Consider the following 126,213-nt stretch of genomic DNA (forward strand, 5'->3'; position numbering starts at 1 on the left):
CTCAGTGTGTTATTATTTTTGTGAAAGCATCAGTAGTCATCCCTCCAGTATTGTTGCAATATCGATATCCAGGTATCTGGTAAAAATATTGTGAAAACTGATTTTGTTGCCCAGTCCTAACATTTATCAAGTGCTTTTGAGGAGATTCCAAAATATTGAGATATATACTGTGTATACTGATATATCCTAAAAGTATTGCAGTATTTGTATAAAGGCCTTTCCTCCCAGCCCTAACTGGAGATATGTTACAGTCAATCAGTGTAGTACCACACAGTGTTGTGCATGTTCACATCTAGTTAAGTTCACACAGATTCAAATGAAGTCGTTCACATTCATATTTCATAATTCATAATTTTGCATTTTGAATGCAGTCGCAGTCCCAAAAATCAGCTAGTGCGCTTTCATTTCTTCTGTTTTTTATTTCAAAAAAGCTGCTTCAAGCTTTTCTTTTTAAGTAGAACCTCTCACCCATTGATCCCCAACCCTTAACAGTGTTGGGGGGTAACGTATTATGAAAGTAAGCCTTAAAAACAGTTATTGTTGCTGTTCATGATTGTTAGCTCTCCACTGGCAGTCCCTTGATGTCTGTCGACCAATCAGAGGCTGTGCTTTTGACACTGACTCTCGAGGGAGTTAACAGTGCTTTTGTTCACGTTCATTAGCTGCAAACGTTCCGTTCGGTTCAACTTTCGCCAAAAACATGAACATGTTCATGCACAACACTCTCCAGCAGTGCAGTAAAAGGAAAAACAGCAGAAAACTCCCCAAAAACCTTCCAAAAATAGAGCCTACATAAGATCATTTTTGCACGTGGCTCATGACTCATGGCTTGATATGTCTGGAGAACATTCATATTCTGACTTGGTAACCTTTTGGAAATAATGATTGCTGCATGCCTGCTTTTATCCTGAAGGCTTTTATCCCCTCAGATTCGAGCAGTACATCTGAATGAAGAAAACTGTCATTTATTGTCACAGAGCATGAACGTGTGCTTGGAGCGTTGCCTGTTAGCCATGGATAAGTGTCCGTTGTTTGTTTCTGACAATGAGTGATAAAACAGGTGAGCGCTGATGCTTAAAGACTGACCTGCTCAGCGCCACATGACAAGTGTGTCATGTCAAATGGAGCATTAGGCGTGACCAGAATGTACAATGGCAGCTTGGTCTAGGGGGAGTGGTGGCAGGTCCTTTTCAGAGACTAGCTGTCTGGAGGAGGCATATAGATTCACATAAAGATCTATACGGTGGTTACAGAGCTAATTCTTTCCGCAATACTGTGCAGGATGTGGTATGATATTGAACACTCGGATGAGCCCAGTGGTAAGCAGCCGTCATCATCCCAACTTACCGCGCTCAGCCTGTCTAGAGTCCTGACACAAATATTCAATTGGGAAAAACATGTCACCTGCTGCAGAGCATATGGCATTTAAGCAGCAGAGGAGCAACACATTTTATATCCATGAGATCTGCTGCATGGTACCAGCCAGTCGCCCATTCCTTCTGTTGACTCGGTTAGGAATATTGTTGGTGGCATCTGTCTCCCTCAAGAACCACAGTCGTACAGTCACCCTGCCACTGTGGCAGCTTTAAACTGTTGTTCCTGACGCTGTGCGTTAGAGCCTTCATGTGGCCATTTAAATAAAGTGATATGATATCATTACATAAACAAGAAACAATGGCCGAGCTTAGCACAGCGGCAAAACTTCCTGTGATGCTTCAGCTTCTGGTCTTCTCCCGTTTACCTGAAGGTGACATTGATTCAGATCATGCTTTCAGCGAGCTGCATCTGGTCATATTGATCAATATCTTCTGCCAGAACAGCATTTCCCTTTGGCTCACTTGAAGAGCCAATTAAGAGAGCTACATTCTCTCATAGAGAATTTGAAATGTGCACAAACACTATCTTCCCCACAGTCCCATTAAATAATGCATAAGAACAATATATTATTGTGCAGCAGCACTCGCTACCACAGGTCGTACTAGTCCTATTAAGACTTTCTTCTTCGAACTGAGAAGCACCAGACAAAATGTAGTGCATCTAATCCACTATTCATTCCTCACCGAGGCATTAGGAAAAAGATGATGCCTCCATGAATTACTCCTACTGAGCACGCCACCGCGATGAGAGATCATTCTGTCCTTCCATATTGATTTGTTTGTCAGAAAGTCGTATGACGTGCTCTTCATCAGAGAGCGCCAGCCTCATTGGAGATGTCTAACCCTGCTGCCTATTAAAGGCTGGAAGAGCGCAGAAGCATTAACTATTCTAGTGAAGTGAACGGTTAAGAGCCTCAACCTTCACATTCTGTTTTCTCTGTTTGGTTGAATGTCTGACTTTAACAGAGATGCATGCATAATCTAGCACACCCAGTGCAACAACAAAAAAGTCTGTGAATAATATCTTGTCACTGACCATATTTCTATCTGGTTGTCTTTTCAAAGTATCCATGCATGGTGTTCCAGGAAAGCTGTGGGAGCTGGATATGCTTCAGTTTTCCTGTTTAATGTTGTGCAACCACAATACAGTGTTTCTTTTATTCTTAGATATAAGCGAAGACTAATCTAAAAAACATTATCAAAGCGGTTTCTTGCTATGCTTTGATACTTCCATGAAGTCCTGATATGTTAATACTTAATCAAGGAGCATGTTAAATTCTCCCGCATCATGATTTCTTGCGTTCGGAGCTGACAAACAAAAGTGGTAAAATTCAAACTCGCCTCGATTAAATCTCTCCTCTTGACTGTGAGGAGAATTTCATCGGTGCCGTGCAGAGGACCACTGCTGCATTGATAACAGTCTAACTAGGCTACATCATCACAAAAAAAAATCACAGCTTTAGGGACCTCAAAGAAACAGCAGCAGCAGAATATCCACGCATTTGGCCTGAATCCATGAAATAAGTTCTACTTCGGTGCAGGCTCTGGTGCATGTGTTGTTTGATATTTATCTAGGATGCACACAAGACACAATCTGATAATTTACTGCCGCTGGCCTCTTTTAAAACGGTATCAACTTAGCAGGTTTACCTCGAGGTGTGGTGCAATAAATTAGTGTTAAGCTACTGATATTTCTGTTTGACATATTTGAGAGCTTTGTAACAGAGTAGATACAAAGTAGAGCTGCGAGCTGTTTCTGAAGAAATTGTGGGTGGTGATGGATTTATAATATCTACATTATGGTCATGGCATGTGTTGTAAACAGTATTTTATCTTTGACTTTCTTCCCCAATGTGAAATTAAGACAATTTGCTTGTTAAAAGACTACTGATAACCTACTTAATGAAGAGTTTGTGCAGTGCGGTCTGTTTATTTGGCTGCTAACACATTGATCAGCACATTATTACACATACATGAGCAGGAGGACACTTGAGCACGGCGGATTTCTTGCTGACACAGAGCTGGCTCAGAAAATCTCTTCACCCAGATCAACATCTATTGGATGTTTCTATCCTTGTTGCCAAATTGTTCACTAATGTTTTGCTATTAATTACAGGAGCAGTTGTTGATGTACTGTTTCCCACAGTGAGTTAATTTCAGTAATACTTCATTTTGGTGATATTTATGGGCTTGTTTTCCCTTGGATTGATTTTTGCATCCCTGGAATGTGCCCAGCAACTCCTGTGTGTCCACACACTGACTTGCTGTTTATTAGTCTGTATAAATCCTGCAGAACATGACATTTTCATGTGTTGCATGCATTCACTGGATAACCACATTGTGTATGGCACATACTAGCATAATATAAGCAACATTATATAGCTGCGGCTTCTTGTCAGGATGAGTCAGTGGCACCCATTTGCAGTGGACATATCAATGTTCATTTATTGTTCTGTTCATCCATCTACTGTGTGCATCCACCCATCCATCCAAGCCCGGGGCAATTTAAGGGCCCCTCAGCCACCACAGTTTAAAAAGTTGTTGTGCAGTGTGCTCAAATGCTTCTCAAGTCTGCAGAAACTCTCATGGCTTCCAGTAGAGAACAGATTAAAAGCCATTCTTCTGATCCTCTTCAGGAATGTCCCGAAGCGATAAGAAACCGCAGTATTTTTCTGACCAAGTGGTATATATCAGAAACGATGTACTAACAGGCCAGTCTGCAATATCTTCTACCCTGAGACCGAGAACGAGGACAAATTTCATAAAATCTGCTGTAATTTACAGAGCCTTTACTGAGTGGAAGTTGTTCCAACCAAATCATGTTAGTATAACAAACACCAGAGCTGCTTTTAAAGTTCCCATGAAATGGCAAGTGTTTCCATCAGGAAACTCTAGAAGTCACCTTGGTAATGTGACTGGCCTCGTTCTCAGAGGCTGTGCACAGAGGTGTTCATTGGGAGGCTGTTGGTTAGCAGTAGTTAGCAGATACTTGAGCAACAAGTAGAGCTATCTGTCCAGAGTTGAGACAGAGTAGCAGAAGGACAGCAGATGGAAACCAGAACATGTTTTCTCCATAAAATATGACCCAGTTTTCACCCAAAAATTATAAAGTTGTGTTTAAATACAGGTAATTAAGTTGCGTTTGTGTACGGTAATCTGTGAGGCCCGGTCCCCAGAAGCCCTCCACTCTGGCTTCAGCGCTCATTTTATTCATCCATGACAGCGTCATAACTTTTTTTTTTTTTATTGGAGGAAAAACTAGTACACTGTACACCCCCGAGTGCAGAATGAGTCATCAACATTTTGTTTTCATGAAAATTACATAAATACTATACTAAATTACTATTTTTTGCCATTGTTGGGCCTGATACTGGCATAAAGGTGAGATATAGAGCAATACATGTGATTAGTTTAGTTTATTCATTCGACATAACAGTAACATTGGTGCCGCAACATTCAACCATGCTCAAGCCCTAGATGCATTTCTCCCAATTCCATGCTTCATACAAATTGTCCATATATACTATATACAATCTCAGAGTACTGATGTTGAATTAAATATATAAGAAACCAACATTACCTTTTTATACAAACAGAAAATGGTACAATAATATTTTGTTGTTGTTTTCCAATATATTTCTGGAGCTGTTCATCACCATTCTCATTTTATTGTTATTTTGTGCAGCCCTGCTTCATTTCCTTTTTGTATTACACTGTGGGAAAAATATGTACATCAACAGCACAAAACCCACAAACAAAAAAAAAATGTTTTTAAGTGATTTTTTCTTAGGTTGTCTTATCTTGTCACATTGCCAGAGAAAACATTGCATACTGAAAGTATAATTATAGTTTGATTCGTGACTCAGCTTTTAACTATTTTTGTCCTTTTTGGGGGGCAGAATTTAAGTATTAGTTTTATTATGCCTAATAATTCCTGTCCATGGTGTCACTGTCTATTTGTGTTTAGCATATTTTCCAGGCTCTTTGAACTAATTTGTACACATTAACAGACCCTGCTTTCATCAGTGATTGGATACGCCAAGTAGAAACTTGACAGAAAAACCATCTATAAGACAAATGTTAAATGGCAATACATTTGCCGTGTAATTGTGTTCAACTCTGCAATGCGCTGTGATTAAAACCTTGTTGTTGCACCATTTTCCAGACAGTGAACCTTGACATTGTTGAAAAACTGGAAGGAAGAAGAAAACATTCAGTGCTTCCAGAGGATTTCTGTTAGAAGCTCTTTGCGGATGCTCCTGTCCTTTAGCGGAGCGCTGATCATATCCAAAAAAATCTTTTATCTTTTGGAACAGTGCCTCGTGTGAAAGGGCTTCACTGTTTTGAGCAGCTACTGCCAAGTCACAATGCACCTTCAGCCAAGTATAGGCTATCATAGACTATAATGGTACAATCCCTGTACCTTATATGTGCTTAAAACTTGTGAAATGCCTGTTTAATACAGGGAACAATGCAACAGAAAGTACTATTTCATCATTTAGTGCAAAGAAACTGCCATGCTGACAAAGTGAGTGCTTTGTCCAGCATTTTCTACAAGGTGGTATCCCATATTGCAGTAGGTGAAGTCTGTCTGCCTTTTGTGTCCAACACAAATGGGAATCTGTTCAAGGGAGTTGCAGCTTGTTAGTCCAGCACACCGGTTTGTGGTCTGTGGGAGACTTATGGTGAAATCAGGGATGATCAGGTCGCTGCCAAATGTCCTCTGTTTATACGATGCTGTTGTCTTAATTATGATAACTGAGCCTGTCTGCCAAATGCCGTAACTGTAAATGCTAATGCGAGAATTGGGAATTTTTTAAAGAAATGGGAATTTTCCTCCAATAAACATTTGCAATCGCTGGCCATTGCAAAGGTAATACCCCACCTAATCGACTGCAATCTTAAGACTGGGAATCTCTCTCTTGAGTCCAATTAAACCACAGCACTGGGTATTTTTTTTTCTTTTTTCTCTCAACTGCCCGATTTCTAAACTGGCATTCTTATATAAGACAGATCAGTTGAAGGATGAGTGGTTTGGCATGCCAAGTTCTCGACTGAATCTTCTGTGATGTGGGGAATCATCTGTGAGGGCCTGCACCGAGGGCAGGTGGTTGACATTGACTTACACGAGATATGAACTGGCAAAACAAAAGCTTCACCGTTTCAAACTCCACAGCTGAAAGAAAAACAGCAGTGGCATAGACGTCTCAGCCTTCAGCGAAACCTGTCTGTCAAGATGCATTGAGACATGCCAACCAAACTCGTGTCAGAGAAAACAGCGCCCAGTAGAAGGTCAGCTGTATATTATGCTCATCTGAGCGGTGCTGAGACGTGAAACGATGTGAAAGCTTTATAGTTTGATACCAACATCAATATACTATGGTTGCAAACTAGGAAACAAACCAGCCCTGCAATGTAAAGTGATAAAGTTCGTTAAAGAGTTATTATCTTCAAACAGGGAAAAGCTGCATGTTTTGGGCCTTTCAGAGCCATCCATGCTTGTAGTTATTGATGATGCACTTTGACGAGCTTCAACAATATCAGGTCATTGGATCAGTCTGACAAACTACTTTCTCTATCGAGAGGCTTGATGGATGATGGCTGGATGGAGTCGTTGTGATCCGGGTGTCTATTGACTAAAAGAGCCTCATTTATGGTGGCCAAGATTAGTGATGTAGGACATCCATAAAGGGTGTCAGCCACCGGATGTTTGGATGGATGGATGTCTGAAGACTCGAGGCTGATCCTGCAGTGCTTCATGTATCATTTAGCTCAGCAGAGGTGGAACGTATATTTACTCATTTACTGTAAAGGTGTTGGTACTTGACCTCTTTTATCTACATTTGAAAGTGAATTTTTTAACTTTTTGCTGCACCTCATTAGTCTGATAGTTGTTGGTACAAACCTTTAAATTAGGCAATCTTAATCCAGGACTCTTGAGGGTCCAGAATGAGTACTTTTACACACAGTTAATTTAACTGCTTTAATTATCGTGTACTTTTACTGAGGTGAATTAATCAGAAGAGGGAGGTTTCATCTTGATGAAATATTTTTACATCCCCTCTAGGGCTGCAACTAGCGATTATTTCCATTATTGATAAATCTGCCAATAATTTGTTTCGACTAACTGATCAATTGCTTTGTCTATAAAAGGTGAGGTAATGTTGAAACATGTCCTTTCCCAGAGCCCTAGGTGACATTGTTAAATGTGCAAATTCAGCAGGCATGGCTTAAGCTAAATTATTAATTTAACTTATCATCAAAAATCAATTTGTTATCAGATAAGACAAGAATTCTCACAATTAAGAAGCAGCAACAAGGTAACGTTTGGCATATTTGCTGTATAAATGACTTTGTGTCAAGTATGTAAGTAAGCTTTTTAGAGTTTGACCATTATATTGGTCAGCAGATATTAGCCTAGATAGCCTATCACAGGTATATCGTTATTGTTGTCCGTTATGTGCAAAAATGAAAACCTTAATTTATAGATAAAGATGCAGATTCTGCTGCCACATTTATATATATTCAATGAGTCCAATGTCTCATTCTCCACCAAATTATTTATAACCAACAATTTATGAAAGTGTCACTTGAAAGATTAGAGATATGCTTCTCTAGTTTTCACAGCTTTAGTAAAATCTTATTTGTACTGACAAATCTCACTGAAAGCGTTCCGGTCCACACTGCAGAGATGATATGACATTAATTTAAGGAAAACATTTGGCTGTCAGTGTCTCTAATTATTAATCCTCCTTACTGAAGGCAACTTAGATTTGTCAGGATTTCCATGCTTGAACTCCGCGGTGAAGTGAGATTTGAATCTTACAAACAACAATTATTGACTCGGGATTGCCTCTGTCACCTTTTTTCCGTGAATTACATAAATGCATCATCTAATTGGTAGAATGTTGCATGTTGATATGGCAAACAGTGAAACATGAAACTTTAAGCAATCGCCCCTTGCTCTTGTCTCATACTTAGTTTGTTTTGCTGAATGATTGGGCGCTGCTTTGTGAGTGCATGTCTCAGAGGAAATAAAGCTCCGGTTCAGGATGAAAAGGAGATAACGTCTTAGAAATCCTCTCGCTGAAGGAGCGCATGGCATTAGCTCGGTAATAGCAGATGGATACCCCTTTGATCCACGGTTGGGGAGGAGAAGTCGATTGAGTGACTGTGATAAGACATTCAGCTGTTAAGCGCTTCCATTGTATCTTGACTTGACTGTATTTAGAGTACACAGGCATTTTAATAACACTATTATTTAAAGAGAGGATTGAAATTGAATTACAATGTGCACGTTTCTGTATTATCACTGCCACCATCCTGACAGTATCTTGAACATGGAATAATTGTGTGAAACGCTTTGAAGTCTGAATCACATGTACTGTCATTAACAAGATGACACTGGAGGAACATGTGTTCATCTAGAGAATATGGAGTGAAGTACAGCCTTAAGTGTCAAAGTCATTCATGACATTAAGGATATTCCTCATGAATGTCTTCATTAACAGTTCGGTACGAGACGACTTCCTTGGCTCCTTAGCTCTGAATCTACGCCTTCAATTTCATCGGTTCCTTAAATCCATGGAACACAATAATGGAGACGGTTCTCCGGTCTGAAAAATGTAAACCTGCATTCGTTCTAATGACCAGCAGGGGGCACCTGCACTGGTTTCAAATAGAAGTCCGATTGTATTTAAGCTTATGATAAACTTACCTTACTTCTCATTAGATTTACTACCTCAGTAAACAGTTTCCTAATGAGTTTGTGGTCTCAATCGCTAATTTCAAGTCTTTTCCATAACACCATGACGTCCTATTTTGTAAATTATTGTTACATTCAGAGTAAAGTAGATGTATGCTTTGAGGCGTGGCTCCTCGAATTGCTACCACGGTGTGCTCTCAGGTTCTCAGTCAGATCCGATCAGGATATCCTCCCCAGCTCCACCCTCTTGACCCAATATGGGTAAATCAGGCTCCAAACCAAGGTGGCGATGGCCAGAATGCCAAATCAAGGCGTGAGAACAGGAGTCCACAAAGCAATGGGTTTACACTTGAGACAGTCTCACGATAAGAGGAATTAAGGATGCTTACAACGCAGATGCTTGGACCCTAACTTTTGACACTTCTTCAAGTTAGTTTAGGAACCTCCCTCACACTGATGGATAGTACCTACTGTAAATAATCTACAGCCACCTCACCTCAGAGATGGTGTCCAGTGTGGAGCAGACACTTTATTAATTTTATAGATATGGTATTATTTTTTAAAGTAGTGAAAGTCTTTCTCTTTTTAAAACCATATACTGTATGAAATAAACATTGCTTCTACTGGTCACTGTACTCTCTATTTGCTGTCATTTCATACTGTAAGACAGAGCACCAGAGGATACTGCCTTGCCTCACCTCATGAGGGATGCAGTGGTGTCATTCATGGTGAAGGAAAGCATTTCCCTGGATTGCATCTCACTTGCGTTGTGGAAGACTCATGAGCCGAAGTAGCCGTATCTTGCAGTTTTAGCAGAATGCTACGTTGCTGTACCAGCTACCTCTGTTCCCATGAGAGGATGTTTTCAGCGGCCGGGGAAATTGTTAGTGGCAGCAGATCTGTCCTGTCTCCAGACAATTTGGACTAAAAAACTTTTTTTTTTTTTTTTTTTTAAGAAAACTTGACAATAGTCTTGGCTGACTGCTTGAAAATTTAACTTAAAGTTACAAGCTGAAGTAGCACTGCTGGCTTGATGGTTCATTTAAGTTAATTAATAAGAAAGCTGCACTTGCCTTCATGGACAATTTTTATTTCATTTATTTTCTACTTACTATGGAGCATTGTGTTATTGTGTTGTTGTATTATTTTTGTTATTTATTTCAATTTATCCCAATGTGCCAGCATTTTATGGGGTAAGAATTATGGATAATGAACCACTGTTTTCAAAATAAATAGCAAAATCTACAGAATGTACCAAACCAGTACCGAACCGTGACCCCCAAATTGAGCTCCACACTGAGCCATGAATTTTGTGTACTGTTACACCCCTGTTCTTTAGCTGCAAAAGCCTTTGAATTTTGACATGTCAGTAATTTTTTATGTTAAGACAGCTGAGCAAGCAAGACACTTGGCAGCTGGCTGTCACTTGAGTAGCTTTGGGGAAGAGACTTCATCGTATTAGACAGTGAAATCCGATGTGCATGTTACGCTCTTCAATAATGTCTCCTGTGATCATTACACATAGCCAACGGAAATTCAATTTTAAATCATACATTTTAAGAAATCTTTGGGATTAAAATGCTAATATTATCCTGTGTCTGCTGGAGCTTTGGCAAGATTTTGGGAAAAGAAACACATGCATTTTGCCTCACTACTGTTTCACTTTGCTGCAAAAAATACAAACGCTGTTGTGTTGGAATAATGTGGAATGATGGAGCTTTGAGTAGATTTCCTTCCCGAGACTCTCCGATTAAATTTGAGTGTGTTAACAATGGCGTTAGTTGGATTTGACTTGTGTGGCATCGTGACTCAAGCTTTTTCATTTTCAGCCCTTTGTAGGCTCGTTGATAAGACACATCAGTGTTATTTGCTGCGTTGCCATGGCAGCAAACATCCCTCAAACCTGTAAGGTGTTTGTGGCGTCCTGGTGGCTCAGCTGGATGAAGTGTGTGCCATGTAATCTTGATATACCCTGTTTGAATCCAGCGGAGACACTCTGTTACACATCACTCTGTTCTCTTTGAACCACCCTCTCCATCCGTCTCCACTGTATTTTACTATAAAAATAATCTTTAAAAAAAATGTGAAACCTTTATCAGGCAAAAAATGGAAGGACGGCCATTTTGAGCAAAGATGCTCTGATCTGCTGTGCTTCATCTTTACCGGTAATGTAATGTCAAAAATGTTTCTTTAAAAAATATGTGAATGGATGTCTTTCAAAGCAGGTTATCTGTTGGCAAGCAGCGACACTTTAAATCAAGTGTCCTCTTCAATTAGAAGTGAAATAAAGAGACTTGAAGATGTAAAACAAGCCTTATCCCAAACAGATGCACCTCCGCGTTTGACTTGAGGGGTAGTGTTTCTCTCAGCATGGCTCTAGTCTAATCAGTGGCCTAACATATGGCTGATGAGCCCACAGCTCTATCATTCTGGTCCAGGCTCACTTAATAGACCCAAAATGATCTGGCTCCAGGTGAAATACATTTTGTGTGATAGAGAAGGGCCTTTGACCACCCAGTTCCATGGATACTAATAAAAACAACAGTTACAGTAGTTGTTGTGGCCACTGTGATGTCCTCAGCTTTGTATCTCTACATTATTTTTATTGCCTAGAATCCAATACAGTGCTGCAGTGCAAAATTAAAGATTTTTATGGCTTACCTAACATCTTTGAGAAATCTTTTTAATTTACTGAAAAAGAGTTCACTGTAATTACTCCAGCAGTTAGTGAACCTTGAGACTCTGCTGTTCATTGAGGTAATGTGATATTAGAGACAAGTTTAAAGGTTGTAACATTGCATTTACAGATATTTCCTCTGAGACTGCAGTTGGAATTTGAGGGTAGTTTTTGGATAATGTTGGATTAGTACTCAGCACATTTTTTAATATTAGATAATGTGGCCACATTGGCACATATACATATATCTTCTTATTAAAATTTGATTTAAAATCTACAGCATCTGCTTGTTCTTGTCATCATCTGTGCAAAACTGCTAATGACACAAACGTAAGCGTGTACAGCCATTAGTGGCTCTTTGAGGCATGCTAACATGCTGATGCGAAGCAGGTATGAAGCTTACAACTGTCACCACAGATGTCTGTGCTGAATATCATGGCAGGCCGTCTTAAAGTTGTCAAGACATTTCACTAAAAACCAAAAAAGTTTCAACATCAGTGGTGAGAGAAGAAAAGGAAGAGGATCAGAAAAGTCATTAGGATTTAAGATCAGGAAACCAAAAATGTCTGCACCAAATTTTGTGCCAATGCATATATAAAAGACCTGCTGGTGTTACTCGATGTAAATTCATAGGATCCCCAAAAAAGTTGCGAATAGTTGCAGAATTTCAAATTTTGTACCACAGTGGTGAACTGATTAACCCAGAATCTGCTCGCATGACTAATAATGAAGAAAGATACTGTATATCACATGGAGCAGACTGTCTTTTTGAAGTAATGAAATGTGAATGCTAATTTTAATTTTATATTAAGCAGTAGAATGGATGATAAGTACACCACTGTGAGCCTAATTTAACTCACTTTAAGACATTCTGCAGGCTGTGTCACAGGACCAGCTTGCACAGTGAGGAGTGCACGTGTGTCAGGGCCGCATGATATGGGAAAAAAACAACATTGCGATATGCAGTAATTCAACTAAACTAACTACAAGAATGTTTCAACTGTTTGCTTGAACGGCTCTTTTTGGAAATAACTAATAATTAGATGAGTGATTGGGATAATTTTGTTGAGGAGTGCATTTTGTCAAACAAACCAAAGTAAGGCCCTGCTTTGTTTGAAAAAATTGAACAAGAATCATTGTGATTGGTGGTTAGCTGTTTATGCAGAGCCTGCATGTCACTCACAATCAACAAACTTCCATGTATTCAAGAGCCCTTGAGTTGGACAAAATTAGTCGGACTTCTCTCTTAGATAAGTCACGGGGAAAAGAACACTTTGCAAACTTTTGCTTTGTATCAAACAGCAAAAGACATCGTGTATACGTTAGCCTTTCTTGACATTGCACATCCTGCAATGTGACTGTCTATTTTGCAGGTGCAAATTGCACTGTCGCTGCTGAAACATCATATAGTTTAGACCTAATTTAAAGCTGTGGAAGTTGACAGTTGTTTTTCTTTTTTGAATTAAACATCATTTAAGTCAGTTTATACATTATTTCCTTGATTTCAGGAGCTTTTCACATTGTTTATTCTCTTTTGACACACAGACACGCTTATAGAAGGCTGATGTTGTCGTTTTGTCTGTTTTGTATTTTGCACACCATCTGCATTTAATGTGGCTCATAGCATCATAAGTTAGGAGTGCACGTATTCATACAAACTAGCCACTTATTTTAATTATTGTTTATAGAGAGCACCAAATGCCCAGTTTTCACCGTTTTCCCACTGCCCACCCCATTATGATGCAAGCAGAACTGCAGTTCATTATGCTTTCAATACAAAAGCCTAACCGTATTATTCAAATAAGTAATTATTTTCACAGTAATATGTTTGACTTGGAGTTTGTCATTGTTAGGAGCACTCTGTTAATCATGTTGGATCAGATTACTGTAGTCTTACATAGACAATTATGTTTACTTTGCGCAACAGTGATCCTCACAGGTGATCCAATTGTGTCTCATAAATGAGTTTTTAGGTAATATGCTGATAACCGGAATGAAGTTATAAAGTTGTCAGTGCGGTGATGAAGTGCCTCAGCGAGCAATTTACATACATGTGAAAATCGATGTAGACGTGCCTGAAGAAAAAAAATATAACAAAAGATTAAGCAGGATGTAGAATGTAAATGTAATGAAGTATCAATGCTAATGGCATGCAAATATAATACCTCAGCTATTTTGGGATCTGGGATGCAGCGGCAAATTAATTTTAGCAGATGCAGACAGTTTTCATCATGTATTTATTTTCTTGGCCGTGTAAAAATGAAATGCTAATGCAAAGATATTAGGAAAAATGACGGTTGCGTCATGTTTTGCATGAAATATATTCACAGATAGGCAATGTTTGCTCTTTTTGGTAGACTGCTAAGTGATATTTACTGTGGACTACTAATTTGATATTAAGTCGGTCTTCATAGCACCTTTGGGGAGCAGAGATGTCACGAAGTGCCTCATAGAAACATGTGTGAAGACATAAAACACAATTAAAGCAGAGAAAGAAATGGGAATTAGTTTCTAAATCGTGACATCTTAAACTGCAGATTTTTCCCCTAACCTAACATTCAGAATGTTCCCATTTCTGGTGACAGTGAGCAACATAACAGAAAAGCTCCATGAAAGAGGCTTTTGACTTTGAAGTAGCAAAATTAAAATGACAAAGGCACATGAGAAAGCCATATTAAGATGAATAACAATTAACAGCATGAGTCAGCTTTTAAGTCTCTGGGGACAAAACCTTGCCTTGAATGGGAAAGCATGAGAGAAATTACAGCCCCAGCTGACTTACAATTTTAATTTAGAATATCAAGATATCATTTCTGCGACACAGTTTGAGCTTTACAGAGCCAAGCCAGAAGCAATGGATTGTGCAGGACAAAGGCTGATGCAAGACCACCTTTCAGAATAATAAGCACAGAGGAGAGCAGTGTTACTTTTATAGTATATAAAGCAATAATAGATGTTCCTGCAGGGTTTTTATGCCGTCATGCTGGTGACAGCCGTGGCATGTTGTCTGTCCATCGGTCCCCTTATCATTATTGTCCATATCCGCGATTCAATTCAGTTTTCGATTTTAACATGTTTTTTTCTCCAGACAATTGGTTTTTAAATGCTTCTTTAAAAGATAAGCTATGTAGTATCAAGTGTCTTATGAGTGCAATATTTTTCTTGTAGCACAACGAGGCCATATGGTCAAATTTAAAGGTGCAACATGTAGGAACTGGCCAATTTTCTGAAGTTATACTATAAACAAATAGGGGGCAATATTTCACCAGAGTAACCACAAACTGTTGCTAACTTTAGCTGCTGTCAGCTAATGAGCTCAGTTAGCCGTGCAGCTAGCGGTCGTATCAGCTGACTCTGCCCAGACTGGGAGCTTTGAGCACGGGGAGGAATTTTTTAAATGTTTTAAACAGAAATGTTTACATATCGCACTTTTAAATAATTAATTTAAAATGCAGTTTAAAGCTTGCTAGATTTAGGATCCACATCAAACTGTAAAATGCACAATATTTTTACCAGTCAGTTGGGAACAAACTGAGGAAAGAGTCGCTAGACGAGTCACTAGATGGCCGAAAGACAATTTGCAACAACAGCTTAAGTCTTCCTCAGCTGCAAAGCCTACACTTTTTGTGCAGCTCGTGCGTAGAAGAAAAAATACTGTGATAATCGCCAATTCTGCTTTTGATTTAGATAATTAAATCAGATGCAAATTTCAATGATCTTTTATTTAGAATTGAGGTCATGACTCCCCTACCTGGGGGGAATTAATTTGGCATAGAGCAAAACTTTTGCACACCTGTGGATCTACAGGTGCGTAGGAGAGGACCAAGGGGCTGACAAAGTCAGAACAAAAAACTCCTGCACACTGTTCACGTACTTTGAGATCAGGAATGAATCTTAATATCATTTCGGTACAATGACCTTCATCGGGTTATTTTGTGTGCGGGAGCTTTTTGTTAAATTTGGCACAAAAGTCTGATGAACTGATCATAGTTTGGTGGTCAAAGATCAAGGTCACTGTGATCTCACAAAACATGTTTTTGGCAATAACTCCAGAATTAATTAGCTAATAATGACTAATTGTCACAAAAACATGTCTAATAGGATAAAATTATGAAGCGATGAAATTTAATATCCAGAGAGTAAAAGGTCAGCTTCACTCTGACAACATGACGTTCTGCAAAAACATGTTTCTGGCCATTATTCAACGCCAAAACCAAAGAATCAGAAGGGGACATTTCACACTTAATCGGATACTGAAGAATTGGTACCTTCTTTGCTGCAACATCCATATCTGAAGCAATATGTACCGTCATTACTACAAGTTTGTGTTTGATCAGAGTCAGATTTATTAGCCAAGCATGTGCACACACATGGAATTTGACTGTAATCCAACAACACAAGCCGATGGTTTTGCTGATATTGGGTGTCATGTGATTGTCGCTGCATCGTGTGATGAAGCTTCCTCTCAGTCCTCTGTTATCCTCTGTAAGAACGGTCCCTTAGTGAAGACAGCATGTTTCTTACTTGGAATTCCATTTTGCCAAAAATGCAACAAAATACATGTTTTATTCAATTCTTTCAGTCTTCACTTCATATATTATGAGTCTAGACAGTAATGACGTAAACTGCAACATGACTGATTGGCAGAGGAATACAACCTCGAGGCAGTAATTCTAGTTCAAACAGGTAATTATACAGCTTCCATATGTTACAGTACAAAATGCATGATTTTAGGTACTCATCCCTGGCAGTGTTCCCTGAGACGGAGGCTGTCCATGAATAATTAGCTCAGTTTGAGCTTACTCGTTAAGAAGCTTAGAAGTGCTATGAGCTAAAGTATAAGCCGGCTTAGCGGGGTAAGTCTTGTACACCAACTATTGACCACATGTTCACGCGGTGCACAGATATATTTCCAGCACCTTTTAATAGGTGGTTTCCTGGAGCCTGATCACCTAACGGATTAAGGTGTTTTTTTTTTTACCTGAAATCTTAACGGAACCAGTGGAAATATTACAGCGCACGAAGGGCTGAGCTGTCACCCTCTGCCACTGCAAGGACCTCAATTTCCCATCCTGTAAATGCTTGAACTGATTATGAAAGGAGCAACGGTTGGGATTGACACTGACTCAAGCTGCCGTGCGTAGTTTACACACTGTCAACCATCTCTAAATGAAGTCTGTATGATAGCTCTCCCTTCGTTTGGACCGCAACCGCTTATGAGAAAGTAATAAGCTAGTGACCCTGTATGTCTGCCTGTCTCAGCTGTGATGGCAATGTCAGTAGGATAAGAAATGTATAATGGCCTTGTAGTCCCTGTTGCCTTTTAAAGACATCCAGATTTTCCACGCCATTACCTCTGAGAGATGAGCACCAGTAAAGAGCGAAATATCCTGTTTGAGCAGTGTTTCACACTGGCATTGACTCACACAGAAGGGGACCTTGTTTTTGTCAGTAAATCAACATGGCCGGTGAGTCTTGTGGCTGCACACAAGGGGGAATCATTGGCAGGTCCCATCCTTCAGGTTTGCCTTTGTCCTCTGCGTAGTAGTGTCCAATGGTTACTGGGACTGTCACAGACCTGGAGGGGGCATCTGCAGCACAGGCTCACTGTCAGTCTATAAAAACCTGTGCAATAATGTGTCACATTTTCAATTTCCAGTGTGATCGCAAAAGTAATACGGCACACAGTCTTCTATGTAACAGGACAAGAATAGTAAACATTTCTATTTGCGGGATGTAGAGACTTTACTGCCATTAGAGCAAATGGTGCATATCACTACAGTGTACTGCATATAGTAACCAGCTAAGAGGCAATAAATGTGCCCTTCTGTAATTCAGGAGGAGATTTCTTCATCCACCATTTCCCCTTGAGATCTTTTTTTAGAAATACAATAAAGCTCCGTCTGTGCGTCCATTTTGAAAGTAGTTCGTACAGCACAAAAAACTCTCAAGCCCACTTTTAATGACTGAACTGGATGAGATTTGAAGGAAATATAATGGAGGATCTTTTGCACTTCAAACACTTCAGTGCAGCAGAGAAAAGGATCTCTGGCACATTCAGACTGAACTCAAAGGAGGCACTGGACCACTCGTATTCATTTAACACACTAAGTTTATTAAGCGACTAACATTTTAATGTGCTGTGCGTCTTCATCAGCGACAAAATGTTGGTTAACAAGTACTCTAGTGTCTTCTTTGGCCCAGACGCAGCTACAGCTTAGCTAGATGTTAAGACAGTGTTTCAATTTTGTTCAATTATGGATGTTTAACTTATTTGCTTTCTGTTTTAACTATGTTAAGAGACGTAGATAGGGCCCCTAGCAAATGAGCTCACAGCTGGCTAATGTATTTGTTCTTCGTGTCGTGTGCACAGTATACACTATTTGCATGTTAACTAACATCATTCTGCAGCCTTTGCTTCCCTCAGATCACACTTGGACTGAAATAAAAGCACATGTTTCGACACACTGTCACACACGAAAATGAAGATGTATCTAAAGGAGGAATGACGCAGATGTTGCTGTCAGCAGACTTCTTTCTGCATGTATCTAAATTTGGAGCAGGTCCATGTAATATCAATTCAGAAACATGCACTGCGGATAGATTCACGGAGAAAAAGAGGGTTTTGGACTGAATTTCCTATCGTAGATACTAATTTGACAGCTGTTTAATTTCCTAAATTTTGTCATAATAGGATGAGAACAATGCGAGAAATCCTTTGCGCAGAGCTTTGACACTCGTGCTGTTAATCCACTATATTCCTGCTGAACATTTGCCAGTAAAGTACCCCCTAACAATCAGAAGAACGTCATTCATTTGTGGGAGACGTATTGCTCATATTGTCATAAACGTCTTGCATGGATGTCATGCTTATTGTTACGCTGTGAGCAGTTTCAGAGATGCTGCAGACAGCTGAGATGCAGGTGTGTAGCCATAGGGCAGGCTCTGAATACATGATCAGATTTCACTGGTTTCCTGTATCCTGCTGCTGCAAAACCACAAGAGAGGATAAATTTAACACGGCAGAATTTAACTCTTGATTGTCTCGGTTAATTTAAACTCACAACATTTGCGATGCGGAGATGGAAGGAGGCACATTTTCAAACCTAATGTTGCAGTTCGCTGCTCCACAGCTCGCCCCAGCTATTGGCATATAGTCACACTGTATCCATTATTAATCACACGGTTCTCAAGGACGACATCTGTGCAAATTAGTATGCAGAGAGTGCGAAGATCACTTACCAGCAGTGACTTCGAAATTAAGTATTAAAAACAGAATTCTGCCCTTTCTTTCTGTATTCCATGGCCATATCTTTCTACTGCACAAAAATGACCAGCGGGGTTTAGCTGGACAATTTCAGGCTTTACAGTGTTTGCGGTGCATGGCAGATAAAGATATTGCTGTAACATTAATATTTTTTACCTCCATCTTCTTATCTTGCTTTCCGAATCGAGCTCTGCAGAAAGGATTTCATTGAATCCTTCACTGAACTCTGTCTTTACATTATATGAGCAGTTGTGTGATAATCACTGCTTACAGGGGAAATCTCCTTAAGATTTTAGTGTGAGTTTGCATTGAGAATACAAAGAACAGTTAATGCCAGCATATGTCAGACACACATTAAGTAGAGCTTGGAAACGGCACAATCCAACTCATGATCCATTTAGTAGCTGTTCAGGACCTTTGAATTATTTCAAATGATGATCATCAGCAGATGGAGTTGGCTTAGTTGTCGTTGATTTCTAGATTCTCCCTTTTAATACTTATAATACACCATGAATGAGACATTCTTAAAGTGCTTATAAAAATTGATGTTTTCAGCATCTACAATTTCATGATGCATCATAGATGCAGTGTAGAGCATCCTGTCAATTTTCAAAATAAAACGCCCTGTGCAGACTCAGGAACTGCAGCACAACGAAGTCGAAAATATTAACAGTAACCACACTTAAAACAGACAAAGGAAGAAACTACTTATCCAAGTAGCCTACTCATGCATGGTAGAAGCACAAAAATAAACACAACCTGAGCAAGTCAACAATATCAGTCAGGCATGATGCTTCACTCCTTTAACGCTCCCAGTGGGATATGAAGCAAAACTGTGTCGCACATGTGAGGTCACAGAGTCGTGCCCAGTGGAATCAAGACGTTACTTAAATTACTGAGGTGAGCCAATAATGTTGGACTAACTGACCAAAAACTTAAGCCAGCTTTGCTTTGTTGGATATTTCATTATGTATGCAGATACTGATAAAACAAAGTCATTTAAGAGGTATTGGCAACTGAGTTTAATACAGTTCAGTTTTTTTTTATACAGCTTTGACTGGATTGGGATGGATTGGTCTGTAAGCTACTTATTTAAACATTACTTAAAGATTTAATATGGAAAATTTCTGCATTAAGAAAGAAAAGAAAAACTGAACTTGAGAAGGCTACCAAAAAAAGAAGTTAGATAGCGCAAGAAGCAAAACGAGAGTCAACATCGGAGTGGCTTTTCAGCGATGGCGACAACTGAAGCAGTCGGAAGACCTGAGGACGGACGCCATGGTAGCTGTGTGTCTGTTGGACAGGTAATGAGCTGGCTTGTTTTGTTGGGGAAATGTATTATTACTCTGCATTATGTAGTCAACGTAGCTAACGTTAGCTCCTTATGTTGCTGTCGTATGTATTCACCCAACACTAACGTTAGCAGGTTGTAGGTGACGTTGGTTAGCTAGCTAGTTAGCTAAAATTGCAGACTACTTCCGTATGAGACATATTTACATATTTTAATCCATATAGCAGTGTTCACACATGCACGGCTACCCTGGGCTGTTTGGACATTAGCCAGACGAGCTGTACGTGAGAGGCGGACTACTTCTTGTGTGCTACACGTGTGAAAGGCCAAGTCCACTGTTCAGAGGTCCTGGGAAGATTACATACATCTGTGAATATAGTTTGCATTGTATTTGTGAGCCGATGTTGTCAGATGGTACTTGTGTGACGTCATTCAACAAATGTGCTGATGTTGCCTATTTCTTTGTTATGAGAGGGACGCATCAACTTCCAGCCTTGAAGCGTCTGTTCAGAGCAGAACCATGTCCTGATGTTTCCACTATTTCTGCAGTCTCCCTGACAGGTGAGTGTAACTTGATGCTGACAGCAACATGGATCAGACCACTGTTATTCATGTAATAGTTGTCTTTGATGGATACATTTCATATATGCATGTGTCCTTCTTTCATATCAAGTTGGTTTGCTTTATGTGCATGAACGTGCACCTTAGCAGAGATACAATACTAAAAGGATTGGCATCATTTCTTTAGCTGCACCAGGAAAATGCTTCAAGTACTGGTCCTAGCAGTCACATGTTAGCCTACTGCTAATATTGCATATTAGTGAGACATTTTTTTAAAAGAAAATAGACTTTGCATTTCAGTTCATGATCTGACTGTCAGCTGACCACAGAATGCACCTGACAATCCCTATAAATAATCGCTTGCCACTCATCACATAAGCTTCCCATCACCCACCTAACCCGACTTCATTTTTTTTAACATAGCAACAGTCCTGTGTTGTCTTTGACAGAATCAGTAACATTTCATGCCCCATAAACACATTTAGATGAAACCTTTATGTCCTGTAAACACATTTAGTTCTCCATCCTTATCCAATTTTCTGTGATTATTATATTTTTTGCAGAGATGATGGAACTCCTTTCTCTTATGTAAATAACTTTGAAAGTGACATTTTGCTAACCCCCCAAAAAGTAGAATTGGTAAATACTGATGTAACAGAGGCTATTTCTGGTTGTTTTCAGGAATATTTGTCACTGCATAAAATGAAACTCAAGTTGTGATGTTATAATAACTTGAAAGTAATTTCAAGGTCCTTGAAAAGCTGTATTTACTGTCAGATAAGTAATTGTGCTATTCTTTCTACAGGACAGTCACTGTCAAAACAGTAGAGGATTGAGACCGCACCGACATCAACAGCATAACCAGTCAAGAAACCTCTGGACGTCCTTCCTGTATATAGTTGTTTATGCTAATTGTACTGTAAAGTGTCTAAACGATAAAAGGTATACCATTTTTGTAGTGATATTTATTTACATGTGTTCCAAGAAATGGAATAAACAAGAGTCTTGCCTAATTCAGTTGTTATTATTAGTGGATCACGTAAAATGAAAGAACTGTAACGGGTTGGTTGTTTATGCTGGAAGTGTAAAGAAAAGGCATTTATCATTTTCAAGACTTTATTCAAACAAGTTAGAGATATTGCAAAACAAGGAGTAAATACAGAACGACAGAGCTCCAGCACTTGATGTGATTGCTCCAAACGTGGTCCTTGAATTCTGGCCTGTAAAGCAACAGATGAGCAACATGATTAGATATTTTTATGGACCAGAGCTCGACTGTCCTCAGCATACTGTGAACATATACACTTTCAGTGGTCAATACTTTAGACATTCCTGGACAAAACTGTACAGATGTCCCAGTTTATATAACATGTTTGTGAAATACCAGCCCTTTATATTTCTTTACATGTTTCTACTTACTGTGTTTATTGTTATGCACCAAAACACAAATTCAAATGGTGAAAAACTACATGGCAAAATAATGTGATTCTGATTAGGGCAAGTTACATGCCTGGTCAATATACTGTACAAACACAAATAGTTGTAGGTAATGTTGTACTTTAGATGCTGACCTGCTCATGTGCAATCCTTTGAGCTTGAAGATCTTCCTGTCATCCTCTGACGGGGTGATGTGTCTTCATCATCAGAGTCAACGATGCTGTCATGGCGGAACATGCAAAACATCATATCATGAGTCCAATACGATATTCATGTTCGTCTGTGAATCACTGAGGGAAACAAAAAAAATCAAACATGTAGCTGATGTTTTAGCTTTTCCATATCTAACGTTACCATAGCCAGCTGCTGCTAGCTAACCTGCAACGAGCTACAACATCAGAACACACTTTCAAAACAAAGTCTGAATGCTAACAAAGCTAGCTCGACAGCTATCAGTGCTAGCAATGGCTATGTCGGTTCTTTACGTTCAATATGATAATATTAGGTGTTTACTTACAGGTGAATGAGACATGAGGTAGCTACTTGTAAGATGTTGTGATGAAAACGAGGCACCGGTGCTCTTCTTCTTGCCACCGCTCGGGAGGACTCGGACTCCGTCGGCAGTCTTCGGACGGTGCGCGTTCATGGTTTGGGGGGAGCGTCTTTGGAGAGAGGCCTGAGTGCAGGGGGCGGGGTTTACTGGCTGGATGCTTGCACATCTGGCCTGGGCTTTCACTGTTTTTCCAACTTACCGACCCCAGCTTTAATGGTTCAACCCAGTTTTTGTAAATATCTAGCTCGTAGTTTTGGATTTACAAAAAGTTGGTGGAATCCAGTCCAGACGAGTAACTAAATGGACACTGTGCTGTCAACAGACATACAGTAAGTCATTTTACATTATGTTTTTTGTTGTGTTGGCAGTGAGTTTTACCCCTGCAAGGAGGTTATGTTTTCAACCGTGTCTGTTTGTTTGATGACAGCAGGATTACACAAAAAACTACCGAGCAGGTTTCGATGAAAAACGATGGTTTAAACTTTAGATATCAGGGCTCAGTGCTATGAAGTTTGATCTTGTATTCAGCTTGATTTAACTGAAGGGGACTAGTGGGCCTTGGCGGAGGTATGTGCTCTACTGAGTGCCATTCATGTCTTCAGTGTCTATGGATACTTGGACATGTTAAGAGGAGAGGGTGACTTCTTATAAACCCATATTCACCCATTCAAATAAGAAAATGAACAGCTTCTATCACTGTGGAAAAAAAATCACTTTGTAGAGGGTAAAGGTTCCCAGATGAAGTTCCAGTGAAAATCTCTCATTAAAATACAGAAAGCCATTACTGTAAGTTATTAAATTATTGTGTGGATGACTCAAGTCTAACTAAAGGTCTTCTTTCTTGCAGTGAACTGGTTGAAAGGCAAGGCCTTGCCAGTGCACACTTAGTGGCTGACATTCAGCTAATGAATCGTCATGCTGTAATATATTCATCCCCCTGCTGTTTCTGAGAACAGGTTGGATTTGGATACAGTGGGATTCAACACTTGTGCTGCCACACTCCTTCAGTGTATCAGTGAGTGAACAACACTAGTTACTTGGTAACGGTCACGCAACTGTTCAAAGGCATCTGGCTTAAAATGTTGCCCCTTTTCCATCAACAGCAGCGTGACAGGGTGGCCTCTCTGAGTGAAAACGAGAATCAATTGACCGGCAGGCAGAAAGGGATTTGGGGAGTTCAAGGAAGTGAAAGTAGTAGTCTGAAGTTCTCTTTCCAGTAGAACTTCACCTTCCGCAAAACCTATTGTGGCACTTAAAGGTAGCAATGGACCCTGAAGGAATTGCACAAGAACAACAGCATCTAATGGTGGAAGCATCCCTTTCTCTGCCGCGAATTACTCTGCCAAACCTTTCCTGTGCCTTCAGAGAATGGAAAGGGATTCTAGCAGCACTGTGACCTCTCACCCGTAAATGCAGTGCACTTTGCCGACTCTGGTGGTTTAAAGACTTTTAGGATCTCACTGAATCGGAATAGGACATATCCTTGTTTTGGCATTTGTAGAGTTTAGGAAGAGAACGGTCCAAAATACAGCTCATTACACGTCATTAGTCTAAAATAAAATCTAACAAACAGTGCGTGGTAGCTAGAGGAAACCACCATCTGTCACCTGATGTGTGTGTTGTGTGTGCGCAATACAAAGACAGAAATCCCCAGTGCCAGCTTTCAGTCAGCCGCTGACTGAGATGTCTTCGAACCTTGAGATTCAAAATAGATTTTCTTTAAGTTGCTTTAATGGATTTGGGCTGTCACCCTGTTACCACCACCACAACCCTTCTGACTCTTTCCCAGCGTGCTCTCATTAAATTTAAGTGTGAGATGGGCGTGTATGAATTCAGGAGGATTCATCACAGCTCCTCTCACTCACTCTATTGTGACACATTTCCCCCTGTCTTACTCCCCTGGTGACATTGGCTTGCATACTCATTGTTTCTCACATTTAGCTGTGCAACCGCAAACACAGTCAACTAAATGCGTATGATGTGTCACCAACACCGGAGCCGGCATCCCGCTGATGCTGCTGCACTGATTTTAGAGATAACGTGATTTGGCGTACAGGCTACTCGATCCCTAGAGGCGGATAGTATTGTGAGGCGCTCAAGTGCAAGACACTTAACCCGGCCAGTTAATCACCCATGCTAATGATGTCTGCTGTGTTTCCATATGCTGTACATCGGGGGCCAACAATGAGCAGCTTTCATCGAAGCCATTTGTACTGTGTTATCATGGTATGTGTGTTGTCAGTTCAGGTATTTTATTGTAGTTGATGAGCTACGTATTTGACTGAGAAGATGTGAAATACCTGGATATAATACAATAAGCACAGCTGCTAAATGGATGTCATGGTGAGATTATTTTGTCAGCTGCTATTTCTAAGGTAAAGAATGGACTTTAAAGCTCAATAATATGCTAATGCTCCTGGATTGGGTTGTAGAATAGTTTTAGATGTAATGTTTCTTAAGACACTCATTTCTTCTGTTTGTGAATCCTTTCAGAGAAACATAAAATATTCAAGGGCACTTTCGGCAGTTTAGTTTTGCACTTTCATTATGTCAAGGTAGACTTGAAAAAACATAATTGACCCTTTTTCGCTCTGTGCTACAATAACAGTTGAACAAGCTTGCTACCCATATGAGCCAAGGTCAACGTTCCTGTTTCCTGTTAGCTTAGTTGTGCTATGTGATAGGTGCGTCTACGTTGAAAAGAGAAAACAGATCCCCCTGGCACCTCAACGGGACTGTCAACGTTGTCGGACCTTGGACTTTGGATCGATCGATTGTCAAAATAAATACAGCACCGGCCAAGATGTGCAAACATTTTGTCCCTACTAATGGTCACCCTCTAAAAACTCTAGATCCTACACTTCCCATAATGCAACCAGTAGCATCTTTTCAACTCTTTTTCATTAGACAGGCTGGTAAATGCTACTTCTTTTGATCCTCAATACCTCCGGAAGACTGATTTTTCTCAGTTATTGTTTCAGACTTGACAAAGCTCCTCCACAGCAACAACTGCAGTGTGATTAGTAAATTTACTTTGACAGTAACAGAGTACCTCTTCAAATTAAGTTTTTTCTAACACTAAAAAACTGTCTTTTGCGATGGTGTTGGCTGTTGTTCCTTTCAGGGAAAGATATGATATTAAATAAGATCATGTATTTAAAAGCATCAAGCATTTATTCAGAAACGCTGTCAGCTTTTTTGTTCATAAAGGGATCGTGTCACAGATTGTTATTGATTCGAGGTTATGAAGATTTTCACGTAAACCTGAAGAATCCTTTACTTTTTATTGGATTTAATTTCAAATGGATTCAACAGTGTATCTCCATAAAATATAAAAAGTCTGCATTGTCCTCCTTATCCATTTAAGCTTCTCTCCAAGTCTTATTTGAATTCCTTTTAACTATCTGATCGACTCATACAATTACCATTAATCATCTCTCAAGGCCTGCCATTATGAGGGTCATATCAAACTTAATTTAATCTGCCTCTTGTCTGCTCTGTTATTCTGTGCTCTGCCGAGGACTTTGACTGAATCAAGATTTCCAATGAGAGGATACATAAGACATGTCATCATGTCTAACTTTAATACAGATTTTTGTGCCACAATACAAAATATGCATATTGACATATTTTTGCTCATATAGTAGGGTTGTCTTTTCACTTTGTAGTGTATTTTTTGTGTGCAGCACCTTTTTTTTCTCTCGCATCTTTTCATTGTATTTAACGTCATTATTTCTGCTCAGTTGCAGATAAAGATTAGAGACTATATCAAAATTATTTGTATTACACTATTTGTAGAATTAGATTTCAGTGGTGGCTACATAGGACTTGTTCTGACTCGTACGATTCGAACATTTCCAATAACTCCACAGTGCTGTGAAATCCAGAAGTCTGAAGTTATTTGAAAAGATGAGCGAAAGATGATTTAATCATCAATTTTTATCTAACAAAATATTCTGCTTCAATCCATATTTGTTGGCGTTCTGCCTCTCAAAAACAACATTTTCACTGGGTCAAAAAACTGATTGCTCTCCCACTTGACGCACACTACGGGAGGCATGCACCTGTATTAATGGAGAAGTCTAGTAGTAATGTAACAGCAGCATATAACCACAATAACAGAACATCTATTTCAGTTTCACTTTAATACTAAATTACCTCTTGTGGAAACTACAAAACTATTTTTCGTCCCCCTTGCATTTCTGTTTTACTCAGAGCTACAACTACTAACAACACAGGAACAAAGGTGAGTTTATTCATTCATTTAGTCAATAAGGGAGAAGTGAAAGCAGATAGAAATGGTGACAGGCTGCCACTGGATCGCCAGTCAGCATCCATTTTCTTACCAGATTTTGTGTCTACTGACTGTATATATATATATATATATATATTGTGTCTAGCACAGTGGAACCAAAGATTTTTGGGAAGAAATCTAAACTCAGATAGTGTCATTATTCTACAGTATATAGCCATTTCATTGTGCAATTAACATTTAGGTAATAATGATTCATTAATGCATAATATTTGGCGATTGCCAGTTTAAAGCAACTTTATGTAGGTATTGGTATTAGTGCGATTTGGCGCCCCCATAGTTTGTGAGTGTGAAACCACTGTTGTAAATACAAATCCCAGAGTTCTGTGACAATGTTGTCAGATGTATTGTCACATGAGCAAAGTAGCCGACAGCAGCTACAGTTACCAGCACCTAGCAGTTACTTTAGCGACAGGACAAACTATCTGTCCTTAATTTGAAAACCTCAATGGATGCTTCAAATGTAGAATTACTATGTAAGAAACCCTACACACACACAGACACACACATGAACACATACTTTCAGATTATACATTTTTCCCTCTACTTCACTGTGTTTTAAATTGCAGCACATTCGTAGCACGGCCATGCTTTGATCCTCCCAGTTGTGCTCAGGATTTCTGTGGCAGGTGGTGATTTTTGAAAATGGCTTGTGACAATTCACCCACTGTGTGCGCACAATAGTCATACTGTATATAATTTGTTTCTTCACGCCCTCCTACGCTGTGAAACTCTCCTTAGTAGTAACATCATGTGCCTCTCCTTTTAACAGCGCTCACAAAGACCACTTAGAAAGGCCGCAGTTGTCTCGTGCCATACTGCTCTCAGTTAATAGAAAATTTCCAGCAGTGTAATATGATGCCACCAGGCCCTGACTGTGGAGGACTGGCTCAGCCTCATCCAGCAGCGTAAGCTTATAGGCCAATACTATTCAAATTAAAAAACAGGAGTGTGCAACCCAGTGCTCACCCAATGTCGGATAGTTATTATGGAGCATCGCAGCTCAATGCAAAAAAATATAATCTGAAAATGAGTCCAATTTGCCACAGCATTTGTTCAATCATGACATTGTTTGGTCTCCCTGTTAATACGACTGAATGCCTTACTGTCTGTTATAATAGAGGATGAGACCATTTAGGAGGTTTTACTACTGAAATAGAATGAGAGCGCAACAACCTATGAGGTGTGCTGTTATCTATAGAATAATAGTTTCCTTTTTTCAGTTGAAGGATAATAAGATGATGGGAAGCTAAAGGTTAGTGCGCCAGAGGTTCAAATCCCCAAACTGTCTGTGAACATGAGGGTGAATGAGGAGCCTTTTCCTCTTTCAGCAGCCACTGAAGGGGTATGAATGGCGGCCGGCGAGACCACTGACACTGAATATGTATCAGCTACAAGGGCCCTTTTGTATCGTCTCTCCTTTGTTCTGCTGCCCTTCCTAAAGAGAGGGGCAAGAGAAAATAGAATATCTTCATCGAGCTATGGGAGAGATGAAACAGTTTGTTGATTAAGCAATTAGCCGATCTATTTTGATGATCAATAAAGCGTTTAAGTCATTTTTCAAGCACAAGAACCAAATTTAACCTAGTTTCTGCCTCTTAATTATGAGGATTGAAAACAATAATCATTGGGTTGGATGTTCTGTTGGGGCCCTAATAAGAAAATGGTTGAATTTTATTGTCAGTGAAAAAGAAATGGTCTGTGCACGTGTTCAGACTACCTACACTAGGCAAGTGCACATGGACATTATATGTCTTATTTACCATCGGTTAAATGTGTTTAACTTCGAGCAAAAACTCAACTGACACTAGGTTCTTGTAAATGTATGTTCTCCAATGTATTGTATTGTATTGTATGTATGCATATTGTATATGTCTCACAGTGCTTTTCAGATATTCAGTCTTTCGCATCACAGATAAGCCAATTATTCACTGAACCTCTGTTGGGTGCTGTGCCTAACAGAGTCAGGAAAAAGGCAGCACTCCAGCGGTCAAAAACAGTAAACATATTAAAGATTGAATAACTAGTATTTTGAGTTTGCACCATGGCATTGCAGAAAAAAAAAAAAATTCCTGCAAGCACTGCAAACTTTCCTTGGAAGAAAGAATCCTGAAAAGGCACTGAAACCTCCAGTACAACACATTCATCACAGCAGAGTGTGCAGTGTATAAAATAGAGGCCTTACTGACTCGCCTTAATATAAATTGCAGCCATTCTTCTCACAAATACCCAAGGTTTGTCGCTTTTAAAGATTTATCATAGAAAATGTATTCAGCAGTCCCCCATTTGTCTTCTCTGATTGCTTTATTGAAAGTTTGCTTTTATTGTATCTGCTGCCTGCAAAAGTTCTTCTTTGTATGGAAAGCATTTACTGCTATCATTTTTCCCTAAATGCAAAATATAGTCCAAGCGCGAGCCACAAAATTGGATTGCAGCAGCAGCAATTCCTTTGAAGTGTGAGGACTTCAGGGATCAGTTGTGACTTGTTGGCTTGATAGATGCGGGAGCCTGCACATGTTTAGGGTGCCCAGGGCCCAAATGTAGCTGCCGTTCAGTGTATGATGTAGTTGCATCATTTATTGCAATTGCTGCTATACAAACCTAACATATACTGTAGGTTCTCCAGTTACATCTGCTCTCATGGCCATTAAGTGCTTAGTGCCATTACAATGCCGGTCAGTGCGAGTAACTGTGCAAAATCACGTATGTTTGATATATTATCACATTCAAGACACTTGTGGGAACAATCGGGTGTTGTTAAAAAGGTTGTTAATGATATAAAAGCTTTTTCATGTTCAGTGGGGTAAAGCTTGGCTGCAGTATAATGCGCTGCTCCTGACCTATTTGGACACTATAATGATGTCCCAGTGGAGCTGGGAGTACAGTATAAAATGACTTAACACGATAAAATGCCTGGACGTTATGGGGGCCTATAGAATAGGGAACATATGATGAAAAGCTGAATGAAGAACTAAGCTTTCTGATAATTAACTTGTGGCTGAAGATGTCATTTATTTTGTAGGAGGTCAGGTGATCACAATGATTTTTCTTTAATATGTCTGATTTTTCAAAGAGAAATGTGCAGTGCTGTCTTTAAAACAATACTTTTTGATGCAATGCAGCACCTTGCATTATATAACTTTAATATCAGCTACTCTACTCCCAAAAAAAAAAATCTGTGTCGCATCGTCCTTTATCTCAGGAAAGGTGTCAGCACAAGTAAGCCTTGATATATTTCAAATGCGATCATGTGCTGTCCAGTCCACTGTAGCTATGGCCAGCCTTACAGCGGTACTCAATTGTGTTGTCACTGTAAATTCACTCAGCCTGAAACGCCTTTGGCATCATCACGTTCTTACCGCTCAATCTTTTCACACCCCTGCATCTTTCCCTCCTGTCTCCTTTTAGAAAGCAGCAGGTTTCTGCTTATTCCCCATTCACGTTCCCGCCTGTTATATCACCTATACTCTGAAAAGTTTGACTGGGAAGACACTAAACATCAACCTCCCAGTTTTTTTCTGGGTCAAGTGCAAAATGAAATACAGTAGGACTAGTCAGGGATGCACCAGCGCTGGTTTCTATGGTAACTGCAGGGCTGTATTTAGTGCAGTTGTTTCACTGCGTCTGGCTCTCTGTTTTCAACCAGGCGAGGAGGGAAGAGTGAGGACCGTTCCCAAGGGGAGCCAAGCAGAAAGTGGGGCAACATCTCTCATCACCGTCAAACAAAATCTTTCAGCTTGAGAAGGGATCATGTCACAAATTCATTACCTTGTTTCAGAGAGAGTTGATGCCCACAAAAGGTGCATATACATCAAATGTAGCCTATACCATCACAGTCAAAGATGTAACTTCTGTCCTTTCAAGTCGGCAATGTTTCTGCTGTGTGCTGTTGGGAACAAATGACGACTTTAATGTTGACAGCATGTGCAGTACAATAAACTCTGACTCCTGCTGCAGGTAATACAAATATTAACAATCAGAATAATAATGAATAAGTGGTTGCAGACTTCTGCACAAAAGAGTCAGATACATTGAGAGGCAAGACTTTAAATTCTAATAATGGACATAAATGAAGGTCAAGATTAGAGTCGATGCTAATATTGGAAATGCCTCAGATGCAGCCTAAAATGCTGGAATCAGTATCTGCGAGTACACGATCCTCATGATTTATTTATTAGGAGTGGGACCCTGCTACTTCCCAGCAGAGTCTTGTTCACCTGTATGCACCTCACAGATGTTTTTTGCTGCACAAATAGCCAATATCCATAAACAGCAAGACAATTCTTTAACATTCATACAAGGTTAGTAGTATACATTTGTTAAGAACAGTGTGTATGTAATAAATAAAGGCCATTTAAAGATATAATATGTAAAAATTCTGCATTAAAATGTCTAAACACGGCTAGACACGACAAGTTCCAAACCCAGAGGAGTCCAGTTCACTCAAGCTAATGGTGCGTTTCTTTTGGTCGTCCGTCACTACTTCCGGCACGGGGAAGTTGGCAAACGAGACTAAACTCAACGTGATTAAAACTTTAAAACGTGACCTAGTAGTACAGCACATTGACCCTCCAGCGAATATTACACTTCATGAACACCTGACCTCCTGCAGTCAGGTTGATAAACAGGAGTGAAGATAAATCTACTTTTTAATCCCAAAAGTTAAGAAGTAATCTCTGAGCTGTCCTCACGATGGTAAACAGCTCCAGATCAGAGCAGATCCAGGTGTTTATTCCTCCCGTAGGTCTGGCGTTGAACTCAACTCTCTCCTTCAGAGCAGCTCTGTGCAGCTGCAGCGACTATGCCCTTCATCTCTGCCCGACCTTCCCCACACAACACTTGGCAAATATTTTTACATACATATTCATATTCATACATATTCTTATAGAAATTGAATGTTATCCTTTTGCCTGCATGCATGAAAATTGAAATGAAAATATTTCAATCTAACCCTAATGTTAGAAGAAATGGGTTTGTCAGATTGAGTTAACGAGGGACCAAGTTTGAACATATCCAGGCATAAATATTCAGTTGCAAGACAAAACGTAAACCATTGATCTACAAGATGTTCCTCGGGCCTGGGGAAGATTGAAACGTGGAGAAAAGAGAATTAAACTATTAATTTGGAACCTAACAGTGTGCAGACATTTCTCCTCTGAGCCCTGCAGTTTTGAGTCAATGGTCATGTTAGTATGTTGAAAATCTACTATTGCTTGAAAGGTAAAGTACATAATTACATAATTACAGTGGATGTTTATATACACTCTGTAATCAGTAGCATCTGTTTGTTTTTGAACACATAACTTTCACAAAACTGACCTGGATTCTAGTATAATTAAGTTTTAATTAGGTCTGACTTTTTTGTTTGTACACGAATCAATGAAAACATTCTCTGCAAACATGTTTTTCTCATTGAAGAATCACGCTCAACTGTGGATAAAGAACTGGGTATTAAAGTGAGCAGAAGACCTGAGATGATTGAGCATTTTTCACAGACACAGTGCATTTTCAGGGTTGTCGATCCAAACCCATCATTTTTAATAAACACAAAAAATGATTCAATAAAGAGGGCAGCCCCCCTCTTAGAGACTACCAATGCAAGCCTCCAACACATCCTGTCAGGGTGCAAGACCGCGCTGACCAGAAGTGCTACATATGGCGGCAAGACCAGGTCTTGAAGGAGCTTCCTGAAATATACAACAATCAGCCCACAGCTGACAAACACCCCATCCAGTTCAGAGGGCCTGGAGAGATCACCAGACACATAATTTCACAAGGCTCATCGAGACTCCTTTCTCCAGGCAGGGAATGAAACGTGAGGGTTGAATCGGAGCTGCTGCCAAGACTGGACATCTCATCACCTCAAGCCTAAGATGGTGAAATATTAAGAGCTGGCAGCTGAGTGCAGAGAGGCAGGCTTGACCACCGTCATCTACTCAATGGAAGTAGACTGTCAGGCCGCCATCAGCATGTCAACACCACAGCCACTTCGGGACTTGGTGTCACTGAAGCTTCAACCAAAGACTTCACAGATGAATCAGGGAAGGGCAGCGTTTGGCTGTGGCTGAGGAGAAAGAACATGGGACTGGGGTCTATCAAACAAGGAGGGAGGCTGCAGGGAGACATCTTTGTTCGGGGTTAAAGGAGCAAAACATCAAAGAGCTGTGGTCCGCAGTTAAAGACCCTGCAGCTGACCCCATGGTGACTCGCTCCAGGCAGAAATGTCCACCAGTAGTCCAACCTTTTCAATCAAATGAGTCTCTCTCTTTTTCAGAAATGATGTCGTTCTACATTAATGAATGATGGGCCGCACATCTGGCCCGATGTTTCACATGTTTTCTGAGACCAAACCACCGCACACAGTGGTACCCATTTAATATTGCATAGGCCTCCTGCTCATTAGAAACATGCGAGTTGGAACGAAATTCATTTGTTTCAAAACAGAAGCTCTCATTTCGGTGCCAGGTGACAGCGGGGTATGAAAACAAGTTGAGAAAGTTCAAAGCAGGAGCACTCTGGGATGTAGTATTTAAATGAGGCTGGAGTGAAGGCACGATGAGGGAAGGTCTACAGCTGTTTGAAGTGTGACAGTTTTTCACTGCCTACACTTTGCTTCTAGCAACTCATTTTAAGTTCAAGAGAACCGTGACAGACCTGAACCCGCCACAGACACATCGGTGTTAACTATTTGAAAACAGTATCATTAATTAAGCGTTCAAAAAGCACTCATAGGAATGTATCCAGTATAATTTTTGTTGATATTTCAGCTCACTACTTGTGTAACCTTTGTTTTTTTTGCCTGTTTTATTTCAGGACTTCTTCATAACCTTGCAGCCTTTTTGTTACACATTACATGCAGCTGAAGAGCACTGCAGTTCTCACACTGATGTTTATTCTGTTCCTTAATTTGAGCAGCAAATGAATTATGTGAATTAATGGATGAATTATGAGTTCTGCCCCATAAATGCACAAAACAAACACAATCACAAAATGTGAATAGTTCTATGAATAATGCAAAATGGAGGTACGAGGAGGGAAATGAGCCAAAAAACCCTACTAATGTACTTACATATGGAACAAAGTGTTAATGGAGAGGAAATGTTACAGACACTTGTTTTGCTTCAGAAAAACAACCGTTCACAGTGCTTGAATTTAGTCTGCCTCACAATAAACATAAACTGAAAGTTTTTTGACGTTAGAAGAGCAAAGAGAATTGTCAGTGTCTCTGAGAGCGACGTTCAAGACGGGGCTGTGAGCACAGCATGTGCAGCACATAAAAATATATTCGCCCCCCTCGACTTTTTGTTCTTTATTTTGTGCTGCGGTTGACTCCCCAAAAAGCAACCAAGTGGGATATTTATGTGAGAGACCAACGTCAAGAAGTGTTTTTATTAAATTATGAAGGGAAACTGCGTAAAGCCCTATAAAGCATTGCAGATAATGGTAATGTAAATGTTACAGGAAGTTGTGTCAAATAATGTTTTTCTTCCAGAATTGTCGTTTCCTGCTGGTATGATGATGTTAATGTAGTTTCTCTGCGACATTCATTGACTCATGGCAGTGAGCCACGCCTGAATTTCCAATGATCCACCGGTCCTTTGTGTACAATATTGCTGCATTTATCATTATTTGCCAGAAGTCATTCTGTCACACAAATGGCGTAGTCGATGACATTGTTTCCTGTTTTCTGCTCTCTTGATACCGGCTTAACATTTCCTGCATGTGCTTTACAATAAATCTGTTAGAAGTCAGCGGGAGGCCTTTACTGTGAACAATGCCAGCGAGGTTCACTGATGTTGAATTGAGACAATTACATCCCTGACAAAACAGAGCGGATCAGAAGACAATGAGGACTGATGTTATCTCAAGATTAATGATGACATTTAAGCAGCTGTAAACTAAAACACTAAGCAGGAGTTTGGATTTGATGTGTACTGTAAGGAAGCAGAGGAATAAAATAAAGCTGTGTGCAGGTGAAGTGTTTCGATGTTAGATGTCTCATTCAGAGGGCAAAATCTATAGCTGCACATAACAATAATCCCACATATGGGGCTGGGTCTGTTACATGGTACAATGAACAGTAAAGGTAAAATCGATCGTCAGCCAATAAATTAATCGCCAACTATTTTGATAATCAACTAATCGGTTTCAGTATTTTTTTTTAAAGAAAATAAAGTAGGAAGTCTTGATTCCAGCTTCCTAATTGTGAATAATTTCTGGTTTATTTCCTCCTCTATGACAGTAAACTGAATATCTACAAAACAAGACACACAATTTTCTGACATTTTATTGACGACACAACTAATCGATTAATCGATAAAATAATTGACAGATGAATCAACAGTGAATAGATCATTAGTAAGCAAAGTTAAAAGTAAAGATCCTCGGTTCTGTTTACGTGCAGAAAAACATTGTCCATTGGATGATTATCTTCTCCACACATCCCCTCTGCTTCCACAGAAGTTGTTAGATAAAATCCAAATCGCGTCGTTATACAATTAACACTCGCTCCCAAAAGATTAACTCGTGAATGCGTCTGACTAAGTTCACTTTGAAGTACTCTTTGAACTTAAATCAAACAACTAAGCTACAGTTTGTATGAGTAAACTACCTTCTACACAGTGTTCCTGTTTATGCTGCAGAATAGCAGCACATTTTTCAACATGAAAGACAAAACAGTTATTATAGGAAATATTGTTCCAACTCCAGCCAAAGGACAAAGTGTGAAAAACGATAACAAATGTGGAGAAACCTCTGCCAACACTGGTGCTGTTAGAACAAGTGAACCAAGGGCATGAATACATTTATAAATTGTTTATTCATTGTCTTTTCTCTTAGCGCATCACAGCCACATTTCAGACCGTCCTTTCAAATCTAATCGCAAACACTGGCGTCAACAAAGGCAGCTGCTAAACAAATGATTGTGCTCGAAAATTTCATCTTGTGCTGATGTATAGCCGGAGAGAGCGGTCATTTAACGGTCTTTACAATTTCAGCATTCGTGTGAGATTAATATTACAATACAGACAACAGTTCCAAGATTAAAAATGCCGCCTGTCGTCCAAGATTCTGTCACAGCAGCCTTTTCCATCTTGTCTAATTTATTGTCTCTAGACACGCATGTCGTTTCAGGGTGCGTGACAGACTGCTCTTGCTTGTTTTTTGGCTTTTTTGAGGAGAGATTGATGAAAGCTCATCCATACATACTGTACAGCCTGCCTTCTGTTTCACTATTATTTATGTTTCTACTTCTTACCCATCACTACGAATCTCTTTTTATGCAATGTATGTATTGTTGGGGCAGAGTACCTTTGATGAATAGCTCCAGTTTAGGCTGCTTCCTACCAAATTGTATTTAAGAAGTAAATGTTATACGTTTTACTCCTCTACATTAAATCGACAAGATCAAGATTATAAATATAAAACATATAAAAGCAATCAGAATCAAAATCAGAAATACTTCGTTGATCCCCGTGGGGGAAATTGCATACAATACAGTTGCTGCGTCTAGATCGATCAAAGACGCCAGCAGAGCAACACGACATTAAATAAGCACAGCAGAAACATCTGATCAGTCGAATCAAAAAAACTATGTTAGTTAGATACATATTCTCACGTCAGTATTTTGTGTTTTATTTGGATATATTTGAAAAGCAAGTATTTATTGTAAAATATTTTTTTATTGTATTTGTGCCTGCCTCTGATTGTCGACTAATTGGTTAAATTCGTAACACTTAATTACGAATAATCGATGAATGATTAACCATTAACATCCCTAATTAGAACATGTGGAACAGTCTTGAGTTCAGAAAATGATATCACTTTACTGTAATGCAACACGTCTCAAGTCACTATAACGTTATACTATATAATAGTTTGCCCAGCCCTACTGAAAGTACATTGAGCTGATAGTACCTACATCATAAACCATTACTTATCTAATGCAACATAGTATTTTGAGGATCTGAACACTGGAACAGAAATACAGTCACCAACTACCTTTGTCTGACTTACAGTTTAATATATTGACTACAGAAAGTTGTTCAGAAAGTTGTTCCATTGGAGTTTCAGATAAAACAAGGATATTCCTGTGGTTGATGTCTTGTGTTTGATTTATAATGAGTGGATTCGTACAGGAGTAATCTACTTTTGATGCGCTCGGGGCCGAGGGGAGAGCTGTATGACTGCGAATAAAACCACCTCCAGACTACAGAGCCGTCATTAATCAGACCCTTGGCTGGCAGTCCAACGCCTGCTGCTACGTTCCCTTCAGACCCCGTTGGTGGATATTTGTTGATTGTCTGTAGCCGCGCTTCCTCTCCCGTCCTCTCCCATCCACTTCCTGGCTGTCATTAATTAAAAGCATGTAGCGAATTTCAACTCGCAGCTCTCTCCCTCTGAAATATGCAGACTAATTTTCCCATCGGGCTTTTTCTCGACTCGTCTCTTTTCGTTGTGGAAACTGCCTTTCTCTGTCAGTGACGGGAGCCAACGCGCCACAACATACTGCAGTTCTTTTAGTTTGACTCCTTGACAACTTCTGTTGACAACTGTTAATAAACACGGGTCCATTTACTGATGATTAAGGGACTAATTTTGCTTTGTTGTCTGGTCATTGTTTAAGCTGCATTCAGCACACATAGTCATCACTGGGGTTGCAGTCACTAAGCTTATGGGATGTGTGACTTACTATGCTGAAATGAGCTGTATCTGACTGTGACAGTGCGTGGTGTTAGACAAGGAGTGGCAAAGTGTCATTTTCAAAATAACACTGTCACCAGCGGAAAACAGTTAAGAGGCTACTGCTGAACTACATAGATTACTTGAGTGTTCAACGTTGCTATTGGAGGGAATTTGAAAGAGCCACAGCAGAGACCAGACATGTTGTACTGGAAGTAGGCAACCATAAAACAAACCCGGAGCCTTCAATCTTTTCATGTTACCGCAAACACACCGCTGCAATCACCCCTCGAAGATGCAGCTCGCTTTCATGAGACAACTGAAAGAGCTGCTTGTCAGAAGAGGGCTCCATTAGTGCTACACCCACACTGCTCTTTTCTCAGGCGTACTAGGTGTATCATTTATGGCTTCCGCAATTGTTTACATACGCAGCAGCAACTCCTCTGCAATCTGCAGCAGAAATTGTCAAGGATGATTGTTTCATTCCTCATCGTCCCGGGCGTTTTAACACCGCTGTCGGAGAGCGGCGGAGAATCTTGATTCCATGGTAGACAGATGCCAACTTTCATCCCTTTTTAGTTTTCCTTCAGAGAGGCACTATGCTATGAACATAAATTCAAAGTGAGCCTGAAAGGCAATCTCATGGGGATTTGACCAGCAGAATATCCAAGCCACATATATGCACATTTTGATCAAATATATGGATTTATATTAGGATTGGCATTTTCTTTCCATTTAATGAGACTCATTATTTGATAAAAAAATATAATCTGGCGTGTGTGTTTCAATTGATTTTGATAAGCATGAAGATTTCTTTAATTTCACACAGAAGCTGTGTCGAGAGCGTCAGGCGTTCTTCCTGTTTGTGTAGGTGCAATAATGTTGTGGGCAGGGATGTGTGCCCTCAGGTTGAGCATTAAAAGCATCAAACAAAACATACACAATGTACTCAAAGCTGCCCATTCTCCCCAAGTTTGGAGGGCATTGTGTGAAAAGATGTTTATGGTCTGGTGGAAGCACTCAGATTTCAAGGGAATGCTTACGATTTATTAAGTATTGAGTCAATTCAAACTACACAGTCATTCATCAGGCATGAAAACTTACTGCAGCAGCGGCGGCACCAGCAGCAGCAGCAGCTCGGGTATGAAGTAAATAAAACAACAATTCACTCAGTATGCTGTTCAGGTCATCTCACAAGTCAGACAACCGTCTGGTTGCTGAGCTTTGCATCACTCTCATATTCTGTTTTACCTACTTATATCTGTAGGGCTGCAACTTGCAATAACTTTCAGTACTGATTAATCTGATCTGATTATTACCTCAGCTTTCACCCGTGTTTGTTGGTTGGTTTTTCAGCAGGATTGCACAAAAACTATAGCATGGATTTCCACGAAACGTGGATGGAGGATGGGTCTCGGCCCAGAATAGACCCTATTAACATTTGGTACGGACCCAGGAATTTATTCTCACTCTCGTCAACATTGCGAGATGGTGTTTTTCGACATATCTCTTAATTCATCAGGGAATAAAGTATGGATCTTGATGGGAAAATAAATCAAGCATACTTAGGTGGCTGGTGTCTATGATCCGAGATCTGTTGATGGTTAAGATGTTATGGATGGTTAGAATTTAGTGATACAGGGCGAGTTTGATATTAGATTAGGCTTGATTGAAGTTTAAAGGTGGCTGTTGGGCCTTTGGCAGACGTTTGCGCTCTACTCAGTGCCATTCTAGTTAAAATTTTTAGTCTATAAAATGTCACAAATTGTGGAAAAAGGCTCATCACAATTTCCCAGAGCCCAAAGTGATGTCTTCAAATTGCTTCTTTTGTCCAACCAACAGTCCATCTTCATTTATTATCATTATATACAAAGAAAAGCAGCAAAATCGTCTCATTTAAGAGGCTCGAACCTGCAAATGTTTGACATTTTTGTTTGAAAAAATCTCTTTCCCTCAATACACATAGTAAATTAATGTAAAAATGGTTTTCAAGTTTCTGGGCGAAATCTCTGCTTAAGATACTCAAGAGAGAGTTGGAAATAACTTCAACAGGCTGCCATCATCATTTATAAATTGAACTCAAAGGAGCCAGTATTTTTGGTGTGAGGTCTTCTTTTTTTTGCCTGAGTAGGCTGAAGTGAGCTGAAAATGTCTGTCGGACAGATTCAGTGAATTAAGCCGAACATAGATAAAGCTTTAATTAGAATTTTTAGTAAAGAGTGAAATGAGGATTCCTACTGTAGGAAGACGAGTACTATGCATATAGTATTCTACAGTAATCTACAAATCAATCACTGGTGACACAATTATCATAGCGTAGTTATACAGTAGTGACAGTTTTTGATATCGATTGAGACTCTTTGACAGACTGCTGCATGCTTAAATTTGAAGATGAAAAGCATTTCTATGCATTTTGGCAGCATTTGAATTTATGTCGACATTTTCCCCGCCTTACATATTGAGGGATGTATTTGATTATTAATGATCTGACACAAACTATCCAGCTACTGAAAGCTGGAGCTGTTCTAATTGCAACCAGTCCAGCCTCATTCGACGTTCACCCCATCTATAAACTCATTTTTAGACATGGTTTCACTTCACATCACTGTATTGTTACATAACACAAAAAGCCTCAGAAGACAACATGTATTTAGATGTTGCCAAGATCTCACAAAGCAACATTTTAGTATCCTTGGCTGTGTTTTCTGTGTTTTTAGATAACAGTCCATGTAGCTTTGAATTAATTCCTCCTCAGCCACACCAACGATATATTGAGCATGAAACACCCTCAGATGACTTGAAAAGCAGCTTTGTAGTTTGTAGTTTTCACACAGACTGAATTCTGAGGTTTGCCTGGATTGACAGCGGTAACAATGGATTCAGATACCAAGGTTCATAGTTGAAATAATAACAAAGGGTCTAGGGAAAATTTCTCAAATGACTCCTGCAGCATGTTCAATGTTCATAAGAGTCATACTTTCAACAGAATATGTGGAAATATGTAAGTTCTGTCTTAATTCTCAACCTTTCCTGTCAAAAGAAGTGGAGAGAACCATTCCAGTCTCTGGTGAGTTTTCCTGAATTTTAACACACAGACACACACACACATCCTCGGCGTGTGCTGTTGGTCTTAACGTTAGCTTATAGCTAGTGACAGTAAAGTCAGCCGGCTGTTTGGGGCTTTATCTGCCCCACTGCATGAGCAACGCACATAAACACAAATGTTCCCGCTGTCAAACTCATATCACTGTTGATGTATACACCATTAAACAACCATCACCGCTGATGAAAATCTGTCTGATGTGTCTCAGGCACAAATGTTCTCAGACGAAGTAATGTTTAAAGTTTTATTTGTGTTAAGTTTCGTCTCGTCTGCTGACTCAAACTATCCCGGAATAGCGACAGGCGACCGCATGAATCACACCGTTACCTCCAGTAAACTTGTGGATTTCTCTGGGCTGAACATTGTTGAAACATTTGAGATCATATAAGTACACAACTTGACACATTATATAACAAAGGTCTAGTTGTTTTTAGACATTTTAATGCAGAATTCCTACATATTATATGTTTAATAGTTGACAACGAATCGATTCATTGTTGCAGCTCTGGTTGATGTATGTTAAAGTGCTTTACTCCTGCTCCTCCAAGCCATTATGAATAGATGGTGCATCACCACTATCTCATATGATGATATGATGGTTTGAGTCAGCCATAAGGTTGAAATACAGTAATCCCTCTTCCATTTACAGTAAGGAACTAATGAGGTGAGGATACACAACAAGTTGACAAGTGGCTGACGTATGGATTGAGATATGGAGCCCTGAACCTCATTTTACTTTTACATCATTGTGAGTCTACATAAGATATTGTATGTGTCATAGTAATGTCACTTACTGTTGGGAAGTCAGTGACACAATCATATAATGACCTTTTACTGCTTCCATTTATGGGTTTGAGGATTCAGTTGCAATGTGAGCAAATCCGACTTGCATGCTTGAAAACTGTCTCATTGTGGTATTCCTGCACAACTACAGCAGATAATAACTGAACAGGCTAAAGGCTATATTAAAAATAAACATTTTAATGCTATTAGCGAACAGCTGTGTATGTTAGGATATCATAAAAAATCACTGTAGGATTTCCAAGCCGCTGCTGAACTCCACATGTTCATGTTAAGTGTAGATTGTAAGCTCCAGGGTTCAGCCAATGTCTCTGTTAATTATTTTAACTGTCATGTTCGGGTCAGGCAGCTTGAGGCCTGTACAGGCATCTCTTACCGACCTGCACATACTGCAGCAGCTATTGACTAATTGAGCATTTAAAGGGCCAGCTTGCCATTTTCCTCCAAAAATGAAAAGTTTTTCAAGCTTTCAAGTGTCGGATGTGTTGTGAAATTAAGAAATATTCCTCACAGTTCAAATCAGCATAAGAAAACTCACTAAATTGATCCCGCAGGTGGACTATTCGGTCGTCTATAAGTCATATAATGCATTACCTACTGTCAGGTAACGCAATATTGAAGCATATACACAAAACGCTTATTTACAGAGCTTATACTTTCCAGGATTCAACATTCATTGTTTGTAGTGATAAACCTGATAATATAAAGGTTTTTACCTGACTATTCCCATGAGCACCGGGCGCCGTTTGAGTTGACTGAAAGCATCGAAGCGTTCGTTTTACTTGACTATGAGTACATTGTGTCTCTGGAGGAGCAAGTCAGCGAAGAGAGGAGCGTGCTCTTTCTCCTTCATCGAGAGTGAAAACAGTTGAGAACACTGACCTGTAAAAAGTGACTGAGAAAATGCAAAGATGAAACGTGAATGTTGTAGGATTATTTTTGTCACTGGATGCACAGTCTGGCTTTTTTCTGGTTAGATTTGCATGATGACAGTGAAGAAGCAACTTAATAGGGATTGGATAAAAGGAGAATGATGCAAAATAGAGGACTGCCTTCATAAATATGGAAATAAAAAAAAATATTTTTCCTATACCCATGCAACTGTTTGTTTCGACACGGGAGATTGACAGGTAAGATTAGGCCCGTTGATGCTCTCTAATTATCATCAATGGTCAGGGTAGGATTGTAATTATTAACACCACAACTCACCATAGCCAAAAACAACATCCGTCTGTCTAGTTTGTCGTATTTTACATCAGACATGATCTTCAACTTGATAAGGATTGCTAGTGGTGGTATTGATTTACTGTATTTCTGCAAATAGTGGGAGGTAAATGAGGTGCAGCTACTGTAGAGCTCACAAACCAAACACCCATAAAGTGTTAGGTAGTCAAGTCTTTGACACACTGCAGCTGGACCCTTCTCGGCTAGGCGGATGCTGAAGCTATATATTCTTCTGTGAACTAATCACACAAGAATGACACAGAAAGTACAGCCAAATTTCCCAATGCTAACATGCTAGCTTTACAGGGGTGAGTACTAACAATAGCCATGTTCATTGTTTCCATTTATATGATAATTTGATGTGCTTTCTTGGATGTGGTAAGCGATGACGACAATCACAGTCCACAGCCCCTGAGCTGAAATCACTGCAGCAGGGACAGAATCAGTTCGCTGCTAACTCAGTGATGTTAGCACAAGGCACACACCCACAGCAGTGAGCCTGTTTAGACTGGGTTACGTTCATGACGGCCGTTTTGATTTTGTTTATCTGATTGCGGCAATTAACAGAGTTGTTTACTTACAGTATACATTTATTCGACTAAAAAAACTAAGAGCTTGTTGAATTTAGTGAGCCTGCCGTTCACACACATCTCCCAGCCGGCCTGCAAGAGCTACAGGGCAGTCTGTGTAGTCAGGCAGGTGTTTTGGAAGAGAAGCTCTGGAGGGAGGCCTCAAGGGAGGGGTATGGATTTTTTTGGTTGGATATTTTCAAAAATTTGCTTGCTCTTGCTGGTTTCTCTTACCCCAGCTTTAAAGGAAGAAGTTTCTTTCAATTAACTTGTGAATTCAGCATCCACATTTTACAGCATCTACAGTTAAAAGCACAACCTGTGAAGTCTCTAAATCTGTCATTTTTAATAAAGGCCAGTATCATACTCCAGTGTACATCTAAACAGCTATGTATTGAGGACCTTACTGAACTGGGGATTAGGCTTTGTGACAGGGGTCGTGGTAAACTCCTCTTGTCTGGGTTATCAGTCTCTGACAGCCCACTGCTCTCTGATCGCTGCTGCCGTCACAGGAGCATGCATCACACACTTGTCAAAGCGCCTCTCCTCCACCCACCCCCTTTCCGCTGAAAGTCAACACCACAGTCTCACCACACATATATTTACGTGCTCACAGACACCCTTACAAGACTTGCGTGCACGCGAGTACATGCGCACACATGCAGCGCACATATACAGACACCGTTCCCATTATGGTGACAAATCCTGCCTGAGCTGGCTCCCATCTGTGAGTCATGGCGTGGTGTGTTGAACGAGTCAAACTCCCCCGTCATCTGCCCTTCACAGATGGATCTGCGGGGTGTCCGAGGGCCTTGTCTGGTGGCTACGGTTGCATGACACTTCGGATTCAAACCTCCCGTGATCTGGATGGAGAACAGACGCATATTTCCCAAGCTTTGAGGTGTGAGAGGGCGACTTTCCAACAAGGGGGTCAGGTTAATCATCTCGGCTTGACTGGGTTTAATCCATTAAACCATGAGTTCACCCCTACATAGCTTGGTTGGCTGAATCTCTACACTGATCCCATTTTCTCTGTATACATATCCGTTCTTTCACCCTGGCTCCTATTTGCCCCCATAATGGGATTAACTCCAGTGACACCAATCTGAAATCTCGCTTTAAACTCTGCGGGGTGAGTCTTTCACTGGTTATTCCCATAAGGGATAAAACATGGCTTAGGTTACATAATTAGATTTCTCTCTCCAACCTAAATGTAACTGATGACAAATTAATGATAAATAGCTCGGTGTATGCACTTCTTGTGTTCTGCCGGCCCGGGCCAAAATGCCCCCAGCAACATAAAAAATAACTGACAGACCATGTTAATGAACGCGTCTGCTGGAATATGTAGAGGGCGCTGTCATAAATAATGGATGCAAGTGCAGCTCAAATTCATTGCAACCTAACACTGTGCATCAAATAATGCGTTGTCTGCTCATTTTGGCCATCAAGATCAAATAGGTTTACTCCACGCCTACTCTTAAAACACAATACGTTCTCAGTTATTATTGTTGAACCCACCCATAACTTTTGAAACACAGCTATTAAGCAAGCTTATTACCGAGCTGTTTTCCACTTCATAATAAAATCAACGTGCAGCAATTGACCTTGGCGGAACAAAAAACCCTTTCATTCCTCTCTGCCTCATTCTCATGGCGCAACAAGACATTATAAAGCTGTTTCATTGCTCTTTTCTCTCATTGCTCCCAGAGCCATTAACAATTGACAAAAAAATGTTTTTTTTCCCCCTCAATACCCTCCATCAGTTGTTCTCAGTGGTCAAATCAAAGGCAGCATAATACAAAGGCCATCTAGTCTGGATTTATGTGACTAAAATGTGCAGTAGATCTTATGGTCGCTGGTTGATGTGGGGACTCACTGAACTGTTAATAACCACATTTGACCTCATTTATATGAATGTGCCAGAAGGTTTCTCATAAGGCTGACAGATGTTTGTTTTTCTTCGAAGAAGCTCTGATTCGTAATTTGTCTTTTTATTGTAATTTAAATGGATTACTGCACTGCACTCCATGTGCATATGGATTAAAAAAAAATCTGCATTTGGTAGACCCATTTTCCTTGCAGTAGATTACAAATAAATTCTGGTGTTTGACTGGACTGTATTTGTTATTTAATCGAAGTCAACATTCCCTTCTGCTAACATCACATTTGCATAAAAAAGAAAACTAAAAGGTTCACAAATCAGCACTAAAGATGTTGACAGTGTAGCTAAATTGAGAGATAATCCATTGCAAGGTTACGTCAGTCTTATATTAAAATGCTACATGGTAGAAAAGCAAGGGAAATTGCACAAGAGCTCTTCAAATGGAAGAGTATATGCAGAGTACAGTATATGGTAAGGCTACATACACAGCTATTTAACAAGAAGAAGCGAACTGAGCTGTTTTAAAAAGGGTTCAAAGTATAGCCTGTTAAGACGTCTGTTTTACTTGAAATGCAGGTAGAAGTGTTTTCTGGTTAAGCACAGAGAGCACACACTTCAATAGTGTCTCACTATTAGTGCCTCGTCATCACAGAGCCGTATGGAATACATTATCAAGATGTGGTGCTCACTGGTGTAGGATTAATGTGTGTTGTGTGATCACGTGTAAAAGGCCTATCTTGGATAGTCTGGAATCAAATCAACGTTTAAAGTCCTTTTAATTCTTTACACCTGATTTAATGTGTCTTCTAGCTTGTATATAAGGCTGTAAATGGTGGCGGTGGACCAGACTCTTTAGCAGACTCCCTGTCGTTTTATGTGTCCTCACATTAACTTAAACCCCCTGGTAGATATGTTGCTTTGTTCAGCTGTGCTTGTAGAATCCCAAAGATATTTGGGTGGACACTAGAGCTGCAACGATTTGTCGATTTTTAGATAAAAAAAAAAAAGAAAGAAAATTAATTGCCAGTAGTATTAAATGTCAAAAATGTCACAACATTTTCAGGTTCCAGCCTCTTAAATAGAAGAATTTGCTGCTTTTCTTTGTCATTTATGATAGTAAATGAAAAGTCTTCGGGTTTTTTGGACTGTTGGTTGGACAAAAGAACCAATTTGAAGTTGTGAATTTGGACCCTGGGAGATTGTGTCAACAACTGTCATGGTTTTGTTTTTTAGTCAGTTATTTCCTGTTTATTTTGTACTCAAATCCTCTTGTGTCTTGCTGTCACTTTCTACCTCCTGCTCACCTGTGTTCCCATGTTCAGTCTCCCTCATGTGTTCCCCGTGTTCCTGATTTGTTCCTCATGTTTTTTTGGTTTGTCGTCAGTTTTGTGTTTCTCTTTAGTTTTTTCCTTGGGCTTTCCTTGAACAGTGACAACAATTATTCATTTAATCATGAAAAAAAATGAGCAGTTAATTGACCCTTTTTAAAGGCATATTTTGACATTTTCGTAATATATGCTTATCCACTTTTGCAGTTAGAGGAGGAAAAAGGATACAATTTTCATATTTGTTCTTATTGAACAAACAGGCAAGAGAGTGATATTGATCTTCTGCTCTTGACAGGAAGGCAAATAAGCATATTTTCTGAAAATCTGAAACTATTTCTTTGAGAAACACAATATATTGCAATTGACTTCCTGTCTCTTTACCACTAGTTAGTATTTCATTCTTCTTATTGTGGTTTTCTGCTCTTGATCCTGCCTTTACTGCTTACTATACCTAGAAGCATTAAAAAGGTCATTAGATGTCGTGAAATTTTGGAAAAACCGGCACCACCTTCTCAGAAAACTTTATTCATAAAGGCTTTGTTAAGTTGTAATTAATGCCTCTATCCGTGGTTAATAACTCATTTACCCATGCTTGATAGATCAGTCGTGAATCATCAATGAGAGGGAACTTTTGGGTTGCCAGGTTGATAAATGTAAGTCATTAATAAAAGGTAATAAACCATCAATTCTGCATTTTAAAGCAAATCATCAATGAAGGGGCACGAGTTTCTCACTTTCTAATAAGCCATCAGCAACAGCAATCATTAATGTTAACAAGTCATTGATAAAGCCTCCTTACAATAAAGTTATGTGGCTTCAAATGTGAGTGAATAGTTAATAAACAGATTGCAGCTCAGCTGCCCTGCAGCTACAAGAGATTTGTGACAACCTGACATCCGAAAGGTTGTTCTCAATAACGGCCTCTAACTGATCTATAAAACATCACTTAATGATTCATTAGCCATCAATAAACCAATTAGCTGCCACTTGATGAAGGGTGGTGAATTAAAAAGCGGTATCAATATATTGTATTTATTTTAGACTTTGTCTTCATTCTATAAGTGAGCAGTCTGTGCAGGCGAGCCAACTCCACCTGAACTCGAGGGCTTAACAGTTTGATTGACATTTCTTTGCAATTTCTTAGCAAACAATCTGTTTGACTGCAGTCCTGTTTCATCGCGGCCTCTCCGCCTTTCACTGCCCCTTCTCAGAATCCAGTGGATGCTGTTGAGAGCATTTGGCCAGTAATGTAATTTGGTCGTCCAGACACTTGCTCATATTTCTCTTCCTTTTTCTTCACAGCCTTCTTTCATGTCTATCAGGCACACCTTGTATTATCATATCCTGTACTGGACTTAATATTTGAAGAGGACATGCGTTTTTGCCCACCAAAAAAAAACATAATGTAATCATTCAAGAGGATTCAAAGAAGGGGTTGACAAAAAAAATGATAGTTTTGCAATTATTTTGATGGATAGTATGATTGCAACATAATTCACAATTAGTGGAAATTATTATTTTTGCACCACAATTTTTTTTTTTAAGTGAAAAAGTTATTAAAATCATGATGATGTGACATTTGTTGGGGTCTGTACCAAAGATCTCTGCAGCATTACAGTACTTGTAGCTTCTGCAAATCGGATACTGCACTTGCCCATATTGTTTTTTTGATAATATTTCGATTAATTGTGAAGCCCTAGTTCAAATCTGTATAGACCCATCAAAGAAAACTTATCATAAGCGTGTGGCAGGGGGTCTGTTTATACGCAAAGCACCCAAGAAACAGGATTACTGTCAAAAAACAAATTGCTTATTGTCTTTTCACAAAACCCTGCAGTAAACAGTGTGTTTTTCTGGCCTTTCCATCAAAGCTTCTCAGAGTTTATCTTAATGGAAATCGTTTTTTGTGGTGAAGACCAGAAGAGGCTTGTGCTGCATATTGAATCCAGCATAAGATGATTATATTACAATACTGCAACAGCACCAAAACAGGCCCCCCTGTGTGCCTTGTGTGCTCGTCACATTCCTTATCATCGATGCCTTTCTATCCCAATCACTTTGAACCTGATTCAATGTTCGTGGCACGTCGGCAGTGACATGTGGAAAAGGTCCACGGCGAGGCACAAAATGGATTGGGCGTCCATGGCGGCTAATTATGATTCAAGGAATTGAGAGAGCTGTGTTAGGGATGTTAGACATTAAAGAGTTGTCTTTTTCACGGGATTATCTGCGAAGGAGGAAGTCAGTATTCAGACGGAGCTGACTGGCACGGCGAGATCAGCTTCCATCCAAGTAGAACACTTCTTCAGGCATGCAGAACATGCAGACTTAAGTCATATAATCCCTTTCAATATCAGTGAGGATGTCAATACGCTGACATGAATGGATAGGATACATCGGTTTTGCAGGCTTACTGTTGTTTCCCATCACAGTGTTTGCAGTGTTAGCTGGTGGTTTGCTATTATTAGCCACTGCAGTATAAATGTTTCTGGGGATCCACTGACACCATGATGACAAAACGCTTTCAAACAGTTGGTGAAATGCTGTCACGTCATCAAGAGGATCCCAGACTGTGTTTCACTCTTTTCACCCCGACGTCATGGCATTTATTGGGCCCGCAGATACTGAAGTCAATAATTGGACACACAAAGCTAACACTCAAGCACATCTCAGGGGCTAAACAAACAGTGGCACTCTTTTTGTTGCCCAAGTTCAAATGAGACCATAACTGTGGATCATCACAGAGCTTTTCTGGTGTTCTGTCAGCGTGACTAAGCAAGGCTGTCCAAGTCCAGTTGACCATGACTGTCTGAGAGGGCTATGAAAACAATCGCTTTTCAAAACAAGCGGTTTCAGGCAAATTGTTGACGTTACACATTGAGATGTTGCTAAATGTTGAAAATTGCATTTTTTTTGGTTCTTTATTCTACTGCCAAGCGTTTGAACGCCTGCACTTCACATATTGGAATGCCATTTAGTGTTGAACGCAACATATGTCAGGATGTTCTTATTATATCCTATCAATATGTGCTGCCGACGTCGCCCAGTTTCTTCATTCAGCTCATCAAAGTTTCATTGTATCTCATATCATCTTACTGTGGCTGATCATGGACTTCGCATTCAGCTGGAGAATCTGGACATTCATAAGGATTTTTATTGATTGGTTGAAGGTTTTAAATATCTAAATGCGATCAATTTCAATGAGAACATGGGATGTTTGTATGTACAGTACATATGTTTATCCCTCAATTTCCTGTGCTTGCTTACTCCTGCAGCTTAAATAAGACATATTCTGCCCATTTTTAGATTCATAATTTTATTTTGGGTTACTACTAGAATACGTTTACATGCTTTAGTGCTCAAAAAACACATCAGTTGTCTCATACTGTCCAGTGCAGCAGCGCTGTATTCCCCCTCTGTCTGAAACACACGCTCCTGTCTCTTTAAGGCCCCCCCCTCCTGAATATCCAGTCTGCTCTGATTGGTCAGCTCACACACGTCTGACCCTGCACCGCTGACAGCAACAGAGCAGCTGTGCTAAATCAATTCAAATGTGCCAAACTAACCGCTAGACATAAATTATTCAAATGTGTGACAATATGAGGCGGGTCTACTGACGAGGCGTTTCAGGAGCAGTGTTTTCTGTGGGAGAGAGGAGCTTCTGTTTGTGAGGACTTTGACCTTTTTACCTTTTTAACAAGAACACTGAAGGAAAAGGAAATAAATGAAAAAGCTAAATAGGGCTCTTTAATCCTGTACGTGGGGTTAAAGCCAGAAAAACACCCTGATCAGCAGTGCTGGCTTCACCTCAAAACTCCTGAATTCCAGTTTAATTATTGAGTTTTAAATTAGTTTAAACTGAAGCAGTAAACAGAAAACTCACTGTAATTATACTTAGAATTGAAGGAGCCACTTTAGATTTCAGTAGGATTCCCTGTAATTTCATGAGCTGAAATTAAAATGAGTGAAGCTTTTATGTGAGTAAACTGTAATACGCTCCATTATATTGTTAGAAATAAAAGTGGAAATCAAGCTATATTCCAGGAAAAACTGCCTGGTATGTCTTCAAGCTTTAATATGAATAGATCTGTTTCATTCTACCCATTTGATGATCATTTTCTTTTTGGACATGGTGTGCTCTGTTTCATATATTTTGAAAATTGAAGCGTTATATCATCTTTCACATTATTAGGTGGTAATAAGCAGTAGGCCCATAAATGACAAGTCTGGGTGCAGAATTATCCTCAAAATGCCTCTAACTTTGCCTCTCCAGCTCCTTAAAAAGAAATCTCTTCACTTTCCATTTTCAGCCCTGACAGTGCTATAAGCAATCTCTCATCAGACTCTCATTCCCGACTTGTGTTGAGACTTTTTTTTTTTTTTAACTCAATGGACACGTCTAACAGTAAATGGCTAGTTTGATCAGAGCAGTGACTGCCTGTATCTAGCAGATTTTAAAACTTATCTCTGTATTTTGTCTCTCTGGTAGCAACAAGGTAAGGCAGCTGCTTGGGGACACCGTAGCCTTGACTTCTCTTTTGCTTCTTTGTGTATTGAAACCTTGACAGTAACAAAAGATATGCTGCTTTATTTCCATGCCGGTGAAAATGCCTAGGTCAAGCTTTGTGCGTGTGCTGATTTTGTTGCTCGGATCAAGGTTTATTGCGCCGTTACCTGAAGGGACAATTGTTTCCGCCAACAGCTGTTTTTACTCGTTGCTGTCATGGAGACGCGATGATAAAACCTCTTTTAAAAGGTGCTATGCAGGTTGAGGTTGTGTTTGCGGAGATCATGGGGTGCAGATTTTGGTCTGTGGATGCATTTATAAGACCACCTCCAAATTTAAAAGCAAGTGCCAGCAGCATTTTCCATGGCTTTAGTCGATGAAGGCCCACACACACACAGAATCTCTCCAAATCTCCAAAATCACAAAAGAGCCCTTTCATGAATGTTTACCTTTCCCACTTCTGGTTTTATAAACATTGTTTCATCTAGTTCATTTAAATTCAAATCTAAAGTTCATTTAAGATGTTCATCTAAAGTTTATTGTAATAACTTTAAACGATAATGGGTTTAATTAATGGCTTCCAGTTGATAAAATAACTGTAGCCATCGTACAGCAGCTGTATGTGCTCCATGTTTTCAAAGTGAGATCATGCAGTTATTCAAATCAGTGTGTGTCCTTTAATGAATGAATTGAATCACCTGACATTTCGCCAGGCTCTAACCATAGACACACTTCAATTATTTTCTGAACATCAGATGTATAAATGACCTATATACACAAAAACCATGCATACACAATTTCCCACGCATAAACTGGTACACCCATGGTGAGCTGTGGCTGATGTGAAATATAAAGTTAAAAACATATATTTATAAAAGAAAAAATCTACTTAATGATGGCGTCGACTGGTCTATTATTCTTGAAATGTCTCAGACTGTACTCAAAAACAGTTTAATGTCTTTAATAGAACGTATTACACCCCACACAGACTGCATGAAACACAGCATAATTGCCAGAGATGTTGAACCTGTGATGGAGATTTTACCTCATATGCTCTGGAGTTACTCTTATCTGGAAGAATTCTGGAAATACAGCATTAAAATAACTTCTGTCACGACAAAAACGGAAATCTTTTGTGACCATAGGATCTGGACTTTGGTAGAGGTCTGAATATGAGCTTTAGTAAAAAAAAATACTATGAGCTTTAATAAAAGATACTACCGTTAATCAAAACACTTGATCAATAGCCGATAGTACACATAAACAGATATTGTTTAGTGTGAGGAGGAAACCAGCAACATACTACAAAATATGGGGCTCTTTCCAGGCCTTCCTATCATCATTACACCCTCTCGACTTGTGAGTTAGTATAAAATTGTGTGCTGAACATCGTATTATTTACTTTACCTACATACTTGGGACCTCATGCCTTGCTTGATTGTATTTTATTTTCATTTTTCAGTCTATGCCAGGGCTGAGGATGTTTTTTATTAAGGGAAAATGGCTGTATTAAACAAGACATATCCTCATAGTAAAACACTGTGTGCCTAGGTTGCTCCTGTCAATGTCACTGATTGTGTTATTATTTTTGCTGACTACACTGCGTTCTTTAACATGTCAATCGAGGGCGCTTTTATTTATGAGCGATGGATTGTATCATTCTTTTTATTTACATTTGAGCCATCAATTTGATGTTAATGATTTTTTGATTTAGTCCTGAATCGTGGAGCACTTTGCAAAGTGTGTTTCGATATGAACTCTGTAGATCAATCACACTTCTGAAGTCTAATGAGGATGACTGCGCGACACCACGGAGATAGTTTCCATGTACATAGATATGATAAACAAGATTATTTAAATAGCCACAGCGGTGGCATAATAACAGCTGCTGTGGTGCTTACTGACGCAACACAATTGGTTAAATTGCACTTCTTCTTTAGCGACAGGTCTAATGAGTGATGGAGCTGGCACAGATATAGATATGCAAGTGCTGTTTGAAGGTGTTTCTACGTCCATGATCCATGCCTGTGCATGTGAACCCTGTTCCACAATCATTTAGATTTATAAAACAAACCCAGGCATACACACAACCTTCTAAATCTAAAAGGAACAATGTGCATGCATGTTTCTGTCTAAGTTTTAGTCCTGAATCTGCACAGTTGTATGCATATGGCCTCTCGTGGATAAGATAGCAAACAGGCTCCTTCAAAGATCTTTTAAATGCCAGTAATGTACATGTGTAAACATACCCATGCACTGTATGAGTAGCTAAATGCAAAATTTAATCATGCAAGAAAACACACATTTTGCAGTCATGCTAGTAAGTGTATTTACAGTAAATGTTTCATTCTTAATAACTAGATGTATATATGCATGGAAATAATGTTACATTTTAGTGTCTCCTTAAACACAAATTAGATATAACAGGGACATGATGTACCCATGGGGGATATTTTGAGTGTTAGTCGTATTCAGGGTGCTGTATATTTGTGCTTTGGGCCCTGGCACCTCTTGCACACAAACAGTTTACTCAAAGAAGAAGCCAGACTGGATTCTCCTCACAGCCCATTAGGAAACTGTCTGCTGCTTTTACCGAGGTTGAATGCTGCTGACATCATCTGCCATTACAGAAGCTTATCCCAACCCGACCTTTTTCGTGCAAGTGAGTGCAAACATGAGCACACATCTTCAAGTGGGGTTGGGATTGTGTGGCATCTGGAAGATCGGGAGCTTCGGGGCTGGACACCAGAATTTTAAATTTGTTGGACACACCCATGTCTGATTACGTCTTTTGTTTGCAATCATGCTCAAATTTGCACCCAGTTCACAGAAATCAAGCCCCATAGTGTGTCATTTCCAGTGTATTGAGCATACAACAGTGAGCTGAGATGAACTGATCAACTTTTTTCAGTTTTGAGAACTGAATTTTGCCCCCAATACCAGAGCTTCTTTTGTCTTGAATAGTAGTACTATTGTTGTATGTATTATGTGTAAGGTTGATCGATTCCAGCTGTACTACAGATGTAAAGTCTAGTTTTGAGGATCAATACTAGCGTCAACAGTATACAAAAGAAAAAAACAACACTTTACTTTCACGATCACATCATGCTTTGAGCTAGCGCCGGGAGACATGACCTTGAAATAATATGTAGAAATCTCCACACAACATTTTTGACCTCAATATCGGATATTGATATCAATATCGGGACAATATTGTAGGGATGACTGTTGATACTTTCACAAACTATTAACACGATGATATTTTTGATAAATGTTCACCAGTAATGTGGTTATGTGAGGATCAAGTGGACAAAGACAGGTATTAGAACAAGTAGAACAGCTGAAAAGATCAGAAAATGATCACAATATAACCATATATGAATCCAAGACGATGTATGGTATTATAATCACAAATGCCTGTGTTGTAGCATGCATGTTGAAGCACATTTAGTATTTAGGAGAACAGCAAAAAGAAGTGTAAATCATCGGCTGGTAAATATATTCAGTAGTAGCCCCATTAATCATGGATTTACCTCATAAATCATGACAAGCGATGGGAGAAACGGAGTCAGAAGTGCGATGCTGCGAACGTTGTGCTTTGCTCCGTGAAAGTAGAGAGCCAGAAGTTGCTGTTTTAAAGTACACCAGCCCTCTTTGCACACTGTCTTTCATACCTACTGATTATTTATGTGCTGCTGGTAAATGTGCTGAGCGTTGCTAAGTGTATAAATAGCAGTCCGGACATCATCAGAGGCTTCAGCTCACAAGGGGGAAAGGGGAGGGGAAAGAGCTTACTACCAGAGCATCAGATCATGAGCAACAGAGACGATCCTCCCTGACTCATCAAGAACGGAGGGAAACTCTGATCCCTCGCGTGCTCGGTGTCTGCATGTTGAAGGCTCGTGGGTAACCCTGCTGACCTCTGTGGCCACTGGTGCACAACTTTGTGTTGTGCTTATTGCATAATTATTCATATGAGGTGACTAAGTGCATTATTCAATTACTCTGCTCCCCGTGCTTCACTGGCTCATATATGTAAGACGTGGTTTGAGATGGCAGAGAATTGCAAATGTTGCTGTGATTTCTTTTCTTTTTTCTCTCTTTATTTTATTAAAAATAGCTGCGTAACCAGAGCAATTATTAGAGCGTATATTATTTGATGTGATCCTCTCAGGCAACTTGTATTATTGCTCGGTGTCACCGCGGTCACTGTCTGCGGCACGGCAAGATCTCCTTGCGAACAAAGGAGTCACAACTTCCTGGTCATGGTAAACGATGTAGTAAAAGCATCAGCACAGTTTTCTCCTCTTCATTTTACACCTCCGCCACCACCGCCATTATCTCTGTGTACTCGTGTGTTCCAGCACTCTGCACAGTACAGGCCTCTGCTTTGCCTTTAGGTTGTGTGCCTTTGTCTGGAGCTCTCTCATCTCTGGAGGTCACATTGGCCCGCCCTGGAGGTACTGGAAATGGTCAGTGTGCCAACTGTGTGGGCAATCTAAGAGAGCCATATGCTTTCTGTTAAATCACACTCAGCGGAGGCAGCGGTGTAACACTGCTGTTTGGTATCTGATGAAAACGACGGCATGATTAACGTGCGCAACAGAGGCAAGCGCTGCAGTCAAGCTATCGGTTAAGCATGGAGTTTATTAGGGCAGGTATTTCTCACATCCTTTCCCTTCTCACCACGTCAGACTGAATAACCAGGCCTTGCTCAGACTCCACAGGCTAACCTCTCTTTTTTTTTTGCAATTCATCCAAGCGGTTAAGTTCACCATGGCTCCAGATCAAATATGTGTTTCTTTATTTGTTTTTTATTGGAGGTTTTATAATAGCAATGTGGGTCCCGGCCTTGAAATGTTTATTTTAGCCTTGTGGCAAGTGAGGCAGAGTAATGTGGATGTGCTGTGTGCCTAGCATTTTCACAAATGGTTTAGACACTGCTATCGAGAGGCCCTGTAGCAGGTTGCTTTTCACTCTTCATTAAGAATTCTAGAGGGTGTTTCGGCTGAGAGGCGATAATGTTTCTATGGACATCGCTGGCCTCTAGTCACACACCAAAGACTGGCAGGTGCTGCAAAACACAGGCAATCGCGTTTCCATCTGAAAAATGGTTTGGTTTCTGTTTGAATACTGCAAAGTCATTGGAAAAGATGCCAAATGACACATCCATTTTGTCACTATGTGGAGACCTAATCCAAGCTTACAGTTATCCAAACGCCTGCCTCACCCTGTGTACTGAAGCTCTGAGGTCCTGAAACACTGAACAAATAGCTGTTTGTCCTTGACGATGGTCGCAAATGAGAAGGCTGGGTTGCTACACTGACAGGGAAAAAAGCAAACCACCACCCTGAAAGCTGCAGCTTCAGTATCTTATGAATCATCAATCATCAGTCTTAATTATAATCCTACATATAATCCTACATAGTCTTATAAGACTGTGTATGTATTAGGGATGTGTCACAGAATGTCATATTATGACAGATATTGTGATTTGATTGGAAATGATCATGATGATCTTTGCATCATAATCATACGCTGCAGTATGTAATTGGCCATGTGTCAAATTCAAACAAATAGGGGGCAGCATATCTGTAGCTGCTAACTGTAGCTGCCATTAGCTAGTTAGCTATGTTAGCCGTGCAGTGAGCAGTCATATTGGCTGATTCTGCCCGGACTGAGATTGTTTGTTGGGGTCTGTACCAAACAAACATGTTTTCTTACAACATCTTTTTCCAGACCTTTTACCTTTATTATCAAACAAATAGCAACTTGACCATATTGCAATTTTTATTAGTATTTCCATTAATTGTGCAGCCCTTATGTGTATAAATGTGAGTGTGAGTAGATTAATAGATTAGTCAACTGACAGAAAATTTATTAGCAACTATTTTGATAATCTATTCATTGTTTTAGTCATTTTTCCAAGATCCTTTCTTTGTCATATCTTTGCATCCATCTAACATCTTTCTACTCTTTCTGACTCTCTCTGACATTATATTAGGCATTTCTTCAGCATTTTATGACATTGTCAAGGCAAAAAAACATCTTAATCAATAAAATCATAGGCACAATAAGTGATGATAAATTAATCATTAGTTGCAGTTCTATTTTTTACTATACCAGCTACTGTATGCTTTAAAACCTTCCAGTCCTCTGTTGTAAGAATCCTGTTGCACAGATATGGCTGGAGGCAGCGTATGAGCCTAATAACATTTGATCTTTGAAAGATGTTTTGAAGCAAAGCCGCTTTTGTTTTCTAGTGTGCAGCCTTTCCTCCACTCTTCTCTGCAAATCACACATCCCACTACCAGTGTTTTTAATTAGAGAGGTAACAATAACTAAAATGTAGAGTGGAAAATCCTCTCAGAACCTTAATTGCTGTGTCACTGAATTGAAGTCCATGTGCGTGCAGAGCATGTGTTTGATGCGTCTGCGTGGGAGTTTGATGAATAGATGGAGGAGCAGTTAGCATGCAGGCACAATATGTAAGATTACTGTTGTAGCTCTGCTGATATGTGCAGTTCGAGTGTGTGTGTGCAGTGTGTGTGCAGTGCGTTTTAATCAATCCCTCAGTGTTGCTCAGATGCTTCAGGGAACATGAACAGAAGATGGACGTCTCGGTAAAGTGCGGCATGCGTGAAATTGTACTTCTCACATCTCCGTCTTTGGTCAGTCGGAAAGATGGCCGGTGGACGTTATGTAATGGCATTTTGTCGGTAAAGGATTTAAATCGTATTAAAAACTTACCACACTGAAAGATAAGTCACCGATTCCGCCATAAGAGAAGGGAGATTTTAGATTTAGATATAAACTGCCATCATGTTAAGGTCTTGTAGGAAGGGAGTGAGTTTCAAACAAGACACTAAGGAAAAAAGAAGAGACGTCTCCTTTGGATGTAATGGATGGCTACTGAACAACCTTTGAAGGTTGCTCTCAATGTCAGGGTCTTTTGTGGAGGCCCGCCGTGTTTACACTTAGTAGAACTGAGAGTTCGGGTGGGTAAATATGTCTTGCTTGGACAAACACCCTGTGTTGCTTTGGCTGGTGCTGATAAAAAGGACTGTTGAGATCCTAATCAAGATTGTTGCTTTGGCAATTAAATCTGACAGTGGAGAATCAGAGCTATTCCTCTGTTGTCGTTGTTCCTGAAGGGAAAAAAGGTGGAAAGTGGTCCCTTTTTCTTCATCTACAAAACCTTCAATTAACTGTGATTGCTCCATGTGCGCTTTTAGTTGTGCATTGGGGAGAGAGAGAAGAAATCGTAGCTCCCTTGAATTGTATTACCCTATATATAGTCCTGCAGCAGTTTAAATGAGTTCTAGGAAGTTTGTGCATTTACTCTAAAAACAATATTTACACCTAATTCTTTTTGTTCGGTTCATCCCAGTCCTATGTGCATGAGAGTCAGATGCCACTCAAACCTAGGTGTGCATTAAAACCACTGTACCAGAGACTTTTTTTTTGCACTGGTGCACATATTCAGTGCAGTGTTTATCTGCTCTCAGCTGATAAGATCACCAGAGGAGATAAAAGGAGAAGTAAAATCTATAAATGCAGCTAAGTGCAACATGATTTTCTAAAGTTAGTCACTGGAATGAACTTGATTTGGAGTTGGGAGAGTGGCGTTTTTCATGCCTTTCAAGAGCAAAACTGTAAGAATGTTTATCTGTTCTAACATAACCTGCAATATATAGCATTTACGACTGAGTAGCTTAAAACGGAGCATAGCATCAGGCCAAGGAGCATAAAATTAGCTAAGTAGCTTACTTAAGTTTGTGAGGATACATGTTATCCTAAAAAAAAAAAAAAGGTTGGTATTCTATTCAGGCTAACATTAGCATCTTTAGCAGTGCCACACAAATTAGCCCTTCGATTGTCAAACATACTTGTTAGCCCTCACTCTAAAAGCCTTTTCTCTAGCATTATTAAAAATGAAAAACAGTATTAAAAAAAAAACAACAAACACGTAAGCTAACCAGCCAAACGGGGTTGTGTTAATTCCAGCTAGCTAGCTTCACTACACTGTCTTCTTTATGTTTATTATAGTGCTGTCAAACGATAAAAATATTTAATCACGATTAATCGCATTAATGTCATAGTTAACTCACAATTAATCATCCTGCCCTGACGTGGACCATAACATTAAATTACACTGAAGGTGTCATCCACCTAGTTATCCACCTGTCAAACCTGTTTAACACCTTGACCTTTTAGTTTGAAGGCGGCTGATGTCAATATTTATCGGCAGTGCAAACAGTTGGTTCACAACTTTCACACAGAGCTGCAGAGTCAGTGCAGCTGTCACTAATGAACTAAAAAAAGGTGGGGCTAATTAAAAGTAATGAGCTGTGGTGGATTGTCTGTGTACCACCGATACAAGCCTCAACTCTCTACGGTCAATGTGGAGGCTGGAATGCATTTCTAAATTTTTTGGGTTTATTAAACTTCGTGGTTGAATTGGTGAATGGATAGGTTTTTTTAATTGGTGAAAAACGAATAATACAGTAATGACATGACATTAAACACAGTAAACAGCTCATTACCTACTGTAAAGCACAAAGAAAGACTGTAAAGCCTATTAGGTGTGTTTCCATCTCATTATTTTATTTTATATCTTTGCATAAAAAGCCTGTTTGCAAACACCAAAACATACATGAAGCACGTGACTTAAACATCCACTGAACCCTTCACTCCGACAGAAAATTGCAGCGGTGACAAGTCTGTAACGGTCTTTAAATGTTCAGGAAACAAACAAAAAGGCTGTGTGTCCATTTTATTTTCTACATTATTTTTTACTGTTTGAGCCTAGTTTGACTGATGTTCATTCAATTGTGTCATCTTGTTGAGCCCACTTCTTCTGCAACGGCATAATCAGAGAATTGGCGCCAACTTCTACTTGTCTCCATGAACCAACTCCTACTAACTGCATAACTTTAGTGGATAAAAACAAGCATTTGGTTTTTCTTTTGCAGATTTTGTAGAAATTCAGTTCAAATTTGCAATACTGACCGTTTGCTGACCGTAAATTGCAAAGTACATGTTCCATATTTAGCAGTCAGTATTTATCGGATCTGTAATGAAAAAATAAAACACATGTAAAAGTGTGTACAATACAAAGTTTACTATTGTACTGGCAGATATAAGCTCTGCCTCTGAAGCAGGAAATCATCTTCAAATAAGGAGGCAGGTAAAAATATATTCCTCCTGTTTTAAATTTTATCCAGCAGAGAGGCTCCGGGCTTAAAATGATTGTTCCACCGCTACAGAAATATCAAATCATTTATATTGGGTCTGGGATGAAATCAAAGATTGAACTATAACTTGAACCTTTTTTATGATTCTGACACTATTACAACTGGAGCCGTATGGCCCCCAATGTTATTTGTGCTTGCGCATTAAGGTGTGACCGTTTATTTCTCTCCGCAGACTCCTTTGAAGTGACGCCTGTGAGGAGGATCCAAAACGACACAATATTCTGGTGAGTCCCCAAATTGAAATTAAAACCCTCTTCACATTTACATAATATACCACCACACACAACCCGTCCAGACCTGTGTGCATGAGCAGAAAGGGATAGAAAGGAAAAGTTTTGATAATAATATGCTCTTCCTTTCTCTGACTCGATCAAGTGCTCAGCTTTTACCCCACAGGGTCAGTATGTTTGACTCAGCACGCCTGCATTTTCTCACTACATTAAACACAACACAAAGGCAAACCCTCCAGTTTTACCATCTTCTTTCCCTTTTCTCCATCATATATGGAGTTACAGAGCAATGCAAATTCACAGCACCTCGATCCTTTCCTCCCCTCTTTGTCACATGCCGATTTAACCACATGTTCTCCCAGAGAGAGAGAGAGGCAGAGCGAGATTCTGCAGAGTGACACTGTTAGCTATCCTCTCTCATAGGCAGGGCTGGGCTGGCGCCACGGCTGTTTGCCTCATAGCCTGCGCAATGGGAGTCGGCTCCATTATCAGAGCTACTGCTCCGCCACCCTGCAGCAAACCCAGCATCCTCTGCTCCTGCAGATTTAATTTCTTATCTCAATAGGGAAAACAGCCCCTCTGATGAACAGCAGAAAACACCCTGGGCTGCTCTGAACACAGATTGAGAATACATACAATAGATGGTTTGATAATCTCATGAACGGGCATAGCTCTGATATTCCCCATAGGAATTTGTGGTTGGTCACAGATATTCAAGGGAATTTGCTTTGCACTGTAAATAATGATTCATGGAAAGGAAGCTCCTTTCTCCATTAATCCAGTGGTGAAGCAATTATGTATGAAGCTGGCGTCAAGGACATATCAAGCCTTAGACAGGATCCCGAGTAGGTGAATGCCTATAATGTGCTGCTGATGCTGCTGCTGTCGTGTGCTTCACATTCTAGGACAAACCGAGTTGAGTCTGTGTTTGCAGACAGATAAAAGAAGCTCTTCAACTGCTGTACTCTCACATGATATAAACTCAGCGTGAACCAGTGCCACATGTGTCCTCCTTTTGTTGAAAGTCTTATGAGAGCACATTATCACCTCTCGGAGAACAGAATAGCTGGATATTCCTAATGACATGTTTTCATAAATGGCTTCCAAGCTTTGTACTGTGATCTTACTTTGGGGATATTTCCCCTATTGTGTTGCCATTTGCTTCATTTTTGACAACCTGCAAAAAAATGTCTTTCCCGCTCCATTCAGCGCAGTTGAAGTCTGTGATGGAACGGAAGGATTTAACTTGTTGTGGCTTTTCCAGCCCTTTACTAACAGCTTCATCAATGTCATGAAAGCCACTACAGAGGTAATTGTGTGTCGCCTTTCGCAGGCTCTAAAACAAAAGTTATTACGGGAGCTCAAAGGAGTTACGTAACTTGATATAACCTGGCTAAATTAGTTTCCTTGTGTTTTACAGTAATTACCAGGTAGGGCTGCAGCTGCCGATAGTAGAGCTATCTTATCTGTGGTCTCATGCGTCAAGAGTAATTTATTACAATCATTAAAGTTTCAAGATCTTCTCTGCTTGTAAGGCTTTACAGTTCCTTGATGGATGTTACTTAAACCATCCTTTTCTGTAAAGCACTTTAAAGGGGGATTCTGGTATTTTTAAACCTGGGCCCTTTATATATGTTTCAGTGTGTAAATGATTCATGCTTGCCAAAGGTTTTGGAATCGGTCCAGTAGATCGCCTCAGTTGGCAGCCATGACACGGCTGCATTGGTGACAGCGTAATCCTTTGGGGCAAGTCCGACTGTCAAAGTTACGTCCCCTGTAAGTGTTTGTGTTTGCCAACAACAGGCTGAGGTTATTATTCTCTATACTGACAACATTAGAGAAATAACTCCAACAGTGATAGACCTTTTTGTTAAACGATCAGATCCTTTTTTTGTGACCAGAAGCACAAATCTCACTCGATTCTCACTAATCGAGCCCGACCAGAACTCGACAAGTATCGAGAGACTTCAGGAACACAGTCCAAAGTACACTGGAGCACATGGATCAGGACGAAAGACTTTAATTGAATGACTATCGTTTCAACACCATGGGCATCTTCATCAGAGCCAAACAACACAAAGACTCACAGCCTCTTCAATAACCTCATCTAATCAGGACCTAACCTAGTGCAGGCTGCAGAAATAGGGAGGAGGCGATAAACTACATTTGGGCAAGGTACTCAATAATGAATCATGAACAATACACTAATAGACATTCAACTATAATCACAATAATAGAAAGATAAAAATTAACTTCGATAGCCTCCCTTGAATTAGGATCTCATCCAGAGATGAAAAATAGGGAGGGGACAAAAAAACTGCTTATGGGTAATTCATAACACGAAAGAGAAAATAAAAGAGCAGTAAATATAATGAAGACACCTAAACACAGCAATAACTTTATCCAAATACAAGACAAGTGTTACGTGTTTATGTCTGAACCAGAACTAAAGACAGTAAATGAAAGCTGAAGTACTGTGATTGTTAACGTGACACACAGTTGTTCATCAGTCTGTTTTACCCTGATTACTGACAGTTACAGTGTAGATGACTGTGAAAAACATTCTACACTCAAGATATACATATATATATTAAAAATGTGTTTTCTATCTATCACCAAACCCAACTCAATCCGTCGTTTCGGGGTGGGTATCAATGCTTTAAGTTGTTGCAGGACGACAAGGATGACTATGACTATGTCAGTCATAGTTGAGAATTTACAGTTTACCTGGAACTGCCAGCACGAATTTATTTCATACGTCATGTTTGATTTCGACAATCGAGATGAGGCAACAACTGTAACAGCTTGCCTCGTGAGATTTCAGAGCGAGACCTCTCTTTGAGAGAGACGTACAAGAAGGATCTTACTCTGACACATTGAGAAAAAAATTCCTACGGTCAAAGACCTTTTAGTAACAGAGACCTCGTTTAACAATCTGAGCGTGTCATTAGCAAAAACAAGCACTTCTGGTGGACGTAACTAAGACAGTCCGACTTGCCCCACAGGATTATGTTGCAGTGATTGCAGCCATGTCGTGTCTGCCAGCTGATCCACTGGATCAATTCAAAAACTTTTGGCGACTCATCGACACCAAACATGTAAATACATGGCCAAGGTTTAAAAAAACTGAATTACCCTTTAAGCACAAACATTTTCTTAATCTAGCTATAATAAATGCACACTGCTTTGTAGTAAAAATACATTTCTGATGTAACATTGCATGTATGTGTGCTTGTGCAGGATTAGAAACAAGCACTGCATACAGACACCATATCAAAGTATGTATGAGAGACATGAACACATGCCAGGCACGGCAGCTAAACGTTGGAGATATCGAACGTGATCGCTTTCAGGTGGCTGGGGCGTACATAATGTGGTTCTGTGAGAGGACATTGATTTTTCTTGCTTTGAACTGGCAGTCCTGCAGGACGCTTCTCTGCACAAGGGGAGAGTCTTGCTACAGCTTTGCACGGGGAAGGAAAAAGCAGTTATATCAGCTCATTTGGCAATTTGGTGGAAAAATAAAGTTAATAATCCGTAGGTTAAGCAAAACAAACCTTTTAAAGGCAAACAATGCATTAGCTATTTTTTCCCACTTAGAGATCCATGAAAGGGGATGTAAATCTCAGAATATTAATAGTCAGGATAGGTTGGATTGATCTTATATCCTTTGAAACAGATTAACTTAGGTATTTTTATATATTTGATTAAGTTTTCAGCACAGAAGATTTGAGTGTGTGATGTTAAATTGAGCACAACTCGATGATGTGGTCATGAGATTAATAATTATCTTCATATTCTTTGAGGGGGTGATTGTGATCTCTTTTGGTGGGGAACCGAGTGCAGGAAATGAGTTTGACACCTTTGACACATGTGAGGTCAAGGTGACAATACTTTCATTAGTTTTTCCTCCAAAAGCTGTTATATATAGAGAGAGACTGCACAGAACGGAGGTCAACACAGAGCTAATACAGACCCTCTATAGTCTGGTTCATGCATTTGTTATTGTCTTCATACGGCCTTGTTAGTGCAAATGTGTCTGCTTTGTGGAGTCGGTTTTAATGAGAACAACCATTTGCAAACAATGTGACACTTTGCCACCACAAAGATACAGCACACATCTTTGAATACTGAGAGATGGCAAGAGTACACGTTCTTTACTCAAGCAGAAATTCAGATACTTAGACTATCGTGAAAACAGTACTGATTCAACCTTTTTACTCAATGGAAAGTAAGAAAATATAGGCTCTGAAATGTACTCAAAGTGAAAAAAGTATCTCTCTGAAGGACATTTCTTTGCAAAGCTAACTGAACCTCACTTCATATCATCAAATTCAAGGACTGTTTAACTTAAAGATAGAATTTGTCCACTCGTAAAGGCACCAGAAAGATAGTTGATTGTTGAGTCTCATTCCCAAGACATCAAATACTGACATTTCGGGTTGGCAAAGCGTCCTGAACACAGCAAATTGAGAAGATAAGAAAATCCAGGCAGAGGGCTGCAGGGTCTCTGCAGACACGAGAGACTAACACACCTTCCAGCCCCATTCAAGTCTCCCTCTCCATCTGTTTCCATTTCGTCACGTCTATTACGTAATTTCGTCTCGCCACATCAATCGGCAGGCTAAATGTTTGCTAATTATGTCCCTGCAAAACCACAGATAAATTAAAACTGAACGTTTCTTTATGGTGCAACCTCACGTTAGTTTAGGTTGAATTTTCTGTTTCTTTCTTGTCACAACACTGTGCTTATGTTCTGCTCAGGTCCAGGCGCAAAAACCACTCGGTTAGGGTTAGAATTACAATCACGATCACGGATGTAGATAGTCCGACTTCCCGTGAAAAAGAGCTGGAAATGTACGCAGGTCTCCTCAAAAAAACACCCAGTTTTTTTTTTCACTGCATGTGAAGCTTAACAAAGGAGACCTGTGGAGGATGCTGATGGTGTGCGAACACTATTCAGACACTATTTAAAACATTTAGAACATTTAAAAGACAATGTGTAGTTTTTCCTCTCACTATTTAGAGAATAATGGAAGCAAAAGTGAGTCCTCAGAGATGCACAGATAATTGCGTTGATGAGCATTTCAATCAGATTTCTTCTGTAAAGCATTTCTCATTTCTCTTTTTGTCACGGGTGTCAATGCAGTAGTCATAACAATGCGGTCGCTAACTGCTCACTGGCAGCCACACTATGAACACAGTGAACAATATGTAAAATTGTGTTTGGGCAAATGGCAAAATAAATAAGCTGGTAAATAATTAAATATCATGTAATTTAATTAGTGCTCATACTTAGGGATGCTGTTAAAGTGCTTGTCTAACAGTTCTCCTTCCCTTGAGTTGGACAAAGGTTTCATAAGCATTGCCTCTGGTTATAAAAGTACCCAGTGTTTTCCATATAGATTGCAGTAAATAGTGTAATGAACCAGCCCCTCAGCAAGGTATTTCATAAATGATTGATCATAAGCAGTAATGCAGAAGATACATTTTTGGATCTACGACGTTCACTTTAACATTTATTACTCTTTATTAAACTGTGAGCGATGTCAGTCCCCACAGTCTTCCGCAGCCGAGTCGCATGTTCTTCAGTAAATGATGTTTTTCTCGTGTTATCATACAGCAGGGGAAAAAAAAGGCAAAACCAATTTACATGAGTCTAATATCTTCTGAAATTGCAGAGCTCTCGGATTAACCGTTTTCCACCATGAGAGCGCCGAAAATATCAGCACACCCAAAGTATAGATTTTTGAGTCATTTTGAAAATTAGACTCTCTTCATGCAAATGGCTGTTTTGATGTCTTTTGTTGGCATCTGCTGCTTTTCTCAGGGCGCTATAATTAAACAGGAGGAGGCCGCAACCCTTCTTTAGTCTGTGTCAGTTTGAGAAATGGCTGTTGCAAAAACGCACTGTGTCAAAGCAATACGAGTTGAACAACAGCTAAATTTCACACACAATGGAGTCTTTTTTTAAGGCGAGCGTACGTGTGGATTTGCGAATTAATCTTCATTACAGCAGAGACAGAGAGGTCTGTAAATGCACCGAAAATCAGCTTGTGGAAAATTTGCTCAGCAGCATTGCATTTTTTATTGTGAACGACTGGCTGAAAATCTGAACTTATGAGGACACATTACTTGTTCTCTACAGCTGAAAAACTTATCGAACTGCTTTGATCTCGTCTGCTGGTAATGGCTTAAGTCATGACACCACCAATTATGGATAAACACATTAGAAAATGAGGGTTAATAGTCGATGTTAAGTTCAATTAAGCACTTTGAGCTTCTTTCAATTGTTTCCCGACGTTTTGGGAGCAGCCCTCCATCAAAAGATAAGTAATCTTTTTGAATTACTGCAAAACTGCCCTGTTTTTTATTTACTCTCCACGTGTCATCACCCAGGTTTACACCCCCGGCACATCCCCTGATCTGACAACATCCTCAGGATAAAGCTCGTATATCATCATTAAAGAGCAAAGACTAGGGCACTTCGTCAGAGTTTGCAGTCCAGTGAAAAGGTACAAAGGGGGCAGAAAATAGATCTCTTTGATGAACAGCAGATTATGATGGAGAGGTGAGCAAACTTTCCTCTCATTCACTGCCCACATGTTCAGTGCAGCAAGACCTGCCATCACACACAGCTGCAAATTGCTGTCTGATCCCAAAGACAAGCTGTAAATGGGATGTAATCCTCTTGGATCTTTGCTGAAAACCACAGTGAAGTGTAAATCTCTCATCTTACTTTTAAATTAACTAAAAAAAAGTCCATAGAAGATCCAAAAAATATGCACATTTATTATCATATAATAATATATAGTATATTTCCATATGTGCGTTATATTATATATAGTATGTATAGGGAAATACATTAACACTCCAAAGACAGGCTTTCTGTAACAGTCTTGTGTGTCAGTATTATCAGAGGATCACCAGCCTCTCTCAGCCTCCTTGTTAAAAATGTGACGTGAAGAACTGACATAAAAATTCCCACTGATTCTGCTTCAGCTTCAGCTGTGTTTGCTCCATTTTAGTTGGCCCACCTCTGAGTGAGGTGTCTCCAAAATTAGAAACCTGACTGACAACAGCACTCAGGTGAGAAACATGCAGGGTTTATTTTATTATAAACCTGAAATTGGTTATAAAAAGACAAAGAAAAGAACATGTAGGGTTTCCTAACTGCAGATGGTGTTTGAAAACAGGAATGTCAAGGATGTCAAATTTCTTAACGAGAAACTACTGTCTGTATCGGTTCATTTCACAAAAATATCTGCTGTGTATCCATATATACATTACTTATGGGACTGACATCACTACTGGGATTGAACAGCTCATGTATGGACATGGTTCATCAGTTTTCTTTCAGTTTTTCTGTGCAGTGTCAGTGCCGTCTCATGTGCAATATTCTGTATAATGTTTGTAGCATTTATGTAGCATTTACTTATACTGTTAACTGCTGTCAGCTATTACATACTGCAGTATTACTCAATATTATCTACATGGCAGTAACAGTGTAGTACTTGGCACATATCATCTCCATCTCTAATGGCAATTCAATTTCTGAATGTAAACACATATAAATATATATAACATATATGTTATGTGAATGTAACAATTTGTCAGAAGTAGCTGAAGCTGTTATTTTAAGGTAAATAAGTTAGATAATGTTGCTTCAACATAAACACATACAATTGGTAAACAATCTTGATATGGACCCCTTTTGTTTCCTATTTGATTGGGGCCAAGATACATACTGAGTGATTAAGAAGTCTGATATTTCTGTGCTGTGATTTCTTGTTTTCTATCAGTTGACATCTACACCAATATGATATATCTGCAGTAAGCTATTATCAGCCAGTTCATCAGTCTAGCTCTCGCCCCCAGCTCATTTTCTGTTCATATATTTATATTTGGTTACATTTCCAGCAGTAAATGGTTATTCAGCTTATATCCGCTTCAAACAGTATATTATCACATTGCTTATTTTATAAGGAATTAGTAGTGCTGCTTAAATTGTTAAATTTCGTCTTCCTGGAGCCGCGCTAAGAACGATTGCAGCTGCCTCGAAAAGTACACTAATAAGACACTCAATAAAGGTCATTATTTCTAATGACCTTTCCCATTTTGCACAAGTCATGATTTTTAAGCTGTTGTTGAAAATGATGTTTTTGTACATGTGTCACATTCTTGAACAATATAGTTAGGAAGCTAAAATACAGAATTGAACCCACAGATCTGGGGGAATGAACTGTAACTGGGTGGATCATGACATGGGAGGGGTCCCATTTTGCAGTGTCTGCAGTGAATTCTGGGTATTGTAGGAGGAAGAAGGAGGCATTGCTTGCTTATTTTGATATACTTTACTCATTAATTGATCAAGGACAACACTAAGGTGCAACTGATCACAAAACTCACAGTTCAGATAGCACCGGTGTCATGAATCATGGATCAGGTAATTTTTTGAAACAGCAAAAAGATAAAATATGGTTAGCATTAAATTAATTTTAAAATGCTGTGATGTAGCCTGTCCGTCTGTAGTCCACACTGCATATTATTATTGAACTTATTTATGAATAATGTTGTTTTGTTTTTGTTGTGGTAACACCTAATTTCACGGGTCCAGAAATCTCATGGTAATTAGTTGGTAATTGCCAAGCAACACATTTAGAAAATGTCTTTGAAATTATCCCAAATTACCACAATAATTTCCTCAGAATTAGTTGAAAATTACCCCAACATTATTCATAATAAAATTCTGCTATTGTATAATTTATTAATAGCCTGTAATTTCTTTGATACATTTCCAGGAAACTTCCAACTGGTTTCTGCACAACTTCTTCTCAGCAGGCCACTAAACTAAAGCAGTGAGTTGATTTCCAGCTAGTTTATGACTGACTGCTTATTGAGTCATCTTGGGTTAATTTTCAATAAATTTGGAGGCAATTATTGTGGTAATTTGGGGGTTATGTCAAAGGAATTGTGTGAAATATGATCCTTTGTATTTACCACCTACATACCATAACATTTTCAGACCTTATCTTACCTTGTGTATTTATTTGTTTTGTGGTTATTTATACTCACATTCAATATATCCATGGTCACCACTCTGTGGTCTTATTCAGCATCCCACCCACAGCTCTATCTGATTGGTTACACATCATGAGTAATAGCCTGTTTACAGTGAAGGCTACTGTGCTTGACAAAGGCAAGGAGAGGCTAGAGTGGACCTGTGTGTGTCCAAGGGAAGGCAGCAGATATTGTCAAAGTTAAAAATAAACATCACCATATCATGATCTACTTCTATGATGCCCAGTTTACCAATTACAGCACTGGAAATCACAGTCAGCGGGATTTCACTTAATGGCTAGTTGCTCATTGTTCTTCAGAGTTAAACGCAATGTGCAGCCGTCTTCTCGATGCTTTTACTACATCTCTGCATCGAGATTCAGGTCATTATTTGCTACATTATAAAGTAACAGCGGCAGTAAAACTATTTCACACGTTGATGATTAAATTTGCAATTAATCCACGGTTTACATGTGTGGGAGGCGATCTGTATGGATCATGGATCAACTACATTAAGTTCACCACTAGACAACACTCATTAATTAACATCAATATGATGTAAATGTGTCAGACTTTTGCAACAGCCCAATTATGATCTGCAGTCCCCGGGCAGGCTGATGTTGTACATTAACAGGAACAAACAAGATATACATAAAAACAGACTGAACAACATCAAAGCACATGGGCGGATACAACTAAAACTTGGCACAACCACGACAGAACAGACACATACAACAATCACACTGTTACAACAAAAGACGAGAGAAAACATCACAAAGTATTGTGAAAGTAGTCTTTTGTGACTGACATGACAGTGACAATAATGAAAAGGCACTTGAAGGGTGCTTGTTGTTGTTTGTATCAATGCCATTATTTGCTACTTTGTCTGTTTCCAACAAGAACAACTCACATTGTCATGTGAGCTTGCAGACATTCACATTGGATCCTTCACATTGGACCCACATTGGACCCACAGAGAAATATAATATGTTATGTAAATCCTTACGAAGTGTTTGCTTTTCTATACAGATATACTTAAAATCGTAACGTATGTATTTGTTGGTGCCGCTGCAGGAGAGATAATAAATGTGCCGGTCGGTAAGAAAAGGCAAACAGCCTCTCAGTGTGATGCCTTATAAAAGCGCCATGTTTAACGGTTCACGCTGCGAGTTTCTCTGGAGAGCTGTGTCAGTGAGACCTGGCATCTCTGGAGACAGACCTAGCGGGACGTCCCAGGCTGCAGGAAGATGAGAGTTGCCAGATTAAGAGCATGCCGAAATGCAGCTCTCTGATCAGACACCCACGAGCATTTATTTCATTTTATTTTTATTTTGTAAACGCCTCGGGATACACAAACAGCTGCGACAATTACACCTGCATGTCAGCGGTTTGATAGATCAAATAAAATGAATCTAATGCGGATGAAAAATGTGGTGAACAAACATGACTGGGAGAGACAAAGCGTTACAGACATTCATAACAGACATCATGTTCCCTTTGTTTGAAATAAACCTCCCCTGATTGTGCAGCACAACAAGGAGAGCTATAAATTATTCAGGTGCTCCCCGATGGACGCCCATTTACAGCCGCTCACTTGCATCTGACTGGACGTATTCTCCTGCTGTACTCCTCAGTGATCCGGCCGTTTTAAAATGGCAGCAAAATACATGTGACCTCGGAGTAGGACTTTGCCTTCCCTCTAATGCTTAATTTATTCATTACCCTGCGCCGCAAAGCCCGTAATCGTGAATAGCGTAGAATATCAAAATGAATGTGAAGGAGAAGGAAAACAGAGGATTATTTGAGCTATATGTAAATAACAAGGTGAAATATGGCCCGGCCTTCATCACAACACAGAAGGAGATGAGAGAGGAATAACAGAACGCAGTGGTCATAGATAATAACACCATTTGCTGTATTGTGGCCCATGAAGGACATCTCTCTCCAGACAGCGCAGCATGTCATTTTTCTCCACTGCTGTTCCTTCATTCATGCTGATGTGAGGTTTGCTGTGGCGACTGCCAGGAAAAAGGGAAGATGGTTGAATGCCTTCTCTGTGAAGCATTTCTCTGAGTTTTAACGCTTACATCTCCGCGACTAGCTGTCTGCACCATTTGAGGGCTCAGTCAATTTTTGCAAACGTGTGGCCATGACACTGGAAAAAGGCATACGACAATAAATTCTGGCAGGATATCAGGCTGTCTCTGCAGATTGTGACACTCCCTGCAGATGTAAGCTTTAGGTCTGTTTAAGATTTAACTCTTACAAAACATACAACAGGGTTGTATAGGTGAGGAAGGAGCCAGTTTTACAGCGTCTTCACTTTCGTAAGATTTGTTCTGATTCCCAGAACCAGACATATGGTCTCATCCCAAGAGGAATGAGCCTAGAATGCAGTTTTTGGTTTGCTGATTCAACTGATTCAGATGAGTATGACCTACATCAGGCTTCCTCTATGCTCACATGAAACAAGTTATCTTAACAGTCATGCTGAACTTACACAGTACCTGTTATAAACAATAGGATATGAAATGGTACTGTACTGTGTACTACATCAGAGGTTACAAGAGTCAAAATGAAAATGAAAATGAATAATTAGTTCTCATGTACAATTAAAATCCAGGAGTGACTATTATTCATGATAGGAGGCAACAAGGAAGCACTAGAGCAAGAATATAGGTGTATTGTGGAAGTCTGAGGTGGATGGATGGGTCAATAAAACACCTGACCTTAACTCAGGAGGCTGGCTTTTGCTTCTTGTTTCAGAACAACAGTCTTCGATTGTATTTTTTAAAGCATGGCCATCAATGAACCATCACCTTAACCAAGTTTTGATTACTGTAAGCATGGCGAGGCAAACCACATTGTTTCCCCAACTTTCACAATGTTCTTACTTTAACACAAACAACGATCTTTCCCTGAACCCAACAAAGTCATTTTTTGTTCCTAAACCGGACCAAACCTTAAGCTTAGTCTTGTCACATTGTATGGTGTCATTATAACAGTTCTGGAGCGCACGGATAAAAGATGTCATCCTGGCAATAGGGGCATCAGATCAAAAAGTGTTTGTTGTACCACCAAGGGTGTGTATAAACAGCCTGTGCAGTTTAATTTGAGGGCATGCTGAATCCTGTGCAATTTAATTCATGGATCCAGGTCTCAGTGTTTACTGTTCATATCATTACACGGTGTCAGAGCTGTATTAGGTTACTGCTAAATGTTGCTTAAGCAAACAGAACATGCCTCAGATTAAAAAACGCTCTTCTGGTGAAACCTGGGGTGGTGTCAAAACAAAAATGTATTTTCAGCTGCTCTGTTTCAGACATTGCAGTGAATAACATAGCATGAAGGTATACAACCCCACTGGGATCTCCTGCTGTGCAGCACGAAATCAGATCACAGTTGCTCATGATGTGATGAAATAGTCCAGTTATTGACTGACATCTTTATTAAAACATGGTGAGTTTGTTTGGCTGACAAACTAAACAGGGTGTTTTTGCTAGTGTTAAACCACACTGGCTGTTCCCATGGTAACCACATGTGCCCCAAATCAACCAGGAGTGACATTTTAGGGATCACAACTTCAAAGTAAATACATAAATTAAACTTTTAAGACTTACAGTGCTTAAAAAATGTTAGACGCAGCGCATACATATGAACTTTGACAAATGTCTTTTTAAAATACAAAATTGGCTTTTAATTTCAGGCATTTTTATCAAAATTGCTCCATTTTGGCAACTCAGTAAGAGACTCAAGAATTATATCTATAGTGAAAGAAAATTTAAATCCCTCTCCTCCTATAAACCTAATGTGTCGCAGTATAAGTCGTTTAGTCCTTCTACAGTCGATGGTTACAGTCTCTAAGTGTGTGTACCATTCAGCGGCAGACTGCAGGCTGGGGAAAAGTTTTTAAAGTCTGCTGTCTATTTAATCGTTCTCTGAGTGCATGCAGTCATCAAGGGACTTACAGACACAAATTGAGGTCAAGTCCACTCACTTTTAACAGAGACGCTGCCCAAATGAATGGATCAATAACTCCTCTCATCATCACTTTCTCACTTTGATTCTATCTGAAACTTCTCCTCAGTCCAAAATGAGAAACGGCCCGCTCTTTTCATAGAAACTGAGCAGGATAATCAGTAGATATTGTCTCCTAGTTAGCACAGTAACAGCACTGTATACTCACTGACCTGAAGTCTAAATATTAATCAATATCATCTCTCTCAACATTTGTCAACAAAACTTGCCACAAGACGATCAGAGTTTCTTTGTCACAGTCATTGATCATTAGCCATGCACCGTTTCCCACATTCAGCTGTGCATTACATCGTGACGCAGGCCGCTTGCAGAGCAGAACCAGGTTTCGGCGTCAGGGTGGCACTCTTGATTAAATTCCCAGCCTGTGCGTTCCCCTGTGTCCTCTCCTTTTGGCAAATAAATTGGAGTGAGCTGACCTTTCATCAGTTATACGCAGCAAAACTTGAGTGTTTAAGCTTCAAGAACCAGGCATGTTAACTTCAATTAATCAAGTGACTACCATTACAGCATGTGACACGCACAAGATGGTTCAGTGCACCATCAACATATTTTACTCATCAACACTCTGAGGCATTACTTCCTGACTTTTTCCCAGCGGACGGGGCTGATCACTGGGGTTGGTCTCACAGCCGCACACTAGCCTGCAACACTTCGAGTCTATGTGTTGACTCCTCTGCTAGTTTGGCATTATGCAGTAGCTTTGAGAGATGCAAGGTTTCTTAAACATTGAGTTAATTAGTGATGTTTTAATTATTGTTTTCTGCAAATATGTATCTATAGCCAGACAGTATTAGCTTATAAGCAAACTTAATGTGTCTTTAGGTAACATTTTTTGTGCTGATGTTCTAGGTTTAGGCACAAAAAGCACTTAGAAAAAAAAAAATGTTTTGACTTAAAATACCTGTTTTGGTCGCCGCTAATACGACTGGAAATTGTCCCAAGATCTTACTAAAGATATCCACTTGTGTCACGCTTACAAATGTTGAAATGCCGTGGTCCCTCGTAAAAATATCCAGTGGTTTCACACAAATACCCGATATGAAAGTCAGGTAATAAACATGTAATGTGAACATGATATGACATGTTTTGCACAAATGTCAATATGTTACATAGCCTATGACATGTGCGTGTCATTTAAGCTAGATGCAGAAAGCTGTCTTAATGCTTTCAAACAATTCACAATGAAAACACCCCAATTCAGATAATTTCATGTTCTACATCACTGACTAAAACATATACTAAATAAAATACAAGACGTGAGGAGACTAATGAGAGAAAATATTTTGTTTTCTATTATATCTTCACACCAGAATATTCCAGGATGTGGTCAAGCGATTCATGGAAAATTTGCATTATTAAATTGTTGTAGTTTGTGCAGTTTATCACCGAATCACACAGCTCCCACAATCTGTTTTCCTCCTGAATATGTTATAACCTGCCAACTGCAATGGCCGGAGGAACAATAACAGCTCTCAACTGTGCCACTGAAGCTCTTTGGCTTCTCGATGAGTGAGATGTATCATCTCATTCACTTGATTTAACATAATTTTTCTTTAAACCTGCAAAGACCTTTAATGTAACTAAGGCTTTAAGATAGAATTTAGGCAATGTATGAGTAAGACACAAACAGATGTTTATATTTTTAGATTGTTGGACAAAATAAGCCAATTTGAAGATGTCAGTTGAGCCTCTATGAGATCTTAATGTGTATTTTTCACTGTTTTTTAACATTTTATAAGGAAATAATTGATTATTGGTACAAACAATGGACAGTACAGGTTAATCGATCAAGAAAAAAAACATTTACACACAGATGGCTGCAGAGAATCCACATATGGTTTGGATTTCTTGCTCAAGGACACTTCGACACATGGATTGGATTGTGTCCCATGGATTTAACTGCCAACCCTGCACTTAATCGAAGACCCACTCTAACTTCTGCCACAGCCGAGCACTAATGCAGCACCATTAATATGAAAAAATCTTTAAGACAATCAATGCAAGTCAATTAAGTAGTCAGAAAGTGGTATTTAAGTGAATTATTGAAGATAAGGTCAAGTAAGAAGGTCAGGATGAAGTGAAAGCTAATTAAATACAGTATGTTGGTCTAAAAAATGTATTTTAAAAGGTATTTTAAGAGATTATGGCAACTTCTGCTTTCTGAAAGTTTCATAGCCACAGAGCCTTGGAGGGAAAAGCCACAAATTAGTATCAGTAGCAAAAATTGGGACGCTCGACTAGAAAATCACAAAAATTAAGAGCAATGTGATCTTGGCTCTTAGTTGGCCTGACTTCAGTCATCCTACTGGTGTTAAGAGTTGTGGTGATGAAAATCAGATTAACTAAAAGCACGGATAACTTTCTCAAGGTTGGGAGAGACCATGTTTTATCAGTACTTTCACTGGAGGAACAGATCTTACATTTTGATCTCTGAAAAAGATCTGAGTGGAAAAAAACCCACTAGAATCGGATGCACAGACTGCAGCTGCAGATATTTTTTTTTCTCTTTTGAATCAGATTAATAGAGCCGAGTGGGTGGAATTCAGCAATCCTACCTTCATTATCATTAACTCGCAGGAAGTTTGGAGGTAGTACTTTACATCTGCAAGCCGATCATTAAGGTGAATGTGTTGGTTTAATTTGACGGAGGATTCAGTCCTAATAATTTCATTCAGGCTGAATATGAACAGATTTTTATTGCAAACGTTTTATAACATGTTATCAATGTTTTTTTTAAAGGCTGGGACTAGTGGGTGTTCGCTGGGGAAATAGATATTGAGTTTGCACATGATATGACGAGTTGGAGTTGGAGTTGGATCACCTAATAATATCATGCAGAGATGGTGTCGATTTGGATAAAACGGGAATCAGTATGGCCTGAAAAATAAAAGACATAGTCAGAGGCTGGAGGCAATTTACTGTCATTTATTTGCACAGCAGTTGTATAATAAATTAATCCTACTGTTCCAAAGGTTATTGAACATTTGGTATTAGCTTTCATTATCTACTGATGGAACATTTCCTCTAAATAATTAAATTACAGTCAGAGAAAAACAAAGCTCTTGTGCTGATAACGCGTATCTAATCAAAGAAGGAGCTAAAATCAATCCACAGCAAACACCAAACATGAAATACAGTCGAGACGTGGCACTACACCACCAGCTGCATGAAATGATCAGCATGTCATGGTCTGAAACCGTTTGAAGGGCAGTAACTGTGACATAAACCCTTTTTCGAGGCTTTCAAGCAGGATGACCCGGTCTGTGGTGTCAACTGCCTCACTGAGATCAAAAAAGGGTTCAAACAGAGCAATCATAAGCACAAACAGCAACAAGGGGAGCTCAAGAAAAACCGTCTATGTGCCGTGAAACGTCTTATAACCCGGTATTAACTTTCCGCCGCATAATTATTCATAGAAGGTAGCGGGATGGGGGAACTGCTTTTTCCAAATCCTTGGAGAAATATGCAGTTTGTATAAGATATATAAAAACTGCTGCATTTTAATCAATAGCATATCTCAAAGTTTTGAAGAAGATTCAGTCCAGGTTATTAAATAGTGACTGCCTCCACCAAGGTGCAGAAGATCTCCGAAGTGACATACATTTAAGAAAGACATATTTTCTCATTGCACGCCAAAATCTCTGAAGGCCTGGCGGAGAGCGATTGACATTTTCACACTCTAAGCTCTGGATATTATTCATGGAAATGCTGAGCATATTTGGAGAGGCCTATTTTAACATTTTATAAAGTCCCAGTATCTCACCAGAGGTAACTTGTTCCACCCTACATGACTCTTTATCCATTATAGATGGTTGGCTTAGCCTAGCCAGCAGTATACATATGTTTACAGCTGTCAAATGCTCCAGGAGGACTCACTGCAAGTCCTGAAAAAACACCCATCCATCTGAGCCGGATGGATCCGGAAGACCTTGTTGTAACATTAACTCCCAAGTATATCAATAATACATACTGAGATAAATGTGCCCATGTGCATAGAATCAGAAACAGAGACATCAATGATCTTGGAGAATATGCATTATGTTAAGGGGAACTGTGAAATTCAGTCTTCTGAATATGCACACTTCTCGTAAATTATTGTATTTTAATGTTGAGACATCCATTCACAGTAATCATTTACTTCATTCAGTTAAACCTTGGATTAGTCCAAAGATGAAAATCCACATCCTGAATGAACAGATGAATGACGATGATGAACAATGAGTTTATAGTAATATGAAGCTAGAGATAATAAGGTTGTCTTCTGTTGTGAAGGACGGGAAGTGCTCAGTTTCCTATTTGCCCAAGAGGTTGAATGAATAAAACACTTCAGACTAAACTGTCATTTTACTGAGGAAAAATACTGTTTATGCGAGAAACAGAATTTAATATTGCCGTGAAGTACATGAAAGCTGGCCCGCAGTTAAACTCTGTTTTGGTGTGAAAGCTCCCTTTGATTGTGCAGTTCAAGAACATGCAGGACAGTGAGGTGTTGTTGGTATTTCACTTTTAAGCACACAGCTTCAAATGTGATTAATAGTTGATGTTTTTCAAGGCCGGTGGTTCTTGGTATTTGTTTAGAGGAGCTCGGAAGGTTTTTTGCACTTCCAAGAGGTTCAGTGAGACTTTAAGGAAACCTCCAAGAATGTTTTTAATCTTAAGTTACGTGTCATTTATTGAATGACCGAGAAATAAGCTCATGTATTGGTGAGGAACCAAGAAAGTCAGGCACAGGAGACGCAGGGGCAAATTGAGGGGTTTATTTACTTTAATTCAAATTTCGATGAAAAACGAAACCACTCCGACTTGAATGTGAACACATTTAACAGTTAACACATTAAAGTAATGAAGGTCTTTCTTGCCTCCTGTGAGCTGATGTCCAAATCAGAAATTGAGGTCCAGGCATGGACACTAACTGACTGACAAAGAAACCCTGTCGCCTAGAAACTCCATTTAAGTATATACTACTAATTTACTTTCACAATGAAGTTTCTGATTGGATTCTGCCTGGGTTATGCTCACAGGTAACGTTTTTTTCCAGTGAGGAGGGGACTAATAATTTTTGTAAATTGTTGGGAGGTGGTCAGAGATGATTAGTGGAGTGTACAATCACTTGAGCCTGGGGTTTGTGGTTAGGTTTGGCCAACACACACACTTAATTAAGGTTAGAGAAAGCTTGAAACTTTAGTTTAATTTTTTTTTCCATTCAACTGTTATTATAAAAGGTGGCCCAGTGACAGCAGTTAGTCTTTTTTTCATGAGTGACCTGTATACAGGACAAAAATACAATAAACGCAGCGACACATTAAAAATACATTAGCAAAACATATATATAATACATGTAATACAAATAATGCATACACAATATAAACAAACCACACCACAAACAGTCAACAAAAACACTTGATCCTAGATAGCTAGAAGGGTCTTACACCGAGTAAAAGTGATCATTGTATCCAGCCTCGCAGGTTTCTGTACATTGTTCCACATCTGGGGTGCATAAAATTTCCCCAGTCTTGATTTAGTATAGTGGTTTTCAGGGATTAAATAATCTTGGGACCTAGTGCAGTGTTTTCTTTATTGTGATATACCCAGATAGTTGGCCAGGGAGTGCTTCAAAAACATTTATTTTTAATTTACCCTTTATTTAACCAGGTATAAGGGAGGTTACAATCAACCAGGTTACAAGGGAGTCCTGAGAAAGAATGACAGCAGCACAGAGTTACAACAGTAAATTAAAGAAAAAACACACTAAAAGGATTAGGGGTAGACTGATTATCAGCCTGGACGATATTTAGCATTATTCCTATTATGTGTGTTTGTTTTGTGTCTGATTGGCGATTAAATAAATTGATTTAAAAATGCAATACTTTGGCTCTGATACAGCCGCCTTTCACTGTCCAGAGTTACCACTCTGTGGTCTCACTCAATGTCCTGCCCACAACACTATCTGATTGGTTACACGTCACAGGTAAAAGCCTGTTAACACTGAAAAATCTGAATCTGCAAATTAACTTGTAACTAAAATTATTAGATTAATTTATAGTGAAGTATTAAGTGGCAAAAATGAAAATACTAAAGAAAAGTACCGGGAAATTGTACTTAAGTACAGTACTTGACTAAATTGAAGTTAGTTACATCATTCCATCACTGGTTATTCTCAACTTTGACAAAAATATTTTTATTTTTACTGCAAATGCATATCCATTCCAGTCATCGGATATCAGTCTCAGTCTCTGATTACCAATAATCGGTATCATCCCTGAAAAAATTATGTTGGTCGACCTCTTAAAATAGTCAGATTAAACATTTGCACGCAGACAACCTGGACTCAGTGGATTCGACCATAGCTTTAAATTGTTCAGTCGTACAATATTCTGAAGTTTAAGATCAGATCAGTCTGTAGATTGTTCCATCCAGTCGGTGCACAAAACCTAAAAGCCTTATTTCACTATTCAATATAACCTAAAAAAGGTAAATCCTGCTTAAGTTGCTACAAGAACAAACTAAATGTGATGTCTGGCAATGTTTTGTAGATGTGTTTAGTGACTCGCCAGATATTTGCATTCACATTGTTTTTCTCATTATGATAAAAAAAAAAAACATTATGGAAGCTGCAGTATGTTTCCTTCAGAACATATTCGCTGTTGCAAATTAGTACTATAGAAATGTAATTTGTAGGACAAGAAGACAAAGAGAACATTTCTACCTGCCAGGCACAAAAAATGGCACAGGATCTACATATGTTAATGTCAAGATGCTTACATGCTCACAATGACAGTAATAACATGCTGATGATGATGTTCATGTTCAGTGTTCTTGTCTGACGTTTGCTAATTAGCACTAAATACAAAGTATAGCTAAGTCTGATGTTAATGTCAAGTTATTGCAACCCTGGTTATCTTTTTTTTTAATGGCAATCCATCTGATAATAGATGGAGATATTTTAGTCTAAAACACAATTCATATCTAATAACTCACATGGAGGTATGGCCCAACTTTCAAGCTTCCCTATGAATGCAGATGAGTTAGTTCTGACTGAATGCTCCACGTTTAGCATAAAGATTCATCAGTGCCTCGCTCTTTCTTTTGCTGTGCTAATGCCCTGTCAAAACACAGGCAAGAAACAAGACAGAGGAAGAACTAATAACTAATGATAAATGTAGTCAGTGTGATACATGAAATAATCTGTTGCTGTTAAACTTGTAAGTGACTACTGTGAATGTCACCGGATGACAAAGTACAGGTGAAATGAGTTGAAGCACAAGTCAAACTCTGCACCTACTGTGATTGAGCCATCACTGTATTCTTATAGTGCTGCTTAGTTCATTTAATTTGTGTTATAGGAGAGCCAATAAGACAAAAGGAATAAACGATTTTTACAGCACAAGTGTCAGCTGAGGAAATCAGATAACCTCCTTGTTTTCCTCCTCTGACATATTGGAAAGGATCTTATCAAACCTCTCCTCCCCTGCTCGGTCTCTTCATCCTCACTCTTCTCTTGACGGACAAATCCTGTTACAGTTGCCAATAAATTCAAGGACGAAACACAAATTACAGAAGCCTGAGTATTTTACCAACCTGGAGAGAATTGTGATGTTTTTCACGAGGGGGGAAGGAAAATGAAGAGCACTTGTTTTTTAACCTGTTTTGTTGCCGCACCACCACCTCCACAACCTGTCAAAGTGACAGCTCTGGCAGCGCTCAGGCACAACTCTGACATTATTTGCAGATGGTAAATAAGAAAAAAAATATCTGGCTAGCCAGTGTGATTCATAGTTAGTCCCAGCTCTTGTTTACAGACAAGTTGTCACATTCATTTAGCAAATTACGCTAGTGCTCGGGCTCTGTAAAATCATTTTGCCCTCCCGCTTTATTGGTGAGGAGGGGACGGTAAAAATAATAAAATCTCTCCTCAGCCTTCATATCAGTTGACACCCTCAGAAACATTGATCTCTGTGGAAGGGTTATACAGCAAAGGTGCAAATACCTTATTGCAGGTTTTTCTTTTTCCAGTATTCAATTAATCGTGCAAAATTTCACCATCTAAAAGCAGCTACTTTACTTCCTCATAACCCTGCTTAGAGGGTTGTATATCACAGGATATGCTAATACTCGCCGTACTAAGCCCTTGTAATCTTCATGCTTGAATTTGTGAACAGAAGACCCCGTCTTTAACACATACTGTAAAATACTGATGGCATAAAAGTTGCGTGTTTAAATAATCCCAAAGAGTACGCTGTGATGCTGCAAGTGCACTAAACATGACAGAGTGATTACAAAATGAACAGTTACGGATTAAGGTAAGATTCATATGTATACTCCCTCCTCTGCGATGCATTTTAATGGAGACTGGAGACCATATGCTTATGTAGCAGCCAGTGAACCATGAAATCACTTGGTTTTCATGAAGCTGATTTGCATTCTCAGGTTAAAGCTCAATGGGGCAGGAGAGGTAGTTGTAAAACCTTCATTTAGTATATCAGACCTGTCTTTTCTTATTATAGCTGCGCGAAATGATCACAGTGTCACTATTACTGAAGTGACGGAGCATGCTAATGGCATGAGACGTGCCGACGGCGATGCCACCTCGCCCTGTTTTTAAACAACCACGGGGCGGTCTAAATTTGTATCATTCTTCATCACGAGCTGTTTTGTATTCTCGCTGTTTGCAACATTTGCTGAGTTAATGATGTTGGATATGAATATTCAGCCAAGCAAGTCCAGAGCAAAATAACAGAAACAATCTTTGGATGAATTATTGTTTTAAGGTTTATAAGGGCTGCTGGAGCAGTGGGAGTTTGCATTAATCTCATGTTCTTTTGTCCGCTGGTAGCTGCTACTGTGAAGCTACCTAAGCCCTCATAATATTTTTTCCTTTTTGATGTGATGTGAACACGTCAAACCGCATACAATTTCCATAAAGTGCACCATGCTGTCTGTTGACGGTGCCAGAACCTGCGCACAGCGTGTTAAGATTTACAAACCTGCCTGTGGAGGGATTACGCAAGTAATTGGTGGAACCACATTGCAAAACCTTCCTTTGGGAATTAGGGAAATGTGAAATCTAATCCTAGTGAGCAAGGGGAAATATAGCTTGATTTTTTTCTTTAATAAAAACCACAGAGACGCTGATTCATCTTCAACACAGCAGGGGTGAGGATGGGAAACTCTCCCCTGTTATAACATACTATAGTAGGCCTTTTCAACTACTTCTGTAGAAAGGCCAGATCTGAAATGGAAAGTGAAGTGAAGTGCCAAGGGACTTGTACATCGCCACTTCACACAGTTTAAATGTGTTAAAACAATAAACCCTTTTTAATCTGAGAAGTAGGTTGTCCGTTTGATTGGTCATATATTCCATTTGCTTAAACAGCCTGGGATGAAACTTCTTAATGAAATAAGAGTATTTTTGTGCTGAGCAACAGGCATAGCTAATGAAACTGGCTAATTAGCCTACTGATAAAATGATCAAAGCGCCGGGATGAGGTTATTTAAGGGCCACTTTCAGCCCATGGGCTGCCAGTTGAATGGGTCTGTACTGAAGAGTAAAACAAAAGGTGCACTTACTAGCTTTTTGCAGGAGTTTTCTACTGTATCACACAGTTTACTGCACTGAAAGAAATTTTTTTAATAAGACAATTGTCATTTTTATTCCACACATTCTTCCTTGTCCCTGTCAAAACCCGGCGCTCACATTACCCACATTGCAACTTGACTGCCGACGGTTCAGGCTGTGATTCAGGTGTGTTACACTCCTAGCAGCTAATTTAGCCTTGAGCTGCGAGCCTACAGCAGAGAAGAGGAGCAGGCTGAAGCTCACATCTTTCAAATTGCCCTCCCCGAGATTTATTTTCGTTTTCAAACTTGTAGTCTTGTGCCCCAAGCGATGCCGACTCAAGTGACATCACTTGAGGCAACGTATCAGATTTTGTGCAGCTCCATGAGCCACGGAAAGGCTTTATGCAGCGGTGCTCACCAAGATCTGTACACAGAGCAATCGAAACTATCGTAACCAACATGGTACTGAATGACATCGCAACAACCATGTGCACTTACAAGCTTTTATGAAGTAGACCTACATTAACTAAGAGAGGACGCATCACTTTCAGTGTGTTTACAGGAGGAATGTAATACCAGAGAACATCCCTCTCTGTGTGTTTCTCTGCAGAGCATGTGTGAATGTCAGTAGATGGGAAAAGTAGAGCAAGGGCAAATTGTCCACAAGTCAATCGATCGTGACCGTTCTCTTCTCTGAAAATAAAAGTATAAAAAATGCTAAAATGGGTCGCGTAAATACCTCCATGGCATGCTCAAGTAAATTCTGTGTGTACGTGTAGGAAACAACGAAACAAGTCCTATAAGTGACGAAGTTATAGAAAACACGAGAAAGTGGACCTCACAAGTTTAAGTATTAAGTCATACTAAAGAATGTGTTTCCTAGAGGAGACAGAAAGCCTTTCTTATGCACTTTACACTCCTGATTTATGTTGTAGTAAAAAAAAAATCCAACATTCTCTAAAGAGAAGAGAAGAAATTAACTTCCTTATTTTCATCAGCTCAGTGCAATCTTTGATTAAATGATTCATCACTTGCCAGTTGCTTTGGATTAATAACATAGCAGGATGTTTGATGTTTAGCAAGCTATGACCTACTACGAGTTTTTACAAGATTTTGGCTGATCTTATCTCAAAAACATGTCCAAGCTTTACCCAAAAAGAATTTTAATTTCACCGGAGCCAAAATGATCTCTAAGACTTTTCACAGAGCAGCGTGTGCACAGACGAGCTCACAAGTGGACAAGTGGTCCAATTTTATTTGTGTTATTTTTGTTATTTCATATTTTTTATGTATTTGGATTTTAGACTGTTGGTTGGACAAAACAAGCGATTTCAAGACCTCTGACAGATTGTGCCGATCGTCTTTCTCTATTTTCTGACATTTTATAGAGCAAATGAATCGATGAAACTGGCTGATTAATCAACAATGAAAGTTAATCATTAGTTAGCTAGTTGCTTTGTACTTGAACTACATTAATACAGTGCAGAGGGGCCACGCACATCTGGATTCGAGGGATCTGATTGTAACGTGAGCAAAATCCAATTTCTTGTTCAGCCCTGTAACTTAACCCGTGTTGACGTGATTGGATGTAGTCTCATCGAGCAGTCTCAGCGAATGCACTACAGAGGACCTCAGCATGTGATCCAGACGCCATGTCCGATGGAGTCCAACCAGAACACAACAAGCTTTATATTCACTGAGAAGGATGTTTTTCCAGGCCTTCTTCTGGTAACTTTGCCCTCTAGCAGCACCGAATTCATGAGTATTGATTGTCTGGGGGAACACACATACACACACCATTCATCTCTTTTTGACCTCTAATGCCAAAGGTTTGTAGAAGCTAATAAAAAGCTAATTATGTAATTAAACTGCTCCTACATACGATTTTCCCCTGAATCTGTTTTTTGTTTCATTTCAAGTGAAGATCTGAGCTCAGTTCGAGTCGAGGCCGGTGGGAGAGGAGTGTTCATCAGAGTCTGAAGGTGTTTTAGATTAGAGGGAACAGCTCAGACAAACAGCTGCTCGTCCTCAATTTTCACCTCACCTCATTTTTATGGGTTTGTCCCGAGCTGACTCCTAGAAGTTTGCACCTACCGAATAGACTAGGATATATTTAATGTTTTCAAACACATCAGGTCCACACTTAGTGACATATTTTCAATATGTTCACCGTTTCGGGGCACTGCTGTTCATGCACCCCTATTAGGTAGATGTAATTGGGCTCTGACTGTGGCAACACAGCAGCTGAAAATCCATGAATACCACTGCTATGATTGATACCTTGCCATGGAGCGCATATGATCCGGTGTGTGAATCCAGTCATTAATCAAAGTGCTGACATGAGGAGTAAATTACTGTAAAGCCAGGGGAAAAGAGGAATGGTCTGCTGGCATTCAGTTTCCTGGATCTGCTGAGGATGAGTTTGACCTCCCAGTTGTGACAGCTATCAGGCTACTCTACACCTCAGTACAGCACGGCTCTTATCCTGAACGAGTGGCTCTGTCAGTCCACTGCTGAGTCATGATGACATTGAGAACGTCCTTTAATAAGCGCTTTACAGCTGCGGCTGCTTTATTGCTTGTCTTCATCTCGGGCACCGTGATCGCTGCAGTTAGGGAAAGGAGGTACTTGCTGAAAAATTTAATTCCAACCAAAACCGTCACTCTAGTCAGGCAATTTCAAAATAATTAAAGTGTGTAATAAATACACAAAACATTCTCACATGGCTATGGTGGAATTAATTTCCCATACTGCTCTGGTCTATTAAATGCTTTGGGTACTGGCTTACCAGCCGGTAAGCTTAGACTCCGCCGTCACGTCTGTCGATATCTAGGGAATGGAGCACAAAGAAAGGCGACCATATCCAATATGAATGCGAGAACTCAAATCTATAATTGATTGAAGCTGTGAGGCTTGTTTTTGTCTCCGCAGATGGTCAGCAGGATCTGACGTAATGAGATGCCTGGAGGTTTTCACAGTGGTTTCTTTTGCTGCTTTTGTCGAGATGATATCTAAGAAGGATAAATCCCCCCTCTCTTTAAGCCAGCAGAAAGATAATTCAGACTTTGTTTTTCTGTAAAGTGTAATTTGTAATCTTCTTTTTGGACACAAAGATTAAAATGAAAAAATCTATTATATTCCAATCATTAAATGAATCAGTGTTGCTCTTCCTGATACTCACTGTAGGCAGAGTTTTCCAAAGAAATATCCAAGAAAATCATAATATTGAAGAAAGCTTGCTTCAGATATCTCACTTTCACATTCGAATGAAATAATATCCCTCTGCCTCCGCTTTCCTCTCAGCACGCTAATTATTATGTATGGACAGATAGTGCTGTCACCGCAGGTACATTTTTTATGGCAGCATATTGCTGCCTGCCAGAAAAAGAAAATGGATCAATATCATGTTAGAAGGTGAAAGGTGAAAAGCTTGTTGTTAAAAGATATTTGAACATTATTATGACCTACAACCTTGTCACATTGTAACAAGAAACTTCTCTTGTTATAATGATATAATATTAATCTTGTAATTTCCTAGAACATGATGACTTATTGATATAACGTAAGCGTTATAAGGTTTCATTGTTAAGGTTATAACAATGGATTACCTTGTTCTCATGTTTTAACATGAAACTTTTCAGATTATAACAGAATTATAACGGGATTATAACAGGATTATAACTAAGATAAATAGTATATTGTTACAAAAAAGACCCTTTTCTCGTAATACAAACTCAAAGTGCTTTCTAGCACAAGTCAGCATTCACCCATTCGCGCACTGGTGGCAGAGGCTAACGTGCAGGTCGTCACCTGCTCATCAAGAGCAATAACCATTAATACACTGTCCGATAGAGAGCCACCGAGAGCGTGTGGGGTTAAGTATCCTGCCCTAGGACACTTTGACACGTAGAATGGAACCACCGACCCTTCAAATGGTGGACGACCGCTCAACCTTCTGAGCCACATCTACCCTGCATACATTATAACAAGTTATCATGTTATAATGTGAAACGTTTAATGTTATAACAATATAACCATTTTTATAACTATATATGTATATTGTATATATGTGCACCTTTTTTTTCTTTTACTGACATGGCAGTAATATGCTTCCATACATTTACGACTGATTGTAATCAAAGTCTATTTGTAAGCCCATAAAATACATACTGACACTAGTGTTGGTCATTGATGATCATGAAGGAGAATTTCAAGGTTGTTTTTTTTTATGAAATAGATTGAAAAAAAAAAAGGTTTTATTATTCCAGCAACTGGACTAGCCTTTTTTTCCCCCTTTTTGCCACACACATCGCCTCTGGTTGGATTGACATACAGAATATAACCATGCTGAGGTAAAAGGGGAAGTCTCAGCTGCCCCTGTTGTCATACCAGAGTATTTTAAGTAACAAAGCTGGCAGCACAGGAGGATGAGTGTCTCCCTAACAACTGTCTTTGTCTTGCACAGATAGGAGGAAATCACTGTGATGGGTAATGACGTGACGGACTGTGTCCCTTGGCCAAAGATGCCCAGCACACAGGACATTTTTTTCTTCTGTCTTTCACTTTATATAAGGGGCTGGAGAAAGAAAAGAAAGCGAGGAGGTGAAATCTTGTGGCTGGGAGAGGAAAATGTAACAGGGAAGTGGAGTGTTTGATACACTGAAGGGGGGCCGTGTTGGAGATTAAGCGAGACTGGCTTGTCCTGGGCTGACACCGGACTTATCACACCGGGCCAGGTGATGATTTGATGCTTGAAGACGAAGATTAAACCGAAAAATCAGCTGTTCGACCATTGTGGACGGGTGAAGGACTTCATGTTCGATCCGAATTTACTACTGTATGCACCTCTGAGTGGTTGCTCAGTGTCACATTGCAGTCACACCACTCCTCACTGTCGACTGCTGGGAATGGGCAGCAGCGCCGCCATACACACAAGCAGAAGCAGTTAATATGCATGGCATGATAGACTGTGAAATGATAGACTGTGAAACTCATGACACCTACACACTCTTACTTTGTTTCCCTGCTTCATTTCTTAAACTCTGACACGACAGCATTGACTCCGGCTCGAGGTGAAGTGAAAAGCATTGAGATGACGTATCAAAAAGCAAAAGCTTGCGTCATAAATACTTCAGTGGCTGGATGAATAGCTGAAGGTGACAAGCCTAAAGTCTCTCTCTGAATACAAATTGATGTACAGTAGAGCTGGAGGAAGAACCTGAGTGGAGAATTGTGTTTGTTAATGCATGAAGGCTCTCTGCAGACAAATGGCGAGTGATATGGTAATCTCTCTTGGGTTGCGTGCTGCTCTGCTGCAGGCGGAGCTGCGACATGTCATGTAGCTTGTTTTGAATTTTAGGGACAAGTGAGAAACTGAAGGCTTACGACCTTGGCAGTCACCTCTCTCCTGTCTGAGCAAGAAAAGTAAAAAAATTTGCAGTAAAAAAAATAGCCTCTTGAGGGAGTAAGAAAACCGTATCCTCATCCGTCTTCATCAGATATGTGCGTATAACGACAATAACAGTATGTTAGAGCATGCGGGAGTTATTCGTATGCATTAATCACCTTATTTTCTCAGTCACAAAATCTCATCACGAGCAGAGACGACTCGCCCGTTCTTTGTTTTGCACAGATAAATTCCAAAGCGGTGTCAAAATATGATAAATTTTTCATTATGCTCCCCTTTACACTTTGTTCTCCTTTCGCAACAATGATGCAGTGAAATATTAATGGCAGGACACACATTCATAGTCATGGTGTCGCCAACTCTGTTTTTTCTGGAGCCTCTCCTGCTGCTTGTGCTTCTTTCCTGTTGTTTCATAATCAGATCAGCGCTCATATCGCACCCAAAGCTGCCAAGTGGAAAAAGGAGCGAGCTCAGTCAATGAGATTATGAATGTATGACTGCTCCCCTTGTGCGTTGAGGAATGTTGCCGCCTTCGCCACAATACTGTCTAGAAATCGATGATAAACACCCCATCTTAAATTTAACACGAGGGGCTAAACACGACTCTCATCCTCTAGGTGGTGTTTTCCTGTGACGCCAGTGGGAGTCACTTACCTCAGCTCTGACTCTCTGACCGCCAGCTGATCGGGATGCTGATGTGAAACCCGCAATGGAGACCAGGGCTTGATATCTGGTGAGTTTGTCGTGTTTTCCAAGTCACTGCGTATTGACTGTGAGCGGTTGCAGCTCCACCTTTAGCTGTGGCAGCTCCACTGTAACTATGCTGAAAATGTTGTGCTAGCAGTGGTGCATCAGCAGAGTGAAGATGCAGTACTATGTAGATCACCGCTGGGAATTTATTACTGAAAAGACTATGGAAACTACAGGTGCAGAGAGGAACTGGGTCAAATTTGCAGATGCTTCTTTTTTTTCCCTTTTTTTTTTTTTGCAGGGTTTGTTTTACGCAGTGAAAACAAACAGCCATATGGGTGGAGTTTGTAAAATCAGAATCAGCTTTACTGGCCAGGTATGTTTAGGCGGACAAGATATCTGACTCAGGTTTCCAGCGGCTCTCGATGTGCCTACACACAGGCCAGAGAACAGTACATACCCTGTACATCTAAACAAAGACTAAAGCTAAACAGGGATGGAGAGCAAACATTAAACATGGCTATTATGTATGAGAAATAGAGACCGTATACACACAACAAATGGATGACAACATACAGAGTCTGCAGGGTTACAAATAGTGTGTAGGAGTGTGCTGGATATATTTTGTATGGCTAATGTAGTAAGTAAGTTTATGTGCACACATTAGGTGGCTGATGGAGAGTGCAGGCTCCTTACGTTTACAGTTGACGATAACATGCCCATGTCATTGCATGACTTGTATATTACACTGTCATGTACAGCACATCATTTATAACCACAGTAGATGTTTTGTTATGGCAGGGTTATTGTGCTGTGATTGTTTCCTGACAGCTCACATCTGCTTCAACTCTTTATTAGAGTGGTGGCAAAGAAAAGTGCGTAGGTTTGGGTAACAAGGAAGCCAGAGGTTCTTCAGCAAATACGAATTAGTATACATTGAAATCAATTTAAGAAAAGCATAATTTGAAACAGGTTATGATGCTGTTTCCATAATTAAGGTGGTATAATAGCAACACCGACAAAAAATAACTTTATATCCTCAAAACATGCAGAGGAGGTGATAGCACGTTATTCAGCCTTGAGCAGTGCCTGCAGTCTGTTCAGCCCTCACAAACTTCTCCAGTAAGGCAGGGGAACATATATCTCGTCTGAAAGATGGCAAAATTAGGCCTTGAAGCACTTTCTCCACCACTCATTGCTGTTGGTTGAGCTTTCTGCTTAACAATTTATCATCTTTCCTATTCTCTTATCTTGATTATGGCTGCTGCTAACGATTATTTTCATTATTGATTAATCTGCCAATCATTTCCATGAATAATTAATTTATTGTATAGTCCATCAAATGTCAAAACAATTCTCACCGTAATTTCCCAGAGCTCAAGGTGACCACTTCAAATTGCTTCTTTTAGTCCAAAACCCGAAGACTCTTCATTTACTGTCGTGGATGATGAAGAAAAGCTGCAGATCCTTACATTTGAGAAGCTGGAGCGAGGAAATGTTTGACAGCTTTGCTTTAAATATGACTAAAACTATCAATTTATCAAAATAATGGCTTTTAATGTTCTTTTGAATTAATTGTTGGAGCTCTAATCTTGATTCTGATAACTGGACAGTAAAGGTATTTTGTTTAGAATTGTTTTTAAATTATTACACAAATCACAGTTTATAATATTTATAGTATGTGAAGTAAAAATGCTCTTTAAATATGCAGATCCATAATTATTACTATCATTTTTCATAATCTGAACATAGCAGACTAAGCTACACTTTGCACAGGAGGATAACTTTAGAGGAATTTGGGATCCTAGTACCATTTTGCATGTAACAATACAGTACAATAGGTGTTTGCTTTTGGCCCGTTGCCCAACATTAAGTTTCAGTTTAGTTTTTCAAGGGATTTTAGTGAGAAAATATTGACCAACAACCCAACATCCTCACTGGAAATTGCACCCTTGTGTTTGTGGTTGTTTAGGAGCACAAAGCCTCCCACAAAAGTAAAGTTAGAACAGGCTGCGTCCTCAGTGTGAGATTTTATCTGCTCCTGAATCATCCTGGAGGTTGTGGAGGTTGGCTCCATTGCTCTCCTCTGCAGACCTAACAGCCCGTTTGGTGTATCCTTCTGAACGACTAAAAATAGACTAACAGGGAAAGCCCATCTAGCTTCTCTTGACTTGACTAACTTTGCCAAGTATTTTAAATAATTTTACCCATGTGTGGTACAAAAACATTCTATCCGGAGTTGCGGTGTAATTGAGCGCATCTCTAACGAACCTGAAATGGGCTATAAAACACTCTTCAAACCGCTGCAGCAGTACATAAACCCAGTTTCGTGTTTCAATCGTACATTATATAGCATGAAACTATTAATTAAAACCCGGTACACGAGAGGATAGAGTTAATGATCTGTGCTGCGTCTTCAGAGGGCAGTCAGCCGAGAATAATTGTGTGCATCTCAAGTGCAGTAGGTACCTGTATCCCCTTAACATCTGTTTGCTGTGCTCAGAGTAGGTTTGCATCCTCAAAATGTCATTGCACCACATCTAGGCGCTATATCGGATCCAGCCTGCTGCCAGTAAGTACTTTGCTGAAGGCGTAGTTTTCGGAAAAGGTCTGGGTAATTCTCCGGGGGCAGTTCAGTAAGCAGGGGGGTATTGAGGTGAGATTATTTTGCCTACCTCTGACCCTCTGTGGTCAGAACCCCTGTGGTTTCTGCGGTCAGGAGGGCATCGCACAGTGCTGAGAACAAAGAAATGTGATGGCTCCCACTTGTCCTCCTCTGGTTCAAAGGGAATGGCAGGGCAATGCTAATTAGCCAGCTTGTGTTACTGAAATGAACATAACTGCTGTTCCCTTCAGTGTTCGCCCTCCCCCTAGTCGTACGCCTAACAAGCAGCGTCTACAACAGTCATGCACCTTGCATAACTCTGCATATTTTGTGTACCCTGAGACATCCTGTACTGTTACTGCCCTAAAGAACAAAATAATTCCCACAGCGGGATTAATCCTTTTTTTTTTTTTTTTTTTTTTTTGAGAGAGAGAATTGAATTCACACTTTCCTGTCAAGCAAAAGCAATTTATGTCCATATGTATTCTTTGGATGTCTTCGCCCAGCTGTTCTTTCGAGTGTAGTTTAATCCTGGTTGTCAAGTTTGAGGCCGATAAGAGGCGTAACAACGGGATTCCCCACCAGTTCATCTCTGCCCGCGCTAAATTATGGTTCTACAACTGAGAAGACTTTTCTCTGTAAGTAGGTAGTGAATACATGTTTTTAATCAGGGATCGAGGGGAGAGTGAGGAGGAGGTCAGGTTATTACCCTCGCATATTTCTAAATTCCATTTACGCCTCCCTTCTGCTGTCTTGTGTTCTGTGGTCTGCTCCTCTTGTCAAAGTAATCTGAGTCTTGCAGTCAGTGTTTCCTGGAATACCAAGTACTGAAGGCAGTGACAGGCAGCGTCGAGTTAGCAGCTCGGGGTGTTCGTGAGGTCTACAGCACATGTCGCCATGTTATGATAGCATCTGTGCACCTGATTCTTGCCTGCCGCCGCTCTAATCATCCGCTGAAATTAAGCTACACACTCCATGTCACCCATGTCTCGGAATAACGAGGGCTTTGTGGATTTGAAAACGGTATAGCTGAAGCAGTTTCAAACAAAAGTGGAGGGAAATATGGGGAAATCAAACACACCTGCGTGCGCGCGAGCACAAGCCAGATACAATAGACGTGTAGCTCCAGGGGAGTTGTGCTCAGCGTCTTGGTGCTCTCTTTCTCTCTCTCAGTCAAATATCTTTTTGTTAGTGCAGATGCACTCAGGGTTGGCAAACACGTTGAAGACTGAGTCACTTAAACAGCATCATCTTGACACAGAGCTGACTCACAGTCTATTGATTTCTTCATACATCATATTCTTTTGTACCGTTTGTTGTTATGTAGGTACACAGGAGGGAGGGCGGCGTTTGTACTCCTGCAAGGCACCTATGTTTGTCTCGGAGCAACATCACACAATTAAAAATTCAGAGGCATGTTTAATGACACATGGAGGTGCAGCCCTTCTCGTGTAAGCATCCTTATTAGTTACAAGGAAGACGACAGAGTTTAAAGATCCATTTACAGTAAACAGCTAAGAATAGCACAATCAGTGTTTGTGAGCATAAACAAGCCTGTCTCCCCGAGCAGCAAAGCAGAGAACCTCTCATCCGTGTTGTCATGCAAGTGTAAAGCCCAGAGCGCTTTCATTCAAAATAAAAGGTGCATTACATTTCGATGCAACTTTGCTTGAATCCAAAGAGGCAAAGTTCTTACCCTAAAAAGGTATCCGTAACCACAGAAAATGTTCTGCTCAGAGTTTATAAATTTATCATTTCATTCACCCTTGCAGGAATCAGCAGAGCATCCCAAATTACAGAGCAGGACAGACACTGACAGACTGTCTCGTTCTTGAGACAGATGTGAGTGAACTCATTTAAACCATTTTTTACACCAAAATGTTCATGTATATGCAGGTTTTTTAAAACGCAGCTAAAAATAGCTCCTTTCCCATTGCCAGGAGACCAGTTTGCCTTTCTGTTTTTTTTTTCTTTTCTTGTGTGTCTTGTGTGTTGGAGAAACAGGGACCAGTAGAAAGCAGCAGATCATAAACCTCATCAGACTACATCCAGAAGACGTTAAACTTGTTTTATTAAAGGGGCTCTGTGGAATTTTTGCTGGAAGCAGGTCGTTAGTTTATGTTAGCAGACTCCATCTCTTAACTAACTTTAGCTACTGCTGATCTCTGTTAACGGAGCGGAGAGAGGCCCTGAGACGAAGCATAAAGTCAGATCCTTTCAATCAATCAATCAATTCACAGTAAAGACAAAAGCCAGATGTTAAGTGTTAGTCTGATTTTTGTCCAGTTTAAAAGATGTATTTGAGACGGCGAGCAGAGTTTCAGTGATACAGAGAGAAGCACGCTCAGGCATTAAAAAAAAATCCTATTTGAATACTGAAAATGAATTAATCTTTCCCCTGTAGTAATCCAAACCCACAATATATCGCAACTAGGCAGAAGTTAATTATGCTGCGTATTGCATGAATATAGTATGTTCGGACGCACAAGAACAAATTTGGAAGTATACTCACTGGGATTGTCTTCCGCATTAATTCATAATATATGGTGCTCAAAGCTTTTTCTCTTCAGGAGCGAAAATAAATGTTCTATTTCGGATTTAATCTTTTATGCAAATAGAAAAGACTGTTTGTTTAAAATGCTATTTTTGAATATCTACCATAGCTCAAAGGAAAGGCTTCTACCACCTGCTGTGCAGAGATGCGTACAGAAATGCACCTACTGTGTTTCCCCTTTCTCCTCTTTCATCATGAATGTGAATGTCTGAGCATCCCTCCTCAAGTCTCCACCTTCTGTGGCTCGTGATTTAACATGGCCAGCATCGGTGTCCATCTGTGCATTGGTCTAAACAAGGCCACGACAGGAGCCCCCTTTCCTTTCATATCATTTACCAAATACAGCGTGAGGGAGTAGGCCGCATGATAGTGGCAGACGAGTAGCTGGTTATGAGCCACAGCTCCTCCATTGTCTAGCATGCCGGAGAAAGAGTGGGAGCCCCTAAAGAGGCCTGGCAGAGTCTCTGCTTCCATCTGCCTGCATGCCTCGCCATGGAGCCCAGCTCACACCACTTGAGATTATACTCACGTCCAAGCTGTTACTGTAATTTGCATTGGCTCATAGGCAGAGGAGAGTGAGGAGGAGGAGGAGCTGCACATGAGGCAGGGATGTTATAAGTGGTCCTGGCAGCACAATGAGCTTGCCTGGGTGCAGTATTATGGACAAGTGGCATGGACAGAGCTATATTAAAGTGCAATAATGGCACCGAGCAAGTTGCCCTGCTGTCCAAGATTGTGATCTGTGTTAGCGCGGAGAGTAAATTATAGAAATGCAGTGTTAGAAACTATCCCAGTCACATTGGGTATGGGTGTTGAATCTTTATAGCTGCATAACTCTCAGTTTGTTCCCAGCGGCGGTCTCCGGCAGCATATGAAGGCTATCAGTCAGAACACATGAAACGAATGAGATATCTGTAATTCTGAGAGACTGTGCGGTTTGTTGTATTCCACTAATTAGCAAGGGATATTTTCATTTCTTTGCAATTCATTTAGATGAAAGGTCACGCACCTGGAGAAAACCCACGCAGACACTCAGAAAATAAGCAGAGTCTACACAAGAAAAGGGGCCAGGGCCGTGGATCAAACTGCGAGATGTAAACACACAAGCTGCTGCGCTGCCCTCTCCTTTTCAGATCGCACATCAAACCGGGGATGTGATCCTTCAGTATTCATTCAAATCCAAGGCAGCTGCTTTTATTTACAAACCATTTTTCTGAACCAAGCACGAGCAGGCGCCTGTGCTGAAAATGGCAGAAACACTCATTTGGGAGATGCCTATGAATATGTAGACACGGCTTGATGTGTGGTTTTTGAATTAAATCCACATTTTCCCCCAATAAAAGGGAACAACACCAAAAAACGTACTCTATCAGCTCAATCCCACCGAATGTTCGCTGATGTCCTCATTTTTCAAGCTTAATTTGTTCCTCACTTGATGGCTTTTGGACTGCAATTTGTTTCAGTGGCTAATTTATCAAATTTACTAATTAACTAGAGACGGACAATACAGAGCAATTGCTGATAATGCCACCTCCATCAAATAGGTTGTGAACTAATTATATATGGTACAGCCACAAGCACAGTGACACATAATGAATTTTTCTAGCTGGTGCTGAAGTCACTATATGTACAATATGTAACGTTCCCTGTCCGTCACCATCGACCAACACAATTATTTCACTCAATAGGTCTTAACTCTTTTTAACACGTTTTAATCAGTTTTATTTACTTTGGCAAGTTTGCAAGACATCAACAATTTTACACAGCAGTAAATCCATTTTCTGTAACTTTCCATGAAAGAGTAAAATAGTTCGCAAGGATTCAGATATATTAACTTTGTGCATAGCGATAAAGAAAAAAATAAATGTAGATAAAAATAATTATGTGACTGATGAAAGAAAGAGCTAAATATGCCTTTCAGTCTCAAATAACAGGCCTGACAGGTTTGTAACTGGCGACTCACAAAGTGTGGCGGGAGCTCGACAGCAGTCGTCCTAAACATTTCATTCGCATAATTGCTAATTATACTGATATGTCATGGATTTAATGCCTTGACCTGATTTCCCGAAATAACAGTAATTGGAGGCGGAAATGGTAAGTAAGGATCTCATTCAGTCAGAAAATCAAGCATGTCACATTTTTTTTGAAACGTGACTCCTGTTTGAACCTGGCAGGTCTGGCTTGTGGATTAAAAACCCAGACTTGGGTCATAATTAGATTCTTCTATTTTTACATATTTGACACAAAATATAAACAACTAATGTTGTTACTGTTATTATGCATGTGATATTGACCCATTTGTTTGATTTAGCTCATTATCAGCATTTCAGGAAACTTTACAGAAAAGTTAGGCACATCCCAGGTCTGTTAGATAGCATCCCAGTGTCTTTCTCTTGCGTCTTGGTCCCATCCACTGAAGATGCTTGGAGAGACACAAGGAAACCACAAGAAGAGAGATGAAAGGAAGGAATGCGTTCTGAAGAGACATCTTTTCCTCTGAAGCGTCATGTTATGCTTTCTCCTCCGTTTCGTTCAAATGTGCTCGATGTAGAGGCGTGGATCCCTCCTCACTAGTCACTTCTTCGAGCAGTAATAAGAGCTCTGGGGTGGCCTGCAAGACGGCGGACCAGTTTAAGCGAGGGCCGAGGGCCGAGGAAATATCAAATGAGGATATTAGGATGTAACAATACTCTTGGCAGTTGTTTAATGCTATACCACTGATCAACAGTTGGTAGTGTACAAAGGAATGTGGCAATGCGCCAACAAAGGCAAGGAGACTGCATGAATGTAAACAATGTAGGTTTCTGGTTCTCGTCCAAAGATCATCACTGCAAATGTTTTTATTAGGAAGGATGAAAACATTTGACATGTTTATTAGACCTCCAGGATACACCCAATGCGTTCGGGGAGAACCACTGAGATTACAAAAAACACAGCAGCTGAACCATAAGTTAAATGTAGTTCAAGGATTATTCTGATGTGCTTCCCATAAATGTGGCTGCCACCTCTGTCGGACTCAAAATAATATATATCGGCCTAAGCTCAGCAAGCTTCCTACAGCTTTCCACAACCATAGACATGGAATTTACATGGATTGTTTTAAACTCTCGTCTCTGAGTCTGAACAAGATAAAAAACACAGAAAGTAGACACCTGGAACAGCCATTGTGAATAACTCTATAGGGATCTACATAAAACCACAATATCCACATTTATGGGAAATATGCCAGGTTGTAATACAACCCTGGTTCCAAAAGAGTTGGGACGCTGTATAAAAATGTAAATTTATAAAATGAAAATGTGTCTGCACAGAGCACAAAGAATATCTATTCACCCCACTACCCTGTGGCAGGAGATAAAGCAGTATCCGTTGCCGTACCACAAGGCTACGAAGCAGCTTCTTTCCTCAGACTGTTAGACTCTTCAACTCGTCCTCAGCACTTCCCCATCATTTAGAAAGTGTGTTTACTGACAACTGTTTTACAAAGTGTTCATGAGCACATGCAGTAATATCCTTTTACAATCATGTGTTTCACAAAGTGGTGAAGGATGCCCCTTTCATACCCAGTCATGATACCATCACCTGTTACCAATGAACCTGTTTACATGAGGGATGATCCAAACAGGTGCCTTCTTTTGTTGCCCCTGTCCCAACTGAAGCATGTTGCAGGCATAAAATTCAGATTAGGTTTACAAAAATAAACGTAAAATATAATGTCTTTGTACCGTTTTTAATGGAGTACAAGTCAAAAAGGATTAGCGCATTATCACTTTCTGTCTTATTTATGTTTCACAGTGTCCCAGCTTTCTTGGAATCAAGGTTATAAACCAGAAACATCCTTGAAGGATTACATTCAAAGGATACATAAGAAAAAAAAAAAAAAACAACATGGCACAACCTCTTCATTTTTCACCCCCGCAAAAATAAAACAATATCAGGATGATACAAAACATGCAAATGCACAAATGCATATAAGCAAATGCTAATCTACTGCAGTACAACAAAAGCAACTGGTGCACCGAATTCAGCTGTTTTGTTTGCTTTTTTTTTCTTTTCTCGGAAAGAGTCACAGTAAACAACTAAATTGACTGGTGCATAATGACTGCTTCATGATAATAAAATGATGTAGCAGGAAGCAGCTCGTGTTCACTTTTAATTCACTTCATTCTCTTGGTACAAAGCCAACTGTAGATAAATCCACACCTTGTGTGTATTTACTGCCCCACTGCCACTGTGTACGTATTGACATTGCAAGGTGCTTTATTTGACACAGAGACGGGATTAGTGAAGCTCAGGCGCCCCGCAGTATATATGAATATAATACCTACAATATATGTTTGACAAAAGTTCTGCCTAAACCTGCTTTGCAAAGGCTTTCCTATGAAGTGTGTCAAATTGAAGCTGTGCAGTCTATTATTTATGTGCAGTGAGTGAATCACATGCAGTCGTAGCTGTCTCGTTCTGAGGGTTGTTACACACACACACTCATAAGCATTACAGCCTTGAGTGAATTTGGGCCACTGTCTTCTATATCAATTAGAGCTGGGTGAGTTTCCCATTATTGCATCCAGTTTTCACAGTAGATATTCACATGGATCCCACTGGTGATAAATCTCCATTGTGTCTGTTAATTAGATCATACTGTTGTCATAAAGCAGAAGGTGTACATTGGATATTTACTCTGTATTCGACTTAAGACACAAAATGATGAATGGGATCATGCACTTGTTTAACAAGAGTAGGAATCTACAGCCGAAGCAACAGCTCCGTGAGGCTGCACTTTGGCTAAGTGATGCTATCAGCTTAATGCTAACATGCTGATATGTAGCTGAAATAATGCAGGGTTGTCCCTGACATGAGAAGGCTTTGGCGCAGCACCCTATGATTGTATAATCATGATCTCCTCTAGGTTTTTTTTTCAACTTTTGTACAAAGAGAGGGTCATAAAAATGTGCGGCAAAGACATGCACCTGAGTCTTCCACAAACCTGTAAACGCTAATGTTGATAATGTTGGTAATTAAACGTAAAAGTACAGTTGAGGCTGCTGTGAATGTCATTAGTTATGCTGGAATTTGGCACTGGACTAAGTCCAATTTTGATTCTATGAAAAGTCAAAGGATCACGATGATTAATACAATTTATCCTGAGGGGGAAATGAATGTCTGTAACGAATTTCATGCCGATCCTTCCAAAAAGTTTTTGCTCAAAACCACAAACATCAACTTCATGGTGTTTGACTTTTGCTCTAAAGTAAAGTCATGGAGTCATTAAGGCATATCCTGTGGACACAGAACCAAATTTCACAGCAGTCCATCCAATGATTCACTAAAACACAAAAATGTTTACCTCATGTTGGCACGAGAGGAAAAGTCAGAGGATCACCAAAATCATCACGATTAATCCTCTGGGATCCACAGAATTCAAGCACAATCCATCCAGTAGTTGTTGGGATGTTTCAGTTTGGATCTAAGAGGTTTTCCGACAGACCGCGTCGCCATTTAAGACAGACGCTCCGTAAATTTCATCTCTAATGACAAAAACACAACAGGTCTGTGATAGTTTTTGTGTGCATGAATGTGTTTTTGTTTTTCCAATCTTATTGTAATTGATTTGAAAGAATTCATTATCTGTAATTCTATTGTGCTATTAACAGATGGTCTACATTGTTTCTGACATGGCTCCTTTGTTATAGAACAAGCTGGTTAGTAATCCAGCTTCAATACACGACAACGGCTAATGTTAATGATAGATCAGTCGCTGTCTTGTTGTGAAAATGAATCGAGCGTATTTCAGCCCAGAAAGGTTTTAAGTTCAGCCATCTGATACATTTTCTCTCCGCAGTGTAGATCGGCTTTTTGCTAGAGTCTGCTGTGGCAGTGAAGCACATAACAGGCATACATAATACCTTGCGATGGTACATACAGAGCAGGATCAATGCAGTATAGGAGCCTTGGGAGAAGATTTGAAACCAAGTGTGGATTCTTCAGTATTACTCTTGCACAAAGTGGCACCATAAGGTATCAATTCAGAGGGTCTATTCAGCTCGTCTGCTCAGAGCTAGGAGGGCATGGAGCCACTCTGCTAAGGGACAAGAAGACACGATTAAAATAAACAGCCAGTCAGTGGGTAAAATGACGTGAGAGTAGAGGACAAACAATGAGGGAAATAAAACTGTCACCACATGGGAACACATGCAGACGCAACATATAGAAGAGACAATCACGCTGCTGCAGCATTTGTAAATTGCCGAATTCTTGTTGCTGGATTTCCAAATAACTAAGGCTAGAAATAGAAATCCCATAAGCTGGGTGTCGTTCAGAATCACTCTCTGTCCATGTATTGTTTGCTAGCAGCCTCTGCTTTTATCTCGGCTTGTTTGTCAGTTCTTTTCTTTTTTTCTTTTAGACAAATATGTCAACTGTACTTCAGCATTCTCTTGGAAGGTGTCAGAGAAACTGCTACATGGAGAAAAGAGTAACAACCACGCTGGGTATTGTCGAGATATTTGTCGATGTCAGGACATTCTACCACCTAAAATTGCTCCGAAAAAATGAACATGTTTAAGCTGAACCCTTAGAAATCACTGAGGAGTGCTGTTGTTATGTTTTAAAGGTGGTGGGGAATAAATGTACTGCTCGGCTGCACTATGTAACTTCAGTGAGCGGGTCGGATCACAGCGTTACATACATGTTTACTTCAAGAGACAAGTTCTCAACACATAACATTGTTATGACGTATTGAGTTTTATTTGTAGTTAGCACCTACATTACATCTGACAAACTGTTACAGACCTGGGATTTGTATTTACGACAGTGGTGTTGCACTCAGAAACTGTCAATGCAAAAAAAAAAAAAAGCCAATTTCTACATAATGTTGCTTTAAGAAGCTGTAATCACAGAATGGTGACTAACTAATTTATCTTTGCAGCTCTACTCATTACTTTGCAGAAGATGTTAGAAAACATAAAATAAGCAGATACAACACAGTGTTTAAACAGTAAATTAAAGCAGTTTACATTATACATTATCTGTTATAATAATCCAGAAGTATAATATATAATAAGTCTTACTATCGGTCTATATTATGGTGATATAATCTAAACATACAGTATGTTGCTGCTTCCAGCCGCAAACCTCTAGACTCAGTTTATCGCTCTGCCCTCAGACTTATTACTGGGGATCCTTTAGACGCTCACCACCATTTTCTGTATTACAAAGTTGGCTGGTCCTCTCTGGTTTAAAGATGTTTTGATAAACGCTTGTATCTTTTCATCTATAAATCCCTTATCCCTTATTTGGACTTTCACCACTCATATAACATCTATGCTGCACTGGACCACAGGACCCTATCAAAGCAGCTCTGCTAAGAAGCATCTTATGCTTCAAGTCCTACGGGTTTGTTCTGATTTTGGTTATTTATGCACTGAATACACAGAATTATCTACAAAACATTTCCAAGTTGAACACTCTGACTATTTCTGAACAATTCAAGATGATTATCACGGAACACTTAACCTCAGTATGCAAATGTTTTCACTTAGTATTGTTCTTTTGAAATGTTTCAACTCTGCATATTTGTGTGTGTCTCGACATCATTGCAAATGAGGGAAGCCTCAATGTTTGAATTGAATTGAAAATAATTGTACACTGTAATGCTGCATTGTAAGTACTTTTGCTTTTATATTTTACCTACATTTTTCCTTGATTTACTGTGCATACTTTTCCCGGACGTTCACTTGTAACAGAGTATTTCTACATGTACATTGCTACTTCTACTTCTCCCAAAGACCTTGAAACTTCTTCCACCCCTGACATCATTAAACACGAAGCAGCGTTGTTCATCTTTATTATTATTCCTGCCGTTCCCTTAATTCAAAGTGTGATCTTCAAATAGGCCAGCTTCCTCTCTGAGTGCGAACCTCTGCAAAAACCCCTCACAGTAAATCTAAAATAGGCAAGTGGCCGTTGTAAATCGGAGGGCAGACCATTGTCCTATTTATTCTATTAATTGTGACAGCTAACAGATGGAATACAATCAGAGGCTATTTTGGCGTGGTTGTGGAGGCAATTTGTGCATAAAGTGGATTGACTGGAACAACACCATATCTAATAATTCTATTATGCATCAAATGGTGCTTGTGATTAATGAGGCTATTTTAGTGAAGAATTCTGTGGATGTACAGTAATCAGGATTGTGTGCAGAAAAGAGGACGCGTGGCTGTGAGACTGAAAGAATAGGAAACAATCACTTCACATGGAAAAATCACTCGTATGTCATTCATGTGAAACAAGATCGTTTGCCTGCTGATTATTTAAGTGGTCTGACATATATAGGGAGCTTTAAATAGCATGATTAGTTGAGAAGACTGTCTGATGTAAAGAAAGTCTGTGAGGTAGAACATGAGGTAGAGCTGAAATGATCATTCTCCAGTTTCAGTTTCTTAAATGTGAAACATTTCAGTTTTTTCTTCTTCTGTTGTGGTAAATTTGGCATGCTCGGACAAAACAAGAAGTACAAATATGTCAGCATAAGTCTCTGATATATTAATTGATTGGTTAATTTAGAAAGTAGTCAGCAGATTACTGCAGTAAATTTTTGATATTTCATCACCAAGACTGCACGCCAGTTATCAAACTAGATATTGGGTGAACACATTAATCACAGGTACTGTATGTCCTCCAAATCCTCCTATGTTATTTCCTTTGTATGTAAGAACGCTTGTCATCAATTAGCATATTAAGGGCTGCACTTTTGAGAAGCAGTCGTTTGTTGTTTTAACTTCCAAAGCTTCGTTTCTACAAAAAACTAAAAACAAACATATTTACCCGTATTGCTGTAATTTGTAACTTTAGCAGGTGCTTTTGAGGGTTGTTTATGTCTGAGGAGAGGTATTCAATTTAAAAAGAACAGGTAGCAGGTAAAGGGTAACAATCAATCACCTACGCGTTCAATCAACACAAGTGACGTGCAAGACTAAAGTTACGCAACACCAATATACTCCTAATGTTCTCTATCTTGTTTAGAGAACAATCTCATACAATTAAAGTTTATGGTGCTGCAATAGTTTGTGCTTCTCAATTCTTTCTCATTGAAAGTTTTAAATGGGATGTAATTGAGAAGACTGTCTTCACATGCGGACGTAATTATAATATGCAAATGCTCCTCCTGTTTACGACCATACCCCCGTTCCCCTTGATGAGATGCGACCAGAAATCCCCGGGGCCGTGCAGCCTCGGTTTAGGCGTCCACACTGGTGGAGTCAGAGCTGACTCCAATGAACTCGGCCTGTCAATAATTATGCCGGCATTCTGACAAGAGTCGCACAAGGGCAGCCAGCAGTTCACCGCCTGCGCCGACTAATTGGCGTTTACGGTTTCCCGACAAAGTCATGTCCAGAAAATATCCTTACAGAGCACCGGCTCCGGGCAGATGTTTTCCTGAGGAGAGGATGAATCTGACATTGTTTGCATTCAGACACTGTTGTCAATGTCACATTCAAAATATGCTTGAGATTCAACTAACTTGTGCTGTAACTGTAATCCAAGGCTATCACTGATGATGGCAAGTGATCGAAATGAATATCAAACAGTTAGCTACTCTAGGTATAGTCTTAGTCTTTAGATGGAAAAGCTTATTAGTTTTAGTCACATTTTTGTCATTTTTGTCCTTCATAGTTGATGAAAAGTCTTTACATTGTATTCATCTTTTAGTCCAAAATGTTTTCTCTCTCGCGACTCATTCAATCAGGCCAATAAGCCTTTTGCATCAGCAGCTTCAGACACTGTACATATTTCCTTTCAAACATGCCAGACATTTATCAGGCTGTTGTGTAGGTTGTACTTACAAATACCACCATTAAAATCACACTATTGCTGAAACAATTAGTCAGTTAATATGCCTACCTGGCCTTAGAGCTGAGAAATCCTACACAAATATCTTCCATTCAAAATGTTACTGCAATGTCCTTGGACCATTGTTGCATGTCCCTTCTACGTCTCTCTCTACTTTACTGTCATTACATTTCACCCCTCACTACTGTCCACCTTTTGCATAAAGGCAAAAATGCCAAAAATACTTGAATATAACTTCTAATATCTAATAAAACTAAACAAAAGACCCAAATGATGAAAAAACGCTCGCTTGATTTATAATTTGGTCTATAAAAAGTAGAAACATCATCAAAAATTCCTACAAAAAGTTCCTAAAACCAAAGATGACATCTTTTAATTGCATATTTTGTCAAACCAACATCTAAAGCCCAAAAATCTTCAGTTTACTATGAAACTGCATATTCATTTTGTTTATCAACTGATCATAAACTCATATGAATCCAGATTTTGATGACCAGTGGTGGTTCGGTGGATAGCTGCCCTCTGAAAGGACGCCATCGACAGCACATTATGATGTCAAGATTACATGAAGTGGGCCATATATCATTATGAGTGAATATAAGATGGCAGGTAATAGCACAGTTTAATGATGGTAGTTAACACTCATATACATTATTCTCACAGAGGAAAATTATTTAAGACACAGGGGTTTGTGTGTGTTTGCCTCTTGTGACAGTGCTGTGATTTATGAGACCTTCTCTTGAATAGCTGTTGAATTTTTAAAGCCTGTACTTCTTCCTGGTTACTTAATTATGAGAATATCCTGGTGAATTCATGGATGCCCCAATTAAAATTTCCGACTCAACACAGGTGTAACTGAGAGGGTGGAAAGCAAACTGTTTTTCTTTCGGCTGTTTTTTCTAGTTTATAAAAGATGGACTCCTAAATTCATGGATTTTTCTTGACTTTGTCTTCGAAGTTGCGAAGCTGCTTTATCATCCTCGCAGCTGCTTCTCCTGTTTAATGTGTAAACTGGATGCTGTGTGTTGAGGGTGCAGGAGCAGAAAAGGTGTTGTACAGTCAAAAATAGAAGGAGGTGTGTATGTGCGAGACAGCATCCTTCAGCTTTTATTTGATTCTTCCTGCATTGTTTATGATGCTCTCGAAGCTCTTCGTTAAAGCAGCTTTATTTAGGAAATTGCAGTCGTACTCCTTCTTGTGCCTTCTTTTAACAGAGCTCCATCGTGAATTTGTAAAACATAAGAGCATTTTTAAGAGTGGTTCCTTTTGTTCACGTTTTCTGTTAGTATAGTTGAGAGTACAAACACACAAACTTGTACTCGTATCTCATCTGACCTTGAAAACTAAGTTAATTCATTCCTCTGTTTCCTCCTCCTGGGCTCTTCCTGTTTGTCTGTCTTTGTTCAGCATGTTTGTCTGTATGTTAATGTGGAGATACATGTGTGTGTGCAGATATGCAGTCGTGTTTCTGTATTTATTCTCCTGTGCGTGTGTGTGTGTGTGGGTGGCCATGTGTTGTAATGTGCTCACGTGTACATGCCTTGTGCACAGTTGTGCTTGTATGTTAATATGATGATTATGAGTATTGTGTCTTTGGTTAGGTGAAGGATAGAATTTAATATGTGTGTGTGTTCAAGACCGGGATCAGAGTGATCCAGGCAATTCTTTGTGATGGATTGGGATCAGTTAAAGCAGATCAATTTCAGATCTTCTGTCTGTTTGGATAGATGCCAAGAAAAAAACTGTAATTAAGCTTTGTTGCAAGTAGGGATGATCCTAACTTTCTTTCTGATTTTCATGATGTTTTAATGGAAGTTTAAACACTTAAGAAAAGAGTCAAAATGCATCAAAATGTAATCTATAAGGATAAACAGTGTTTGAAAAATGATTGCATATATTATAAGCGCCACTTGAAACCATAAATCACATTATTTAATGACTAAATCATATTTTTAAATGCTTCTGAAATGTGTGTTAATGAATAACAATTATTGAAAACTATATTTAACATGACAGAAATTCATGCATTATTATTAAAGTAACATTTTCATTGGATCAATGCAATCCCGTTATGATATGAAAAAATTGCCTAACATGGCTAAGTGTGCTGGGCTCCAAGGGAACACAGCCAGCGTTTGGACCAGTGAAGTCCGAACACTGTGGTCAGTTTGATGACAGGGAATCCAGTACTGAGGTGGTTTACCGAGTTAAGTTGCTGTTGACAGTTTTTGTGTCATCCTGCTGACAAACCAATCAAAAAAACAGACATGGGTGAAAACATGACCTCCTTGGTGGAGGTAGTACGTTTAACCAACTAGTATTTGTTGTGCCGACTAGCGAGCGTAGCAACATTTAATTGACTAATCGACTAATAGTGGCGTCCTGTTTTTCCTGCTGCAACTGATGATTATTTTCACTAGTGATAATCAATCGACTATTTGTTTCCCAATTAAACTGTAAAATAAAAAAATAATGCTTTTCACAATTTCCCTGTGAAGCTGGAACGAAAAATCAGCATTTTATCGATAACTGACATGAACAATTAATTGATTATCACTCTTGTTGATGATTATATCATTGAGTAGGACAATTGGCCAATTGTTTCAGCTCTACTTGCCATCACATTTTTGTTTTGTTTTGTTTTTTTTACCCAGTTTCTTCGAGTGTTAGAGGCAAGAAGAGAATTACCTCACAGCCAGATGTTAAGCAGAAAGATAAACAATTCAGTTGAGGTCTGAACGGGCACCATGGGACAGAGAACCTCGACACAGCTCCACCCTCAAACCGAGGCGATTCAAAAAGTTTCATGCAAAAATCATAGTACAAAAAGCTTATTGGATGGGGAAGCAGGCAAGGGTCAAATCTAGAGGAGGAAGTCGGATCAGGCAAAGAAATCCAACAGGGAACTGGCAAGAATCGGAAATCCAATAAACAAGCCCAGGAAAGCAAAGCAAATATCCAAAAACACTAAAGATGCGGTCGAATGGTCTTTTTTGCTTAGGAAGGTTCCTTACTTAGTATCCAAATGGCAGCCATGATGAGATCTGTTCAAATGATCTTAATGCTAAGGAAATGTGCTTCAATGACCGTCCTCTACGAAAGAAATGGAGATCATTTTTTCCCACATATCTTTGTGGCAGTAACATTTAAAACGATGCACCATCCGGCCAAACAAACAGCCAACTTGTCACATCTACAACCTGCATCAGCCGTTACAACTTCCAAGCACGAGCAAGTCACCATTTCAGCGTGTTCAGTCATGTGGCGGTTTCTTAAGCTATTATATGAAGAGGCTTATAATCAGATCATAATCAGAAAGAAAAGCGATGAGACGTTTCTCAAGGAGACAACTTAGAATCAGAATCAATGAACATAACAGCGCTATCTCCGAAATGAGCTGTCATTCTCTTTCAGATTTGGCATTCTGTGGCATTGGCATGATGCTTCCTAATAGTCTCGGTGGAAACGTGAATCAAATTTCACTCCAATGTGAATGCAGATATATCTTTTATCTTGAAATGCCAAACCCTAAAGGCTTAAAAGAAGAATTAGTCATGCACCTGAATTAATAGAGTGAGTCATTTACTGCCTCTCTGTACCAGTTGGACCCATTTCCAGTGTGCATTCATTATGTGCTGCATTTATATCAGTATGTGTATGAGACTATGTCAATGCTTTCGAGTGTTATTGTTGTGTGGTTGTATGATGTGACCTGCTGGTAATTGGCTTCATGTTGTGTTCAATCAAGCCCTTGATGGCTGACCTGGTGCACCTGTAGAGTAACCTATATATAGGGTACCCCAGCATGCATACCTCATTCTGCACTGTGGAAAGTCCAACATAGGCTGAAATGAGGGGTGTGCGATGTGAACAATGGAGAGAAACCCACTATCAGCGGCCCACAGAAAACAAATACTGCTGCCAACAATGTAACTGAGCATGCTGGGTTTGCCTGATTGGGCAATTTAAATAAGAAAATAATAAACGGGACATGGAAAAGTAAACTTTGAGCAGCAATAAACATATTTTCTTTTTCTCTCTAACATGTCACAAACAACAACAACCCTTGACTTGCGGCAACTCTGAGGAGACACTACTTTTTGTGCCGTCGGCAATGATGGCACCGTCTGTGGGCCCAACCCTGACTGAAACATTTGCCTTTTGCCTCTTTTTGTCTCCATGCACTTTTGCTCATTTCGTCACTATCTGTACAGCCATTTGAAATCAAGACTGTTATCTGAATCATTTTTGCTCTCTGTGTGCAGGTCCTCCCTTGCTGTATTGCATACAGCCTGGATGAAACACACGGAGCAAAGTATGTAGGATGCGCTTTTAGTAATCCGTCTTTGAATGCACTTTTTTTTTTTTTACCATGGCAGACCCATGTCAGTGATATCCACCATCACATAATAGAGTTGTGAATAGCGTAGCCTAGTGTTTGTGCAGTTGGATTCTCTTAGCACAGTGGTTTTCTTTTCCTAAATCCTTATATATTCTTCTTCACAGCTTCACCTCATGATGTTTTTCATCGAGGAAAAGTGGGTAGGAAAGGACATAGGAAGTTACTATTCAACTATACACGATCTAATACTGCCACGTGTGCTCTAGTTATCCTTTGTGACACGTGAAGCATTGTGGATGGGTGTATTTTAACCTAACGAAGTATTGTTGTTGCCTAAGAAAACAGGAAAGATGCTACGCGAACAGAATACTAATATATTCCAACTGGGATACAAACCCTAGTCTCCTGGGTGAGAGTCCTGCACTCAACTCACCAAACCACAACATGCCTTGCCTGAAATGTGGACTTGTTAGAAATGATGGTCCTGGACCAACATTAATTATGATGTCCTAGGAACGATATCAGATAGACTATTCGACTGCCCACCATGACTAAACACTAGGAAGGGGCTGGAACATGTGGCACACGGCACACAGACAAAGAGGGGGACACAATATGTTGAGGGAAAGCTAACGAGGGACAGGTGAAACTAATCGGGCCGTAGCAGGCAATCACACAGGCGGGGAAACACACAAGGACAGGAGGTGAATTAACTGAAACCAGAGGAGAGGGGGGTGAATGGCAAAATAGGGAACAGTGGATGAATAACATGAAACGAGGAAAAACAGAGGGCGATATCACAATATGTCTGCACAAGAGGATTGATTAAACCTAAATATGGCCAGTACGAGCAGCACTGCTCACACTATACCTCAAAATGCACAGTAATCAATGAGTAGTATCACTGCAAGCTGAAGGGAGCTCTCATCTAAAGTCAGTATCTGTCCTCAGTATGTGACTGACTTCACCGACAGCAACCACCCTCCCTCTTTCCCCCGACTGCTGCTGCCATGGAAAAGGCAGCTTGTTATCTCCCACAACCTCCAGCGTTAAATTAACTTTTTTTTTTTTTTTTATTCACGCTTGTTTTCCTACCCACTCAAATACACCTCTAATACAGATGAGAGTCATCAAGCATTAGTGTCCACAGGGAGAGCTGTTAGCTGTCAAATACAGCTGAAATTTCCTTACTTATTCCTGTATGCATTTTAAGCTGTATTATGGAAGCAAAATCTAATCGTATTTATACATAAATACACGAGGGAATTTACTTTGATTCCCCCAATCAACTCTGACTAGATTAGTCAATAAAAAATGTGACGTGCTTCACTTAAATCATTGGCTGAAATTTTAACCAACTATCCATATCTTTCATGGCTCCTCAGATCTCATATTCAGAGAGTTTCTGCAAGTCTTCAGGGTTTTTTAAGACTCACAGTAATTCAGCCTTTTGTAGCCAATGGCAATAAATGTCAAAACGAAGCAGAGTGGATTCTGGGCTGTGGGATGGATACACATTTAGAAATCTTAAACTTAGTGTTGAATGTCAGGTTCATTCCTAGAGGGCACGGGGGGCCCAAATCTTCAAATTATAACAAATTGTAATGCCAATGCCAGTATATTCAGAAGTAAAAGTGGGTAGACTTAAATTGGAGTTTACAAATAAAGTAGTAACTTACTACAGTACTGCCCTGTAAGACCAGTTTGTGAAGCTTCTCAAGGAGTACACAGATGTTTCACAGCTCCAGATGTTCATAGGCGTGTTTGCATGCATAAATGTAAACGTTTATGTATCATAGGTATAATTGCTCACATGGGTGTATGTAAATGTGCAATTTAATTTCTGGATATGTCAGATTGTGATTACATTTTTTCCACCGGAGAGATCACATGTGGTCAGAGGTGCTTTTGAGGAGTTTTTAAGGAAATTCATTCCTCAAAAATTGAGTAGTATGGGGGGAATTTTGTAAACGCAACTCGTGGTAACTTTCTTTTGTTTTTCTTGTTCATGTGTTTGTCTTTGCTCCGAGGACGTTCATGATAAATCATTAATGGATAAATCGGCAATCGGAATTTGACCGATTAACAATACGCACAAATATGTTAAAAAAAAGTATCTTGTTACAAATTACAAATAGTTATTTATTAAATCTATCAAAACAAAATACAAAATAGTTAATGAAAAAAGTAATCTGTAACTTAAAACCTACAAAAAGACGTTCTACACAAACTGATATTATAACACTTTAGCCATTAAGTAGCCTCTATAACAGGAATGCATTGCACTTTTTCAGTTCCATATGATACTGATAGATTGTCACAATTTACCGATACCAATACTGATCATTTCTCAAAATGTGATTTGAGACTTGACTCTAATTTGTCCACAAAATTAAACAGATGCAGATTCGTTGTTCTGGAAATGTGTGCAAATCAGTGCATAATTAGATGGCACCTCGTTTGCATAATTAAACATAAAATTTCAGAAAAATTACTAGAAAAAATTATCATCTTATGCAGTCAACTAGGGAAGTTGCATGGTGATATGTATTTGTTAAAAACATATATATATATACTCTATTCACCTGTTGTGTCTGGCCTTTAAATGACATTGGGGTGATGATGTTTGGGGATTAAGGGAAGACAGACAGACACAGGGAAAGCCGCCTCCACCACTTCCTTGGCAGTGGTGATAACTAATAACGGTGTGATCTCTTCCTGGACGTGCTCTGCCTTTTTGAAAAGGCTCTTAGAACATCTTTTGTCAGACAGCAGTTGGTGCAGGAGACTTGCATCTTTTTGTAATGACTGTGCCGCTGTGCAGTACACGTTTGGTTCCCATGTCTCGTAGGTTTCAGCTCAATATGTCAGGGCTGTTTGGAGCACTAAAAACTGTTGGAAGTGATGCGGCCACCCATGTTTTGTAATTTTATTTTATTATTGATATTCTTTTAAAAGAATCAATACCACATGAGTAGCTTGTGAGTATCGATCACACAGGAGCGGCCCGCCCATCCGTACTGAGTACGGGTTGGATTTTGTTGGGGCCAGTTGTTGAATAGCTCCGCAACTAAAATGTTGTGTTTTTATATGTTGAAATCTAGTTTATCATTGTTTGCTTTGTCTGTAGCCTACTCTGATTTTGCAACAAGCATAGATCAAGTCTAAAACAGTTTTTTATTGGAAAAACCTCCAACGTATTTTTAATACAGTTTATTATTAATGATAATCAATTGTTAAGGCAGACGACTATCAATTAAAGAAATTGCTTGAAATATACAACCCTATTTTGTTCTTGTTTTGTAGATTTCATAATACCTTATCTAGATTGAATGGCCTTGTGTTGTATCACTTTACCGTTGTTGGAAATAAAAAATACTGAAGATGGAGCGTGACCACAAGCGATTCTTAGTTAGAAATGCATGTGCAAAGATAATCCGTCTAAATAATCCCCTCTGAAACGTTGTGATCCTGCATGACTGGACACAAAACAAACCTCCACTTCACCTTGTGTTCCCTCCTGTTGTCTGCATATCGATCGGGTGGCCACCGCTAATATGAAGCAATAAAACAGAAATAGAAATGTGAGGCGGAGCTGCCCTTTTACTTTTAATTTCACTCGGCCATTCCTGCATCTGTTCACGTCCCTCAACACCTCCTCAGCATCTATTAAGACTGAAGCTTTTTGGGGGGCTCAGCATCATCTTAATGCAATTCAAAGACCTACATTCTACACCAGAGTTGCCGTGGCAACAAAGTCCCCCCCCCCCCTCCTCCTCCCGACACTTTCCACCCCGCCTTCCCCGAGATGCTGAAAGATCAATAGAGTATCCTCGACGGTGTGGCAGGAAATGCTCTGGCACAGATGGTCCTCTGAGAAACCATGAGCTTTGTGGCCTACTTAGCATGTGAGAACTAACACAATCGGGCAAGGTCACTATTATACTGAAATCTAACAAAGGGCAACAATATTAAATTAAATCTGAAACCACAGCAGTGTTGAAAGTCTCTAACCGTTCTGTTATAGGAGCCTTTTTAACAGGAAGTGTGATCTGCTCTGCCGTAGCCTACTTTAGTAACTTTCCCAGCCTCTTTAAAAAAAGAAATCTGGGGAATTAATTTAGACAAGGCAGGCGCGCTGTGCTGCCAACAATAAAGGAGTGTTGCTAAATAAATAAATTCTCTCAGGGGGGTTTGGAAATTTTCCCACACAGCGTACCACCTAGTGTGTTTTTTGCTCATGGAAATAGTTTTGTTGTGCATGTTCTTTGTTGAATAAATTGCACAGGAGATACGTTTTTCAATTTCAAACAGCTGAGGTGTTTCTATTTCAGACGCGGAGGCTATAGCTCAGCCTGTAGAGTCAGAACAAGAAGTGTAGCAGGCGAAGGTCTGTGTCTTTCTTATACACAGTCAAATAGTCTGAAATGTAGTGTATGTGTAATACACATACAAGTGATACAACCGTCAGTGTTGAGTTAATTTCATCAACAACCTTTGAGAAACTCTCCCACTGGTTTAACTTGTGCTTCAAGCTGTTCCACTTCCCTCAGAAAATGACATCAGACAAACCCAGATTTTAATGAGAGCTCTGATTGGACAGCAGTATTTCATAGTTAACGAGGTGCCCTGTTGTCTGTCAGATAGTAGCCGGCCAGCCAGCCAACCTGCCAGCCAGCCAGCCAGCAGCTTGTGCGAGTGTGTGTGCAAGGGAGCACAAAAGGAAAAGCAACTGGGAATTTTTTTATTGCTGGCTGGAAAATGCAGCACAGGTTGATGTGAAATGACAGCGGTGCACTCGCGATTCCTCACCACTCCTGCTATCTTGGACATGCTGCAACAACTCTTATCAGACCCAAGTTTGTTTTGTTGAAAACATGGGTGAAAACAGAGGCTCTGTGCAATATGAATGAGGCACAGCTTGAGTGATAGAGGAAGAGAGCTTGGCTTGTACTCTATTTCTAAAATATTCCAGACATTTTTAAATCAAACGTAATTTAGGGCCATTGCTGCTCTGAGAACTAGGTGCTTTTGGGGACAAAATTAGTGGTGTTAAAGATGTCAGCACCACCTCAACATGGTGCGACACAGATAAAGAGGCACTAAAATTAGTCGTGACAAATTGGATGAAAAACAGACACAATTTGTGTTGAACATCCACAGCCAGCTTTTTCTGTCTGAGTGAAAATAATTATGCTAGACCTCTAAAACAGAGACACGCCGTTGATTGACACATTGGATCCGTCTGGGATCAAAAGTGTCACCCAGTGGGGTTGGATGAGGTGGTTAAGTCATTTTTAAAAAATAGACAAGAAAAGTCAGTTGTCATCTCTGTACTTTATCGGCGTTAACAGGCTCTCTCATCAACAGTGAAGCTTAGGGCATTAGCAATCAAGACGGATGCCAAAGAGGGGAACAACACTGACAATGTAGCATCAGCACATCACCGTTTGCACTCCGCTGAGGTTTCTTATGGTTATTACAGCAAAGGATCACTTTTTATTCCTGTCACCACAGGCGTGTTCTCTCCAAGACTGAAATCAATACCTCTAAATGGGAATCAGAGAATCCGAACATCCTCAAAGCCTCCACGGGATGGACTCGAAAAATAAGCAGCATTTTCACCTTTTACTTTTTGTTGCCGTGATTTACATGACAGATTTCTGTCTAATTTTGCAGTATATCTCCGATGAAAAGGGAGAGCAGAGAGCAAGAAAAGGTCATGAAACTCCTTGAGCACTGTTGACAAGTGCCCTTTTCTACCTTTAATTTTCCATCCTGAAGTGGAATTTCAGGGCAAGAAAAACACACAAGGCTTGTTATATGATGGAAACGTACATGGCGTGCGGTTACCTAATATAGGAAAACTGTCTGGTGATCAAACGAGAAATTATATGGTTCAGTGCTGATGCAGCCTGGTGGCACAAAAACATTCTGTTATTTCCATTAAAAGGCTACAGAGATATGGGCTTCTGACTGTGTTGGCGCAGCCTTTCATCATCCAAGGTGCCATTATTTCAGAAAAGCTCCATTTCATTTTGTGATTGATACCTTGCTGGCAGTCTCAGCAATCTTGGTCAGACTCTGGATTTTTGCAGCAGGCTCTCATAAAGGCTATGATTCTATTTATTAATTCAAACATCTATATTTTTGACTCTCTCCTTTCCTTTTGTCTGTGTTATGTACAGGACCTGGAAACTGATCAACAATGGAGCGGCTGGTTGTGTGCGTGCTGCTCTGTGCAGCCCTGGTGAAGGGATACAGCTGCCCCGGCCGCTGCATCTGCCAGCACCTCTCCCCCACTCTGACTCTGCTCTGCGCTAAGACTGGTCTGCTGTTCGTGCCCCCCACCATCGACCGCAAGACCGTCGAGCTGCGACTCACCGACAACTTCATCACCATCATCCGCAGGAAAGACTTTTTCAACATGACCAGTTTGGTCCACCTCACCTTGTCCCGTAACACCATCAGCCAGATCGTCCCCCACGCCTTTTTCGGCCTGCGATCCCTGCGGGCGCTCCACATGGACGGAAACCGCCTCAGCGTGATAAAGGACGACCACTTTAAAGGCCTCATCAACCTGCGGCACCTCATCCTCGGAAACAACCAGATCCACCAGGTGGCCGCCACCTCCTTTGATGAGTTTGTTTCCACCATCGAGGACTTGGATCTTTCCAACAACAACCTGCGCACCCTTCCCTGGGAAGCCATAGCCAGAATGACCAACATTAACACGCTCACGCTGGACCACAACCTGATTGACCACATCGGAGCAGGGACTTTTACACTGCTCACCAAGCTGGTCCGCCTGGACATGACCTCCAACAGGCTGCAGAAGCTGCCGCCAGACAGCCTGTTCCAGCACGCACAGGTGCTGTCTGACACCAAGGGCTTCAGCTCCTCCACCCTGGCTGTGAGCTTTGGTGGGAACCCTCTCCACTGTAACTGTGAGCTGCTTTGGCTGCGCAGGCTGACCAGAGAGGATGATCTGGAGACCTGCGCCTCACCCGAGCACCTCATGGACAAGTATTTCTGGTCCATCCAAGAGGAGGAGTTTATCTGTGAGCCTCCACTGATCACCAAACATCTTTCCACCAAGCCCTTTGTGATGGAGGGGCAGGGTGTGACTCTTAAATGCAAAGCTGTGGGTGATCCAGACCCAGATATTCACTGGCGATCACCAGACGGCAAGCTGGTGCACAATAACTCCCGCACCATCCTGTATGATAATGGCACCCTTGATATTCTCATCACCACGCTGAAGGACAGCGGGGCATTTAATTGTGTGGCGTCCAATGCCGCAGGCATCGCCACAGCTGCTGTTGAGATCAACATGATCCCCTTGCCCTTGTTTGTTAACAACACAGGCCACATGCGTGAGGACCCGGGCCTCTCAGACATCACCACCTCCTCCAAATCTGGCAACGACACCAAGGGCTACGACAAGCAGGACAGGAGGGTGATGGTCACTGAGCTGACCTCCTCCTCCGCTGTGATCCGTTGGCCATCTGAGCGCCATATCCCCGGCATCAGAATGTACCAGATTCAGTACAACAGCTCGGCAGATGATACTTTGGTGTACAGGTAAGCCATGGTGGATGTGGAGGGGGTGGCTGGATGGAGGGAGGGAGGGTGGTAGAGTAGGGACACGAGGAAAGGTGAGACATCTGGAGTTACCATCTGCTGAATGACACGGCGGTACAGAATGGCAGATTGACAGATCCCAAAGATGCAACATGATTAAGTATGTCCAAAAATAAGCAGAACCCCTATTGTGCAATCTGGGGATCAACTGAGAAAGAATATTTCCCATTAATTAATGCTATTAAATGTACAGTACACTTTAGATATTTACAGATTCAGTAAACAATTACCGACCTCTGATATTTTTTTTCCTCCAGTTTTGTAATCAATTGAACCGACTGTGATATCCAGCTCTCTTAAGGCCTTTTCAGCATCATTAAAACACAATATGACAATAAACAATATGATGAGGACGAACTACTTCACTGCATGTAACCGTTTGTATCATTAGTGTCTGGATTAATTGGTTGAAACACAGTGTGTGATTAGATGCGGTTGTCTAATGATAGGCTTGGTTGCAGTGGTGGAAGATTATTTACTTACTGTAGGTAAACTCGCAACAATACACTATAAAACATACTGCAAGGAAAGTCCTGTATTCAAGCAATATATCAAGGTGGAGCTAGTTTTAACTACTTCATTTACAGTTTGGTAGTTTAATCCAGTGGTTCCCAACCTGAGGGTCAGACCCCATTCAATGGGTCACTAAATAAATCCCAGGGGTTATGAGACGATTAATGGGAGAGAAAAAAACAAAACAAAACAAAGTTCTGCCACACAAGTTTGTATCGATTTTTCTCAGACTTTTCTCTAGTCTCTGTTTCATTTGTGACATTGTGATAATTTGACCTTTCTGGGCTTCAAACATGATTTAAATCAAACTATCTGAAAACTTTAGAGGGCAAATCTTTCTTTGTTGGTGCTGCTCTGAACTCAAAGACATCTGAAACTAAACAACAAACTTTTGTACAAGCCAAAAAGGTTAGAAAACAATTTTTAAAGCAACATTTTGTAAAAAACTTTTTTAACCATAAACTAACAGCTTCAAACTCATTCTGATGGTACAGTTTCATAGTGTAACAGGGTGAATGGTGTCTCTCTGTTGTTTCTGCTAACTTCAGTGAGAGGGTCGGATCACAGCGTTACATACATGTTTACTTCAACATACAAGTTTTCAACACATAACATTGTTATGACGTAATGAGTCTTGGTTGTAGTTAGCACCTACATTACATCTGACAAATTGTTACAGACCTGGGGTTTGTATTTATGACAGTGGTGTTGCACTCAGAAACTCTATTAGGGCTCTATTAGTAACCACAGCTGTCAGATTAAAAAGTACATTGCCCCCTCAAATGTAAGTCAAAGAATAAAGAGTAAAATAAAATTGAACTAAGTAAATAAAAGTACATCAAAATGTAAGTAAAGAAAAATATCCAAAATGATAAATATTTAATGTTGCAGTAAAGGTGGAGCATAATATGTCATTTATATAATATTATTAGCATGTATATAATCAGATAAAAATACTTGTTTTGTATATAAAATAGCTAGTGAAAGTATGAAGGACAATGAAAATCAAATCTACACCTGTACTGCAATTAAAAAACAGCTCATGGTTATGCAAAAAGAGCTCATTCTGTTTTTTAAATAGTCGGGAAAAACATTTACAAACCTTATTAAAATACTGTTTTAGATATGAAATTAAGTTTGATGTGTTCCTCCTGCACATGAACTGAATGTGGTGAACCGAGAAGTCTTATGTATTCACCGAGCGAGTTAATAATAGTGGTCGTCTTCCTTTCCCTTTTTTTTTTTTTTTTAGGTTTTATCAGATATAATGAGTCGCTCTCCTGTATAATTTTCTCATCCGGTTTAGGCGTGGAGCTGAGTGTTGTTTTGTCTTTAGGTGGTACATTATTACCTACAAATGATAACCATCAGAGCCTCCCTTTGGGGAAAAACGAACAAGCTTCTAATTATATTAACGCCAATGTTGACCTGAAGACAATGCCTTTCTCCGTTGCATTTAGACTCGTGTAATCTTGCAGTTGCCAGCAAAATGTGACCTTAGGTATTCACACATCAAAACTGCCTCCACATCATGCGTCACTTGTCCTGCAGCCCGCAGCTGTTGTGGCATATTCTTTAGACGTGAGCCTCCTCTGCCTTGTTTATCACCTTGCGGTTTACCCTTGCTGTCATTTCATACGCAAACCCAGTGGAGCAACTTCTCACTGCTATTTTATAATGTAACATATTCTCTCATAAGTCAACTTTAATGAAGTGTTGTGCTTTTTATGTTTGTCTACCAGAATGAGCAATATTTAATGCTGGAGCTGCGTTGGCCCTGTTGTCTTTTTGTTGTGTGGAACTGACACCTTTGTGAGATTTAATACACCTTATGCAAATCAGTAAATGTGGGTGTTGTAATTCCGATGATTAATCGTCCACATCTTCACCACCGCACATGTTTCATGTTTCTTCTCTCTGCAGAATGATCCCATCTACCAGCAAGAACTTCTTAATCAATGATCTGGCCGCAGGCCGGGAGTATGACCTTTGTGTGCTGGCGGTTTACGACGACGGCATCACATCATTAACGGCCACACGTGTGGTCGGCTGTGTGCAGTTCCACACGGCCAGTGAGGTCAGCCAGTGCCGCTTCATGCACAGCCAGTTCCTGGGAGGCACTATGATTATCATTATTGGTGGTATAATTGTTGCTTCAGTGCTGGTTTTCATTATCATCCTGATGATCCGGTACAAGGCCTACAGCAGCCCAGAGGACAGCAAGACCAAGGTCAGCTCCAGCATGCACTCTCAGACCAATGGCAGCCAGCAGCGTCTCCAGCGCTCCGCCTCCAAGCAGCCGTCCGACGAGGGACAGCGCGAGGCTCAGGCTCCTAAAGAGTGCATGGCGCTGGTGCTGAGGGTGGACAACGAGAAGAAGGACGATCCAGCATCCACCACCGCAATCCTGGAGGTGGAGCTGCCTCCTCTGAGTGCAGACAAGATGAAGAGGAGGACCAGCCTGGATGCACAGCGCTCTGGCCCACCATCTGAGGACACGCAGACGGACAGTAGCTTGACGGGCTCCACCATGTCCCTGTGTCTCATAGGCCCCAACGCTGGCACCAAGGAGGCTCCCAGGCTCAAGGACAAGAAAAGTGCCCTGGCCAACATGGGATTGCTCCCTAATGAGCTGGCACGAACTAGGCACAGATTCTCTTTTGACGGAGGGGATTACTCCATTTTTCAGAGCCACAGTTACCCGCGCAGAGCGAGGACGAGGTGGCACAAGTCCACCAACCAGCTCAACATGGAGTCCTCGCCCCTCGCCAACAGGAGAGTTACGTTCAGCAGCACTGAGTGGATGCTTGAGAGCACAGTCTGAGGAAGGGGGAAAAAAAAAAAAAACGGCTCAGCCACACACAAACATACACATGTAAAAACACAAATATGTCTACATGCCATATGACACACTCTTTCTCTTGCGCACAGCAAATGATAAACACAAGCACATTTACTTACTCATGCAAACTTTCTGTGAGTTGCTGGAGAAGAACACAGTCTCCAATCATCCTGCCTCCGCGTCATACTCCCAGAGAGGTTTGTCGGCCATGTCCTTTCTTTATGCAGCAGTGCCTTATTCTGAAAAATGTACGAATGGAGGATGCTGCTCACTGTAGTCATAAACCTTCCTCTCTATCATTGCCTCTCACCTTGAGAATGGGAGGCACCTCTTTGGATTTTTAATTTTCCTCCTTTTTTTCTGTGACATGCCAAGGGGGAGTGTGGCGTTTGGATGTGACTGTTTTAATTGTTTAAAAAAGAAAAACCTAAAAAAAAAAACAATAAAAAAATAAACTTCATCATTAACTGTAAAGTGAAACAGCCAGGTATCCTGTTATGTCAATCATGTTTTTGGGTTCTTTAAAAAAAAAAAAAAAAAAAACTTTTGCACAGAAGACACGAGATACAAGGACAAGTATCACCACCAGTCTATACAATAATAATAATGAAAAAGAAGAACAGGATTTTACACACGCCGATTTCTAATGTTAGCATAGAGAGGATGGACCTGGAAACCAAGCGCGGATTCCTCTTTGATGGTCGGACTGTATGATGTTAAATAGGTATTGTTCCAGATGTGACTGTATATTAATCGGTACTGTATCTGGCTGGTCTAGATAAAAAGACAACAAACAAAAAAGACATATATAAGTATATTAAAAACATTGGTGTATGTGTACTAACTATGTAAGTAAGTAAGTCATATGTCACATGACTTTTTACAAAGCATTTGGGTGTTGGCTGCAAGTTTTTACATTAAAAACCTGTGTCATCACACCTCTCCCTATTTAGTATGTCAAAGTTTGGACCATTTATCCCCTCACGAAGGGTATTAAATTTTTTGTGTGGGTTAACTGTATCCGTTTTCTTCTTCTTGTGCTTCTTTAGGAGCAGCCCTATGCATCCACTGCAGGGAGGGACACACAAATTGGAGATGATAAATATTTGATTCCTGAGTGCTATTTATAAGGCTTCTGTGAAAGCGGCATGACGGAAGGCGCACAGAGCGGAGTGGGGGTGTGGGACGGCGAGGGACGCGATAACTGGACATGATGCTGAATTCAAATGCAGCCAGCTGTTACTAACAAGGGTGTAAGATCTGAGGCTCCCACTAGGGGGAGACAAGTTTTAAAGTTCACAATGAGGATGTTTAATGACCTTTTATTAGCAGAGAGCCTGTGTAGCATCCTGCTTTTAAGGTGCAGCTTCATCTCAAGAACACTTAAACCATACTTACTGAGCTCTTATAAGCGTCTCTGTATGCAGATAGTTTATAAATGATTTACAACACATTGTAATGTAGTTGTAAGCAGAGATGAGGACATTTTTAAGTGTTTATTAATGTGTTTGGCCACATTTATAATGTATACCTAACTGAATGATTAATAACTCAATATTACAGAGCTGTAATCATATTTAATGATATATAATTACAAACAGTGGAACAAGCACTCAGATCTTGTACTTAAGAAGAAGTAGCCAAACCATAGTGTAAAAATACTGCACTTAAATATTTACTTGAGTAAAAGTACAGAAGTATTCGCATCAAAATACACTTAAAGTGCCAAAAGTAAAAGTACTCATTATATAGAATGACATATTTGAGGATAATGTACATTATATTACTGGATTATGATTATTGATGCATTAATATGTTCATATGTTGAAGCTGGTTAGGATTGTTTAACTAATTAATGTAGATTTTTAGTTTATCTTTTTGATTATATTTCATATTTTCAAACTAATTATTCCCAATAACTAAAGTTGTCACTTAAATGTAGCGGAGTTAAAATATTTGCCTCTGAATTGTAGTGGAGCAGAAGTATAAAGTAGCAGAAAATAGTTCACGAGCCGCTACAACAAGCCTTTTTCTCCACATTCCCATCTCCCTCTCTGTCTGTTTCGGTCTCATTAAGTCTTTTACGCTGTTTCGTCTCGCTACGTCTCCTGTGCGTGATATGCACTGACAGGCTGAAATCAAGTCTTGTGATGTTGGAGGGCGGAGTGCAACGACGTCAAATAAAAATAATCAATAATTCGCCTCAGATGCAATAAAAGTAAAGTAACGAGCCTGTTTTTAAATGTTGTGATAATAAATTACAGATATTTGTGTTAAAAATATAGTAAGTGAAAGTTAAGAGTTGTCAGAAAAATGTATATTTAAGTAAAGTACAGAAACCTGAAAAACATAACTTAAGTACAGCCACAAAGTATTTGTACTTTGTTACTTCTCACCTCTGATTACAACTGTGTTACATCATGTTATAAATCATTCATTAAACTTTATACACTAGTTACAGATGCTTCATAGAAAGGACACTTAAAAAATACACTCAAAAACATAGATAAATCTGCTTACAACTACATTATAATGTGTTATACACCATTGTTTGTTCATAAATGCTGCACACAAGGGTGACAAACAGGCATGACGTTGGGAGAAGATATGATCAGGGTGGATGAGGGATATTTGTTTGCTGCTCCAGAAACCACCCTCTCGCTCTGATTACAGCTACTTAGGACATGCTGAGATGAAACGAAGCTGCGTGGACAGCAGAGAGATAAAACACGGGGCTGAGAGAGATAAGTCACACTGGATGTTTCCAATCCTCTCGAATCTCCTATTTGCATCCTCAGTGGCGGAGAGGATTCAGTCTAAGAAGGGGGTCATCCTGTCCTTTTCCCTCATCACACTCAACCAGTTCCCAGCCACAAAACATTCACATTTTTATTCCACAGCCTGAATTATTGTCTCCGAACAAGAACTTAGAGTTTAAATGCTCAGCTGTCAATCTGTGGTGCACACATTTTTTAACTGGTGTCCATGCTCTCATTAAAAACTGATGGTTTCCAGTCTGGAAATGTGCTGCTGACCAGAAGAAGTTTTTTGTCAGCTCCTGTCTGTAACCATTATTCAACACAAAATCTGCTTAGGCAGGAGGAGGATGAGAATTGGCCGGGGCAGCCAAACTAGCAAACACTCAGAGTCGAGCAAAGTGTGTTGTGTCTCATCAGCAGTTCTGAGTGACTTCAAAAAAAAAAAAAAGTGCCTTGACTTGGTGAGGGGGAGTTTTTCCTCTGAAGATCCCATTACTGTATGTTTAATGCATAGTAATATGTCTTTGAAAAGTCCAATTTGAACACGCTTCAGTAAGTATAAGCTTCAAAGTCTTATCCATGCCGACCATGCTGTCTGCTCGACAAAATTACAAACCTTATTCCAGCTGTGGTGCAACTCAGACGCTGATGCACAATTTGTATTAGTCTGCTCTGTGATTGGTCGATCTTATCTCACTTTAAATATGATACCTGCGGCAAAGAAAAAAACCTGCAAACGGACTCCAAACTGCACTCATTCACTCCCAAATGCATATGGCCTGGTGCAACATCCAAATCGCAGGAGCTGCAAGTTTTTGATAAAGGTAGAATGTGTCACAACATACCATTACAAATGAAGCTTTCTGGTGCTGCAGAGATGCGCTGGCCTACAAATCATAGCCTCCAGACGTAAATGAATATGCTTGTTTGGTACAGACCCAAGCAAAAATCACCATGTATTTATGTAAAATCGCCATTACCTCCACCATGGGAGGTTGTTTTCACCCGTGTCAGTTATTTGGTTTGTTGGTTGGTTGGTTTGTCAGCAGAATTTCACAAAAACTACTGAACAGATTTCCATGAAACTTGGAATAGACCCCATTAACTTTTGGTGCGGATCAGGATAAAGGGACGGATCCAGGAAGTTTGTCTTTAACGATGCAAGATCGTGCCGTGTTCAACATTTTCATTAATTTCTCAGAGCATAATGCATGGATCATGATAAAGAAAATCAGGTGTATTTAGGTGGCCGGAATCTGTGAAGGAAAAGGAACAGAGTCTGTTGGGCCTTGGTGGAGGTATACACTCTACTGAGTGCCACTCATGACTCATAACCCAATATCTGTCATAATAATCGCAATCGCACGTTTTGCATATCATTCATGGATGATAATAATAATGTTTATCATGTTACCCATATTATTTTAGTGTGTTAGTAAGCTAACATTTGTTAATTAGCACTAAACGCAAGTTATTTGGCCCTTGCGATGAGTTACATTTCATAATTTAAAAACGTGATCCCAGAAAAGTAAAAATCAGTCATGCAGCCATCCTGCCATCCTGCCATGCTGCTATGCTGGCTGCAGGATGGCAATGTCAGCTTGTTGGTTGTTGTACCAGTTTGGTCCAGACTGAAATATTTCAACAGCTATTGGATAAACTGCCATGAAACGTGGTGCAGAAATCCATAGAGCCCAGATGATCTCAGTGACTTTGGTGACTTTTCCTCTAGCACTATCATGAGGTCATAAGTGTAATTAGTCCAGTCCTTTGGTTTATGACCAAATACCTGCAGAAACAGTCCCATCAGCCTCAGCTGTACTTTGTGTTTAGTGCTAATCCACACAATGCTAACATGCTTAACATTATACCCGTTAAACATCATCATTTTAGCATTAAATCAATGTTGTTCCGAACCACAGCCTTGAAATTCCATGGCAATCCATCCAATGTTGGTTGAGACATTTCAGACAAAACCTCATGCCAACCTCATGTTGGCGAATCGGGGATAGAGGAAAAGTCAGAGGACCACCAAAGTCATCAAGACAAACTTTTGTGCCTGTACATCACGTAGATGTAGATTTTTCAGCCTGGACCAAACTGATCACTCTAGCATGACTACAAAGAGTTGTTAATTGTGGAAACAACATCATTACTTCTGCCATCTTCTGCCATTGGCAGAGTTTTAAAGAGTGGATTTCTGAAAAGCTACAGTATGAGCTCACATATATTGTTCAGTATTTATGATGTAGCAAGAACAAAAATGCTACTAATAATTATTTCATGAATAAGTTGTCATAACTAGGTATGTCTAGCTATAAAATTCATTTCTGTGATTTTGCCCTCTTGCCAAATGCTTATTAACCTTGACAATATGTCTTTAAAACCTCCGTCAATACAGATTTGACCAGCCGAATTTAGTTTGCTTTTTTCCATTTCCAAGATTCGGGCAGTTGCAGCCAAGCTCAACACAGCCCACTCTCTGCTGCTTAGAGAGAACACTTAGCCTATTGACACAGACTCAGCAAAGTGCTTCAGGCTTTTTTCTCAGCACACACACACACACACACACACTTTCAAAATGGTTTACCAACACTTCCTTCAGCATCAGATTATCTAAAAATACGCGCTCGGAGTGGCTCGGGCCCGCTTGTTACCAGGTTTATTTACATTACGGCTGTTAAATACAGATGTAGTCTGACAAGTTTGATAGGATTAAAGTGACCGGCGGCTCAGAACATGATGTTAAGATGGTTTGAAAAGGGCTGTTTACAAGAATGTAGTGTTAAATTTTCATGTTATGGGCTGTTTTTGATGTTGCCGAGTCTTTTTCTGAGGCATTAAATCCACCCAAAGTACTACATTACCTCAGCAATAAGAACTTACGGGGGATGGAAACCTGCTGAACCACTCAGTGACTGCTCTGCTAGTCAAATAGCACTTCAGCAAATCACTAAAGTAATTCACTTTGATCACGAGTAGCTGCTTATGAAGGTGTATCTCTTGCATCATAATAAGACTGCATGTTCTATCTGGCACAGAACTGCAGCGAGGAGTTCTTCTTTACAAACAGCCTGACAAATCCATAAAAATCACAAGAGCTCGAATCAGAAATGTAATTTTACCTATAGTGGAGGTTCTCTCCAGGTATTAAAGTATAAATTATTGTCTCGCTTATCTAGATTTACACTGCCACCTCATTACATTGCTCTATCTGGCTCCAGACACATGTGAATGTTATCTCAGCAGAGGGGAGGAAACTGTGCTTCCCACATTTATAGTACAGTATGTTAAGGGATCGAATGAAAATGTGAGGAAATGCGACATGTAATAAACCATAAATAACTACTTCTGCTAAAAGATAAGGCTGGTGATATTCTATATTTTTGGTTTACAAGTCACCAAGTGCAATAGTGTTACTTATTGATGTGTCTATGGCACACAGTAATAAGGAACTGTATGAAAACTATATTTAGAGTTGCAACGATTAATTAAATAAAATAATTAACAATTATTTTGATAATCGATAAATCAGTTTGATAAATTTTTGAAGAGGTCCAAACTCTCTGATTTCCAGCTTCTTGAA

The 126,213-nt window shown here is 39.9% G+C and overlaps 1 protein-coding gene and 1 long non-coding RNA gene across 2 annotated transcripts; one reads left to right on the plus strand and one right to left on the minus strand.

The window, feature by feature from the left end:
- Positions 1-22,036: 22,036 nt before the first annotated feature.
- On the minus strand, positions 22,037-22,872 carry LOC141009300 (uncharacterized). The gene is made up of 3 exons (XR_012180133.1): positions 22,832-22,872; positions 22,449-22,534; positions 22,037-22,097 (listed from the first exon to the last, which is right to left on the minus strand). It is a non-coding gene; the product is annotated as an uncharacterized lncRNA (long non-coding RNA).
- Positions 22,873-23,048: 176 nt separating this feature from the next.
- Positions 23,049-120,888, plus strand: lrfn1 (leucine rich repeat and fibronectin type III domain containing 1). Its single transcript, XM_073486621.1, has 5 exons — positions 23,049-23,196; positions 60,706-60,757; positions 89,444-89,559; positions 115,058-116,453; positions 118,950-120,888. Exons 4-5 carry the CDS (start codon positions 115,078-115,080, stop codon positions 119,848-119,850), a joined length of 2,277 nt encoding a protein of 758 aa, XP_073342722.1. The 5' UTR covers positions 23,049-23,196; positions 60,706-60,757; positions 89,444-89,559; positions 115,058-115,077; the 3' UTR covers positions 119,851-120,888.
- Positions 120,889-126,213: the final 5,325 nt, after the last annotated feature.

The sequence above is a fragment of the Pagrus major genome, chromosome 2 (assembly GCF_040436345.1).
Source record: "Pagrus major chromosome 2, Pma_NU_1.0".
Lineage (NCBI taxonomy): Eukaryota > Metazoa > Chordata > Actinopteri > Spariformes > Sparidae > Pagrus > Pagrus major.

Bases quoted from the DNA above. Each gene is read 5' to 3' on its own strand.
- lrfn1 (XM_073486621.1), top strand. From the start codon at position 115,078: ATGGAGCGGCTGGTTGTGTGCGTGCTGCTCTGTGCAGCCCTGGTGAAG. The intron at 116,454-118,949 runs GTAAGCCATGGT...TTCTCTCTGCAG, and splicing joins GATGATACTTTGGTGTACAG to AATGATCCCATCTACCAGCA.